At 38.6% G+C, this 144179-nt stretch overlaps 10 protein-coding genes and 1 non-coding gene across 11 annotated transcripts; 6 read left to right on the forward strand and 5 right to left on the reverse strand.

Annotated features, from left to right (window-relative positions):
* Window positions 1-3788: 3788 nt before the first annotated feature.
* LOC146136849 (uncharacterized) lies at window positions 3789-12930 on the reverse strand. The gene is made up of 6 exons (XM_083395673.1): window positions 12759-12930; window positions 11642-11850; window positions 9161-9275; window positions 8452-8621; window positions 7066-7232; window positions 3789-5762 (listed from the first exon to the last, which is right to left on the reverse strand). The coding sequence occupies exons 1-6, from the start codon at window positions 12899-12901 to the stop codon at window positions 5376-5378; spliced, it is 1191 nt and encodes a 396-aa protein (XP_083251799.1). The 5' UTR covers window positions 12902-12930; the 3' UTR covers window positions 3789-5375.
* Window positions 12931-19773: 6843 nt separating this feature from the next.
* Window positions 19774-48501, forward strand: LOC146136850 (protein king tubby 2-like). Its single transcript, XM_083395551.1, has 15 exons — window positions 19774-20008; window positions 20495-20539; window positions 20841-20922; window positions 21276-21456; window positions 22049-22225; window positions 24272-24408; window positions 25340-25630; window positions 33832-33930; window positions 35087-35188; window positions 35830-35932; window positions 42036-42184; window positions 42805-42879; window positions 43932-44019; window positions 44784-44867; window positions 46930-48501. Exons 1-15 carry the CDS (start codon window positions 19989-19991, stop codon window positions 47061-47063), a joined length of 1767 nt encoding a protein of 588 aa, XP_083251677.1. The 5' UTR covers window positions 19774-19988; the 3' UTR covers window positions 47064-48501.
* Window positions 27153-33196, forward strand: LOC146136851 (uncharacterized). Its single transcript, XM_083395596.1, has 2 exons — window positions 27153-27397; window positions 31259-33196. The coding sequence occupies exons 1-2, from the start codon at window positions 27153-27155 to the stop codon at window positions 32115-32117; spliced, it is 1104 nt and encodes a 367-aa protein (XP_083251722.1). The 3' UTR covers window positions 32118-33196.
* Window positions 48502-49990: 1489 nt separating the features above from the next.
* LOC146136852 (uncharacterized) lies at window positions 49991-51579 on the reverse strand. The gene is made up of 2 exons (XM_083395863.1): window positions 51272-51579; window positions 49991-50514 (listed from the first exon to the last, which is right to left on the reverse strand). Exons 1-2 carry the CDS (start codon window positions 51544-51546, stop codon window positions 50259-50261), a joined length of 531 nt encoding a protein of 176 aa, XP_083251989.1. The 5' UTR covers window positions 51547-51579; the 3' UTR covers window positions 49991-50258.
* Window positions 51580-62004: 10425 nt separating this feature from the next.
* Window positions 62005-64866, reverse strand: LOC146136853 (ras-related protein Rab-37-like). The gene is made up of 4 exons (XM_083395052.1): window positions 64581-64866; window positions 63933-64101; window positions 63411-63604; window positions 62005-62671 (listed from the first exon to the last, which is right to left on the reverse strand). Exons 1-4 carry the CDS (start codon window positions 64650-64652, stop codon window positions 62432-62434), a joined length of 675 nt encoding a protein of 224 aa, XP_083251178.1. The 5' UTR covers window positions 64653-64866; the 3' UTR covers window positions 62005-62431.
* Window positions 64867-66594: 1728 nt separating this feature from the next.
* Window positions 66595-93241, forward strand: LOC146136854 (tetratricopeptide repeat protein 39C-like). The gene is made up of 16 exons (XM_083395024.1): window positions 66595-66811; window positions 66965-67013; window positions 67174-67302; window positions 67980-68091; window positions 69026-69129; window positions 69797-69921; window positions 71719-71976; window positions 73105-73273; window positions 76485-76578; window positions 81622-81676; window positions 82945-82997; window positions 84011-84120; window positions 85083-85206; window positions 85885-86003; window positions 87480-87602; window positions 89559-93241. The coding sequence occupies exons 1-16, from the start codon at window positions 66684-66686 to the stop codon at window positions 89649-89651; spliced, it is 1845 nt and encodes a 614-aa protein (XP_083251150.1). The 5' UTR covers window positions 66595-66683; the 3' UTR covers window positions 89652-93241.
* On the reverse strand, window positions 75456-78824 carry LOC146136855 (alpha-tocopherol transfer protein-like). Its single transcript, XM_083395025.1, has one exon. The coding sequence runs from the start codon at window positions 78426-78428 to the stop codon at window positions 77577-77579; it is 852 nt and encodes a 283-aa protein (XP_083251151.1). The 5' UTR covers window positions 78429-78824; the 3' UTR covers window positions 75456-77576.
* Window positions 93242-96016: 2775 nt separating the features above from the next.
* Window positions 96017-97920, forward strand: LOC146136856 (uncharacterized). The gene has a single exon (XM_083395301.1). It carries the CDS (start codon window positions 96046-96048, stop codon window positions 97912-97914), a length of 1869 nt encoding a protein of 622 aa, XP_083251427.1. The 5' UTR covers window positions 96017-96045; the 3' UTR covers window positions 97915-97920.
* A 651-nt stretch (window positions 97921-98571) lies between these two features.
* On the forward strand, window positions 98572-111599 carry LOC146136857 (pirin-like). Its single transcript, XM_083395302.1, has 9 exons — window positions 98572-98693; window positions 99182-99321; window positions 100206-100341; window positions 103969-104097; window positions 105377-105486; window positions 106460-106543; window positions 107095-107235; window positions 108176-108302; window positions 110030-111599. Exons 1-9 carry the CDS (start codon window positions 98588-98590, stop codon window positions 110146-110148), a joined length of 1092 nt encoding a protein of 363 aa, XP_083251428.1. The 5' UTR covers window positions 98572-98587; the 3' UTR covers window positions 110149-111599.
* Window positions 109163-109237, forward strand: Trnaa-agc (transfer RNA alanine (anticodon AGC)). The gene has a single exon. It is a non-coding gene; the product is annotated as a tRNA-Ala (tRNA).
* A 7474-nt stretch (window positions 111600-119073) lies between the features above and the next one.
* LOC146136859 (uncharacterized) lies at window positions 119074-136756 on the reverse strand. Its single transcript, XM_083394941.1, has 5 exons — window positions 136369-136756; window positions 126091-126443; window positions 125257-125416; window positions 124253-124376; window positions 119074-122064 (listed from the first exon to the last, which is right to left on the reverse strand). The coding sequence occupies exons 1-5, from the start codon at window positions 136433-136435 to the stop codon at window positions 120567-120569; spliced, it is 2202 nt and encodes a 733-aa protein (XP_083251067.1). The 5' UTR covers window positions 136436-136756; the 3' UTR covers window positions 119074-120566.
* Window positions 136757-144179: the final 7423 nt, after the last annotated feature.

The raw sequence follows: 144179 nt of genomic DNA on the forward strand, positions 1-144179 counted from the left end.
GACATCTGTACTTTTAACGCATCAATACCTATAACCACTATTTCGACTGTTAAATTAGAGATATTACCACTTTTGGTTTTAAATTAATCAAATTTAATATAAATCCCTCTTTGACCCGGCTATCAAAGACTTTTTATATTTTTCGAGATTTTATTTTTATGTTTTTTTTGCAAATTACAACACATTTTATTTAATAGGTCGAATTTCAAAGTTCCCTTATATCTAACGGGCCAAAAGCGCACTTTCCAGATTGCGCCTGCTGCACACTTTCTGTTTAGGTTGTATGACGGCGACTTTCGCGTGATTTATGGCCGACTGTCGGCCTCTCTCTACAGGAAGTCGCCGTTAGTCGACAACGATCGAGCTCCACTTTGACTGATACTGCTCTGCGCAAGTCAGTTCAGGCCGCAGATAAATTGCAACGAATGAGAGAACACACCGATGGGAGCATATTCGTGTCGACATGACGGAGCTCACAGCGGTTTTTAAACGTTTTCAGGCGGCGGCAGAAAATATAAAAAAAATCGTGACACGCCTTCTTTTACCGACCATGCAATTTTAACTGGACAGACCCCTAATCCACGGTAAAGTAGGTTAATACCATTTTTTTTTATATTGAACATTTTTTAATAGAAGGTCGGATATCCGTAAGGCCTGGCGGTCGCGAGCTAAATTTAAGTTTTTTTGTGTCCGATATGTAAACTTGAATGAGGTTAAACGAAGGAAATATGAATAACTATTTACCAAAAGCTGTAATGATCTTCATGAAATTTGTTTTTCAGTTTAAACATCCCTTGAGATTTAAAATTTAATAGTAGAAGATTTCAACTTTATTTCATATTCATTGCAAGAATATTCCTCTGGCCGACAAAATTAACTCCTTAGTTTGGTGTCGTATAGTGTACATCAAGTCCAGCGCGTTTTGCTACCCCCCTAACCTAGTGCAAATAGCTTTTATTAAACGTTAGTCTACAAAAAATGTCTGCGGCACATTGTTGTGCGGCGGTACACATTTTTAAGAGATAATCAAATTTTTGACAATGTTTTTAATCGTAACCAATCAATTCACTTGTAACATTTGTAAAAAATGAATTTTTTATGACTATTCTGATCTTCGTTATATGCACAAACACAACTGTATTCATAAATGCTACAACGAAAGCATCGTGCTTACTTGATATCTTGCTGTCCACAATGTGAACAAATCTTCTTTTAAAGTCTAGAATTTGTTTGCGCCGCAGCAAATATCCGTTTTTAGCAATTTACGAAGCAATTCCTTTCATTGCAAGGCCCTACTCTAAAAATGTAAATAAATTCTTATTGGCTGATTAAATATTTTCAAATTTTACTCTATAAAAACAGTTCCGCTGCCACCTGTGAACAGTAGAACAAAATTTTATCTGCTGAAGCCGTTCTAAATCTAATAATCTATAAATGGCGGACAGCTAAACGTCTGGCAGTATATTTGCGTTTCAAGAAAAGTGGTAAATTCTTAGCATTAGGATACGTCAAACATGGTTTCGAATTGAAAACTGGATTTACGATTGAGATATTTTTCTGTTTGATTAAGCTGTTAAATGAAGTTCTGCAAAAACGCTTTTCCTTCTTTCTTTAGCGTTGCTTCCTCGTCTGTAGAAATTGTACGCCTATTATAGACTTTTTCCATAAAAAACGATTAAACTATGCTAGAGACCAAAGAACTATCCGCTCAAAATAGCTAAACATCTCCACACTGTTTGTTGGCAAAGCTGGTTAAAGTAGCGCCAAATCAACAAAGAAGTCTCTACAAACTCCCAGCTACATGCAAGCCAACACACAAAACTCTAAAAGCAAGCAGTGACCAAGCACGTCGGAATTCGTCGTCACAAACGGGCTTCGCGTCACGTCGTTAGTATAGAACTTCCATGTGCGATTGACCGCATCGCTCGACTGCTGACAGCAATACACAAAGTCACCAGCATTTGGAATGCCTATAGCACGGTTTCACGCCTACCCAGGCTAAGCAGGACTGCATGGGCGTAGCTGAATGCCCTGTAAACTCGAGCCTTAAGCGCTGGGAAGTTGCTCGTTTAATATTCGAGGAACTCCGTCAGTGCTTTGACGGGATGCCGCGCTGACAGGTATTAAGCGGTTGGCCAAAATCGATCGGAAAAGGTGCAGGTGCTTGTCAGGAAAAGCAGTCGAACGGCCCAATCTCTTACATACGTAATTCGCATGGGGCACGACGTTTTGTGGCCGCCCCCACGGAATTAGGCTTTTTGGGGGACTTGCCCTTACTAAGCTGGGGAAAAAACAGACCAGACACTTGACTTAATTTGCGCTCAGCAGCGTTTCCTAACCGATTATGACACGATGAGTCGTTTTGAAACATAATTACAGTTCAATATTTTCGTTTCAAACACGTTGAGTGCTTTACGTGATTACTCGTTTTATTACTCGATATATAGTCCTACTTTCTTGGGATCTGTCCTACTGTACTTGTGTTTATTTTAGTACGGTTTTGTATATTTAATACAAGTTTGAGTAATAAATAAATACAGATATGTAATCTTTTAAGCCCGGTCACGAAACGTTGTTTAAAGATGGTTTGATAGCGGGGGCGGATTGAGGGGATTGTCCACGAAGTCATGTCTACCAACCAAACCATCCATTTTGCTCATTTTAAATCCGTAAATCCAAAATTGTTTCGCTCATTGTGCGAGTTCAACTGTCTGGTATATATCGTAGCCCGTTTTAATCAACTCGTTTAAACCCAAAGGATATGCGTCGCATTGCAATATTTTAAACATGGGTTTCAAACCTGTGGTCCTCAGTACCATTAGGCACAGGCCGAGATACCATTTGAAAACAAAAAAAACTTTTTCGTCACGTCACGTGCTCTAATTGTTTACACGTTCTGGACAAGTCAAGCTGTCTCAGTTTGAGATATGTCCATAAAAATCCTGTAAATTTACACAACAGACTACTTTCCGTATTTAAAAAAATGTTAACTTGTGCTGGTACCAATCGGCCCTTGAAAATGTTAAACTTTAAGTGGGCGATTATGCTACTCTACTTTTCTGTATTGAGGTAACGTATGCTGCCAAAAACGTTTGTATGCGTATAAAATCAAGCTTGTACACATACAAAACATACAATTTATTCAAAAAAAACATTATTAGTTATGTTGATACGGCCCGCTGACTTTCTCAAATTATCTCAGTAAGTCACCCTTCATCAAAAATTAAAAGTTTGCCAACTTAAGCGATACAGAAGCATATTTTATGCCCTGAGTTTCAATGTTTTCCACAAAATATAAGGGTCATTTTTAAACTACAATTTTTAAATAACAGGATTTGCAAACCACAAATGTGCCACATTTAACTATAGGCTAGACTAGATAAAGGACTAAATTTATTGCACCTTTCGAAAGTATTTTGTTCCACTTTTTCATGTTTAATCTATACATCTTTACAATACGTCTTTTGTTCAATCGATGCTTGTATTTACGGGTCCACTTATCAAAGTTATTACACTGTCAAAAAATAAATATTGCTGAATATTTGACGTGGTACATCCGCCTTTAGTAAGAAATACCAAATTCCAATTTTTAATGGAAAACACGAGAAATTGGAAAAATGAGTTTGGTGCCTTGCTTTCAGTTAAACGGCTTAACAGAAAATGTAATAACTCTTTTTTTTAATTTGCATTAATTTTTAACTAAAAAAATCACTTTTACCATTTAATCTACTAATCGGCTTAGTCGCCAAAATTTCGAATTGCATTGTTGTTAGAAAGAAATGGGCACTATACTTGGCGGATACACTTTCCAATTACAGAGTAGGCTAATTAGAAAGGGTGATTTAATCCGTACAGCGGAAGTTTGTGTATAGAATAACAACCTAAACGCTTGTCTGTAGACAACATGCAGCTGTGTATGAATTACAAATAGGCAACAAAAGTTCAAAATGTTTATACTCCAGAACTCTTACTAATAAACTGAAGTTTTTTTTATGTAAAACAGCTAAGTCGTACCAAGCGACAAGCCATAGAGGGCAAGAAATACCAACACTGAACTTATAAAAACAATATTAAACCTTCTCGCCCAAAGTGAAACGTTTTCCGCCATCTATATATAATAATGTTAGTTGACTATACTATTGTAAATCTTGTGTAATGTACAAAAGGCGAAGGTTAATTTCAATGAGCTAATTAATGCAAATAATTATATCATACATAAGCGGTGTGTAAATTGCGCGTGGCCCTGTTTGAAGGTGCATGATGGCGAAAACTATGTGTGTTAAAGACTAAATTGCATTTGTTCTGAGCCTATAGTTCGGGCGATATTCCGCTTTCCCTGACTTTAGTTTTGATTTGCATGGAGAATCGACACATGTTAAAAAAGTCATTAAAATAAGTCATGGGTTCTAATTTATGAAATATCATTAGTAAATTACATTTCCAATGTCTTACAACTGCTATAGCCTGGTAACCCTGGCCAATAAATTTAAGAATTACAAAACAAATACACTATAAAATAATGTTAGCAACCAGTGCATCTGGTGCTAAGTTCGTAACGCTACAGAAATAGTGCGAAAAATATAATACAAAACAGAACAGAACAGAACAGAAATATTTTAAATGGGCGTTAAACGATTTATAGTGTTAATATGTGACTATATAATGTATATATGCTGCAATATTGCTGACATAAAGCGTACATAGAACGGTTTAGGCCAAATTCATTGGTGCCACGCCAGCTTTTCGTCATTGCCTTTCAAAATAAAAGTTGCATCTTAAAATAAAGAATATAATGTCCATGTTAAAGTGCCGTCCAGCAGTGATATTTGGTTTGCGCAAAAATGGCAACCTAATAAACCAAACAAAACCTTATGGTAACTGTTACGTGTTTATCAACACTTAATCCTGGGTCCACCGACTGCAACACCAAATTATACTGAAACAACCTTAACGATTTAAAATGTTGGCTATTGAGCTATGCATTAGTGGTTGCTATAGTACAGATATTACTTATAAAGCAGTGGTTTCCAACCTCAGGGTGGCGACCCCCGGGTGGGTCGTTTGCCTTTTCTCTGGGGGTCGAAGACGGCAATTAAATACCAATAACTATTACGAGAATACCAATCAATTAACATAAAAAACTGTAATGATATTAGTGAATGTTGTTGACAGTGAATGTTCAGACAGCTCAATAAATTGATATTAAGAAAACTAAAGTTTACAGTTTTTAATGTAATTGTAATGCAATTGAAATATTTAAGGGAGTAGTTGTAACTGTAATTGCAATAGACCTGAATTAATGTAATTGATCCAACTCTGCTTTTCAGTAACCTGCAAGCCGACCTCAAAAAGCAAAAAAACGCGCAGCGCTGCGTTCAACACAAACGGGAGAAGAAGCCGGCGACTGCGTACAGGTTCGCCCTTAACGCGTTGTTAAGCGAGTTCATGTAAATGCAAAGCAAAACAGAGGCCAGGGTAGCGGCGCAAGGCGCGAAGTTCGTGAAAACCACTGACATAATCGAGCTGCTGGCTCCGGGCGGTTCCACGGCGTCCGTATGGTCGGTCACCAACACATGCACTACAATGAACATGGTGCCTATAACGTAGACCACCGATATGGCGAAAATGACGAGCAGCTCCTTCTTGGTCTTGTGCAACAGCAGGTATCCTGATTTGCTTTTCTTCGGCGTCGAAGGCGTCGAAGGCGTCGCCTGCTGATCGGATGGACTCCCCTCCGGTGCTGTCCCGGTTTGGCCGCTCTCCTGAAAGAGGATTTTAAAAAGATTTTCCGACACATTCAATTTGATTTGCTTATCAAACATACAGGAAGATCAAAAGGCGAAAGCGTCTTTTATCAGGAAAGGCGTGTTTTCGAGCCATTAGACAATTATATTTTGAGGCTTAAGGTTTAAATAAAGGACCTTTTGTCATAATATACATTGCTTACTTAAGTTGGTAATTTGCAGAACAATGTCACAAGTATACCTTGAAGAAACACAAAAATACACTTAAATACAGAAGATTTTTGAGTAGTTAATAAAACTAAGTTATATCCTTTACATGGCAACCAATCTATAACCCAATTACACACCGATATATTTCAAAATACATCACTTGTTCTACTTTGAAAATAAGTGAAAACTGTAAAGAACGACCAGGCATCTCGTTGGAGAGCATTTTTGCTATTTAATTAAATCGAAATCGGATTATAAGTCAGGTAACTTTAAATGTAGGAAAGTAATTAAAACAGTCAGTGGTCGGTGTTTCAAAACAATCAAGGGTCCGGTAAAATACAGTTACATGGGAAAAACATGTCGAATTGTTCAGTGTGAAAGTTTAAAGTAAACGATTTAGCCTTTAGTAAGTCAACGATTTGGCATAAAGTATTGCATACGAGTACATGCCGATTTCAAGTTACGAATCGCCCCTGCTTTAATATGGGATACGGCTACCAAAGTTATAAACAAAAGTATCAATTTTAGTATATAAACTGTTGCTACCAGGCATAATAATATAAATAAAAAAACGTTGGTAAGAAAATTTAAATTACCAGAGGATCCGTTTTTTTTCATTTGTGACAATTTTAGGGTGGCACTAGGTTAAGAACGCTAACATCTGCCTTTAGTGAGGCTTAGACAAAGCGACAAAATTTTCGATGGCGAACGACTAAGCTTAATGGCGTTCTGGTGTCGCGCTTAGCTGGGAAAAATATTGTAAACATGGCTTGTTTAAAAAAAAAATTAAATTCAAGCCAAACCAGTTTGACAAAAAAAACAACCAAAGATCCAATTCAAGTTATCAGCTGAACAACTCACGTCCCTTCCACTTGTATAAAATAAACTATAAACTGTTAAAATCATTTTATTTTATTCTTAATTTTGATTTACTAAGCCATGCCAAAAATAAGCATAAAGCAAAACAGCTGGTACAAATTTAGGGAAAATGAGACAACTTTAAAATAATAAGGTAATAAAAACAAATCAGCGATACACCTAACTTAAGATATTTGTCCAATCAACTCAAGTTATTGAAATTTTGACTTGTGGTCCTTAATATTGGGCTTACCTGGTTTGAATTGTTCTTGGAGAGCCGTGAACGGATGACGTGATACCAGTATAAAGCACGCAAGAGACAGATTATCAGCAGTATGATTGCGATGCAGCAAAACACCAAGCCCACGTACACCGTCTGCTTAGCCATCGGAATAATCACCTTCGAGCACAGCGCGAAATCTAGCAATGCAGGTAAATAAGGCCACGGTTAGTTAAATAGTTTCTTTGCGTCACTTCGGTGCTAATAGTGCGTGTTTAAGGCAGTGTTGTAATGACTTAAGTCATTGACTTGACTTAAGTGCACTAATTCACTGTTTTCAAATGACTTGACTTGAATTTTTTGACAAAAATGGCTTGACTTGACTTAACTATTTTAGATAAAAGACTTGACTTGGACTTGGACTTAAGTTATTTCAATAAATAACTTGGGATTAAACTAAGTGTTTTCATTAAAATTTATCTCAAGTTTTGTACATTAAACACTTTTATTGTTGCATATTGCGTTTGTGTTAGTTTTTTAGTTAAATTGTTGCTTATAATCGGACGAGTTTACCAATTTTAATGGTTTAATAATTTACTTTTATGTCAATGACATGACTTTAAATTGACTTGCACTCATAAGGACTTGACTGGGATTTGACTTGGGCAACCGATGACTTGGACTGGGACTTGACTTGTTATTTTTGCAAAAGACTTGACTTGGATTTAAGTTATTTTTCAAATGACTTGACTTGGACTTAAGTCATTTCAAAATGACTTGTTTACAACAACACTGGTTTAAGGCGTCACAGCATATTGTGTTACATACGTGTTGTAAACAAGTCATTTTGGAATTACTTAATCTCTAGTCAAGTCATTTGCAAAATAAGTTTAGTCGATTTTGAAAACAATTAATAATAATAAAACAAACGATATTGAAAATAACTAAAGAGATATCAAAACATTCAAAATGCTACCTATTTCTTTATGGGCTTTGATATTCTTAATAGGTCTTAGTTTTGCTACAACCTACAAACAGTATGCTTATAGTTAGGTCCAAATAAAATTATTTCCTAAAAAATGTCAATCCGTAGTCTAATCATTATCATAGCAAGTCATTTCATTTCAATCAAAATAAAATGTTAAAAAAATGGACACTCCAACCTTTTATGGAGTGTTGTAATGACTTAAGTCAGTGACTTGACTTAAGTGCACTTACGTTACTGTGTTTAAATGACTTGACTTGACTTAAGTCTTTTGGGCAAATGACGGGTTGATTGTTTGTTTGCATTTATCATTTAGTTATAAAATTGAGCTATTTATCCTAAGTTTTACGCGTGAAACTATATTGGATTGCTACAGCCAAAATCCATAAGGTTACTGTTAAAAGCTGTAAATTTCCCGTTGGCTGCAAACTTACCGCCGACGATGTTTTGTGAGCTGTTCTTCGGCGAGTAACTGAAAGGGCATTTCAACTGTTTGCTGCAGTTGCTAACGTTGATGCTGATCACAATGCCTACCGTTGGAATAACCCACACAAGTGCGATCAACAAGAACGCGAGGACTCTCTCACTGATCGCACAACGTCCCCTACAAAGCAAAACCTGCGTTAAGCCTACGCCGTTACTGCAGGATTCGGAAAAAAGGCCCCTTAGGGACACCAGTGGTTGAACGTATAAAAAAATTTAAAAAAATAGCGGAAATTCTGCATATATTCTTGTTTATTGTCTGACCAGGGCCTGACTAATTTATATACGAATTATAGCGAAATGACAAACAATTACACAAAAAGTAGCGTTACTTACAAAAAGTAAGTAAGGTATTATGAACAGGTATTGCGGGTATCTTGGATCACTGATATCTTTAAGTAACAATCGCAAAAAAATTAATTTGACCCTACATTGGAAAGAAAGGCATTTCGCTTATATTTTAACAAACTCAATGTTTCGCGGTATGGTTTTTGGATGTGAGCATAGAAAAGGTCAGATCGACCTTCAGTGTGACGTCACACATTTCAACTAGGCGCCACTTCACAAAGAGTTTGGTGTATTTAACAAAATACATCATTTGGCCGTAAATATACATAAAAAAAACAAGTTTGCTATCAACTATGACGCGGAACAAACAACCTTGTTGACTTGGAAGGCGACATCTTGTGAGGGGCAAACCCGGCTACCGTTCCGCTCTGCTGCATTAAGTTCCACGTCAGCGCGAGCGTGACGAGAGCGATGCTTCCATAGAACACTACACACAAGGAAGCAGTTTAGAGTGGGAATTCCCAATCTAGCTTCTGTATATTTACGTCACACTCCTAGCAATAAAGTCAGAACATGTGTTGATGCTGGTTAAACACTGCGATTTATAGTTACTATTGTGCTAATGATTCTCAACCTGGGTGTCGCGGCACTCTATAGCATTGCTCTTCAACGGTGTGCACAAAATATCCCTAGGGTGCAGAAAAATATGCTTGTGGTGCATCATTACTAAAAGGTATAAGTTATGCAATGGTGCATCACAAACTTTCAATGAATCATTAATATACATGCAATAGTACTCGCAAGCAGCCTGCAGCCAAAATCAAACTCTCACCGACAGTGTGTAAAACTTCGGCAGCTCCGCTCGGTTTAATTGACATTATGATATTGATATACATAATGATTTTTTCATATCGCTTCTTACCTCAGTTTAACTGTAAACAGGGTGCATAAGTTCGTCAAACAACTTTAAGGGTTCACCAAACCAAAAAAGGTTGAAGAGCACTGCTCTAAAGGATGCCATTTTTAACAAGGGTGCCGGGAGATACTTTTAATTCTTTAGAATTACAATTGCTGCTCTTTTGGTATAAGCTTATTAAAACAATGTTTTGTGTACCGGTACGATAAAAGTGCCAAAAATTAAAAAGTTTTTTTTCAACCTGGTTGCACAATTCTTGTGCTGTTTCAATCTCGTTTATTGTAATGTTACAATTCATCCACTGAGCGAAAATACGAGCAGGGCTGCCGCGATCCATTTATAATTTATGTAGGGTGCCGCAAGTCAAAAAAAGGTTACGAAACACTTGCCAAAATAATAACAGAAACCAATTCGTTTGAATCACGCAAAGAAGTTTGTATCAACATTTTAAGAGTGAGTGGTGATGGTCTGGCACGGCTTTCCGGTTGAACAGCAGTTACTCATGTACGCCTTATAGGTAAAATCTGTTTGTTATTTTTAGTCATGCCATGTTCCTTTATCACGAGCCAATCCCGCCATCTTTTCGAATGTATTTCAAACTAAGATTTCTGTCACATATTAGTGCACGACACATAAAGATAACCTCGGGGTTCTTTTTGGTTACTTATTTTATGCGTCTTGTTATGACGTAAAGTTGTGACGTCATGTCTGAAAATTTCTTGCGTTCCGGTAAAAACAATTTACATTGTTCCGGTAACAAAAAAAAAATTTCTACTCTGATCCCGGGTAAAATGTGGTTTAAAAAATAACATGGCCTAGTGATCCCCTCTGGATTCGTCCCTGCCTGCGAAAGCTATGAGCAGTTTCGTTTTTTAACGTCTGCTGGGAAGTCGCTTATTTCTCACATTTGCGTTATCAGCTTGAATTAGCTGCCGCCTCAGCAAGTTTTGACCCATTGTGTCAGCAATATGTCGTTTCGAATCGAATTTGCTCAACGCCGCGTTTATACCCGGAAGAAAAACACTTGGCAAAGGCTGTAATCTAAACTTTTGCCGTTTAAAGTTTCTCGTCCAGCTTTCGTGAATCCTTTAAACTTATTGCCGGTATGCACAAACACAGAAAAAGGTCGCCATTTTCTTTCGCAGGGTATACACCAGTGTGGTAAACAAGTCATTTTGAAATGACTTAAGTCCCAGTTAAATCATTTGTAAAATAACTTATCTCTAAGTCAAGTTTTATGTAAAAACAACTGAAGTCCAAGTCAAGTCGTTTTGATTAAATAACAAGTCAAGACATAATTAAAGCAAGTTAATTCCAAGCTTGGCTTATTTTATAAAAAATACACGTTAATGTAGTTTAATAATAAATTTCAAAGCCAAAAAGGTCGAGTAGATCGACAGCATCTTGATTAAGACGTTTCGATACGAACTTGTATCATCTTCAGTTAGTGTAACAATTGCGTCCTGCCTTTTATAAGTGAAGCTTTGATTTGCTTTTCAGTCACACTAACTGAAGATGATACAAGTTCGTATCGAAACGTCTTAATCAAGATGCTGTCGATCTACTCGACCTTTTTGGCTTTGAAATTTATTATTAAAATACACGTTAAGATAATGAAATTGGGTAAACTCGTCCAATTATTATGAGTAAAAACTCAACTAAAAAAATACCCAAAGCAAATTGTTTTATGTGCAAAAATTAGGATAAATAACCCAATTTCACAAAAAAAATGGCCAATGAAAACACTCAAGTTCAAACCAAGTCATTTGTCTAAAAGACTAAAGTCAAATTATTTGTCCAAAAGACTTAAGTCAAGTCAAGTCATTTGAAAACAGTTACTTAAGTGCACTTAAGCCAAGTCATTGACCTATGTCATTACAACACTGGTATACGCATAAACACTGGTGTGGGTTGTGTTCTTCAAAACGCCAGCTTACCAACGAAAAAGATCACCATTGTCGATTTGACGAAAAGCCACCATAATGTAGTGTCTGCGTGCGTCGTGGTTATGCTGTAACTTTGGCCTAGCACCGGGTCGCCGTAGAACTCAGTGAACTGCTCCAGTGCTCGAATGACGCATGACATAAAACTGACGAGCACAACGTTGAACGCGTAGAAGGCAATAACACGGGTGGTGAGACGCTTTCTGTTGAAGTAAAAGCGTTTACGCTCTTTGTAGGTTTTAAACAGATTTGCTGGTTTTCTAAACAAGACGGTTTGAAATGATTTAAGTCGAAGTAAAGTCATTTGTAAAATATCTGTCATGTCGTTTTCACTAGATATAGCCAAGCCAAAGTTCATTACAAGTCCCAGCACAAGTCATTGGTCATGTCGAAGTAATGGCTTTCGCATCAAACAAATTTTCAGCAATATTTCACAGAAAAATTAAAACAAAACAAGTTGATGTTTCATAATTAAAGTATTTTAATTGAGAATGATTGATTGGGTAACAAAGGCAAATTCAAGTCATTTATCTACATGACTTTAGTAAAGCCATTTTACACATTAAGTGCACTTAATTCAAGATAAGTCATTACAACTCTGCAGATTACGAAATCGCTAATCTTGGAACACGACTACAACGAGCGAAGAACATTGTATGAGATGCAGCGCTTTGATTTCAATCACCTTAGTTTGTTTTACGGCAGGGGTTCTCAACCTTTTTACACCGTGGCCGCCTTTGAAAATTTTGAAAAATTCATAGAAAAAAAATGTTATTGCCCTTGAAAATGATTCATGGCCCCCTAGGGTTGGGAAACCCTGTTTTATGAAGTCAAATCGAACTTGAACTTGGCCTTTAGATTGTTTTCAACCACAAACAACCCTCAAAAGTTTTGCCAATTCTTTATTGATATAAATAGTTTGGTAGACAATTTTGGAAATTAGTATCCAACCTGAGCTGAAGCGGACCTTTAACATTGCTTCAAAACTAAAACGAGAAAGCAAAGTCTGCAAAAAAGCGTAACCCAATCCATCAATAAAAAAAACAAAGGCTTGACCTTCTGCTCACTTAGTAGTACAACAGATCCTTACGCAATTCACCGATCAACCTACATTTGAAGCAGCAGACCGACGATGAGCACAAGATTGATAACCAGCAGGGCTGTCGACAGAATCACTTCGACTGGTCCTTTTGTGTTTAAAACACACTGGCCGGTGATATTCCATGTCGCGTTAAGCGACGCGTTCACGATCATAGCAGACGCTTGTTTTGCAGTTTGTTACACTTAATTCTAAAAACGGAAAAACTGTTAAGTTTGTAGGAAAATGTTTGTCACTCGAAAACACACTTTATTCTAAAAGAAAGCACGCAATAGCAAGTATATGGCGAACTTTATAGTCATAACTTGGGGCGATTATTTTTTACTTGGACAAAGGTCAAAATTTCGTCAAACTTATTTCAAGTCAAAATTAATTACAAAATGCACAAAGATTATCTACAAAATTAACAAAAACTGCAGTTAACTTTTCAAAAATGACTCGGAAAATTTTATCAAAATTCAGTTACAATAACTAAACGCGTTTTATCTGTTTGTATCTTTATTGGGAATAATGGTATGCACAGCTGACATTAACCACGTAGGCCTATATAGTTTATCACGTTAGATTCAGATCAAACCAAAAATTTATATCAAAATTCGTCATAATTTTAGTTTAATAGGTTAAAATTTCTCTTTTTTTGGTCACAAACATTCATTCTAGTTATTGCGTTGGATAGCAATATATCCATATCAGCCTTCCTAAGAAATAAGCTGGTGTATTTGCCTGCCTGATGTATACGAGCGGCCCACCACTTATTCTCGCTTTCAGTAGCCTTTATTTAAAACGATGGTTTCGACTATCACCAAAACGTGTAGAACGCGCATTATTTGATGTACGCCTAATCTTATTTTGTTTCGTGAGACTATAATTAAGTCTAATGCCGCATTTCAACATCCATCGAACACTTGTGCACCCGTCATTGTTAAGCAAGGTGTGTGTCTATCTAAATGTGTGGTTCTGCAGACCGTTTAGAGAAAATATTTCAGTCCAAAGGGCAGGATTCGGCATGCAAATTCATTTTTTTTGCGCTTCGCGCGATAAGGCCGAGATTTACTTGCATATTTGCGCACTAGATTCCTCTCAAAGAGCGGGTGTTTATAAGTTCAGTTGCTTTTTGACGTCACGATATGACGTAACTTATGACGTCACCCCTTTAATTTAATGGGTTTTGTGGCCCATCGAAATTTTTCAAGTGGCAATGCAGCCCATTCTGCAAAAAAAGTTGGTCATCCCTGTTTAGACTAATAGTTTTCAAGCCCTTTCGCTTCGTATGACGTGTTGGGCTTAGAGTGAACGGTAGCATTGTATTAATAACAACAACACTGATTCATTCATTCTTCGCAACAGCTATTAAAGAAGCCCCGTTTCTAGTATAAACAATACAGTTCTATTCAAAATGTTTCGACTCAAGAATGCATATGACGTCGCGATCGCATATTTGCTTAACTTCGCGGTTTCGTCTGAAGACCTTGCTTCTGTTCATAAATTGGATATAATAAATTCAGATTCTAAAGTTTTAGCACAGTTCGACGGATAAAGGTTTGAAAGCGTTTTGAATATCATAAGATAAAAAACGCATTGTCCGCACTTTATACTGGGAATGCGTCACGAGTGTTGCGACTTACGCCGGGCTGATTCAGCTCCAATTTTGACGCGGTCAGTTTCTGCCGCAACCACAGCAAACGCTCTCTATCGAGCCAGAGACCTGGCAGGGACTGGGAGAAAGCCGTAGGAGGGATTGTACTCCCCGTTACAGGCCACACGTTTTAATAAAGCGGCGACCCAGAAGCGAGTCTGCTGCTAATTACATTAATTAAATCCCTAAAAATGAGAACAGCTCGGCAAATTATTCCCATTTTAACTGTTTCTACACAGTTTAACCGCCTTACCCTTTTTATTGCAAATAACCATCCCGTGCTGTTTAATTTACCCCCAGCTTAAATTGTAACCGGAGCACGGGCATTCATATGTGATTAAGATGAAACGCCTCCAAATTAAACTGCCGTTTTCTTGCGCCTTGACTGCTCCATCCATGTAAGTTCTCGACTATAATGCTATTTGATATGCAACTGGTGCAACTCATCCTCTGTCAAGCGTTACAAAACATATGTTACTTCAAACCTTTGTGGGCACTGCTGCACGACTTCAGACAACGATTAGGCTCAATTTTCGTTTAATCAATCGGAAATGTCGTATCAAAGCGTGACTCAAACTGCAGTGTTTGCTGTAGCTTAACACACCACCAGTACACCATACGAAGCTGTTGGACAATTTATAGCAGCTATAAGAAATGTCGAAACCCTATGGGTGTTCGGCGATTTATAAGACACAAGAAATATTTCAAAATAAAAAAATTGACATTAATTAAAGTGTTATAATCAAAGGCCGGTAAGACAACTATGAATTTTATATTTCGGTGAAACTCGAGCTTTCGTTTAAGATAAAATCAAATACTTTAATTTATTGTTCAATAGTAATATGTACAAAAGGGTTATACTGAACCTTTTTTTGTTGGCCTAATGTGCGTTTATTTTTAATGCGTGTTTAAAAAATGTCAACTTAACCGCATTTTCTTGAAAACATTCTTAAACTCGACTCTTTATATATTACAACCTGGTTAATAAATGCTCTTTGAGAACTTACTATGCTACAGAAGCCACTTCGAAGTGACTCCATCAACTCTCTATTACCTCACTGCCTACATTTCAAAAGATACGCCACACAACGTCACAAGAGATTAACTGCATGACAAATAAACATTGTGTTCGTGAAACCCGAAGACCCTTAATGGCCTCTCAGGGGGGCACAGTAAGAAAATCGTGTTCTAGCCTGGCGTACTGCATTCATAAGGACTTACAACTAACAGAAAACCTAACATTTATATTTTTATGTAAGTTTTTTCTCGGAGTTCTTTGCTTTGGGGCAAACTCTGTGCGTATGATGTGTTATGGTGACATAAAGTAATCCTAATCCGGCTTGGCCTGCTGCAGATTTAACAAAAGTCGTGACGTGATATTGCAATAAATATAGGGTTGGCTAACATAGCACTCACGTCAGATTGAGTTGAAAGTTGGGCTGAATAATAGTAAAGCACTTGCTGCGAGAGCGCAACGCAAAAACGAATTGCGAGCTATTTCAAGGTTTCCTGCTTTTTTAAAAATATCTCACAGCCTTATATAGACATTAAGTTTAACGACAGCGCTAACAAATAAAGCCTTGTATACTTAACCAATAAAGATGCTTTATATAACAAACCGCATAACTCCTCCGGAAAAACTAAATTTAAAACCAACTTACTTGGCACAATTCAGTGAACTCTATCTCTTTTGTTTGCAGTTAATCGTCGTTTTAATTCTCTCTAAAAAATTGATTATTGCTGTATAGTGTGCCTTCGTGATCGAATAAAACCCTTCCGCGATTAACCGGTCGATCCAAATTGACATGCTGGCTTGGTTTACTGAGTTCCTTTACTATTCTGTCCGCATTTATTAGCAGCAAAAGTCGATATCAACCTCCAAAAGAGTAATACAGTGTCTGATATCTGTAAATTTGGTATAAAACTTGTTCACTGGTGGAGTGATGGATCATATAGGATCCGACCAAAACCATGTCCAACAACCATCACAAGTTCAAGACTGAGCAAAAATACTGTAATGTTTCACACAAGTATAAATTAATTAATAAAAAGGTAGGTTGACTGCGATAAATATGGATAACTCTATTGGTGTAGAGCCCGGCGCCACGCTTTTTTTTAATTTGGTTTGGCACCGCCCCGGTTAGTGCGAATTTAAGTCAGTGCGTCTTTAATAACTCAACTTGCACTAAAGATAAAGCTCTGCTTTTCTGTGAAACACTTAACACAGCTATAGTTCACCTATTTTAAAGTATAATTAGGCCGGATCCCAAAAACTGAAGATAGAGGTCCTGGCTGCTTTAGGTTTGCTGGCAAGCTTACCACTGGTTAACGATTGCATCCTGTCTACCTTGAGGTCATGCGTTGTGTCATTGAGCATAAATTAGGTCTATACTTCCGCATGCGTAACGACGACGAGCAGTCGCGGTATTTGTCGCGGTAAGTAACCGAAGTGATGTCAGCAGGACATCGCGGACGTTTGCGCGGAACAAACCGCTGCATAATATAGAGCACTTTTGAAACCAGGTGAAAGCGAAACCTTCGAAACAAAGGCATCGAAAAAGTTTTCGATCGGTCAGCGCTATGTCAAGACACTGGCAAGATAAAAAAGATGATTTGTAATGTTTTCACCGACCAAGATCAGCATCAAAATAGTTGGCTCCAATGGCTCGTGTAATTTTCGAAGCTCGATAACACTTAAGCATGTGCTGTTCTTTCGTTTTTTGTATGTTGCTTCAAGGTTTAAACTCAGGAATCGTTAAAAAAGCACAAGCGTTTAGATTTGTTTGTTTTTCGACCCTTGCTCGTGTGAAACTGTTTAGCGTTCATTTTTAATGACATGCATAAATGCAACAGGTGCGTCAAGATACTTAAAAAGAAGGTTCAAGTCGGGTTTTTTTGAATACATAACAAGTCAGTCCTCCTTTGTCAAGTCCTTGTCATTAAAAATAAACGTTAAGCTATTAAAATAGCTAAACGTGTCCAATTGTGAGCAATCTCACAACTAAAAATACCTAAAATGTAAAACGCAATAGACTCTTCATCAAGCAAATTGTTTTGCCTGCAAAATTAAGATAAATAACCCAATTTATAAAAAAAAATGCTTATTGAAAAACATTTCATTTCGACCCGAGTCATTTGTTCAAAAGACTCAGGGAAAAACAATAAATTGATGCACTTGAGTCAGGTTTCAACACCACCTAAATGGTCTGGTATCTATAGTACTGATTAGAAAATCCAGTTCCGGTCTTGTCTGACTGCAGTCATACTTTTTCTTTCCTTGCGACAGTTTGCCTCAACCCTGACAACATGTATATAAAATAACAAAAATAGAAAAAAACACGAACATTTTCTGATTTGAATTTACGCAAGATTATCCGCTCAGCAAGATTTCAGATTTAAAATGTCCCACCATCGCAAACCTGCAACCCACACATAAATGTGCAAGCGAATAAAACAAATAAATATGTAATACTGTCATCTAAAGTAATTTAACCACTACCATGAGCAAGTTTTTTACGTCATTTCTGTTTCTATGTCATGTAATAGAAAAGCATTTAGCGTGCATAGGTGTTTCAATAATGCCATGTAACGTAAGCGAAGGCGTACTTCTACAATGAGAAAGTTTTTTTTTGCTGCTGACAAGTTTATTTACCTGTTTTTGTTTATTATCAACTCTTTTTGTACTTTTGGTAGATTTCTATTTTGTATATGCTTTGCTCAAATTATTATTGTGCAGTATGGCATGATATTTGCATGTATTGCATTGCAAGTAACACCTTTCGGACTTTTACACGATAAATACATTTATGCTCTACTGCGCTTCAGGCAACATTTTTACTTGGTTTCTCTGCAGCTCTTAGGTCTATGTATGTTTGCTTGTTTTATGTCATTACGTTATGCCGTTATTTTATGACGTCACTTTGTAAATTGTTGTTGCCCCCATAATAAAAACCCTGGATCCGCCTCTGAAAATCTGTTTTAAAAAAAATTGTAACTTTTAGAGGCCCTAATGGAAATTTGTAATTAACTACATTTCTGAGAAATTGTGGTCGTTTAATTCAAGATTACGTCATTTATAATATCAAAGTATTTTTTTTTTAAGTAATTTTTATTACTTAAGCCATAACTGATTTAAATGTACACCTTTGGTTTGAGTTCAACCCTCATGAACTTCTATATTTTCAAACTGCAACCTACCTTCCTAGGTTAGCATGGAAAGAATATGTAGCTCCAAAGAATAATGTCTGTCGATTAAGAACTTATTGCTATTGCAGATCTGTTACCAACAGCGAGTCTGACCGTTAAACTTCTACGTTAATTTCCCTTTAGGTGAAGTAAATAGGTGGAACAGGAAGATTTGTTCTACAACGAATCTGATTTAGCAGATTCAACTACCGCTAAGTGGCGATAGAGAAAAAAAAAGTTATTCGAGTCTAGTCAATGTCAGCTCCGACTGGGTTTGAAAGCAAATACCTGTTCCAAAAAGTAATGTTGTTTAACAACCAAAGTATGCAAACACAGGTTTAATTACCCGACAAATAATACCAACTTTGTGAACAACAGAAAATAAGGGTGAACTTAAAATATCCAGGATCGCAAGAATCGTAAAAATCGTTAGGATCGCATGAATCGAAGGAAACGCCGAAATTCAGCGTTTATAAGCCTTTATACGCGGCAAGCCAAATACCAATAATTAAATATAACAATAAACTTTGGCGCTTAAATCACTTCTTTTACCCTTTAAAACATAAGACTTTTGTTTTTGATTCCGCAGTTTTCCTAATTTTTAAAAAGTTTTTGCCTGTCATACATCTCAATAAATCTAACATTGTGAACTACTGCAGTCAGCGACCCAACCAAATGAAAATATATTTGCGACCCAAATTTGGGTGGTGGTCTATTTATAGATTGAAAAACACTTCGTTAGATCCACCAGGATCACTTGCAAAATTCGAACGGATTAAAAAAGGTTTTCGAAGAGATGAAAACATTGTTCAGGTTAAAATCTTTATTCTTAGCTTTTAAAATCAATAGAAGATGTTCTTTAAAAGCAAATCTATAATTTGTTAACAAGAAATATGCCTATTCTTTGGTTTAGTCCATATTTTCATTAAAAAAAACTTTTAGAATTTTTTATTAACATTTTGCAGTAACAAATCAGCATTACTTTTTCAAATAAAATTCTTAACAGAACTACTGTAAAAAAAACTTTTTGTTTCGGGGCTTTTAAAGTTATTGTTATGGCAACCGTCAAACACCGATTCCCCTCAGTTGATTTCTTTCTCAAGCAGCCAATCAGAGGCCGCGCACATGACCTATGACCTTACGTCGACGCGCATCGATGCCTACATACTTTCTCTTCATTTTTGTCGAGTTTTGTTTCGTGTAGAACACTTGTCAAGTGAGTGTCCAGCAGCTCATACTTGTCTTGTGACATATAAGGACTGTAATAACAGAAATTAAATAACTGGTTCATTGGTTGCCTTCGACGAGATTCGTAATAGCCAAATAACTGCCGGTTTTACATAGCGTTTATAAAAGTTTGGGATCTAGTACAGGATTTTAAAATACCGTAGTTTGGATTTAACATCAGCGGATAAACGAAAATGTATGCCGGATTAGAAAGGTAAGTTCCTTATCGTTTAGTTCACATGCCAAAATTCTGGCTAAAAATTAAATTTACAACGCAAGTTTTTTGGAATCCACTTTCTTTGTTTTTCTCCGAGTTATTGAACTATGTAATTAAGTGATGTTAAATGGGTTTACTCGCTAATGGTTGTTTAGGCCTTATAATTAGCTAGTTTGTAAGTTAAAAAATGAAAAACCAATGAAAAGGTTTAGTCATTAAAATATGTAGTATAAAAAGCCATCTATTGTAATTTGTCTGTGTTGCACCAACAACTTAACTACAGTTTACAAGAATTTTTTTATCAAATGACATGTAATATATAAGCAATTTGCTTCTTCTTATAGACATTTCAATCTCATTTTTTAGTGTAATACATCTGTTGTTGTTTCAATTTTACCACAAAATAGTATCAGCACCAAACAAGGTTGAAACTAAACAGTCCCCTAGTTTTTGCTTATCTTGTAACTTTTATTTTGGTTTTAGAAAAACTACTACCGACAGGTGGGCTAATCATTCAGCTCCTGGAAGGTAACTTAATTTTCATATGTTTTACTTTATTAAAAACTGAAATATTATAAAAGTGTTAATTTGTATTTACTACCCTTGTTCAACAAAACTGAATCAGCTTAATTTTTTCACATGTAGTTTAACTTATTTTACTACACACTACAGTAAAAAGTGTAATCTACTTTTTGATCAAGGTAGAATTGTAGATTGTTGTGATACTTTGGTTATTAAAATTAATTTTATTTAATAACATTGTTATGTCGGTGTTGCCAAGTGCAATTTCCTGGTGTAACCAATTAAAGTATAAATAAATATATTTTAGCATTCCTGATGAGGAGGATATAAACCAATCAATGTCCGCTGTAAGCATCAGGAGTATAAGGGACCAAAAAATAGAACGCCAAGTAAATACATTTCTTGTTGAAGTTTTATGTATTAGTTGCTTGTTGAAAACCTAGATGCATGATAAAAAATTGTTAAATTTTTAAGAGATATATATATTGGGTTAATTGATATTGATCAGCCAATATTTTTCTTTTACGGATATATCGGGTTTGGTAAATTTTGACTGATCGTTGGGCCAATATTTACTACTATAATTTTAAACACAATGGCAAGTTAACATTCAAATTAAGAGTTTAATAAATATAGGTTAATGAACTCCAATGTTATTTGCGGTAATACTTTGTACAAAAAATGAGTTTCAGTGGTGGTAAAAAATAGTGATATCCGTTTATCTCTAGCATCTAAATTTTAGAAACAAAGAGAAGAAGAACGACAAAGGCGGAAGAAAAAAGAAGGTGGGATTATATTAGTTGCTACTGATCAGCCAAGGATCGGGTCAGCCGGCAAGTCTCGACCTTCCACTGCCTCAAAACGAGATGAATCACTGCCATTAGTTGGTGGAAGTCGCAACACCAACAACAAATACAATCATGGTACATATATACACTTAACTAAATGTACAGAAGTTGTTAAAACTCATAAAGATTATCTACATCGTCACATTTGTCACCAAATGGCCTTTTTGATGATTTTCAAAGTTTTTGCTTCAGTCACTCCTTGTGACCATCCCCATCCATAGAAAAAGTGCCTTTGAAGGTCATTTTTAGGTTATTTTACATGCGCTTTTGCAAAAAATGACTTAGGAACTTAATTTGGTTATGAGCGTGACAACATATATTGCTAGGGCCCTTGATCGAAAACAACTCCCTTAGTTTGCTTGTCTGAGACTAACATACTAAAATGATTTTTGAAAACTCTGTTTGATTGTCATTCATATTAGAATTATTGATGATAATCATTTTCCATCTGCTCTTGTCAGTTATATCAAAACTTATATATATATATATAGTCTCTTACTGTTGCTGTTGTGATAGTGAAATAGCTGCCCTTTAATTGACACTTTTATTTAACTATAGCTAAATGTTAGTTTTTGAAACAATGGAATTAACTATACACTTGTTAAAGTCTGGTAAAGTAAAATAAAATTGTATTTCTTGTAAGCGTAACTTTCAAATATTCTTCTAGCTACCTACGACAATCCAGGATTAGAGAGAGATGAGCACAAAATCACCATGATTAATGTTGCTCCAACGCACAACTCCACTGTGACTGATAGTGTGCAAGATCTGTCAAGTTCAGATGAAGCTCTTAACAGCCTTCCTGCAAAAAAATCAAACACTGAGAGAAAAATGGCTGAAATGGGTAGGAAATATTTTCAAACTGGTGATAATTTTATTGATTTCCGACTGAAATCATCTAATTAACTGATTCTATCCTTTTCAATCCAACATTATAATTATTTGTTCCTAATTTAATATTATTAGTGTTCTTGTGTTTTCTTATATGTCAAAAATAACCAGGAGAAGGTAATTTACTTTGTTATTGCGCTGCATCCTTTTCAAGCTTTTTCGTCCTTTAATTGTTTCCTGCAGTACTTCCTGCAGAATGCTTTAAGTAGGAAAGTAAGTCTTGCATTTAAATTTAATACAGGGAACTTTTCTAAGTACATGAGATACCATAACCAGAATACAGTACAGCATAAAGGCTGTAGGATGAGGACAAACTCATTATTTGATTGCAATGATGTAATTTTTTTGACAATTACCACATCACTATTTTATGCTTTATAACCTGTGCTTAGGTTGGCAATAGGTGTGTGCTTAACTGTTTCCAACTTAAAATCTTTAAAGTTAAGAATACCTAAATGTTGTTTTAATTAAGCTTATTAATATGGATTTGTATTGCTCAAGAAGGCTTACCCACAATGTTACAAAACATGTTATTCAATGGGACAGGAACAAAACATGTATTTTGGTGTATGTTATTTTACTGAAAGATGCCGTAGTTTTACCCAAAAAACTTCTTATCAAGAAATAAAAGTAAATGTGATTTATTTGCCTAATAACAAGCGACCCAGTATTAGAACAACTGCTTTACAATTTTAAATACTACTTGCAGTATGTGATGTGATAGGTATTTCTGTCATTCAGGCATATTTTTAATTTTTTTTTTAAATGCACAACTGTGAAGGAAAAAGTGGAACAAAAAAGCGTAGATCGCTCAAGAAAAAAGTGTCCCTTTTTAATACGAGCTCAGCCAAATCTCCATGCACCCCTCAGCAGTGGCAAACTCCAGTTGAGACTATTGGTAGTACAATTGAAATTGTTTGCAAATGTGCTCTGTCTGTTCCATATTTTGTTTCGTCCAAGTGATAGATTGTGAGAATTTACCAACACACTTGTTTGCTTAAAACAGTTGACACATAAGCATCGTTTGTGTTAAAACGACAACCCAACAATGTTAGTTAGCTACAGTATTCTATATCTACATTGGGGTGTTGATTTTTATTTCTTGTCTGTGTTCTATTGTGAACTTTTAAGAACATGTATACTGCTATAAACCACCTCATTTAATTTTAAACTTATTCAATATTTACTTTAACCTGTATTGAAAGGTTCTTTTTTTGAAAATCAAACACATAAACTTTATGATATGTTTTGTAAAAAGTTGGCTTTTATTATATGTCTCAGTTTTCATCTAAAGTTTTGCATCTAAAACTAAAACATGTGCCATTATATATTAGATTTTACATTTTCACTTTTTCAAAGAAAAAAATCCTATTATTAGGACTATTTCAAACAGATCAAATAGGTTGATTCTGATATTGTGTGCTGTGGGGCATACATCCATTACATAGCAACGCAAAACAAATGAACCACATGTTCTATGGGGGTGAAATTTAATGTGCACCTGTAATGGGACAATTGTGATGCGTCATTGTATTGCCATTGTTTGTCACTCACATGATTACAAAAAGAACATGAAAAAAAAACTGTCAGTTATCTTGTTTCATTTCGCTGGATGCTTTGCAGTGCATGAGTCATCATCATACCATATCATTTTCATGTGTATTCATCATCATCACCAATATTGTTCTTAGATATCTTGGTTTTATGTATACATTGATATATACAAATTGTGCTTACATAAACGACCAGTGTTTAACTAATTTACATAAGTTTATGATACATTGATATATACACATTACCCATTGTGCTTACATGAACGGCCAGGGTTTAACAAATTTATCACAAAGGTGTTTTGAGTACGAGATTATATTTTGTTAAAGACTTTTTTTTAATGACTATTTATGTCAAACCTAAAAAAGTTGTTCGGAAAAAAAATACTTTTCATAAATGTAAAATCTCCAACTTAAACTTTAGTGTTTTTATCTTGCTCTTTTTTCAGGAATGACAAAAAGCCTTGATTTTGATCGGGACTCGGAAGAAGAAGATTTGGAAGGTGGAATGGTGCAGATTGCCCCACGCCCCCCCACCGCCCAGTCGACTGCCAGAAGACCCCCCTCTGCAACTAAAAATTTTGAGGTTTGTCAAATTACCCTTGGCGTTTAACAGAATACGCACTTTTATATTATTATAATACGTCTTTAAATTTGGCCAAAACAAAACATTTCCAACAAAATACACTTAAGTTATATTTTGTGATCAAAATGCAAGACTTATAATACAAATATGCGACATCCATTCAAGCTTAAACTGTGTCCAAAAGGAAATAAATATGGCTAGATTGTTTTTACTGTTTTGTGTTTTTTTCTATATGAGGGGCGATAAACAAAATGCTTGATTCAGGCCTGACGGATTCCGACCACCACACCATTCCACTTAAACCCCTCTTAACATTTTGTCTCCCCTCTTTTAAAGTGCCACTTCTAGCTGCTCGATTGTAAACAAGTGAGGTCTCTGTTAACACGGCCTGGGTACTCTTAAGCGATGATGTCATACCATTACATTTAAAAACGTCATAATAATATCAGAAATAAATTTACCTAGCATTAATTTTCTTGTTTTTCTATGTTGACAGTCTTATGCGCTTTGATAAAGCTTTTGTCATCGATATTTATGCGTAATTTAACATTCAATTAGAGCAACGACCAACCGACTGCTCCACGTATTTTCACTTTGGGATAGATATTAATATTTGTGGTAAATTACGTTTTAAGAGAGAAGCGGGGCTTTAGAAAACTGCCGTTGTGATCACTGTGGCACATTATAATGCACACTGCAATGCAGATCTTATGGGTCAGGTTATTCTTTAACCCCCATAGCTATTCTTTTAAACACTAAAGCTATTTCTTTTAATTGATTTAAAATTCCAATTTTTTTAGCCGAACAAATATAATTTTTTCGTAATAGTTTAAAAGAACTTTTTGCCGCGCCAGGATAAACCAGCCTAATTTACAGTTTTAAAAACAAAAGCACCGAGCCTTTAACTCGTAGCGAATTCTCGAAAACCAAGGGTAAAAAAGTGGGCTGGAACACTCGCCTGCCTCCGAGCGCGGCAGCCGGCAACGGAAACGTGTTCGAAGTCAACCGGCAGCATCTGCAGTCGAACGGTTTGGCGACGCCCGCCGAGCCCACAGACCGAACGAGGCTGTTTTCGGGCCGAAACGATTCGGCCGAGACCGACGCCGTGTTTATAACACCCCTGACGCCTGATCTCTTCTCACCGGTCTCGCAAGTATTCCAGCAGCTTCCCGGAAGCCCTATGGCCGACTTTGTCGCCCCAGAATTTCCCAGTGGCGAGAGCGTAAGCCCGAAACCCGTAGCGGGATGTTGTTTTTTTTTGGCGACTGCACTTGCTTTCGTGAAGACTTTTTAGATAGAGCTATAGCGGCCGCTTTTCAAGCCGGGTCCTGTGATTTGACCTGCTGTAATTGCAAATTCACTTCGTTTAAACGGTTTTACTTTTTGTAACCTTGCCGATTTGATTTGTTTTGTGTGGTAGATTTTTACTAAAAAATCAACGACGTTTTCTTATAACTGATCTTCGACACCGATTTGACATTGCATGGCTGTAGCTATGAGTTAGAGTCTACTCCGTTATTTTATACCAGTGGTTCTCAACCTGTGTACGCGAAGTCATTTTGGGTGGTACGCTGTACGCAGTATGTTTTTAAGTAAAATTACAGTTTTACCAAAAGGTTAAGCATTTCTTTTTGACATCATAGCAAAACAACAAACAATCACAAAACTTGACTACCAGTATCTTGCAAGTTAAAAAAGAGAAACTTTTTTGGGGTGGGCCGCATTTGTTTTGAGATTTCCGGGCTAACTAATTAGCTAATCCGCCCCTGTTAATAATCCTATATACATTTTGAGTAAAGTTGAGTTTGTCAACAATTTGTTGGTACGCAACAAGATCATAGAAGCTCGAGGTGGTACGCGGTGAAAAAAAGGTTGAGAACCACTGTTTTATACAGACCATTTTTCTCGGATATTAGGATTATTAGCAATCAGTCAATATTGTAAACTATTACTATTTATATTTCTGGACCTGTGCGCTTAATTTCGTGCAAATGAAAATCCGGACAGCCATTATTATTCAAGTTTGAGAAAGCCAAGCCATGCTCAACTGAAGTCCAAAGTTAACAAAATTGTAAAAGCTATTAAGGCGATTCAAAGCAGGGCTTCCAAAGTGGGGATCGCCACCCTTCTGGGCCTGGCAGAAAGTTTTAGGGGTTATCAGTATTTCAAAATTGCAAGTGTCAAGACTAATAAAACACTATCCCGAAATGCATAGACGCCGAGTTTTTTTTTTTTTACATGGGTGCTTAAAGTTTTCCGCTAAATGTAACGTCACTAAACTCCCGATGAAACGAATAGTTTATAATTATGTGGAGTGCAATTTATTTAACTGTTTGTAATAGTTTTTTGCTCTGCTGGCATTTTGCTGAGTGGCGTCATGGGAACTAATGTTGGAAGTTGTTGTGAACAACGGAGTCCCAGATCGCATGCGTCAAACGAAATATACAGTATTTTGCAGGAAGAATTAAATTTGTTTAGAGGGGCTGAGCACCCCAAGTTTTTGCTAGACGTGCTTGGAGCACCCCAAGCTAAAATAAGTTGCACATCACTTTAACCAGTTTCGTGTAAAAGCAGATAGCGTGTTCTGTAGGAATCAAGCCTAGAGGTTCGCGTGAAGTTTAGATAAACGAAAAAAGGGCCTACAATTTTGGCAAGCCTTTTCCTAAAGAATGACACTTTAGAAAGACGCCTCAGCAGCCGAGGCAGCCAGGCGAGACAGCAGCAGAGCGCTGAGCAGTAGCTGTATGGAGCTGATAGACTTAGACGACGACAGCCCGTGCAAAGTGGCAGCGTTGCGCCTTCCAAAGCCAGAGAAGTTGCGCGAAAACTCCGAGCGCCAAAATGGGAGCAGAAAGCGAGCGGTGAAGAGGGAAACTTGGATGTGGGAGGTTGATGAGGACTCAGAGGGGGATCAGAGAGAGCAGAAGGAAACCTTGTTGCCGTGCGACGATAGAACAGACGTGGAAGTCCTGCAGCGATTAGACGTTAGGTTAGAAAAGCTTGTTAGGCGTTTCGGGCCTTAGTTTGGCTTTGTTGTTAGCACGTTTTGATAAACCCTACGTGGATTTAATTTAGTGCTCACGTGATTGTAGTCAGCAACTGTGAAAAACTGAGCTTCGCCTTTTTTAATCGTGCATTTATCCAGCGTTTCATTTTAGAAACAACGTGATATTTTTTCGCCTGTGCGTAAAAGCGGCACATATGCATGTATACGCCAATCCAATGAGAAAGCAAGGTTGCTTGTTATCTTTTGCGAGCAATTGCCAATTTTTTCGATATTTTTAATCGGGTTTGTTGATCATACAAAAAATGCCTTCGGAAAGGCTAGCCAAATCAGGTCAGCCTGATCAAGATTATAGTGCTAGTAAGGCCTGGCCAGAAAAAAACAACTAGCCTGCTGTGAGGTTCGAACTCACGACCTCAGTAAGTTTCAGTTATAGGTTTGGTCATTTCACAATTTGCTGGTTTCGCTACCTGTTCAAAACCCGCGCCTCTCGCCAACCAATTTTACTGAGTGACCCTAACAATATGGACTGATGAATATTTCATGCCGCTTTACGTATATGGGCGGTCGTTTCAAACCACGACATCTTTTCCCAGCTAGTTTCCTGCTAATGATTTCGGCGTCGTGACGCGTTAATGTGCGAGTAGGTCAGCTGGCCAGTTGCGCCATTTCGCTGCATTATGCATCAGGTCTTTCGCGGTGGCCTTGCGAACGCTAGAACGAACATTGTCCAGCAAACAGACTCAATATTTGCTGTGAACAACAAGAAATGTGCGATTGCGTTTTTAACAATTTCAATTTGCATTTTCCAAATGTCTTTTCAACCTTATTTTGAAACCACTTAAACAAGTTGGACGTCACAGGTCGCAAAAAAAAATATAAAAAAAAACGAAAAAAGTTTTTCACGATTATTACTTACATTTCGCAAATGTAATTGGCTTTTATTTCAAAACCAGCTGAACCTTTAAAAAAAATATAAAAAAATAAAAAAAACGAATAAAATATTCTCGATATTTCGAGGAGATTGCATTAAGACTTGCACTGCGGTACAAAGTAGCGCAATTTGTCGGATCGCACACCTCAACCAAGGGAAATGGTCGACTTCGTCAAACGACAAACTCATACCGCATAAACAGCATCGACCAAATCAATTCCGCGCGAGTTATTAAATCGATTTCGGCTGATCGCATAAAGCCCAGTGCCCCAAATTCGACCAGCGTCGATCCGAAAATTAATCACTTCAATAAACCGCCTGGCACCAGCGTCCCCTCGTTGGATTTAATTAAATTAATGTAGTTGTTATTCAGCGCATTCTTTGTAGCGGTATGGTTATGAACTCAGACCCTGGTTCCGTCGGACTTTTCCAATTCTGGTTTAACAGTAATTGGCGGCGACTTCGTTTACACCAGAAGAGCGATTTCTATCTATTGATTGTTTAAACTCATTCAAAGGTTGCCGCAGTGAAGCAGTAAACTATAACGGGAAAAAGTACTTGCGTGGTGGCCATTTAATGCTACTCTTCTTCCTAGCCAACGCTGTGGAACAACTGTAAGCCTACTTTTTGCCCACCCTGTGTATATATATATATATATATATATTCTTTTTAGCCACCCACTAATACAGCAGACAGGACTCGCGTAGGCGCAGGTTGCATCGTTGCGTGTTAAGGCGGACTTATGTTCAGATTGAACACGGCGAAAGACACGCTAACATCATCGGATAGCGAATCCGTCATTTTCAGTTGAACGACGGTAGGCGGGGCTCGCCTTTAACCCCGCTTTGGTGTTAAGTACGCCATTTCGGCGCAAAACGTGACATTCGACCCGTGTCTGTGTCGCGCCTATCCCCGAAAAATAAGCTTTATTCTTATATTCGGCCCTCAAAGTAGAATATAATAAAATCGCTTACCCTCCTCCGTCCACGGCCCAGCACTTGTGTAAACCACGGCGCTACACGCTCGAGCGCCTTTCTGTGCAGCTGTGACGCGACAATGCCGACTCGGATGACGTCACAGTGCGCGCCCAGCCCTCTGGGCCCACAGTTTAATCGTTACCTTGGCCCTACCCCATTCTCTTGCCTTTACTTTCGAAACGGTGTTGCGCATTTTGCAAGGGCAGCAGAAAATGAGCAGAGCCTTGTTTTTGAGCTGGCGTCCTTATGCTGTTGCGCTTTTTAGTGTGACCCTGCTTCTAAGTCAGGGGTTCTTATATTTTTTTTACCGCGGACCCCTAATTTTTTTTTGGCATCGCGTGGACCACGGTAGGCGAGAAATATTCAGAGATGACGTCATAAATTGACGTCAAAATACAAATAGACTTCTAAATACTTTGCTAAAACGTTATATTTTAATTAAACTTATTCCTTTGAAAAATTGATTACTTCCCAAATATACACTAGTATTTCAATTTGGCCCTCATGGACCCCCCAAAATTAGTATATGGACCCTTTTAAGAACCCCTGCTCTAAGTCGATTCCGTATCCCAGGTTAGGAATCGTTTACTTAATCTCTATACGTTTATTCTCACGGGGGCTCTGATTTTGATTTTTTTGATTTTTACTTTTCGTAAAATGAAACGAACCCCCGTTTGGGTATTCAAACTTTTTTTGCTGCTTTGCACTAATTAAAACGGTGTTTTACGTAACTCAAAGTTGTTCTTTTAGTCTTTTATCTATTTTTTACTTGAATGAAGAAAGGTTCATCCTTTTCGGTAGAGTTCATTTAAATTCGTTTTTATAAAAGCAAATAACTTCCTTCGTAGTCGTCAAACGTGTCCAGTTGCACAATTCAAAAGATTTCATCAGTTTGTTTACGGTGTTTAGCGTTCAGAAAGAAAAAAAATATCTCACAGCGTTATATCATGCATCAAAACATGCTAAACCGAAAACCAAACACCTGCCCTCAAAACCTCGCCGCTTTTGCGCTAAGACTGGTTTCGCTTCGCAATCAATACAACGTTTCTGCGCGTGTTCTGTTATCGATTAATAATTGTTATTCTACAAGAGACGCAATCAAGAAAAAAAACGATTGAGCCTCGACTATAGCATTTTCCTGCTGTCAACTAGTACGACATTCAATTTCTTTATTGGATGCAACAAAAATAACAGAAATGTTGAAATGCAGCCGCAATCGAGATTGGCTTTCGTGTGCAAAGGAAAGGTGGCCAGGCGGCATTCGGTCGCACGCCAGATTCGACCTATCCGGAATCCCGGGCACGAAACGCGCAAAGCTATGTGGGCCTTTGATGCGGATTGTTTTCGCATTTTTGGTGTGTGTTTTTTTTAAAGTTTTTTTTCACCCTTAGCAGTCGCGTGTCACTGAACTAAATCTGCGTAAATTGTGTAATGTTGTTGGTGGGTCTGCATTTAACTTGTTACAAGGGTCGCGTTGTGATGAAAGCTAACCCAATATCCCTTAATCTCCAGTTTTATATTTATAATGAGGTTGGTCAACATTACCTATGCTCTTCCTGACGCACATGCTCGACAGAATAAGTTTATCACGAGAGCATGTGGTTGTCCATATACAGTTACATTAAAAATAAACTTAGCTCCACCTGGCAACATATCAATGGATAGAAATCGCTCTTCTGTTGTAAACGAACTACAAACCGACGTTTCGTATAAACAAGTATAAACCGACGTTACAGTAACATTGTTAGTATAAAACAAAACGCACACCATCATACCCCCCCCCCAGAGTATTTTGAAATAACAAGCAACCGATTTTTTTTTTTCTTTAGTATGAAATTATCGTATGTACTCTTCTTTGGTAAAAAATATGCTAATAGTGGGAACACTCCTTTAGACGGCTGTTTCTCACCGTCGTTTTTTCTTGCCATAACACAGAAACGAACTCGAAACGCCGCATTGTCGACCCGCCTTGGTAACCCGTTACTTGCAAGAGGAAAAGGACCAGACGCGAAACACCAGAACAGCACCGGCAGACGCCAGATTAGAACCAGACGCAGCTGACAGCGAACCAAAACCAGCACTAGCCGCAGCAATTATCGAACCAAAACCAGCACCAGCTGTAACAAACACCATACCGAATCGAGCGTCAGGTACAGTGGACACCAGACAGTCCAGAACCAGTTTTGACCAGCAGCGCTACCCGCACCACCAGGTATGGTGTATAGTGGTCAGGCTGAGATGGCTACTTACCAGAATGCAGGCCAGGGTGGTTGCCAGCAGCAGCTCTAATTACTACACTGGCGAAATCGGAGGAAAAGGAAGTGTAAGGCTCTCCACAGAGGGCGAAACGTTTAACTCGCAAGGCGGGAGGGAGCTGAGCGAGGCCGTCGAGGACTGGGAAGCGCTTTCAGAAATGTGCGCCCAGCTGAGCGCCGTAATCCTCCGAGGCCGGATCCTGCTGGAAAGCAGCTCTGAGGACACGCGCCGAACGCTGTCGGAGTTCAGCTATCGCGCCGCCACCGAGATAGTGCAGTCGATATTGGAGCGCGAAGCCTCGGTTGCGCAGCTCTTGCAAGCCATAGACGCGCTGATTGACGGTTACAAGACAGAGAGTGGCGAGGATTTGACCGCTGTACCGGACTTTCTGCGTCACGACGACGAACTAGAGCAGCTAATGAGCGCCCCCGCCCCCGTGATGGTTCCGCCGGTCGCGCAGGTGATTTGCTTAGCATCGATCTTACATTTGCGTGCCCGGGACGAAATCGAAACCCGAGCCCAGGGCGTCGTGCCTTAAGTTGGAGCGCTGCGCACGGATAGGCCATTTTCGCTTCCCCAGTCTAAGTTGAGGTGCGTTTATTGTGTTTTTTGCCTATTTTTTTGAAGGATACAGGTTCGCTGTGGTTGTGTGCGCCTTTCTTCACAGAAAATCCATTAGCAATGTTTTGTTTTAATTTTTTATGAAGATGTGCAGCCAAATGTTGCACGCGCCGTTTTCAGTTTGGTCAGTCGTTACAAAACAGCAGGCCACAATACCGACATTGGCGTGATTGTGTTTGTGACTTAAAGATAGATTTGCGTTTGTAAAAAAAAGGGAAAGCAACTTGCATCAGCAGATCGCTTTCCTAGTTTTGTGGTGCACCTACAATTTTTTCTATTTTTCAAAGTTGTTACATGATAAAAACCAGACAAACTCCAACTTCCCATAAAGAGAAATACATGTTCGATTTAAACAATCCTATGAAGTTCTAATGTAAGATAAATAGCGGATCGGGGCCGTTACTCTATATACCAGTATGGAATTACTTACTGAAAAGACTAGAAAGTAGTGAGAAGTTGTACATTGATTTATATTCGAGACGTGTTGCTATATCGGACAAATAGTTATGTAAGACCAAGTGCAGCGTTACTTTATTGATAGAACAACGGCAGCGCGTCATATATATTTGTTTACTTTTCTTTCGAGGAGTGTTAGCGATCAGTGTTCTGTCTGCCGGCGTCTCCCTGAGTTGGGCCTTTTTGATATCCTTGATTCTGGGCCATTTTTGAACAATGTACGATGTACGGTTTGTCACTTGACCTTGATGCAATAAAACACCTCTGGGATGATTTATTTTAATTATGTTTTTATGGGACCCTACAGGGGCTTTCCAAACACAGATATAAGTTGGGTTTGGCAAAATCCCTTAAAAATGCATACCTTAAACCACCTAAACTCTAGCGCGGCTATCCTTACTAACAGCGGCGTATGGCGCTCTTTGTGTTACACAAAATTACACAAAACACAGCCGGACGCAAAAAAAGTGAAAACAAAGCCATTTTGACGCGCACCACAAGTATGGTTGCTAAAATGAACTTTAAAGTTTAAACAGTTGAAATCAAACTTTTCAAAGAGGAGTGCAGTGTGGTTAGTTTTAGGCCAAACAAGCCTTTGACCTCATTAATTTGCTGCGCAATTGTTGTGCCTGGTTGCCGTTAGCAACGGCCCCACGCGTTACCTTGCTGCCCTAGCAACAGTAGCGGTTTGGCTCATTAATGATTGATAGCCGGGATAGTCGCGATGTTCTTTTCCAACCGAATGATTTTCGTTTTAAATCCTAGCCATCTTATCATGTATGGGTTCTAACTGTGCGCGATTTTTCTTTTGTCATTTTGTTCGCCACAATTTTTACCCTCTTTTTTTCCGATAGCCCTTGCTTAATGCGGACACTATATTACAAACTACCTTTGGGTTTTGTGGTGTGCTTTAAAGTTTTCATAACAACCTGTTGTATGGCGTGCTCGGAGATTGTAACCTTAGATTAAGTTGCTAGCTTGAATTATGGTAAGGAGCCCATTGTGCATTGATCCTCGACCAATTTTCACTTAGTCATCTGTGTAAATACGCCGTGCGGTGAAAACGGCTTTTCAGTCCTATAGACGTACTTTTCCTACCTTGAATCAGCCAACCGGTCACATGACCCGATTTTTGTTGATTTTCAAACCATAACAGCTTTCATGATTGGTTGCAGGCCAACGACGATAGACCAATGAGCAGCGGCGGACGCAGTGAAATTCCAGGCATGGATTTGGACGACTTGGAGCAGTTCTGCCTGCAACCTGCACCGCAGGTAAACCATCCACAAAAAAGTCAGATACATTCCGAGTGTATGGTAAAGAAGTTCGTCTTTTAAGGTGTCACTTTACGAACTTGGTAATTTTTCGCTCGTTTATTTAATTAATATTTATTATTGGTGAACTTTGCAGCCTTGTCATCGCAATTTCGCTTGGCTTAATCAAATATTTAGTTGTTGTTTGCTATAGACCGAGGCAATTGGTTTGTCTTTAAATTAATAATTCATGAAGGCGCAACTTTTCGTTAAGTGGTGTGCGTGTTTGGTGTGAAAACATCTCGACCAGGGATGTATTGCACGCGTATTGCGAAACTTTCGCCCATTTACGTTTTACCCAATGCAATATCAAAAATCACTGTGTTAGTAACCACATAATAACCTATTTCAAAAAAGTTATACAGGATAACCATGGTACCAAAACTTGCGCGGCTTACGGTAACTCCGAGAGATAATAAAAATATTTAAGCACCTCCACCAAAGTTTCCGATAAGTGGTTTAAACTAATGTCACTACAAACGGGGATGAAACAGCACAGTTGACTTTACATGTAAAAAATATATAATTTGATATCCCAAATAACTATCGGCAACCTTGAGCATTAGATACGGCACCCTGGTTCGGAACCACTGCAGTAAAGTTTTATTTTTTATTTTTTTATTTGCATCTTTTTATTTTTTCATTTGCATGCCCTTGACAAAAACAAGAGTATTATTTCTAGTTAGACCTGGATTAATTTCATTCTCCGCAAACAGCGGTCCAACCATAAGTGTAAAGCTTCACACTTTGGAATGCATTTGAATGCATTTGAACGCAACTGTGTAACACAGTGCTTTTCAGCCTTTTGTGGCTAACGACAACCCTCAGAAATAGAAGATAGATTGCGACACCCCTACAAGATTTTTCTGTAGGTAATTCACTAGAATGTCACATAATACAGAACTCGAACAGTTGATGCACATCAACTCTACACAACGCAGGAAGTTATAGTTTGTTTTATTCCACACCAATCTTTACAAAAAAACTTGTAAAAGTTAAGCAAAAATTAGATTCTTGAAGGTTCTCAAAGAGGTCTCGGCACCCTTGATCAATAAAAAATAAAAATGGCGGTTAAGAACCACTGGTGAAACAGAACGTCATCGCTCCACTTTCGCAGGGCTACACAGTCAAGTGTAAGATCTCGCGCGACAAGAAAGGAATCGACCGCCACGCCTACCCAACGTACTATCTTCACTATGAGAGGGACGATGGCAAGAAGGTAGGTCGATCAATAGGGCGGTTATTATTTGCTTTGATTAAATGGGGGTCAGTCACTTGTTTTTGATGTTTTTACTAAATTTTAATAAAATTTTTAACTGAACGGCAATTTTAATAAAGTTCGTTACATTTTTTATTTGTTAACGATTTTTTTTAACAAATCTTGACCTAACGTGTAAAAAAAACGTTAAAAACGTGTAAATATGACTTTTTTGCAAACTCAAAAAATATTCGCCCTATTTTTTTAGCATTGCTCGTCGATTTTTAGAACACACGAGTTTATTAAATGTGTTTTTTTTGCAATTTGCAAGACGATTAAAGCATCGTAAAGTATTACGATAAAGTAAGTTTAGAATAGACTTGGTCCATACTTATTCCTGTACCGACTTAAAAACTACTTTACAGATCGTATTAGAATCCCAAACCCTGTATATACATTGTCAAGGTTATTGTGCGAGTAAAGGTAACGATATTTTTTTAGTTCAATACATTTTTTTAAATTTTGATTTTTTAGTTATCTTGATGCTAAATCCCCGTAAAAAAATATTTCAAAATGTTATTAAAAGGATCTTTGGAGCTTGATGCTAAAATTGAAATCTTTACTTGCCGTAACGCCCAATTCAACCACCTTTTCTCTTTCAGACTTTTATTTTAGCCGGACGGAAGCGGAAGCGAAGCAAGACTTCCAACTATCTCATTTCCGTCGATGCGACAGATCTTTCGAGGGGCGGCGAATCCTTTATCGGTAGGCGTTAAGCTGAATAAAAAAACGTTAACTTTGTCCAATGTGCCACTACACTTCATATTGCAAATGTACGAAAGGTTGGCGGACTGTAAAGCTAACTATCGCATGCCTTAACGTTGGTTAACTGTAGCGTTACAATAAACGAGATTGAAACAGCTCACATCAACCGTTGCAACAAGGTTGAAAAAAAACTTTTAAATTTTGGGCACTTTTATCCAACATAATTTTTTTGTAAGAAGCTCACCAATCGAGCCAAAATTGGAATCCTAAAGAATTTGAAATATCTCTCGGCACCTTTGAGCGTTGAAAATGGCACCCCGGTTGAGAACCACTGCCTTAACGTAATTAGGTATATATTACAAATCGTAATATTGTTGCAATTATTTTATTTTATTAAAATATATTAATGTATTAGGTTAACAATTCAACAGGTAACTAAACTTCTTAACGCTAAAACAAACCGGGGCCTAGGAATCTGAACATATTGTGTTTGAACATTTCAGTGTAATGTGTATTATATTTTGCAAGTTTGAGCATAGTAATGACGTCATTTGGTATCTGATCACAAAAGTATTGTCCAAAATATCGGACATCGGTATCGTAATAAAGTATTAAGCATCAGACATCCCTAGCTAACACAAAAGGTTGACATACTAAAGTATGTACTTTGCGTGGTGTTTAACTTGGTGTTGTAACTTTCCCTGCTGAAGGCATTTTACATATTTTAGTCAAATAAAAAAAAAGTTTGTACAGAAACTGATGATGCCTATTCATAAACCGGAATATACATTTCGGTAAAATTTTAAGAAATAATTTCATGTTTTATAAACGATCTTAACATAATCAGTACCAAAAGAAATTATTTTTAGTTTACTAATGCGTGGTCGCAACAGCACATTTCTCCAATAAAGTGAAATCCAACACTTAACTGCATTGGTAAGTTGGCAGAACACATTAAAAATCAGTTTGTATCCCTAGCTTACAGTAAAGGTTGGTGAGATAAAGTTACTAATACGTCTCAACGTAATTGGATTTTACAAATCGTAATATTGTTATTATTATTAGATGAGTAACAGACCTAAAAGGCCGAAAGCCTTACATTACATGTTGAGCTCAGCTCTAGAAAAAAATATTTTACTCTGCTCTTAGCGAAAAAAAAATATTTTTATCTTCTGGAAAGATATATTTAATCAGTTTTTAAGCGTCCAAATCTAAACGCTGCTTAAACCAATACCCTTCATGTAGCTTAAGCGTAACTGTATCACAATACGTATGATAGCGCTGGGAAAACAAAAAGGTTCGTAATGTGCCGCGTCATTTTTCTTGTGGCTTGTGTAAGACCTTTACAGGCACAATCACAGGTCTTGAAACGGAAACCAGCAAGCGACGCTGTTTGCCTAAACTTTCACTTCGCTGATTCTTTATTTGTCATGCGGCCGGCCAATCTCCCTTCCTCGTGCTATTTTTGGTCCTCGTTCTCTTATTTGCTTAAATTTCGCGAATCGTGGACTTTCACTTTACAGTCAGCAGTCAAATCGTTGCAAGGGACAAGATATTTTCTACCTGTTTGGTTGAAAATGCGAAATAAAAAAGTAATTTTTGGACCTGATCTAATGAGCTTCTATTTTCCCGCCACTCTGCGGTAATTTGATTTTAAAAAAAATACATAAATTTTCCGTAAATTTGTTGTAGGCATCGCGACAGTAATGCCTGTATCACTATTCTTCTGAGTTCTGAGTTGTGAACGAATCAATTTTTTTAAGTGTTTAACGAAATCAGTTTTCGCTTTAAAAAAGTAATATTTAAGCAAACGCGCATTTTTTAAACTCTGTGTAATGACCTTAATAAATAGTATTTTAATTTTGTATGGCTTTTTATTATAAAATACGGTTCGGCAGAACGGAATACAGCAGGAAATAGTGATATGGTTGTTTTTCGAGTCGTTCCCTTTTGAGTCTATGTGGCTCAGTTGGTTGAGCGACGGTCCCGGTATGACCGGAAGTCGCGAGTTCGAACCTCACCGCAGTTAGCTGTTTTTCAAACCTGACTTGCTTGTACTGCAAATCCTGTGCTGACTGACTTCAGGAAGAAGGCATCTTGTGTACTGTATATGGTTGCTGTAATCGTTGGCTAGTACGATTCCAGAATGACTTGATCACAGACCACAACTTGTCTATATGACATATGTGAAGCTAAGTGGCTAAAGGTAGTCAACGCAGCCATTAACATCCAAAAAATGGTTCTTCCGCGAATAAGATAAACCGCTATCTTATCGCTACCCATTCGAGCCGCATTTTACCGTCTAGCATCTCGCACTGCTCATATGTATTTTTTCCCCTTCCTCCACTTATTTGCGTCGCCTACTCATTTATCCCAGTCGTGTTGCCTGCGAGGCTGTAGTGCTTTTCATTGCGTTTTTAGTCTATTATAATGTTTTAATATTTTATTGTTTACTTTTATTGGTTTGTTGATGGCCGCGCTCTGATTTTATTTATTTATTTGTACTCTTACAGGAACTGATGATGCCACTTGGCAAAATATATTTTTCTTTTAAACAAAACGTCTGATCCTGTTTTTACTCATGTTTTTAACTATGAGTTTTACTTGTTAATTGTCTATATGTGTATGTTTCAGTTGTGGTCCAAATGTTAACACTTACAGGCTTATTAAATTAACGAACCCAACAGTAAATACAACCTAATGCATTTCCCCCTCACAACATTCCTTTCACAGAGATATGACGACCGTACAAATTAAAATGCAATGGCATTGCGCTTTAATCGATTGCGACTTTTATTCGATCTGCATTATTTTAAATATATTTTGCCATGTTCATTCGATGGTGCTGTGGATACTAATTATTGCCTTCGAACTCTCATCGATTTTTGAAATCGATTTGTTTTCGTTGCTAAACTGTCGTCAGGCGCATGTTATGTTGTTTTTACAATAATAGCGCCAACTGCCAGGCAGCCGAGGTTTTATTTTGTTTTTGTTTTCGTTTAGTGTTTTGTTTTTCTTTTCTTTGTTATTTTTGGTGCTTCGTTTGGATAACGAAATCTCACCTTCTAATGTCCTTACCTTTCCTCTTTTTTGCTTTTTCGGCCAAAAAATTGAAACAAAACTGTGTGATAATGGTACCTTTTCTAGCCTAAGAAGAAATCTGTTCAAAATTGACATATGCAGTTAGTAGCCATGTTAAATTGGCAAACGCATTGGGTGTTAATATGAAAGCCTTTATATGTAAGCCCATATCTTTTGTCAACTTTAACTTTAAAAATTGCATCAAGTGAGCTGCATTCTTAAGAGAACCTATTTTAAGCACAGCTCACTGTTTTGTGATCCAATCAATTTTGTCGATTTTTTTGTAAATTCGATTGCGGAAGTTATTCGTAATTTGCTTTAGCGGTTACGTAATTTGGAAAAAAACAACTTTTCATTAATTTTTTTCTGTGCACGCTAATTCGTTTATAAACGGACAAACTTTTCCCATTTCCGTTGTAAATTAATTAAATTTATTGACAGAAAACCTTCCAGCTGGCACTAATGTCTTTGTGCTATTATCGGGCAAACGTCATCACGTATTATTATTCATGAGCCGCATTTTCCTAATTGTGTCGCTTCGGGCATCTTTTATTAACGCACTCCTCAGCGCACAATTACTCGACGGTCGTTTCGGCCGCACGGTGTTTTCACATTCGCCGCATTGTTACGTCACAGAGGGCGTGACGCGTCTTGTGATTTCGATTGTTTGAGCGTCGTTTGAAAATCTACATGGAAGCTACCAGCCCGGGCCTGTCGCTTTGTTTATGGAGAAAATTCGAGTCAGTCATGGCAAGTCGATTCACATTCGGTTATTTCTTGTCTGACAAGTTTCGACCTTGTTGCTTTCAGTTATCTCGTCCCATGTATGACAAATTCCGCGTCCATGTTTTATTGAAGTTTATTATTTCTGCGAAGCCCTTTTGAGATGGGCTTCTTTAAATACTGAAAACAGGTGACACTGTTGACAAGTTGTATTTTTAAGTTGTTGACGTTTTGCACAACCGTTCTTCATCGGGGAGAAAGCTTACTCTGACCTTATGAAGCACGATTTTGCGAAAGCTCCTTAACTTTAAAAATACTGTTTGTCAACAGTGTCACTTGTTTTTAGTTTTTTAATATGACAAATGCGGCTATCAACCAAGATTCTTTAACGTTTTACTAAGCATGTTAACTAAAAGGTCGTGCGGTGATTATGTGTTATTAATGTACCGCCAAAAAATCGATTTCAGTTCAATACTGCGTTACGTAATTAGGAAGGCCTTACATAAAGCCATTGTTAAAATCTGCAAAGTCATTTTCCTCCATATTAATAGCGCACTGATTGAATTGTGAGATTTATTTTTAGTCGTATAGTTGGGATCGGATGATAAAAGTATTATTGCAAGCTTTATTCGATAAACTATTACTCGCAATTTAATCTGAATGGAAGTAAATGGTCAGTTTTACAATCTAAAATTTTATACCATGAAACCTTAATGAACCTTAACTGTTGGGCCACGGAGATTCGCCAGGTTTTATGTCCTATAGACCGAAACCACTTTATGGTAATTGTCTAGCGAAGTTCCATTTGGAAATGGTGCTAAATTTACTTGATTGTCTTTCCCGATGGTAAACGCCGCCCATCTAATAATACACAGGCGATTTTCTTCTGTTCAACTCGGCCTACAGCAGTGCGTCTTTGGACCAAGTTTGTTTTGCGTTGTTTTTCGTCGAGCCATTGTTACACTGTTTGCCCCATTGTGTGCGCAGATAGTTTTCCAATGTTTCCTTCGCAACCTTGTGACGTGACAATACCGATTATGTTTCCTGTCACGAATGCGATAGAATTATTGATCTTCGCGCAGCACTTTAAGCCCGCTTGTTGTTCGTACATCTGCCAGATAAAATATCAGTAGACAGTCCACGGAAAATTTTCGACAAATTTTCAGACCAAAACTAGTTGCCTGAAGGGCGCAAAAAGTTTGCCATTTAAGTTGGTCACCGTTTTGCTGTAGATTCGCGTAAAAATATACCCAAATGTGAATGTCAGCAAGTATTTTTTACACATCAAGTTTAATTTTAAGTTCTTACCAACTGTTATCCTGTGAAATTAGACATTTATAAGGGTTAACTGGTTGTTTTTTCCTCACGTTGAGGCGAATGGTAGCTAAGGGTATCCCATAAAAGTCTTTACAACTATAAGCTTATATTCTAGTCCTGAAGCAAAATATATCGCAAAAGCCCTTGTCTCTGTGTTTTGTGAAATTGAGAATGTATATATTAACTATTCTTCTTACATCAAATAGGCGTTACCTATTCTAGTAATTTTCTTCCTATTTTTGTTTTTCAATTTGGGATTTTTGTCACAAATTCGCGTTTTTATACTTTCTTTTGCCACTTTATCCCTTAAGCCCCCAACATTCTTCATAGCCCAACTCTAACATCAAGTGTCGTAGGATATCGACCTGTGACAAACCAATTCTAAAGCAAAATGTTTCGCAAAAGTCTTTGCCTCTGTATTTTGTGCAATTTGAAACGTTATGTTAACTATTCTTCTTACATCAAATAAGCGTTACCTACTGGTACTTTCAGACTATTTTGTGTTCTCATTTAAGGATTTTTGTCACAACCTTCCCCATAGCTCACACCTTGAACACCAAATGTCAGTGTTGCAAACAAGTCGTTTTGAAATGACTCAAGTCCCAGTCAAGTCATTATTATAGCAAGTCACCTCCAAGTCAAACCACTAATATAGTACTACAAGGATAAACCATTAAAATAGCTACACTCGTCCAAATAATTATAAGCAATATTTCAACTAAAAAATACCAAAAAACAACGTTTAGGAATCTAATCGTTTTATGCGCAAAACTTGCAATAAATAGTTCAATTTTATAATAAGTGTTAAATGAAAACACTTAATTTTAACCCGAATGATTTGATTCAATGACTTAAGTCCAAGTCAAGTCATTTTACCAAAAGACTTAAGTCAAGTCAAGTCATTGACTTAAGTTATTACAACACCGCCAATTGCGTGGAATAGCGACCTATGCAAAGTTGAAATTTGGTCGAATTTTTGCAGGCAAGGTCCGCTCCAACATCATGGGAACCAAGTTTACGGTTTACGACAACGGCGTGAAGTGGGGAGGCCCCGGCATCGCAACCGACGGCAGTAACATGAGACAAGAGCTGGCCTCAATCTGCTACGAGACCAACGTGCTCGGGTTCAAGGTTGTTTTCTATTGTTTTTATTTTTTAATAAAAGTTATCAAAACCAACATTTTTTTAAAGAAAATGAATAACTTTTAAATGCGTGTTTTTTTATTTAATTTGCGTTCTATAAGTTGTTTTGATATTTATGAAGAACGGCTCTCACTGATTTTTTACAGTTGCCCAATGAAAAAACAGATATATCGCACGAAAACCACCCATTTTTATGTTTTTCGAAATTAAAATACAATTAAAATCAAATTGCAAGAAATAGAAGTTAAATTAAATTAGAATTCCTCTTCATAAAATTCGCACTCACTTTTTAAGAAAATCTTTTTTTTTTTCGTCGGAGTGTTAAGGGCAAAAAGTAGTACATTTCTCAGGCCTAGCAATTTACCGCATTTGTAAAAAAAAATATTCCACACGAGACCTGAAAAACGTGTTGGAAAAAGTAACACATTTGAGACACAAAAAAAGATTAGAATTGGAATTATAAATACTAGTACTTTGCTCTAATTTGTCGAACTATGCCGCGCCCAGAATTATTTATAGTTGTCTGATCGCAAGTGACGTTTCAGCGTATTGCTTTTAAAGCTGCTACGTCGTGCAACAAGTGACCCATGCTTATTGTTTTTCACCAGGGTCCCCGTAAAATGGTCGTCATCATACCAGGAATGGATCTCAATCACGAACGAGTCAAGTTCAAGCCGAACCACGTGAGTTAATGATTTTTGACGCTGTTTGAATAAGTACATCTGTGGACTTAAAAAGAGTTTAGCACCTCTGACAAGCTAAATCCTGTTTTGACCACGTTCAGAAATTATACACTTGTTAACTTTTGCCTTCTACTTAAGTTTACGTTGTGTTGTAGCTTTAGTTATGGATTTGGAATTACCATAAAGGCTGATGTAAGCTTACAAGTACTCGTATTTGTTATCTTACGCGCGATTAAAACAAAATTCTCAAACACGCAATTATAACAAGATCGTTTAACAGTTTTTTTTAATAGGCCGTTTAAAGTTGTAAGCTGTTTAACGCACTGGCTCTCAAGCGGTAGTTTGTAATTTTCGCTTCTGTCACTTTTGTAGATACTGTATTTTAAAAGATTTGTTATTCGTACTTGACTGGCCAAATTACATTAGTAGGCTTAATTTCTTGTTTTACAATAAGTGTATATGGAAAAACAGTCCCAATGCTGAAATTTTGCCCTTTTCGATGCTCTAAAAAATCCCATACTTCGAGAGTTTGCGCTTTAAGGCAGCTGACACACAAATCAAACCTTTTTGAGTTCGGGGTTTGCTGATATGTAACACACGCGTGTAAATGCGGATCTTCTTAAGGATACAACCGACAGAGTACGCCTTGTCTTGTACTTTACTATGTCGCTGTGTTTGTCTAAGCAATACCTAGCTATGGTAGCGACGTCTAAAATGGGAGAAAGAGTTTTACATAACTTTTGAAGTAAGCACGCCTGGTGTTTGTTTGTCGTCTTACGAAATTCCTAATTGTCGGTTTAGTTTGATTTGTCGACTTACGAAAATATCCGAAAAAAAAAACGAAATAATTGTTACACTATACGGCTAACACTAGACATTACCCTTAGCTTTGTCCAACATTCACTTTTTTTACAAATTAGGTATGCCAAATTTTCACTATTTTATTGTGCTACAAACAAGCGCGCGATATTTTTGATTTGCTTTGTGTCCTTTTATTTACCGTGAGGACCATTTTCCAAAAATTGTTAAAAACAATCTTCTTTTCTTGGCAGGACCGAGAGACCATATTGTCGCGATGGCAAAACAAGAATATGGAAAATCTAATCGAGCTTTCCAATAAAACCCCGGTGTGGAATGAGGGTACGATTTTCATTTATTTTTTCATTGAATTTGGTTAAGGACGCATTCCATTATGCTCTATATGCTTTACAACTTACCATACTACTGATGAAACTGCTACACTTAGGTCGCTCTTTATTGAAATACTAAAAATGATATTTTATCAAAAAAACAAACCAAGGTTGACGGATGTTACTGGTTGAATTCTCCTCAATTTTTTGACGGCAATACGATATAACCATATACAATGCGTTGAATTACCACCAAATAATAATCAAAAAGTTGAAACGGGTTAATTATGAGGCACATTGGGCAATGTAAGAATCATAACTTGCCTCGACTATAGCTCTAACGTCATCTGGTTATTAATATATTTATTTTCAGGAAAAATATCTTCTCAGGAACACTATATACGGATCTGTTCATAAGTTTAATGGTGAAAATAACGGCCCAAATAGACGTTAAAAGCGACATGCTTTATTTTCAAACGTTTCGGCAATTTCTAATTCCATCATGGCTTTTAACGTCTATTTGGGCCGTTATTTTCATCATTAAAATATCTTCTCAGTTAGTAGCAATATCAAAGCCCGTGTAGGTAGCATTTTTTGACGTTTCAATTGTCACAGTACGACCTTACGTACGTGTCGGTTTCCGATTCTGAATTTTTGTACATCGTTCATGCTATCCACTTAATATATCTACTGGTTCGCTTATAAGGCCTGTAATACTCGGCCAAATTTATTTTGTGAACGAAACGTTGTTTAAAGCTACATTTTATTTTTCAGAAACTCAGTCTTACGTGCTTAACTTTCGGGGCAGAGTCACACAAGCCTCGGTGAAAAACTTTCAGATCGTTCATCAGAGCGATCGTAAGTTGATTTTTTTCTTTTTGGTTTTATTCTAATCTAAAAGTAGCAACTTTTCAGTGGTGCCCCGCCTAAAATTATCGGCAGAAAATAAACCATTATGATGTTGTATTCTCGTGTCATAGAGCAAATTATGGTATCATTGAAATGCCTGTTTAGGGTTTATGGGATATTTTAGCAGTCAACCTTAAAATCGAGTTATATACCCAATCCATATTGTCTACACCAGGGGATGGGCCGTGCACCAAATTAACACTAATTCATATTTTCAGCTTTTACTAGAAAATACTAATGAGCTACCTTGACCGTACCAGACAAGTGTAGTTGTTGCAAAACAAATCTTTATCATAACAACGTGACACAAGTAAAACTCAATGAATGAAGATTGTTTTGTAATAGATGCTTCCCATTCGAGTTCAACTGCATTAGTGTGTAGCCTATTTTCGGTGTAGCCTATGGGTTACATCGCAATTCAAACAGGAAACTGATAGATAGAGCAAAAGTCCCGACATGGTGCACACTTATAGCCTTATTTAGGGAAAAATAGCTGGAAGAAGATGAAGGGCCGCACAAAAAATGGAAAAGGGCCGAAGGTTTCCCGCCCCTGGTGTATACCATAAAATGAAATGACATTTCGACAGACCTGCTTTTTGTTTTTATACAAACAAACTATTGCCCGTTAACAAATTTGCATTTTCACGCCTGTCAGTTCGTCAAGCATAAACCTCGTAAATACGTTGTCTGTGAAATTGCAAAGGCTACGGTTTCCCATTGATATCGACTCTAGAAACCGCGTTCGTCTACCTAAAAAAAATTAAAAATTAAAGAAAAATGTTACAACTGCATGCGAAATACGCTCTGCGTTAAATATAGCCTGTGGAATGTCGATAGGCGTTTTTTCGTGACCAACACCCGTGTATAGGAAAACAACATACGAAAACGCCTTTCCATTAATGAACTGACACACGTTGTCATTTCACAACTCCCGCCGAGTTACTTTTGTGTAAATTTGCTTTATATACACGTTTAGATACAACGATGTTAATTAAATCAATATCGAACGAAAAATCCTTCACTCTATCATTGCAGAGTCGATATAAACAACGTTGTTTATTCTTATTGCTCGATGGTTTTTGCTGTTTCTTATGAAAGGGAAATATCGATAATAAAGTCGATTTTTATTTCTATTAAATACAGTAGGTCCTTTTGCTGCCGTCTGGTAAAATCTGTTTAAAAATATAAAATGGTAAATATAGAAATGGTCTAACAAGGTTAAAATTGAGAGTGAGAAAAAATAAATGTAGAATCGACTGAAATAGAACTACATCTGTTATTTTTTCAGTTTTCTCAAGATTCGAATTACTGAATGCATGAAGCGTAGAAGTTAAACCAAAATTTGAACTAATAATACGTCATCTATAAAGGTCATTTCACAATATGGTTAAGATATTTTCATAATAACACAAATGGTAAAGATTCATACTTACAAGCTTGGCAAATTTCGACAAATTTAAAGTATATCATAAACGTAACGGCACACGTATAGCAATCAAATTGTTTTACATGCAAAAATTAAAACAAATAACCCAATCTCATTAAAAAAATGACTAATGAAAAAAACCTTTATTTTTTCATTTGTCCAAAAGACTTAAGTCAAGTTAACACATTTGCCCACAAGACTTACGTCAAGTCAAGTAATTTCGCCCAAACGACAAGTCAAGTAAAGTAATTTGCTCAAAAGACTTAAGTCAATTCATTTAAAACCAACTTAAGTCAAGTTAAGTCATTCGCTTGAAAGACTCAAGTCAAGACATTTGAAAACAGTGACTTAAGTGCAGTCAAGTCAAGACATTTGAAAACAGTGACTTAAGTGCAGTCAAGTCAAGTCATTTGAAAATAGTGACTTAAGTGCACTTAAGTTAAATCTTTTAAAAACAGTGACTTAAGTGCAGTTAAGTCAACTCATTCGAAAACGATGACTTAAGTGCACTTACGTCAAGTCATTACACCACTGCCCACCAATGTGCTAAAGAGCGCGACTTCTAACACCGTTCTCTTTTGGCAGCCGAGTACATCGTGATGCAGTTCGGACGCGTGGCAGAGGATGTCTTCACCGTGGACTACAACTACCCGATGAACGCCGTGCAGGCATTTGCAATCGCGCTCTCCAGTTTCGACAGCAAGCTCGCCTGCGAATAAAAGTGACGCACATAGCGCAGACTTTTGCTTTTTTTCGTCCGGCTTTAGCTTGTGTCGATCAACGTTTGCGCTTGCAATTTAGCTGTTCTTCGCTTTAAATTATTTCTCGTTTGTCCCACACGTTTTTCTTTTACTTTTTTTCACGTGCCGACAGTTCTGTAAGAGGTTAAAAAACGCCGACTAACCGCTGACGATTGTATTAACAATCTGAACCGCAATGGACAAAGCTGAGTTACAAGCGCATTGAAGTTCGTTATGAAACGTAATCTACCGCCAGCACTTTTAACCGTGTATAGGTAATCTATACGTAGAACAATGAAAGACACACACACATATGTGTTTTAATAACAACTGTGATCTATCCCCTCGGACTGTCATACGTAGAACAACGTTATCTACACGGAGGCGCTTTACTGCTTCTTTTGAAACACCGAACTCTTTAAAACCTTAAATGCTTGTTGCCTGGAGCATTATAACATAATGTTGCAAATTGGCTCGCTCTTTTAAAGCTGATGGCCGCTACTCTTGGCCGATTTAAGTCAAGGTGCTGTAGATGTATCTTGAGATGCACTTTGATCATTGTAGGACTCACAGTGCCAAGTATGTATTTCAACTGTGCTCGAATCACAACCGAGGTATCTAGCAAGCGTGCTTTATCATTTCATATACATTTGAAAGGTGCCAGCAGCAACCCAGCATTCCTAATGTGTTTTTAATTGGAACTTGAACCTTGTGTTGAGATGCCAACAGCCGCGAGTATTGAAATGCCCACTGACAGATTTACCTGTTCTTGTTTAATCAGCTTCGTGTACTTACTACTGTCCGCATCTCCTCGCCGACCCTAACATTGTGAAAAAATGTATTTTCTTTGTGCCATTTTTCTTTCTATGCTATTCTGCATTGCCGCACGACGGAGCCAAAGCGCCAAATCGCGGACTCCGTACGCTTTTCCACGCACGTCCGTCTTTCACCCGGAGCCGCAAACTGCCTGACTTCAGATACATTCCGCCAACCATGAAGCCATGCGCCAACTCCGCGTCTCCCTATTCCGCTTTTTGCTTTCTCCCAAAGTTGCCAGACGCCAGTGTTATTCCCTTCCGTACAGACAGGTTTTTGCCTGGTGACATCATTCGATTCGAATGACGTCACTCTGTTTGCGTAATAACGCCTTTTACCGTTGTTGTTGTTGTCGTATTTATGTCTAACGAAATTCGGCGTCGTTTTCAGCTTATGTTGAAATGACATCACGTTTCACTGGAAAGAACGTCATTTTCTTGTGTGGTGTTGTCACTTAAGTCTTAAGGATGATATACCTGTTTGTTAATTTGAGCTAAATCTTTTGTTGTACGTTGAATTTTTCCAGACTCATAACAAGTATTATAGGCGCACTTTACGAAAGTATTTTTTTCATTTTTTATGTAAATTAAATGACCTGTTCCTGTAACGTGAGTACAAGTTAACTTCGCCTAACGAAAGTAAATATTTTGTCTTAACAGACGTTGTGGTACTTCTTTTTTTGTCTCGATACGCCATCTTTATTTCGAGTAAAGAAATTCTTGGGTCTTTTCTTTTTTTATTGTTGATTTGAACAGATGCTTGATTGGTGTTCATACTTTGCTAATTAGCAGTAAGAACGCCAAGTTTATTCCCCAGTATTATTTTTAAAATAAAATAGCTTATGTATTCTTTTACTTTAATCAGCTGACCTTAAAATAAAATGTATTGTACTTCCCGTGTTGTTCAAAGGAAAACCTTGGTTAATTTGAAAAAATTCCGTAAACTTTTTGTAACTTTTATGTGATTGAATATGTAAGTCAAAGGTCATGAAATGCCGGACTTTTTCTAAGTATTCTCGCGTCCTTTTAATCTTTACTTTTTTCTTTTTTGCAATCGCTTTCTCTTTTGGCTTTTAGAAGTTGGACGTTCAAACGGGATAATAACATCGATTGTCAATTTCGATGGCCCGTGTTGCACCGTTGGCTTACTTACACTTATTCGTTTGGTGTTGTATAATTGTTGCAAAGTATAAATATCGTTCAAGTTGAAAAGCCACGCGTGACAAACCAAAGGCAGGCTAGTCAATAACGAAAAACACTTTATTATTATTGCACAACAGCACACGATATGACGTCACAAAAGCACAGGCAAGGATTGGCCCCCTGAAAAAAGTCCCACGTTCAAATCAGCAAAGTTTAAAAAAATAAGTTAAACAATAAAAAAATTGCCGAAATTTCAACCATTTAAGATCCTGACCATAAAGTTCACAGAACAATGTTCCGCGCAAATTGATTTCCAGTTTAGTTTTTTGCATTACCCTGTTCAAAATAACACTGACAGAAAAGTACCACTTTTTTGTTCGCGCCAAATTTACGCGATCGCGATTTGTCTATGACGTCACGAAACAGTAGCACCTTCGGCAATAAAAACTCAATGCAACAGCGCATATCGAGCCGAATTTACTGCAAAAGCAGCAGGAAAAGAGATTTTAGCAGAGCTTCAATGTCGGTATTAAATAAAAAAACAACAACATTTAACGCAAATGAATCGATTGCCAGCGTGAAGAAAGGCAGGTGGCCCGTCATGAGAAATTTGGCAAACAACTTAAAAAAGGGGTCTCGTGCGGTGATCATTAGGGATGTCTGTTACATGAATGTTATTACACAAAAGCAGAATGTTGGGCGAAAACGGAATCATACTTTACCACGAATAAGCTGAGTTATCTTGGATTGTTAATATAATGCGCCGAGAGAGGTGTTTAGGTAAAAAATGGTTAATTGGTTCTCATATCATTACGAGAAGCCCAAGTCCGTTTGGCATCGGATCGTTGCCACGACTTTAATATCCGACAAGTACCGATACTTTAAAAGCTCCGATATTATCGATAATCCCTAATGTCCACGACTGTTTACTTGAAAACATTTTGCTTTAAGTATGCCGCAAAGTCGTTTTGTAAAAACATTTTTACCAGTCCAATAAATTAAATTCTCAATTAAACCAACTTGTTGTATACTTTAAATTAAAACAAATCTTGCGACCGAAAGCGCAAGGTCTTTCAACCCAACACTGGAATCAGATTACGCCGAAAACGCCCTAAAGCCCTGTGAAAGACAGGTCTGCAATCAGCGGGAGGATTTTGGTTTCAAAATAATTAAGGCCGACAAAGTTGTGTTTCCTGAATAAAAAAACATCGCGCAGTCACTTGTCCGAGGCGTCGTACACGACTATTTCGTCGGGCGCCAAAATCCGCGAGCCGTTGTGCATCTGAAGCCCAGCGTCTCCGTTTTCTTCGGGGCTTCCAACCTCAAACACGGCCTCATAGTCAGGGGCGCGGTCGCCGTTTGCCAGCAGCGGCTGCTGTTCGCCGTTCATGCCATTGGGCAGCTTTTCCAGTTTGGTTTCAATAATCACCTGCTTGGGTTGTTCGTCATCCTGGGACTGCATGCAGCGAAACCTGACGCGAAATGCGAGAAAAATCTTTGAGGCCTATATGGTGTAGCCTATTTAGCTGTTCGTTTTACGTGCAACCGTTAAGACAAATGGCTCAATTTTATTACAAGATGCTAAATAAAACACCTATAATTTCAACCCAAGTCATTTGACTCAATTACGTTAGTCCATGTCAAATCCTTTGTCCAAAAATACATTAGTCAAGTAAAGTCTAAAAAACAGTGACTTAACTGCAGTGACAATGACTTGAGTTAAATGCACTTAAGTCACTGTTTTCAAATGACTTGACTTGACTTAAGTCTTTCGGACAAATGACTTGACTTCACTTAAGTCTTTTGGACAAATGAGTTGTTTTGAGTGTTTTCTATAAGTATTTTTTTTATAAAATTTAACTATTTATCCAAATATTTGCACATAAAACAAAATCGCTTGCTATATGTTGCGTTTTTCTTATTTTTTAGTTCAGTTATTGTTCATATTCGTACTAGTTTAAAACTCTTATAGCTTTTATTTTTATGACAAGGACGTGGCTTGAAGTTGACTTGCTCTAATTATGACTTGACTGGGACGTGACTTGCGCAACTGATGACTTGGACTGTTACTAGACTTATTCATTAAAAAAGACTTAACTTGGACTCAAGTTTTTTTAAAATGACTTGACTGGGACTTAAGTCATTTTAATGACTTGTTTACAACACTGCTTAACTGCCTTTAAGTAGTCAAGTCAAGGACTTGCGCCGTAACAGTTCTGCTAAACTTACCCACAGAGGCGCACGAGGATACTGTTGTGCATGAACTCCTCGGTGATGTAACCGTACGACATATGGCGCGCATTCTTCTCTTCCAACTGCTTGTGCTTGAGCACCGAGTTGTAGGCGATCAGGCAGCTGCTGCAAACCACGATGATGATCACAACCGTCGCCAGAATCATCAGCGGTGTCAGGTTTACGTGGCTCGACTCAAACACAGTCGTCGTCAATATTGTGGACGTGCTCGTCGTTGGAGCGGCTGTAACATTCAACCGGGCGGCCACCATCGCTTTCAGTAGTGCCCTATAGCTTAGAGTAGCATTTCCTAGACGTAAAAAGAACAGCGGTGATTGGCAGTGTTGTAATGACTTAAATCAATGACTTGGCTTGACTTGACTTAAGTCACTGTTTTTACTTGACTTGACTTAAGTCTTTTGGGCAAAATGACTTGAATTGACATTTGATCAAATGACTTGGGTTAAAATAAATTGTTTTACTTAAGCAATCATTTATAAAATTTCGTTATTTATCCCAATCTTTCCACATAAAATAATTTGCTTGTAATATGCTGCTTTTATGTTTTTTTTTACTTGAGTTGCTCATAACAATCGAAGGAGTTTGCCGGTTTTCATAAAGTTTCATAAAAGGGCTGGAATGGAAGTTAACTTGCTTTAACTATGACTTGACTTGGGCAACCGATGACTTGGACTGGAACTTTACTTGTAATTTATTCAAAAAGACTTGACTTGGACTTAAGTTATTTCAAATCGACTTGTTTACAACACTGGTGATTGGACATGGACTGTTTTCGGGTTCGCGCTTATTGCAATCGATTCGGAAAGACGTGATGTAGGTGTCAGAATAAAAAAGGTACTCCAGAAATAACATCGAAATTAGAAAAGCAACATCGTCGGCATAAAGCACAGTTGGGAATAGAGTCAAAATAGGACTAATAGAAAAATATTCGAAATATGGCAAAATCGGAATAAGACCTAAACCCGCTAGAAAATTACCTTCTATACTGTTATTTTCAACCTTTTTGCTGGAGTGGAACCCTATGGAAACATTTCACTAGCTCGAGGATCCACAGTGCAATAATTCCACTGGCTCGAGGAACCCCAGTGTAAAAAACCTAACTCAATTAGCGAAACAATTTAGAAATTGCGGAACCCCTGTACTGTACTAGCGGAACCCTTAGGTTCCGCGGAACCCTGGTTGAAAACCACTGGAGTATAGAATAATAAATTCTAAACAACCTTTTTTTTTTAAATCTCGCCTAAAACTTCATCACTACTTCCCCTAGTGCAGGGGTTCTTAAACTGGGGTTCATGAACCCCTTAGGGGTCCTACAGCTAGCTTTAGGGGGTCCATGAAAGCCTAATTGAAATATTAGTGTATATTTAAAAAGCACATTTTTGAACCGAAATCAGCAGACATATGAAGTCTATTTGTATTGTGACGTAAATTCATGACGACATTTAAAACAAATTTGCCTATTGTGGTCCACGCGAGGCCAAAAAAAAATGTTAGGGGTCCGCGGTAAAAAAAGTTTAAGAACCCCTGCCCTGTTTAAAAAAAAAAGTTTAAACCCTGGTTATAACCTCACCCGTTATAGCCATCACTAAATCTCATGTTTTATTCCAAATAATTTAGGTATTATTTCTTCGTGATATACGTTTTTAGTTTTTTTTCATGTCATTGGGCTTAATACTTTAGTATTTTACATAATCCCTCTTTAGCTATATTTTTGCTTCAAAGCAGTGTTTCTTAACCTGTTTAGCGCTCGTACCTTTTGAGCTTTCATGAAATTTTCTCGTACCGCTCTCTTAAAAGGTCGACGGAAGTAAAAAAAAATTGATAATAGGAATTAAACTCAGTGCAATTATAACTTACGGATTGAATGCACGCATTAAAAACAGTCTTGTAAGTTCAACGATATTTACAACAAATAATCAGTCAATTTACTAATGATTTCTTTGTTGTTGCTTTTCGTTAATTACACATTCTTCACAAATATGCCTAAACATCGCATAATTTCACAATGCGTTTCGTACTCCCTGTTTTGGTGCTTCGTACCACCAAGGGGTACACGTACCCCTGGTTAAGAATCCCTGCTTTAAAGGGTTATTTGGTGCTCCCCCCTGAACATTAATCTCTACTGTAGGCTATACCGTTTTTTTTTGTCAAGCTCCAACTTCGACTACGGTACATAGCTCAGAATGGCGCTCACGAATTAGCCGAGATCGTGAGTTCGAACCTCACTTACTGCAGGCTCAATTTTCACTCACTGCAGGTATTTTTCTAGCCTTGCCTTGCCTGTACTACAATCATTTAAGTCAGAGGTTCCCAACCTTTTTTACACCGTGACCCCCTTTGGAAATTTTGATAGTCCATGGCCCCCCTATTATTTTCTAACCTTTTGAAAAAATTAAGAAACGTCATTTTAATTAAACAACTGGTTTATACAGTAACAGGTAGTTAGAATGATAAAACGATATATTCAGTTAATGTGGTGGTTGAGCTTGTTTTTACTCTGAAAATGTCTTAATCGCTGGTTTAGTGGTTGAAAGCAGGGCTGCGGAGTCGGTTAAAAACAACCCGAGTCCGACTCCGGCCAAAAATATACACCCGAGTCCGACTCCCGAGTCACGAGTCCGACTCCGGCCAAATGTAAGATTTTATCGAGTCCCGAGTCCAGCTCTGACTCTACAGCCTGTATTTTACCCATTTACGCAACTAAATTAAGGTGGATTTTCTGTAATCCACTCATATTGGTGTCATAATTGATCCACCCGCATTAAATGGTTTAAAAATATTTCACATTTGCTATTACACTTTTACAACTTACATTTTGCCGCCTTAACAGTTTTAAAATTTGATACTGCGCATGCGCACGTCGGACTCGGGACTCGGGTAGTTTTACGCGGTCTTACCCGAGTCCCGTGTCCCGAGTCCGACTCCGGCAAAACAAACCGACTCCGTCGAGTCCCGAGTCCCGAGTCCGACTCCGCAGCCCTGGTTGAAAGAGCCAGCCGCATGTCATATTTAATATACACGACACTGCGCTGCTTTGTCTTAAGAAGTAAAATTCTTGAAACCCCACATTCACAATGTTATGTTAATGGGAAAGGCAACAGCAATGGCATGATAATTTCATTAAGCTTACGGTACGATTTGCTTTGTTTTGCCCAAAATGTGGTCAAACTATCTTTCTCAAAGCTCAATCGGGTTGCCGTCAGTTCTTACGACCACTTAAAGATAATAAACAAAAAAAAATATCCCCCCTTGGGGGCCATGGCCCACAGGTTGGGAACCCCTGATTTAAGTCAACTGATTTGGGTAAAATAGCCTTCCCGAAAACTTCTGGTATATTATCATGGGTATGCTATTATCGTTGATCGGTACTAGGCCTATACTTGAACAGGTACTAGGCGTACTTGAGCAAAATAGCCTTCCCGAAAACATTTGGTATATTATTAAGGGTATGCTGTAATCGTTGGTCGGTACTACTTGAGCAGGGCTGATCTCAGTATATCTTAGGGATGGGCGGTACTTATTTTTTTCCGATACCAAGTTTGTTAGGCAAAAAGTAAATCAGTGCAATCTGATACTAAATAACGTCATTACTGTGATCAAACAAGCAAATATGAAATTTAAACGTTCACGCAATTTTCGAGGTTAGATCACAGTTTGCGCTTCAACGTTGACAATTTAGTGTCATTCCGTTGTTAACCTACTATAGTTCATACTATAGCATGGGTCGGCAACCTTTCGTATACAGTGTGTCAGTTTATGAATAATTTTAAAATATCAACAACTCGCCTGCCGAACATTTTTCTATGTTTGCATTGTTTGGTTTTGCACTGGCAACCAGGGCTGTGGAGTCAATTAAAAATAACCCGAGTCCGAACCCGGGTCAGACTCTCCAGCCTGTATTTCACCCATTTACATAACTAAAAGTTGATTTATATTCAGCAATCCAATCATAGGGATCATGGAAAATATGCGACCATATGCTATTCCACCTTAACAACTTATATTTTCTGCTTTATCAGTTTCGACATTTGGTACTGCGCATGCGCACATGTCGGACTCGAGTAGTCTTACCTCGTCTTACTCGAGTCCCGAGTCCGACTCCGCAGCCCTGCTGTGATCTGGCATAAAATGCCCTACGCACGCAATAAACAACACGCAAAGTAATACCTATAGCCGTAAACAACGGGTTTGACGCCCACTAAAAATAATGTTACAGTTAAGACACTTATTTGTGACACGAACACTGCCGAATCATTTGGCGTACCCTGAAAAATCATCCGCGTGCCACTTTTGGCACGCTTGCCAGGGGTTGCCGACCCCTGTTTTACCTCAAGGTAAAAATCGCTGTGTTGGGTCGCAAAATCGTGGCTAGAAATCCCATTTTTAGATTAGTATCGGATCGGCACCGATACATCCTAGTATCGGACAAATGCCGATACTACCACTCGGTATCAGGTATCGGCCGAAATCTGCTATTATCGCACATCCCTAGTATACGCCGCTGTGGATTCCATGGCTCAGTTGTTTAATCTCTAACGTTTTCTTTTCAAAAACGTTGGTATTACGAAGCCCAACTGTTACATGATAACACGACTATTCCCTTAAGCTATACATAAATGCATTTTTAATGGTTTACGTTTGCCACTGATATGAAAGAAAATGATTTAATATATTACAGCGAAGTCGTTAAAATTTATGAGCATTCACAGGAACGCCATTTCCGAACATTTATGACACATGTCTTTGCCGATTTATAAATAGCCTAAATGCCTGTATAGTGTTCTCTAAACGTATTCTCATATCGCCTAACTTCCATTTAAACAATTTAACAAGCGACTGCCCGAACTGCGTATTTCGACACTCTCATCTGTCATAGTACTTGTAACTTATAACTGTTTTTATGGGACATTTGTCGCCATGAGCGATTTCCAGAAGGCCAATAAACCGCTTTGTTTAACCACTTGCAGATTCGCCGACGCTTTTTGAGCGCAATAAAAACACACAGTCAGCTTTTTCAGCGACCATTCAAAAAGCACAGCGCTTGAAACATTTAAAAAAAAGCGGACTGCTAATTTTAGCAATTCGTAGGTTTAAATGACTGAGGATCAAACTCAAAGCAGGTAAACGACGACTCAACCTATATAACAATATAACTTTGACTTTCCTCCACTGGCGGCTGACTGCATTGTTGTTTGGCAAACTTTTGACAATCGCTTCATATACGCAACGGAAACTCACAAACGTATTGAATGAAACCTTTTAGACTGCGATTTTTTTTTGTCTGCGCTTTCAGCCTTCAATCGACTTTTTAGAAGATTGAAAACATTGCAAAACAGTCCCGAATCATCAAATGCGGAACGCCAACACCAACGTATACTTTCCACCTCGTTCGAATGGGAAGTGACGACAGTGTCTCTGTGAGAATGCTCGCAAGACAAATGGGCTGTTTCCCCTCGCAAAACAAAGCCCACCATCAGTCAGAGGTCACATGTTGCTGAATCAGTACGCGACTTTCAGACTTTTTTGTCAGGCTCGTTTAGATTTGCTAATCATAAAAACTGAATATTTTACATAATTTTTTCCTGGTTTGGGTTTTTCAATCGCCTTTTAAATTCCTTTGATGAAAGGCAATTTGATTGCGTACTAAACAAATTAACGTTTTGCAATGTGACATTGCTAAACTGGTACACGAACACTGCTGTTTGTTATTATAGTATCACTCAAATTCATGACTGTTTTTTAATATCAACTCTAAAATGTTACACAAAGTCTGCACCGTAGCACTGTCCAACTTTTAATATATTTCATTCTGGCTGAAATACGTGCTTTTATACTTTTAAACATCAATGTGTCACTCAACATCTCCATTTTCGTTCAATCAGCTAACTCCGTGGACTTATTTTTTACTGTTGTTCTTTATATACAACATAAACTGACCTAGAACTGCCTCGCATAGTATGTGAAGTTAAACAAACGTTTTCTAAACGTTAAGCCAGCAGACAAACGCTTTTTGTTCTTTATAACCCTTTATTCAAACAGACAGACTGCAGGACAGTTTAAAACCAAGTTACTGTCCAACTGCTGCTGCTAGACTAATGATCCTTTAAAAACGTTGCTACTTCGCTTTTGTGAAAGGTGGTTAACCTTAGGAAATGACGAATCAATGCCGAAATCTGTGGCCATCAACGCAATACGCAATTCCTGTCAGAGACCGTATACGCCTCTTCAAATTGACTTAATTCCGGTTTAACCGGGGACACTTTGTCGGTCAGTCAAGTGTCAAACTGTAGCTTCTATGTTGCTAGCAACTCGAAACGCTAAATCGAATGTTTTTCAGCGCGATGTTAACTTACCAGGTGCAAAACAAGCTCAATGTTTACATAAAACTCGACAGCCTTGACAAATTTCCGAAAGTTACCTTGTATACAAGTAACTTGTATGCATTGCTCGCGGCTAAACAGTAACTGGAGCGTTAGAGGGTGCTTTGTACCCACAATAACCGACCGTACTGCAGGTCCCGGAAAACCAAATTGATCACACACTGGAGTTGTTTCCTTTACTGCGCCGCCGTTTGATTAATTTCCCAGTTTTTGCTGTTTACGTCTATGGGCAAAGTGCGTGCCCAAAATTGGCTCAATTGCAGTTTTGTTGCACTCCGAACTTCCCTTTTCACTATAGAATTGAAGCTTGGGCCTGATTTTATTTAATTCAAAGAACTTGGGTGGATGATTGGCCCTTAACTCTTCTATTCGCTGTTCAGATTGTAAAACAATCAAAGTCTACGTGAAATGGAGCTTCACATGATTAGCCAAAGTGCCGTCGTTTGCATAGTTTTTACGAAATACCTGATCTATATATTTTAAGTTACGCAAAACCTTTAAAAAGGTAATTGGCTTCAATAAACAGATGTTAATTATTTTTTAATAAACAGACGTTAAATCAACGGCAGACCTGGGCAAACCACGGCCCGCGGGCCGGATCAGACCCGCCAAGCAATATAATCCGGTCCGCGGCTCATTAAAATAGAACTTTTATAGGCAAAAATAAGAGTTTTTCAATATTTTGTCAGCCGTTTCTATCACAAAAGTTTGTTTTTGAGCCGGTTCTATTACAAAAGTGATATTTTTCAGTCGGTTCTGTTACAAAAAGTCATATTTTCGGCAAATAAACTGATTACTTTATATACGGCAGAACTTGGTCTTACGAAGATAAATCGAACCCACTGAATCCCATCACAGTTAACAGCCACACTAAAAGCAGCAGTCGTCTCATTACTTGTACTTATGACGCAACAATCCAATTTTCAGACAAACTATTACAAAACGAAAATGATTATATTTACACAATGTATTACTGCTACTTGCGAACTTGACCATTGCACATTTTGAAAAAAAAACACGTGGCTACTTGGATCTCAAAAATTATCGTATCAGATAAGATGCAAAAATCCATTGACAGTAACCAGTAATGCTAGCCGGTTCGCTGATCTCATAAAATTTCGTGAGACGGTTCAACAGAACCGGTGCTCACCGGCTGAATCCCACCACCGACAGGACCTATTTCTACTCTTACCCAATTGTCAAAACAAGGAAATTTAACAATTCTTTCAAAAGAATTCACACGTTGCATTATGTTTATTCGAGATCCCATTTTTGACGCTGCCCACCAAGACAATTTATGGTTAACATGCGGCCCACTGTTAAAAATAATTGGCCACCCATGATCTAGCACAGGGATGTCCAACCTGCGGCCCGTCTGAAATTTTTGTGCGGCCCGCTAGTCATTTTCACTCCCAAGTAGTATTTTGAACGTTAAACATTAGCCTAATTAAAATGTACCAGTCAGCTTTCAGGGGCGCACTAATAGTATAGTATGGGTTAATATATATATATATATAACTCTAAAGAGCAATACTTAATCTTGAAACGTAATAGATTCTGCGACCCATTAAATTATTTCAACTGTCAATGCGGCCCACTATAATAAAATGTTGGACATCCTTGATCTAGGCCTAGGCCCTAGGGCATAAGTTAACAAAGATACCAAGACGTCCTCTCGCGACGTGTTTCTTGGAATCGGAGGTATTTTTCAAGGAATTAACGGTGGCGGTGGTGATATGCCATCGCTTACGTAAGATCCAAGTGCCAAAACTTTTTTCCGGATAACCAACAAATACAAACTTTGATCCTATGTTGTTTTAGGTACTTTATGGCCGGTAAAACGGGACTTATAATAATTGCAGGATCCTGTGTGATGTTAAGTTGCAATTTGACAAAGCCCCTCTCTGCCTAATTATGTTTTTCTACCGTTTTAAATAATGCAATGTTTATTTTCCTCCAGCACATTGAAATTAGTTTTTCCAGTCGCAATCATTTCAGTTGCTTAACGAGTCTTCTCCGAAATCGGAATCGTCCAAATGTATTTTCCAAGACAGTCGTCAGAAAGCAGGGTTGTAAAGACTTAAGTCGATGACAGTGCACTTAAGGCATTATTTTCAAATGATTAAACCGGATTTAATTGTTTTGGAAAAATACTTGACTTAAAATAAAGTGTTTTCATTGAGCATTTTTTTTTATAAAATTTGGTTATTTGTTCTAATTTTTTCACATAAAACAATTGTTCATATTCGGACGGTCTAACCGATTGTGAAAGCTTAACGTGTAGTTTTATTGAAAAAGAACTTGATTGGAATTCACTTGCTTTAATTATGACTTGAACTGGGACTTAACCTGTTATTTATTTATAAAGACAAAAAGATTTGACTTGGACTAAGGGTATTTTACAAACGACTTGACTTCAGACTTAATTTATTAAAAATGACTTCTTTTCAACACTGACAGAAGTATAGCCCCGTAAACTATTTATTTCGGGAGTTTCCCAAACTCCGCGGAAGACGCGAAAAAACTACACCTGGGAGTGACCAAGAGAATACACACGAGCACAATGCGTGGCTGCGGTAGCGTGAGTAATAATACCGGCTACCGTTTAGAAGGCGCTAAAATCGATACATATATACTGCACAGCAAACGTTTGGTGATACTATGAGTGGTGCGATTATGTACAGTAAGTTACAATGTGCAAATTTGCGAAAAACAGCGAGAAACCAATACACAAACCAATGGAACGACGAAAATGTCAGATTGCTAATGCTCGATATAGGTGTCCAGTCCCCAAATTGCACGATACAGCAGATTTTGTACAGATATTTTGGCGCTGGTCTAGAATCCTAACCCATTTTCGTCCGAGGGTTAAAATTGCTAACATTATTTGGGTGAGGGTGCGAGTTGGCGTTTGGATTTCAATGAGTGACGGAATATTATTATATTTATTCTCTCAAATTTATTTCTTCCCTGCAATTCCATTTTCGACAACTCATTTCGTAACATACAAAAAGTGGTAGAATTCTAGAAAAGCGCCGATATTTGTCAGTTTTATAACAATGTAGCAGAAAACCAAATAGAAAAAACGCTGCGGTACGCCATTTTCCATTACTGGCTTATCACTATTAGTATTATTACAGACTGCGAAAGAAAAACGGCAAATGCGAATCGTTTACAAAAATCAAAGTAATAGAAAACGCAAAATACAGCAGACAAATTTGAAAAAAGAAAACTTATAGCAAAGCCGCATTACGACATTTCCACACAGAATCATAAGCGTTCGATTCTTCTCGCACCAATAAGTATATATTCGGAACTCGAGGGCTAAATGAAATAGCACGACAAAACATCCTTTCACGGTCAATGAATTGCACAGTGTACGAATAAGGAGGGAAGAAGTTATGATTTACTGAAGAAATAGAAGCTGACAAAAAATAAATTCATCGTGCAAGCGGGCCAATGCCTCAATCCTGAATAAACGAGAGAAAAAAATTGGTGAAATGCGATTAAATAAACAGTTTGCAATTTCTGTGAGCTAAATTTTGACCAATATGCAACATTTGTACTTTTAAGCATTAAGTCAGTTTGCGCACTCACGAACTATAAGCCACGATGTCATTTCAGGGATTTGCCATTTCGAGCGAAAACACAATCCTTTCGAGCTAGGCACCAACGATTAATGTTAAATGTAAAACATATTATACAAGTTATACACAATACATTTATTTTTAAAAAGTATACACAAATATCCGCAGCCGATCTAAATACTGTTATTCCGCACGCGTATTCAAAGAAGTACAGAAAAAGCACCAACGAATACGCACACAATGCCCAATTAAGCTACCGTTTTAATGCAACGCACAAGCCCTGACGGAATGCTATGGAGGCGTTTGAACCTGGAAATGCACTGGGATGACGTGTGACCTGACCACCAAAAAAATAATAATCCAATTTGCCCTGAGTGCGTGCTTGCAATTTACTTAAATACGCAGGGCTAGGGCGGTTTAATTATGCATTGCCAATGCTGCCGCCATTGTAGAAACTATGCGGAACGCAAAGGCGATTTTTGGACTGGTCCTTAACCACACTACACCAAACTACAATAAAAACAATGGAATATAATACGGATGTGACGTGTTGTCGAACTCCAAGCACTCTAAAGATGATTTGGACGGTGCGGTTATCAAGAAGTTGGAAGTCACATCGCAATTACGCTGTTTGAAACTTCTAGTTGAGGATTGGTTGTATTTAAACGTCAGACACGGGGGGCGTTAAAACCCAAGTTAACAAAATAAAATTTCAATCGGCAGATTTAAAGTTTGATAATTGCTCAGAGCAGCTTTTTTCTGATTTGCTCAGAGCAGTTTTAAAAGTTACCGGGCGACAACTATTTAAAACGCGTCATTAGGTAATACCTGCGTGAATAATTGCAGTACCCAGAAATTTATTATTGATTTCTCATCTGTTCCCATTGATTCTAGTGTCACATGGGCATAATTTTCCAATCGAAAATAGGCTCCTCTGATTTCGCTGAGTTTTACCAAACGTAAATTAAACGTTTTAACAGTTTGACGACAAATGTAGGTAATTTCAATGGACGGTTTGAAGACACATTTTTAGTTAAATATAATATGTAAATATTTGATAGAAGGAATCAAATAGATGTTTGCCTACATCAACCCTATTGACGCCTTTTGTTTACAATTCCTATCATACAAGGCGTCAGACCAGATTGGCGTCTCCAAAGGTTGAAAATTCATTGGCCTTTGCAACAGCCAGTCGCTTGCTTTTCAGTGTCGACGTACTCTTTAAGGTTAAACTTGTTGTTTGGATCCCTGTTGGTTCCAATGTAATCTGAGGCGCCCAGCGATTTCGTGAAAAGCTCTCTTGCAATGCCAGTGAACGCAACGTCAACATTTACACCAGTTTTGGCACTGGTCTCCAAGAAAACAATGTTGTTTTCTTGTGCCAGCCTTTCTCCGTCTTGATATTTCACCTGTAAAACACACATATTAAGTGATATATTATATATGCACATGGGAAACACGTTCAAATTAAAGGTTTTGTAACTAGTTGAAATATTTATGTGTGCAGTTAGTAGATTTTTCATGTTCTTTTTTAAATCTTACTCCGAAACTAACACTATAGTATGAAATGTATATTTTTTAAATTTAAACCATTTAGTGTTTTGCAAAATCAAACCCAATTCTGTTTATCACTGACATGCACATCCTTTACATAACCCATCTATAGGCTTGTGACAACACAGTGAATAGTTCACTATACTTGAGTGGTAAATGTTTTGATAGTGACAAACTGGCTTGTTTTGTAAGAAACCTTAGCATACAAAATCTGAATTGTAAGGTTAATCAAAGGGCTTTTGTACAAGGTAACCTATAGTACATCTAAAAAAAAATCTATATTGATTCTAGGGACAAAAATCAATATCAGACAAGACAGAAAGATATATATACATATACTTATTTCTCTGGCAATGTTACCTATATCCACTACTTAAAAATTGTTTTTGTCCCTAACCAGTCACATAAACATAGGTTTTGATTGCTAAACACAGGTGGCCTTTTACCATTGCCTAACATTGAGGTACACAAATTTTAAGAGTGTAAAAGCAGCTTTCGGTGTACCTTATTATTATTAAGAATAAAAAATATGATTTTTAACTGTTAATATTAAAATAGGAAAAATGATAGAACGCTTCACAGTTAAGTTTTTACCTCGCGATCGGACGAGCAATCACATTTGTTTCCAATTAGCATGAGAGAAACTTTTGGTGCAGCATGCCGCCGTATGTCGCTTAACCACGACCGTACGTTGGAAAATGACTGGGCGCTGGATATGTCATACACTAGAAGGAGTGCTTGGGCATCTCGAAAGAAGCTGTGCGTCATGCTTCGAAAGCGCTCTTGGCCTTTCTCCGACAAAGTACAAGAAAGCGGTTGTAAGATGTAGGAAGCCTATTAGACTTGGCATTAAATATTAATGGTGACATTAAGACACATAAATACACGATTCCCAACTGTTCAAGCAACATACATTGCTTGCAGTGGGCAAAAGCAAACAAGCCAGAAACATAGAACTTTTATACTAACTTAAAAAACTTTGTATATATAAGTACATCAATGTAAGCCAAGCACTATTGGCAGCCATTTCTAAAAAACAACAATGTCTACTTCGACAACAGAAAGTACAACACAAATACTGTTAGATCTAATAATATGTAAGTGATAGCATCTAACCGGCAGTGTCCCAAATTTGCAGTTTAATCCGCCTGTCCTCAACAGTAACCACTTTGTTTTTAAAATCCACCCCCACAGTGGAAATAAAGTTGCCATTCAGGAAGCTACCATCCTTATAGCGCACCAGAAGACAGGTCTTTCCAACGCCAGAATCACCGATCAGCATGATCTGAAAGTTAAGACACATTTATGCTATTTCTACTTTGTTTATTTCCATTGTGGTAAATGCATTGAAATTTCAGTCCGTTAAATTTATAACGTTAAATAAAATATCTAGGCCTTGGTCTAAAATCTTACAACTTTTTTTTTTTTAAAGTAACAAAACGAAATGTAAAAAATAAAATCAATATGGGGTAATAAATATAATAGTAATACTTGATCCAACCGAACCCAAACGCTAACTCTCACCCTAAACCGAATAAAGTTAGCAATATAAACCCTCAGATGGAAATGGAGTGGGATTCTAGACCAGCACCAATTTCTGTTTAACATAAATGATATAACAAATAATTTATTGAATGTTACAACTTTAGCTTTGGGCATAATGCAGTTTACAGTTGGAAAGTTTTGAGTAATTTTGGCGTTTATGAAATGCTACCCCACAAATTTACATGAAAGTAAGTTATTTATTTCATAAGTCAAGCTTACCTTGAATGTCAAATCAAAATCTGATGTCGATATTGATGACGCTAGTCTTCTTTTGGGCACTTGTCCATTCATTGCTGCAGTATGTTCCTTGACATAAAAACCTAATCTAAAAACTCTTTAGCTGTTTTCCTCAGCTATATCGACCAACGCAAAACTGTGCCACAAGAAAATTCCAGCTGAAAATAGCCAGATACCTTAGACACGCGTCCAAACAAACGGGAGGTTTCCACTGCAAAACAACATAAGCGCACTTTTAAACACTGTCTGTAAAAACGCCTGACATTTCCCACAGAAGTAATATCCCTCTCTTCGTCTCTTTTACTCTACAGCGCTTTCGCTCTTCTATAGGCTTATACAAGACGGCGAAATATTTCCTTTTCCATTCAAACAGAGTTGGACTTCAAATAATTTCGATTTTAAAAAACAATCGCGCTGAGTTATACCAACAAATAGCTATATACAACGGAAACGAAGGCCAAGCCTTAAATTTTATTTATTGTCGTTTTGTCATAATTTTTTTTCCCAAACAAACCAGCTGATTACTATCGAAAAAAGTTTGTTGATGCAGAACGGCCACGCATCGCTGGCTTCGTTGTCTATCATTAGAAACGGACGTGGCGTCGGAAAATATATGGACCGCCTAGAATGTAAACATTTAAAGGTTATTCTTACAGAAGCTTTGATGTAAGCAGACTATGTAACTTTCTAGGCTTGAATACATTTGCCCTGATAGCCCGTATGATAGTTGTGGTCTGAGATGAGCAAAATGTTTGTAAACAATGAACCACTTTCAATAGCTTCCCGTCTGTATGAGTAATACTAATTTACGGAATGATGAATGGTCGGAATGGTTGGAACGCTCACTAATTTAAGTGTTACCCCGTTAAAACAATTATTAAACCAACGCACAATATTTGGGTTAGGGTGGGGGTTAGCGTTTGGGTGAAGGTGGGTCAAGTGTTATTATATTTAATAATAATAGTGTGAGCGTTCCGACCATTCATCATTCCGTATTAAATTAGTGTTACCCGTCTGTATGGTTCAGGGGTCGGAAACCTTTTTAGCTAAGTGAGCCATAAAAGTCAAATATTCTTAGTTGTATTTCCATGAAAGCCATATGGTTTTTAACATCTGGTCATAGATTGGCAAAAACTAGTAAATTAAGGAGGGCCTTTTATTTAGTTCTCATTTAAAGAACAAAGCGTAATACACATCAAAAATGAATTAGCCAAGTTTGCACAACTTTGATTGCGAAGTTCTGTTGAACGAATAGGGCATTTTGGATACTAAGAGATTCGCGCAAAGCGCCGAAAATTTTTCACTATGTGCAATAAATATATGAAATATTAAGTTAGGAAAGCGGTCGTGGCCGCGTGCAGTTTTATTCTGATCATTCCGAGAAATGTTAGTTTAGATTTATCTACAAGCAAGATTCTTTAATCAAAAGAGTCCTATGGCCTCACAAAAAGAGCCATATGGCTTGCGAGCCATAGGTTTCCGACCCCTGGTATAGTTGTTTCATGAATTTGTCCTACGTAAAGTATCTTTAAAAATAGAAAAAAATGTATTGTCGTAGTAGTTTTTAACCAATATAGGATTTTTGTGTTTTTTGTTGAACATATGTGTTAGTGTCACTATTAGGGAAGCCACAAGGCCCAATTATATCGGAGCTGGCGCCAAGTGACAGTAGCAGTACTTACTGAATACTCTGGTGGTTCCGGTGCCGATCGGATATCACAATAGTGGTGGCATTATAGCATTGTTTTGCGATTTAACATACAGTTTTGTCATTTAAAAAATCATTTTTTTAGTAAAATTACAATAAAAATAGAAGATTACCAAAAAAAAATCAATTAGGATTATCCATTGTCTTAATTTAACTACGGTATATATAGCATTTCGTTTTTTATTATTTTATTTATATAGCACTGCTTTTTCCAAAAACAAAATATCGGGTATCGATATACCAAATAGATATCGAACAACCCTATTCACCATGTATTTTTTCAGGAATTTTTGCAAGGACAAAAATGAAAATAAGATAATCTGAACCTAAATTATTAAGTTAAACTGTTTTATCAACCATATAATCTTATTTTCAAAATGGCCCAACAAACCAGACAAATACAGCTTCCACCGGACTTTGATGACCATACTTTGGCATTAGAGGGAATAACTCTGATGTTAAACAATGGCTTTAAGGAGTCAGAAATTCTGTTTGCAAAATTTAGGTAATTTTTTTTCAAATAATTTATATAAAAAATAATTTGTTTTAAAATTTATTTGGTATCTGCCACTGCTAGGCAACTAGCTCAGTGTTATAACATTGTTGCATTTATATGCATATAATGAATTTAAACCAATCAATTTGTATTTTGTTTCAGGGATAGTACTCCCCTAATGAGTGCTGGTGCAAGCTTTGTCAGTTTCATGGTAGGTTTTTTTAGCCTAAGCAATGGGAAAAAATATATTTAGTATATACAAATTAAGAGTACCAGTATTATTTGTTTCACTTAGTGTTTGCCAGTATTGCTAGTTTTTAAACAGCATTTAACTCCTTTTTAATTAAAATATCAAAATAATGTTTTTTTAGCAAGGTCTAATGTCCTTTGAGGATGAAAAGTTGGAAAAGGCGGTTGTTGCATTGAAATCAACCCAAAAAATATGCAGCTCTGCTGAAGAAGACTTACTAGACTCATTTAAAAAAAAGTTTAAGAAAAAGGTATATCATGTCTCACTCAATATGTCACTTATAAGACATTTGGGAATTTCCCTTGACAAATAACATGGTGTTGCTTGTTACATACCACCATCTTAAGTTTGCTCCTTCACACATTTATATTATGTTGCAAAAACTAAGATAACTTATTTTTAATTTTGAAGATTTTCTTAACAAGCAAGTTTACCTAAATTGAAATTATTCCTAAGTAAATGCAAGGAGATTTGTTTACACCTTTCACATTTATCCTATTTATAACTGATATTAAAAACATAAAAATAACACAAATATTAAAAAGAAAGACAACAATTTGTTTTGCGATGTAGTCTCACATCTGTCCTATTCATTCAGGTGAAATATTTTGACCTTAACAGGAATCCAACCATTTTCCCCAATTCAAATTTCTCTCACTCAAAAGCTATTGATTGCACTGTCTTCTAGTTTAGTAATAACGACTGTAGGGAGTGGGTCTGAATTGATCTATTGGATGCCCGCAATTAGCCCTTTTAAAAGTATCCCCTGGGTGGTCAATTGAAAGTAGCCACCTATTGAAAGCAGGCTACAGATTTAGTCTGTGTGCTGCTTGAAGCCTAAATATATTCTTGATTTTTTGGTATTTTATTGGTCATTGTAGGTTCTAACTTCCTGTGTATTATAAAATGTTTTTTTTTTATTTTCAGTTACCCAATGTGCGTCCATTAAGTAAAATTGAAATTCTGCAACGGCGTGTTATTGTCGCGGATTGCTACCTTTATATTGCCCTAATCCACTTCATCAAGCAAGATATAACAGGTTGAAATTGTTTTTTTTTTAGTTTTGTTGATTACTAAATCTGAGTTTGAGCATATTATGAAACAGTTATTTAATTTATCTATAGCAGCGGTTCTCAACCAGTGGGCCATGAAAACTTTTTAGGTGGGCCACAGACCAATTTGAAAAAAGCTAGATTTATTGAAGAATTTAGTTTCATTTGTGTCACTATACCTAATTTTACACGAATACAGGCTTGGAATATAAATGAAACATAAATCCATTGTTCAGAAGCAAGTACCTCACTAATATATGGTTGAATAAATAATAATCTGTTTTAATTATGCGCCACAATTTTTTGTGCTAAACCTTTTTTATATTTTTTTCGTTCATAAAATTTTTTTGGGCCACAGAATTTTGCTGCAACGAAAATCGGCCATAAAAGAAAAAAAGGTTGAGAACCACTGATCTATAATAATGAAAACGTTTGTTGAATATAACTTAGTATATATATATATCTAAAATCCATACTATTCTGAATGTTTATGTTAGCCAAAGGTTTTGTACCATCTGCTTGATTAAATGTATCATTGTGCTTCACATTTTTCAAAAGAAGAAGAGTTCACCACAAGAGTTAAAAAAAATATATATTTAAAAAAAAAAAAAAAAAAAAAAAAAATATATATATATAAAAAAAATAGTCCAAGTTAAAGATTAATTGTAAATTATAAAATTGTTTTTTACAGAAAACTTAAGTAGCAATCTACAGCAAAGTTTAGTGTCTACAAAAACAACTTGTCCAAAACCTTGTTATAACTGCTTTTTATTTCATGTTTGTTTAATGATAAACACTGCAAGTTGTAAGTAATGTCATCTGCTATCTGTAAGCGCTGTATAAAAAGGTTACCCAAGCCCAGTTTGTAATCTACAGTATGTGTATATAGCACACATCACTAAGTATACTCTTGCTGAAAAGGTTACATCAAAGGTGGCTGGAATCTTCGCAAGGCGTGGAAAATTTACGAGAAGTGCCATCACCAAATCACAGCGATGCTTGAAGAACGTAACATCAGCTGCACGGTATTTACTTATTTGTATACTAATATTTAATTCCAAACTTACACACAATGCGTAACAGTATACCTCAGGAAACAGATACAGCAAGAATGCTTGTGGCATCATTTCCTTATTGGATTTCGGATGCTTTGTCTGTGCAATTATTTGATCCTGGAAATCTTATAAATCTAACTGAAACGGCTTGATATTTAATAGCATGAATGTCATTTTTTAATGTAATAACTGATCTACATAGAAATTGTGCATAATTGTCGGTAAATAAGACACAAGTTAATAATGTAAACGCATGCAGTTTTAGGCAACATGTTTTTAACTTAGCATTACAAATAAATGATGCCAGCATTTTTATTTAAGTATCACTACACCAAAATAGTATTTTAATTTTTATGCTCCAATATTCCTATATAATAACCAATCTCAATAAGTCTAACCAAATAAAACGACTTCAATCGGCGACCCAACTAAATCAAATGGCCACACATTTGTGGGTCGCTGGCGCTGCATATGGGCTGAGAAACACTGCCATACGCGAATAAATAAACGCGGCCATCAAAAACTTGAAAATCACCAAAAGTAAAAGTTACATTATGTAGCTATTCAAAAACAATTACAGACAGACAACTTCTGCTAGTTGTTAAATACTCAATCTGGACCGATTTTATTTTTTTAGACATCAGAGAAAGTTGGATTTGTAAATGGCGGCCCCACCCCCAATCAGCTGTCTGTTGAAGGTCAACATTTGTCAGCTTCAATGTCAAGCCTTGATTCTAATGGAAATGGAGACGCAGACCATGTGTGAGTCACCTATTGGGAAATGTTACTCTCTAACGAATATTATAGTGGTTGTGAAAACTTTTTGAACTTTTAGAACAGTAAAAGAGAAAAATAGGTTCACAGCACACTTTCTACAGAACGACAAATTCGTAACTTGACTAACCGCCTGCCATTTATCTCAAGGCAACAAGTAAATGCCTATATATTAAGAGTTTTCTTACGGATCATTTGCATTCAAGTCACCCGCGCTTTCCTGTATGTGTTTTTCAAATACAAATAAGTATTTTTCCACAATAATAAAAACGTACACATCTCAGTTAAAAATCTCGCAAGGCAAACTGCAGAAAGTTTGAGAATCACTGCTCTATTGTCTATTAAATAATTGCATTCAAAAATTTAAAAAATTTTAACTATCAAAATTCGGATGCCACTTTTTATAAATAGCATTTTGTATCATTGTCAAAATTACCCTCTGTAAAATTTGATACAAGCTCGTATCGAAACGTCTTAATCAAGATAATGTCGATCTACTCGACCTTTTTGGCTTTGCAATTCATTATCAAGCTACATTACATATCCGTGCATAGTTAACTAAAGTAAATCACATGGTCATAAAATTAACTGCTTTTTACGTTTGCCCCTTGAGCCTATTTTAAAGGAGAACCCTTAAATAACAACCGTTCACAGGCGACACGTTTTTAGTGCCACTTCATTTACAAGCACATGTGTTGGCCGGTTGTGTTCCCATGCCGTTTACTGCGTGCGCAATCATTTGGTTCGCTTGTCCAGGTCCGATTGTTCGCGGGTCGCCACAACATTTTGTGCAAACTTCGACCCTTGTATGTGGCTCGGGCACTGGAATATATATTTTGGATGTTTATCGCAAATAAACTGTCGGTACTAATTACCCGATCCGTCAGGAATTAGTGCAATTCTAAGCGAAAAGGTGTACGACAACTAGGGCATCCAACGGCCGAAAAGTCAGACTTTTAGACGTTGAGGTCTTGTACAATCCACTAATTAGACCTTTAGGAAAACTCCCGGCATAGATAAAGTGAAAATATTGGCTGCAGAAATTCAATGAAACGTCTTGAGAAACAACGCTCTGGACAGCTAGCTAAAAAATGCTTCTCAACCTTTTTTACGTCCGAGTCCCACTTTTACCAACCCTTTTTAAACATTGTTTCCTATTTAAAAATAGAGTTAGCTCTACCCGGAGGCACATATCAATAGATAGAAATTTCACCAGAAGAGCGATTTCTGTCTATTGTTTCCTATTGTTAACCATTTTTTACGTATCGTGGATGATTTTTTTCATTGATAATATTTTTTAAGCATACAATTAGGCGTAGGAGCAAATGATTTATACGAGAAACAAGCCAATGAAAAATCGGAAATTAATTTTTAAACTGTGTTGTGTACCATAGTATAAAGTTTGCCTCTGAAAGATATTCCAATTTTGGAAAATAGTAAATTGTTATGCCGTGTGGTAAGGGCGATTCTCCAGCAAGGTTATTATTGTTTTGTATAATGTGTGCCACGTATTTACTTTGTTATCTTTAGTTTCCCGCAGGTTAAACCAAAAAAATTGCGAACCACTTTCCTAAACACTCACAGCGGCTCTTGTATGAAGCCAATTCACGCAACAACAAAAATACTGTTATTTCTTGCGCAGCTTGGACGAAATCGCCACCGGCCTAGAAAAGAGCGCACCCAGGCTAAACCAAAAAAATCGAACCACTTCCCTAAACACTAACAGCGGCTCTGGTATAAAAAACAATTCACACAACAACAAAAACACTGTACTTTCTTGCGCAGCTTGGACGAAATCGCCACCGGCCTAGAAAAGATCGCACCTGGCGTTGAAGACCAAAGCTCGAAGCAGGACGAACGACTGAGGCGGCTCTACGGTGCCGTGAGCTTCGGCTACGGGGCATTTAACCTGTGTGTGTCCCTGGTACCACAGACCCTGCTTCGACTTGTCAACATGATGGGATTTTGCGGCGACCGCACCGTCGGTACCAACTCGCTGAGGATCGCTTGCGAGAGCAGCGACATGAAGGCACCGCTGGCCATGTGAGTATCAACTATCAATGTATTGTTTTTCCGATTTTTGATCGGCTGTGATTTGTACCTATATAGCAGGGGTTCTTAAACTTTTTTTTACCGCGGACCCCTAAATAACTTTTTTGCTTCGCACGGACCAGCAAAGGCAAGAAATTTTTAGTGATGACGTCATAATACAAACAGACTTCAGAAATTTGCTGTTTTCGGTCCAAAAAATGTGAAATGAAATAAAGTCTAAGTATATTCAGTGCAAAAACGTTTTATTTTTAACTGTAGCATTCTCTTTTCTTTGAAAAATTGATTGCTTAAATAAACACTAATAGTTCAATTAGGCCTTCATGGACCCCCTAAAACAGGTTCACGTACCCCCAAGGAGTCCATGGACCCCAGTTTAAGAACCCCTGCTATATAGCTATATGCATACTTTTGGCGGTGCGTGAACCAAGTCCACGAAAGTTTAATAAGTTTTAAGATACTTTATATGCTTTCAATATAATATAAAGTAGGCTAGCCCGAAATGCCAGTCTTAAATCTTTATCATCTTTTCAGCTCATACGTGCTTTGTACAGCTATAAACATATTTCGCTAATCACATCGATAGGACTAAGTCCCCCAAATCCGGCATCAAGTCTTTTAAAACTTGTTTTTTGCCCCTTAGAGAAGATAAAGTAAGATGGCCCACCGAAAAAGTCCTAATTTTTTTGTCGTTTCAAGTTCAACCTTTACATATATGTATAATATGTAGATTGTATACTCAACGGACTTTTGTATAGCCCAATAGTCACTAAGCTACAATACGCGGCCTATTACCATTTATAAAACTAGTTTTCAAATCTAAATCCAGTCACAATTTTAAAGACATTTTAAACATATTAAAAGTTTTAGGGATGACGTCACAAAGTTAAAAACAACTAATCTTAAAAATCCTGCTGTTCTTTAATGAAGAGGCCCGGGAGTTATGAACAATCCCAATTGGATGCCAGTTTCTGTAAAGTTGAATACCGCAACAAATTCACTTTCGCAAAAAGACGCAGTTTGCATTCCCGTTGAAAACAAGGTTATCCCGAGCCAAACATTTTTATTTAATCGCAAAAACAACGAAAAACAACCCCGTACAAACAACTGCCTTTCGCACAGGTTGTGCCTCCTCTGGTATCACACAGTGGTGAGACCTTTCTTCGGTGTCGACGGCGACTCGACAGATGCCGGGCTGCCAGACGCAGAACGACTGCTGCAAGACAACCAAGCCAAGTACCCTACCTCGTCCCTGGTGCTCTTCTTCAAGGGACGGGTGCTCCGCTGTAAGGTAAAATCAACTCTTTTTACGGTTTTGACCCTTTTTTTGATTTTGCGTTAGAATGTCCGATTTTTTTTCGACATTTATATTCTAAAACAAATAATCAAAATTTACGGACAAAAGTACGACTATCTTAACCGATATTAAATACTATACCATTCAGTAGTTCTCAACCGGGGTGCCGCCGTACCCCTGAGTGCCATTTCTAATGCTCAAAGGTTTTTTGTAAAGATTAGAGTGGAATAAATCCGATTATAACTTCCTACGTAGTGTGGAGTTAATGTGTGTTGTTCCAGTTCCGTTTATAGTGACATTCTAGTGAATTACCAACGGAAAAATCTTGTAGGGGTGACGCAATCTATTTGTTATTTCTGGGGGGTGCCGCTAGCCGTAAAAGGTTGAGAAACACTGTCCTATAATCTTATTACTGAAGCTAAATGCCAAAAAATGTTGGAATATTAAACTTGAAAAGGCAGTGTTACCAATGAGTCATTGTTTGCTTTGGCGGAGAAGATTGTTTGGTATAGTTACTAATGGCTGAAATAACACTTATCCTAGATAATTTAAACCGGGTGCATTCAGAAAGGCTTCTGAAATCAGTCGGGCTATTCAGAACTATCGTACAAGCAAGGCCAGTTTAGAAACACTCTAGCCTGCGATGTTATTTACGCCGTGTTGGATTATTTGCAATTACAGCCAAAAATATAGCAACTTTTATCGAGTCGTTACCCATATCAGTCAAATTGTCCCGATATCGTATATTACTTGCTGCACGTACTTTCGAGTTGTGTGGTAGGTTTGTTTTTATCAAAAGTATTGCGCGATGGCAAGTAATGATTTGCAATATTTTCTCATTATTTTAATGCGTGTGTCTATGTAAAAGCACACTTAACACAGGATGAAATAAGCTAAGAAGGAGCACAGGACAACAAAATAAAGCAATATTATAATACCAATCGCCCTATAGAATTTAGCATAAATCTTGCACAGATTTTTTTCCTGAGTCCCTTTAGGAAAGTAGGGCATGATCAGTGGTCTTCAAACATTATTTATCGCTGTAAAAAAAAGACTCTTTTAATAGCTATTGAATGCCTACTACGTAAAACCATCACCACAGAACGGCCGGACCCCATTTTTAAAGTTAAGTCATAAAAATTCAATCTAAAAAACTTGTTGTTTTCGAGGTGACCTTTGCGCAAATATGCAGTTAAAATCAAGCCTAATTGCGCGTATAACGCGAAGAAATGCTTTTATTTGTTGTAATTTGGCAAAACTTCAATTGAAAGGTGCGTGACGCATTAGGCACATCAAGAGATTTGAATATTGTACAAAATAAAGGCATTTGTAGTCTAATTTAGTAGAATTTGAACTTTGTAAAAGTTTGAGTCATACGGCACAACATTTTATATAGTATACAAAGCGCCTTAGGCTGGATAGATTTAAAATAACGTAAAGGTTCGCGCAAAACGTGAAATAAATTTTATTAACAAAATAATAATAATTAATAATTATAAAAATAAATAGTCTGCGGCCCACTAAAGTTTGCTAAAAGGCCCACATTTGGGCCGCCGACCACAGTTTACCGACCACTGCTATAGATTAACTATTTTGTACAGTTTGTGTAACCGAAACTACTTCAAGGAAAGTGAACTACAATTACAGAAAAGTTTTTTTATTTTTTATTTTTTTTTAATTTGACCTAAACCCTAGTCCCACAACCTTTACATAATATTGATCAGAAACGTTGAAAATACCTCTAAAGGTCACGGCAGAAGGTTATGCCACCCGCATTAAAGTATAGCGTATGCGACTAGCCTGTGACTAAACCGCTATCCTAGAATCGATTGAGCGATTGCAGTGATAAGTCTCCGTAAATTCGTTTCACAGCATCGCACAGGCCTTGTTAAAAGATCTGAGCATAATGGGATTCAGACGTAAAATAAACGAAAATTAATCAAATAAAGTATTTTGACCGTAAATGTTTGAAAGCGCATGAGCTTGGTTTGGAAAGCAAAACTTTTAAAATTAACCTTTAAGCAAAACGTTTTACTTTTAAATCGTAGTTTTAAATTTTCTTCAATAATATGCCGTTTGTACAAACGAAACTCTGCAACTAAAAACACCCTCATTCCTTTTAATCTAAAATCGTTTGGCGTTTTTGTATTTTTATATTTTAAGTGCACACCACCGCGTTTAGACATAAGCAGCAAGTCAAGCAACAATCGATATGCAAAGAAAAGATCATCAATATTTTCATTAGCACGATATAGTTGATTATATTCTACCACAAAACTTTAGTTTTTAGTTCTAACTAAGTAACGTAACATGCTTTTAAACCCTTAAACTAGTTTGCAGCCATGTGGACAGTAGCACCTTAAGGTTATGTAAGATGAGGCGCATAGGAGTGGTTAAGGAAAGAGCAGGGCTACCATCTGCGAAGGGCAAATAATGATGCACGATGCTTTATATGATGATGTAGCAGTATATCAGCCGTAATAGTTTAATGCTAGCTTTTTCGTAATTCTTGAGAAAATCTTAGATAAGAAAAGTTTGAATTGGTTAAGTTTCGAAATTCGAATGATAGCTCGTAATGGGATTTATTTATACCTGATAATTAGTTAAAAAAAACATTCTTAGAAATAAAACCAAGACAAACTAAGAACATTAGTATTTTCTTAGACACTGCGCCCAAAGATAAGCACGTTTCTTAGAAATAGGCACATAAGAATTTTCTAAGACGCTTCTCAAAACAAAGGCATAAAAATGGTGAAATGATGGAAGTTTCTGATAATAGTTTATAATGGGATTATTATTATTTATGCTGTATAACTTGTCAAAAATACATTATTACAAATAAAACTAAGACAAATTAATCGCACGACCAGAAAGCACGTTACTTAGAAATGAGGACAGATTGACAACAATAGGTATGAGCTGTTATTACATGGTACTTCTATTGTTTTCCAAACGAAAAATTGTGTTTATTGGGTTATGTTTTACATGCGCGTTTTAAAGCCACGTATACAGAGTAACATCACATTGTTGGACGGTTTGACATATCCACGCTTGTGAGACATATCCACGTTTAGTCGACGTTTCTAGCTATTTCTTTTCGGGTGTAGTTTGTCCCTTGCGGATAACTACAGTTGCTATTGTCTTTCGTTGTGGTAAATCAAACAAGCTCTATATACATGTATATTACATTATACATGTTATTCAGTGCGACATCGTCGGCGCTTTGGAAGCACTTCAGGAATCGTACGACCAAGCTTCCGAGCAACGGGAACTACAGCTCCTCTGCGCTTACGAAATAGGTAAGTGCGGCTTACACTGACAAGTAGGCCATTTAGAACAGTGCTTTTCAACCGGGTGTATAGTTCACGCTAGGGTTTAGCAGAATTGGTAAAGGCTGTACAACATTGATGGGGTGTACTTGGGTTTACGAGATGTCGCATTACAATAATGATCAGGTATCATATTAAATAAACAGGTTTATTACCAGACTGTCTGGAGTATACAATCAATGGCACTATGTATTTAAACGTACGTCGCTTCTAAGATACTATATTCTATTTGTGACATCATAACCAAATATTTCTCTTGATAATCGTTATTGTTGGGTACGAACTAGTTTTTCATAACGGTTAATAGTTCTTTTTGGATAGTTCGTTTTGCAGTACAGCAGTGTGTATGTTTCTATAAGTCCAGAACATTGCGTTAACTGTGGTGTACAAGTTATTCAGTGACGTAAAAGTGTGTACCGTTCGAAAAAATCTTGACAAGCACCGATTTAGAAAACTCAAAAACAGCCCGACAAGTGTAAGCGGGTTGCCTTAAGGATTTTCGCCTGATATCAATAGATTTTTTTGCGACAACATCAGTGTTCAATGTTCGGCATGTAACTGTTGGGCTTATGTGAAGAAATCTTTGCCACACTTCAAAACGTAACTTATTTCGATCGATATTTTTGAAATGCTACCTGTTAAGATAAATCCAATCTCATGCGCAAAAACCTTTCAATTTTTTCTGTGTTTTTTTGCATTTTCTTCTATGGCAAAGTGAAAACGTCGTAAAATTTAGAATGCTCATCTGATTACCTCATAATATGACTACGCCGTATACTTTGCGCTTTTGCACAAATGCCATTATATATAGAGTAATATAATTTTAGTAAAAAAAAAACGAGCTTGAATTAAGTTTAAACAAGGTATTAAACCCGAAAAGAAGGGCACAGATCGGGGGAATATTTGCTTGTATTAGAGGGGAGCAACTTAGAACGGGAAAAGAGTTAATCGGCCTTCCGGCGCCAACGTTAACTTTGCAAGCCCAAAAACCATTCGGCCCTGTTTTGCGAATCGAGCGGTGGTCCATTGCCGACATAATCCCCGGGCAAAAAGTCTTGGTCGACGAACTGACTTAACCTGGACAAGTCGCTACCGTGCGTGTGCAACCTTCGCCTCAGCTTGTCGTTTAAGAATGACTTGCCGATTGCCAAGATCAAGCTAAAAATCAGCGGCTCGTGGACGAAATGCAGACCTTTCAGTCGCATCGGCATGCCCTTCTGAATGAGCGCAACGCACCGCCTAATCACCGCCAAGGTCGCCTGCCTCGCCAGCCCAAATCCCACCTCTGACAGGTCCATGATGACCGTAATGCCGTCGATCTGCGTCGCTTCGCATTCGCAAAGCTTTTCGGTGATGAGAACAAGGCAGGCGATCAAGTCTTCGATTCGCACGTCGTTCTGACCCCCTATACGAAAGCATATCGCCGCTGAACCGTCCCTGGCCCTCCCAGGCAACTGCGCCACGCATCCGGCCATCATGGTAGCCGACAGTCGACTCGGCTCGGCCACTATGTCGAACACCCAGCGCCAGTCGCGTCTCTCGCTGTGATAATACTCCAAAAGAGCCAGCGCTTTGCCCTGGTCGAACTTCGTCGCTCTGAGATAACGCAGCAGCGAGCGGTCGTCCAGCCGCCCCAGCTCGGAACCGATCGCAGTTTCGGCAAAGGCGACGTGAAGTTCATCGATGGCCGCCAATCGCTCAAGGTTGCACTCCGGTTCTCCAAGTTCCCTTACAGCCTTGGCTAGGAGCTCGGGCGCCAAGTGGCATTCGTAGCGATTTCTGTTTTTGTCCTCCTTAGTGTTTTCTCTGGTGATCTCCATTGCGAAGTATTTACGACAGGGGTCGGACCGGTTTACAAGTAAAATTTCACCGCGGACCGAACTTCAAAAAACAAGAATGTGTACCACATTTTTAATGAGAAAAGTTTTTTGCCGACACCATTTTCTACTTCCAAATAAAGTCTAAATTAAATATAACTTAGTAGTTAGCACACAACTAAAAAAAAGCATAAATCTTAGAAATAAGCTCAACATTGTAACTCTGGTTATCGCCAAAACCCAACACCGAAATTGAAAGTACAGGCAAATCGAAGTAATAATAGCTTTTAAAAAGTTCTAATTAAATATCATTTCTTCATGTAAACATAAACTTCCTAACGGTAAGGCAAATTTTGCCTGCAAACCTCGCAAATATGAAATACAAAACAAATAAAACCAAGATTAAAATTCCTAAAACACTATGAAAGTCGCCTGCAAAAGTATGTATACGAACTAACTATTTTCAATTCCATTTGCTGTATATTCTTTACAAAGCCTATCCTTATCCACAGCTGGCTTGTCATTACTCATTTTTACCTTTTGCGTTGGCCGGCTTTGTTCGTTTAGTGTTGTGTTTTATAAGCTAGTCACTCAGCAGCAGATGCGCTTTTTCTTGCGAACACGGAAGTACGTATTCGACCAACGTCACATATTATATCATCGCATATTCTACGACAGCCATATGATCTCACAAACGCATTGTTGTTTATTTTTGTACATGGGGTAATACCCAATCTAGTAGTAGGAAAGATACGCACGGGTACGTGTTCATCAACTGTGATCTAGCCCTTATGAAGTCGCTATTTGACCAACAATTTCGGCTTAGGTAGATCAGTGGTTCTCAACCTTTTTATCTTACGGACCGGTAAAATTTCAAAACAAATTTTGCGGACCGATGGACCTTCAAAATCAAAATCAACCAAAAAAGGAAATATGACAAAAGCTTGCAACTTAAAAGCAAAGAATGGAAACTTCCATTCAATGAGCAATTTTCTGCTGTCTCTTTGGTATCATACGTGTTATTCGCGGTTCTATTAAAGTTTTTCACATACAACTAGTCCTAAAATTTAAGACTTTAGCTGAAGCCTACTTTTAAACAGTTGGGAACACTTGCATTGTGTCGTACGATAAAGTCCAAAGTAGACTATTAACTCTATGTTACGTCACAATATTGCAAATTGACGCGGACCGGCGGTTGAGAACCACTGAGGTAGATCACAGTGGTTAAACACATATGTGTGTGATCTTTCATGGAATGTTTTACCTGCTTTTGAGGAGAACGCAGTCCGAACGAAGTCTTTTAAAACTAATGAGTCGATTTTAAACAGCGCAAGTGTGTTATACATAATATTGTCACTTAAGTCAAATCCCATATACGCTGGCTTGCTAATTTGGTTCAGGCAGTTTCGTGGGTCGATAATCGCCATTAAAATGCAAATACTGTCGAGGATAAATCTTTCTGTAGCAACGCCTACCCAATAATCGATTCACGCGCCTACTTTCAACAGATTACGGGTTTGTTAAGTTATTTGATCGCGCTGCATTGGCCGCTTTTTGCCGTTTCAGGGTTTCGCTTTGGTGTGGATTTTCATATTTTCTATGTAGCATTTTGGCAACCAATCGAAATCGGCCCATTGCTTTATTCACTGACTAAACTGAACCAAGTATTAAAAATGTGTATTTATTTTTGACGCTTAAACGTATGTAGGCAAACTTATTTTTCTCCCATGTCGACCCTATATGCCTCTGCAAAACAAAGAAAAGAACAACAAAAAAAAAGAAAAACAAAATAAATTTAACAAAGAAAGGTTTATAGAAAGTTTTGCAAGAAGAAAGCAGTGAATAAAAAACAAAATGTCGTCACAAATTAACAGCAATTGATTTTGCGTCGAACCGAACGAATACGGGTGTCGCCAATTAGTTGGATGTACCGACGAGTTTTAAATATAGATAACGAGGTTGCTTAACAACCAGGAACCTTCGACACCAGCCTGATTTGCAAAAATCAGAAAGGAATTAAATATGTCGGTTATTTTGTTTGTCACTTCTCAGTGAGATATTTGTTGCTGCTTTATTGATAAAATTCACTCAAACGATGGTTCGATTATAATTAAGGCAACACGTAAATTATCTGCAGTTAAAAAACACATTGGTATAAAACAATGAGATTTATAACTAGATAACAACAACAATTTGTAAATATTTTTTAGCATAATGCTTGGAGGTTGTACTAAGACGCAATAAAAAAATCAAAGGTACCTTCTCTCCATGTTGAAAATGAATAAAGAGTTATTCGAAACGTTCAAGATTATACCTACTTCTGTATGGGCTTTGATATTCTTATTAATTTGTAGATAATTGTTTTGTTTTTCAAAGCAAAGATTGTGTAATGGCATAATAACATTTACAACTTCAAAAAAAAAACTGTACTGTAATGTCTGTTTGAAAAGCTGCTCTGTGGCCCGAGGATCTTCGTGCCTCTTGATAATCAATCTCTTACCCCATGGGGCACCCCCACTTGGGAACCCCTGATGAATAGCAAGGTTCCATACCTTGTTCTGGAAACCGCGAGCATTATTTAAACTGCGAAAGACTAGAATTTATGCTGTAAATTAATTGTCGTTTGACCAAACCAGGGCTACCGAATCCAAGTGCGACTCTGGTCTCGGCATTTAGGACTCGGGACCCGAGCATTCGAGTTAACCTATCCGAGTCCCGAGCTAGTAGCAATAAGACCACATACACTTAATCGTAAAGGTGTATAGCATCGTGGCAAAAGACACTGCTACTTTTGTTCATCAGCAATTTTGTAAAATGCCACTTTTAAAATAGAAAATTACAAGTGAACAAGTCGAGAGTTTTAGTAGCTTAAATCGAATCCTGGCCGGTTTAAGTGCATTTGTAGCTTTTGTTGACGGAATCGAATGTATTTTTTTATTATTGCATAAAGACAAATTGTATTGAGTTATCGACAAGCTTTCATTATAAAAGCTGAACATATGAATTAGTGTTTATTCGATTTGAGGCCCTCCTGTAAGCATTACATTTCCTAACTGGCCCTTGGGCTAAAAAGGTTGCCTACCGCTGCTCTAGTTAGAATTAGACAAATACGGTCATTTACAAAGATCTTTATTATTGCTTTAGTTAAAATGTTTGGCCAAACTTGTTTGTTTAACATTACTCGTTTGTGTTTCAGGTTGGTGCTGCATCATGCAATTAGACTGGGAGCGAGCCCTGACGAACATTGTCAGGTAATATTTATTGCGTTATACAATTGTATCTTGGTATTGTCGATCCGTTATTTTTGTATTTCAAAGAATAGACTTTCAAGTTTTAGCTTAACATTTCCTTTTATATTTTCAATGTATACATTTAAACATTTTTGATAATGTTTAAGCATTTATTGCAAATTTGCGAGTGTTGTCAGGAAAAAATGTCGAATTTTAGGTTTTATTGGCTTGTGTTAAATGTTCTTCCTTCCTATTTATAAAATTATACGATTTTTTTATTAAAATTGATTTTCAAATTCCTCATAAAATGTTACGAATAGTTGTACGAATAATATTGCTGATTTAATCCCTCAGCATCACACCTTCCTGCAATTTTGCTGACTATGAAATAAATCGAGAAAAGTTATATAAAAAAATACAAAAAAAAACATTGATATTGCTTCAAACATCTGATATTGAGATAGACCCGTGGAGCGGCGCGTTTTGAATCAAGAACTTTTCACTACTTACTAAAATCCACGTGTAACTGGTGCAATGTATGAAGTGGCCCGGCGATAAGGTCGCAGTTAATCGTTTCGCTTCATTCGTAACCTACCCCTATAGTAAGAGCGGAAGCTCGTAATTTGCTGTTAACACCAGGCGAGCGCTTTGCGTTCAAAATGACGCTGATTAACCACTTTGGATGGTTTGCGTCATTAAGCCGAGCAGTTGTTTTTACGTTGTTTGCTTATAACGGCTACTTGTGAACCCCATCCTGCTATAATTTCATTGAAATAAAATTTCAATAAGTTATTACTGAATCGCGATTTTAGGCTAACTTGCCACAGATGGTGATGGTTTGCTTTTTATGTAAGTGTTAGAAATTGACTGAACCTAAAAAATATATTTTTGCCATCAATCCGATGACTATTCTGTCATCAAGTTGTCAACTTTGCTTCTGTTTCAGATAAGCCAGTGTTTTCGACGCTTTTGTCGCATTCTTGAGGATAAATAAATCTAACCTGGGTATATTTAGTAATGAAATCTTATAAAGAAAACAACCATTGCCGCCAATTCTGTCGACTAAATAAAAACAAAATTCAAAGTTTCTATAGTTATTGATTTGTACACGCCCTGCTTTCCCAAAGCATTTATACAATGCGTAAAACCAATCTAAGGATGGCCTTGTGGTGCTGACTGATCTTACTTTTATCATCGCTGTGGTACATCAGTGGTTTTCAAAATTTAAACAATTTATTGCCCGTGGGTGATTTCCAACCACCGACCTTTATATTTTACCTTATGTATAGACTCAAAGAGGAATCGAAATGGTCTGCCTGCTACTACGCCTACCTAACCGCACGTAAGTTCGGAGTTTCAAAACTGTACTACTATTTGTCGGTTTTGATCGACGATGATTGTAAAGTTAAAATATGTCCTAATTAATTTCAACTATAACTTGGTAAATTTTTGGTTGATACCTATAGTTAAAGCCAGGGTGGTCCAAGGTTACCAAATTCGAGAACCACAACATTTATATTATGCGTATTGGTTGATGGCCACATGCAGTAAGGCAGGCTAACATGGGTTTTAGGGGCTCTGCCATTCACCACGTTGACGGGAAAAGCCCACTGTGTGTTTGGAGTTAATGGTTTTGCTTACGATACCATTTTTAAATTACAAATCATCGATTCGCGCAAAAAATGCATTCCCTAAATTATTAGGATTATAAAATGCACAAGTGAGTCATATATTTAACTATATGCTAATTTACGAGAAACTTTGATGCTGCGTCGTTTTAAGTGTTATTGCTTGAGTTAGTAATCTAAGGTTTTTGATTTCCAAAATTCGGATTTCTACGAATAGTAAGAATCCAAATTAACTAACAAATGCTTCAGTATTGTTTATGGGATGCATGAGTTCAGCACAAAGCTTTTTTCAGCATGGTTTAACCCGTTTTTTTAGAATTTTTGGTCTGCGAGCTCATAATTTTCTTTAAGGATAGCCACCCTTTACGTTTTACAGCGATAAACAAAAATGCACGCACTTGTTGAAGTACAGTTAATGTAGGCCCTACTCATCACCCCTAAGACGCTTTTTCACAACCCACAGATTAGGAAGCCCTGATTTAAACAGTAGGCATATATATAGTGCTAAAAAAGTGGGTCTTTTAAAATGGGTGGTGGGTCAGTGGTTCGCCATCCCTGGCTTAGGGCAAACCAGTTTGTTTTATTTATCAAATCAAAGTGCACCTTCTCCTAGTTATCGGTACGCTAAATCGCCTTCTTTGGTTAAAATACCTAAATTGACATCAGGTCGCCACCTACATCCAAGTGTATAATAACAACAATACTTAACCTGATTTTTCCTAACCAGTGCTGAACGGTGTGATGGGTCGATTGAAGGAATGCCAGGAAATAATGGCGGAAGTTCCCAAGCTGATGAAGCGCAAGAATAACCAGCTGGAGGTCTATGTCGTCAGAAAGGTGTAAATATAAGCTCGGCCGGGCCGCACTTACATTTGACCACACCTTCTCTAATGAAAAGCGCAACCTCTGTATTAAAAAAAATGTACAGCATTACTAGGGAGATTATTTGACCTAAAAGATCAGAATTTTTTACCTGTTAGGAATACATTGATTTAAACAATACATTGTTGTATTGTTTTAGTCTTTTGGTGTTGTCAGTTTATTATTTTTGTCAGTAAATATTTGTAAATATTTGGGAGCATATAAAAAAGGCAAACAACTCTATTAAAAGGCCAAAGATAAAACCTGACTTTGGTTATTTTAGAAAATTGTTGAGCAAACAGTTTGGTTGAAATTCATGGTAAAAGGAATGGCAAAACACTAATAACCTATATCTAGCGAAATAGAAAATAATTATGGTAAATTAACATAGAAAAGAGACACAGTAAATACTGTTCAATACATTTGTCGTAATCATAGATACAACTACCTGAAGCAAAAGCGAAGTTTGAGCTAATCGAAATTACTTCTGCCGGATCGTGTATGCCATATATTCCTCTAATGAACATTTTTGTTGCATGTAATTCAAAACTAAATTTAATAAAATAATAAACTGAACACCAATTTCAAATAGCTCACTACAGCTTTTGTCAATTTTGTAAACAATGTTTGTTCTTTTTGTAAGCGATTTTCTTGAATTTTTTGGGGGGAACAGCAAGAAATACCTCGCTAAATATTACTAAAAAAATGCGCAAATACGTAGCTCTTTGACAGGCATTGAAAGTTCATGTTTATATCGCTGTTATGCTGGTAATAATGACGCTCAACACAATATAAAGCAATATGTTTCTAAATGTCTATGACTACGTATTTTTCCCCTAATCCGCTAATATCGAAGGCAACAAAGTATAAAGCGTTTGTTTTGCTACGTACGCTAGTGTCTGTATTCATTCAAACGACATGTTTGTGACGTCACACAGGCCAAGGTGTTCCAGAAAATCCCGCCGACGCGCGAGCACGTGACGCTTCTGGTGTTCGAGGTGCTCTACCTGTGGCGGGCATTCCCCAACTGCGAGAAAGCCAGTTTGGAGCGGATGCTGACAGGTGAAGGCGCATTTTTTTGCCAAATTTTTGTTATATTCTTATGTTATGGCTTGAGAAGCGCACCCCTTCGTACAACAATCAGTCAGCAAGGTCTAAAACTTTTAATATAAATATGCATTTCGCTAAATCAATGAATGGCACCAGCCATCAGTTAATCTGTACAGATAAATAGTAAAAAATATCAAAATATTCAAAGTGTAAAATAAGTAAAATACTGTCAAGACTAACATTGACAAAGACAAGCTGCAGTTAATTAAACAACGTTTCACGAGACCGATACTATAGGTAGATCCAATTTGATACCAAACGATGTCATTACTATGGGGAAATAAAAACAATTTAAACGTTTCTAAACGTGAAAAAAATACGTGAAAAAAATCGTGCAAATGTGGGGTTTTCATGTTGCTAAAAAAATGCTTTGTAGCTGGGAATCTTAGTTATTTGTATTATTAACATGTTATTTTCTAAATAAACGACCCTTTTAAAGTGGAAATAGGTCCGTTATACGTAAATTATAGCCTAAATACTTAGCCGGATTCGACCCGAATGATTGGACAGCCCTAAGTAGGCAACATTGACATTGGACATAAACGATTTGATAATCAGAACCCCTATGGACGACTGTCATCGTTCTGGAACCCTACTTTCTAATTACGAAACCGTTTGATTTCTTTTTAGATTGCAAAGATATCGAAAATCCTTGCTTGGCCGGCTTGAAGCAACTTGTAATGGGAGCACTCCACAAGTGCCTCGGCGAAGTCGCAAAGGCGATGAACTGCTTCCAGCAAGCAATTCAGGTATTTGTCTGCTGTAAAATAAAACTGTGTACATATTGCTTGAATTGAATATTTGAAGCGTTCTGTCTCGGACAAATTACAGAATAAATATACGCAATGATATACGACCGACCGACAAGCATACGTAAATATATCTATGTTTTCTTACATGGTAATTAATAGACTTTTTTAAAGCCGAAATACTACCATAAATTTCAGTATTGGTAATGTTCTATCGGACCATTCTTATGGAATTGACAGGATAGATCTGCGTTTCTACCCGTTTTGTAGAAGATCACCTTGGCAGATTCTTGCAATTTCAACAAAAATAACCTTAACAGCATTGACACCCACTCTGTAGGGTGGCTCTTGGGAGTTAACAAAGTGTTGTTAAGGATGAAATAAGCCCCTTGGTTTCTTACTGCTTAATGAATACCTCGATTACAAGCTTAAACAATACATTTTATAACGATATTTGGCCAACGAATGTTTAAAATAAAACTTTAGCAAAAAATATGTAGCCTCAAAAGAAAAAACCTAAACAAAAAAACTGTAGCTTTTATATAGTGTTTTGCTTAGCATGATTTATAGTGCCGTAATGTTTTATAAACGCCCATCAAATAGAGAAAATACTCGTAACGCCTCTTGTAACTCTTTAACGCACGCCAGTTAGAGGTACCGTCCCGTTGGGAAACACTGACATAGAGGGCGACGACTAAAAAGGTTTTTTAAAGGTTAAATAGCCTTAATCAGACAAATGAATAAAATAAATCTGTTCACAGTTTGATGTGTAACATTAAATTATTTTTATGACGCACATGAACTGACAATTTTGTTTATTATTGCAATATTCACGCCGCTTAGTTTGGCGAGAAAAAAATACAAACTCCACTTTGTATGATTTTCAGTTTCTTTAATCAGTTTTGTATTGTTACATAAGAAACGATTAATTGGTGATTTTGCTATTCTCACTTTTTAGATTTTTAAATTGTAAATGCTCAAATCTAACTACAGACAAAATACATTCACGATTTTATTACCACTTTGATAAACGGGGGGATACCAGGATTTAAAAAGTTTTTCCTTTTATCACAATTATATTTAGGTATATGTGAACAACGATGTATTAACGATAATTTGTCAGTGCACATCATGCGGCTTGTATGTATGAGATGTACAATCGGTTTATGGGACACAATCGACACAGCCAATCATTTTGCTCCGTATATTAGAAAAAACGTCAAAAGCGCATTTAATAGTTAAACCTGATCGTTGAATAAGCTGGCCGTTGTTAGATCGCTTATCGTTTATCATCACGTCCTTGGGCACGCAAACCGAATAAAGGATGGTCACTATAGAATTGGACAACTTTTCACAGGCCATAAACAATGACGTAGCGGGACACATGTGGCAAGCGGACCTGGGTTTGTACAACCCTGCGTTAAATTGTGCTAATGCCCATGTTTTTTAGACTTAACTTTGATCTGCTTTTTCCAGATATCAGAACGTGACTTGGAAGACGGGCACATCGCGCCGTTCGCTTGTTACGAGCTGGCCACAACCCTCATAGCGTCCACCGACTGTCAGGCGAGGGGAAACGAACTGCTTAAGCACTGCAAGGTGGGCTGGGAGACTTTCGTGGTTCATTTCGTTTTTTAAAGCCCATGGAGCTTTCGACAGGCTACTTTTTACACTAATTTGGTGGCTTAGTTTTACGTGGTCATAGCATGTTAGGGATGCCGATAATATCGGATTGGAGCTCATACTCGATGTCAAGTCGTAGATCACTTATCGTCCGATATTAGGGTGGTATCGGTGCCGATCCGCTACCAAATTAATGTAGGAATTTCAATCGTGATTTGCCATCCAATGCATCGATTTTACCTTGAAATTTGAATATATAAAAATATAGGTTAACAGATTATGTAACGTCTTAATAACCTGGAACAAAAAATACCTCTGAACGTTTAAATTTCATAATTTTTCTTGTTTGAAAATGATAATGATATCACATGGTATCTTTTCGAATAAATCCATCAGGTTCAAACATTGTGTTTTGTCAGATTGCAACATGTTGTTTACTCCTGCAACTTTAACACCACTTTGTTGCACATAAACGTCAATACAGATCGGCTTTGAATCACTTTTTACTTTTTTTTGCCATACTTTGCGCCAAAAATATCGGGTGTCAGTATTAGATTAAAATGTTAAGTATCTGATATCCCTAATAAGGTCACCGGCACGTTTGAGAAAATATTGAAAAAGCACATTCGCTCTACGAAAAGAGCATTACAAAGAGACTGATCGTAAAACTTTGCTGACTTAATTAGTGATATCCGACACTTACCATTTCAATTCAATGCCGATATTTAAACAAAAATCCGATCGACTAAAACGTTTCAAATATAATTTTCCCATGTTGGTAAGCCAACGTTTGCTTTTAGTGTTAAGAAGTTTAATTACCATCTGTGGTTGACCTATAGTGTTTGACTTTTGATGGATTTATCTTTCAAGACAAAAATTGCTGCATTGGATGGCACACCATGGCTAGAATACCCATAACAAATTGGTTTGGATCAGCGCCGATACCTTCCTTGGTATCGGACGAGTACCGATACTAACACTTGGAATCTCGTATCGGCTCCGATTCGATATTATCGGACATAGATCAAATGTCGGATGTCAGTATTAGATTAAGTTAATAATCAGATATCCATAATTACGTTACCGGCTCGTTTGACAAAATATTAACAAAGGACATTGTACTCTATGAAAACGGCATCATTAGAGAAACTGATAAAAAAAACTTTGCTGACTTAATCAGTGATATCCGATACTTAACATTTTAATTCAATACCGATATTTTAAGCAAAAATCCGATACCAATGACGTAATTAGTATTCTCATACAAACCAAATCGATCAACTAAAACATTTGAAGATAAAAATTTTCCAGGTTATTAGGCCAAGATTTGCTTTTAGTAAAAAAGTGTAATTACCATCTGATGTGGTTAATCTACCATTTTTTTATAATTACCTTTCAAGATAGAAATTGGTGCATTGGATGGCACACCATGGCTAGAATACCCATAACAAATTGGTTTGGATCAGCGCCGATACCGCCTTGGTATCGGACGAGTACCGATACTAACACTTGGTATCGGTTATCGGCTCCCATTCGATATTATCGGACATCCCTATAGACCAGTGCTTGTTAAATTTTTTTTACCGTGGACCCTTAAAACAAACTTTTGCTTTGCGTGGCCCAAAGTCTGCATGAAAGTTTTGTAGATGACGTCATATATTATTGTCATAATGCAAATAGACTTCAGAAATATGCTGTTCCGTTGCGAAAAATGTAAAAGTGAGTCTTAATGTATCAGTGCAAAAACGTTTTATTTATTTTTTTTTTTTATTGAAAAATTTTTTTTTTAATTTTCACTATTCAAATAACACGTTAAGATTTTAAATGTGCCTTCGTGGAACCCCTAAAACTAATCCACGTAACCCCAAGTGGTCCTTGGACCCTTTTTGAAGAACCCCTGCTATAGACCTACTAACCGGTCGTGTGTTGCAGGAAAATTTCGCCGGCTACGATTTTGAGAACCGCCTTCAAATGCGAATCCACGCCACGGAACTGCGCCTCAAGGAGCAGACCAAATCCGAGTGAAACCATCTCCAGCCAACCCTTTCCAATCCTGTGCGGCTTCCTTCAATTGCTTTGCCGAACGTACATTATCGCGCTTAAGAGCGAAGGTTTTTCGCCGAGTGATTTTTTCGTTTTTTGTTTTTCTCGCGCGCGTCAAATTTCCCATAGGGCTTAGGGGGATCTCTATTGCTTCGGTGACCTGATGCTTTAAAATCTACAGCTTCGTTTTACTATTCCTACAGGAAAATATCTTACTTTGTGGCTGTTATGCTATTTAGTATTGTTGACAAATTAAACGTGATAATATTACTTTTTGCTATTTAGTATTTTTGACAAATTAAACGTGATAATACAAAAAAAAAATCCCAAACTTTAACCAAAACAGGATCGGAAGAAATGGAGTTAAGTAACTTGAGTTAACACATTTAAATTTGAAAGGTTTCCTACATTTGCGAGGCAGAGACATGCACGTATAGTTAAACAAGCTGAGTTTGGCAAGATTTTACCGCTCGAGTTATTCATATTGCTGTCTTGTCAATGCGCTATAAAACAAGTTCACCAACAAAAAGTAAATAATGTCATTTGCGTTTTTCTAAACGACACGAAACTAAATCATGTCGCCGTAGCACACGTAATGGTGATCGAACACTTTGCTCCTTTAAAAAAAATGGTATTGCTTATTTAGAGACATAGAAGTTTTGCGCCATATACACAATATATATGAATCCTTATACTTGCCCTAATACACGCAGCATCGGTAGAGCATTCGTAAAACAAACAATTGCCTTTGCTTGCGAAAATTGTGAATATTGAAACAGTACCTTAATTTTAACATATTTTTCTTCTACTTATACTTTTTAAATTTCAAGACAAAAAACTTTAAAAGCATAAAAAACTCAAAATCTGAAGCATTGCTTTTCTATTTTTGTGTATATTAGTTTTGCTTACAGATTTTTTACAGAATTTATTGCGTTTAACGCTAGGTCTCCGATTATACTGATCTGACTTTTTTTGGTAAAAGTATCAATAACTTTTGTCAACAACTATATTATGGACCCAATATGTTTAACGGAGCACAACGTTCTCTATACTATAGTGTCATAAACGAACATAACTGTGCGTTGAGAAATTGTACAATTGTTAATAGAAAATATGAGTTTACTCTTAAAAGCACTTTGTACTTGTCACTGTTACATTTACCCGAAAGCGACGAAGCATATGCATTAGTGTTTAGTGGATATTTCCCTTGGGTGTCTGAGTTAGCGCACTATTTCTATTGCACAGGCGCCCCTGGGCCCTACCTAATCAATCAAGCCAAAGTTGTTCGTCTGTTGATTTTTCCTAAGACTCGTATAGTGCTCGTCTTTTACCCCAGGGCTGCGGAGTCGGATAAGTCGGTAACCAAAATAAACCCAAGTTCGAATCGGGCTATATGTGCGATTTCGTCGAGTCCGGCTCTACAGCCTGTACTTCATCCATTTACTTAACTAAAATGTGGTGGATATTCAGCAACCCACTTATAGGGACATCATATAATTCAAACATCCACGATACACGGTTGGAAAATATTACGAGTACGTTTTTCATTTTACAGTTTGCGGCCTTATCAGTTTTGAAATTTGTTGATGCGCACGTCGGACTCGGGACTCGGGTAGTTTTACCTGAGCCTCGAGTCCGAATCAAGCAAAGCAAACCCACTCCGTCGATGCCATGAGTTTAAGAATAATCTTTGTTCGTCTGAAAAAAAGTGATTGGTCCATTCCTGTACCGTTTAGCTATATCTCGACTTGCAAACTACAATTTTTATTGTTTTTGGGTGTCGTGTCGTCCGTTGTGTGTCTTCCTTGTCGCTTTTGTCCTTATTTTACTAGAAGCAAATATTTTCTTATTGCCACATTTTTGTTCCCATAGCTCAGTATGGTTCTTAACCAGGGTTGGATCGAACCCTTGGGGTTCGACGCAGCTGTTTCAGGGGTTCGGCGAGAACGTCCTCTGAAACATAATAGGTGTTATTTTAAGCTATACTCCAATTTCTTTTATGCGCCAAGGTGTCATGTAAAGTTATATATTGAAAGTTTGGCCAACTTCACCTATATAAAATGCAAGTTTATATTTTGAATATGCCTAGTTTCAGCTGCTAGGAGGAACAAACGAATACTGAGCGAAAATTTTGAGTTCGACGAAAGCTTACAGAATAACATAGGGGTTCGACAGGTTGCCAAAGGTTAAGAACCACTGCTATAGCTATAATAAAAGTGAGCCCATATTCAAACTCATCATTTTTAAACCACCAATTTTATGACTTACCTCTTACGTTATTCCTGCCGTAGATGGGTTTTCATATATTGCATCAAAACATCTACCATATCAAACCTTAAATCGCAATCCTTATTATTTTTTCTGGATATAAATTTGGTTTGTTGTTTATTTGTCGTCTGTGTTCTTTTACAATCCTTACCTGACATCAAGGCTTAAATTATCTACAATGTGACACGCATATACATTAAACATGTAAATCAGTTTCGCATAAATTTTGTGTATATAACTGTAGGTTGCTGTCTTATATACGTGCTGTCTGTATTGCGTTTTTTCTTAAATTAGCTTTAAAAAATCGCTTCAGGCTGCGATAACTTTTCGAACTTGTCTATGGCATATTTGTTACTTATATCGGCATGAATTGATTATGGCGAGAAAACGTTGCCATGCAACCCTGTAGCTTGTTACAACCTTAAGTGGGCCAAATTATAAGTCAGTTATATTGTTCAAATGTGGAAAACATTTTATTCTTTTAAGAGAGACTTCTACAGCAAGCTCTATTGTCTAAGCATTAATATGAAGCAGCCAAATTATTTGCGATGGTATTTCTGTGCATCTTCTGTGAAACCAGTGTGAGCGAAACTGATGATGCAACTTATCCGTTTGTGTACTACAAATTGTGGCAATCTCTTGTGTATTTCGTGTGTCGGTAGTCTTACTGTGTAATCGTAAAATTACGCCCATCATAATCCTAAACGAGACGGTACTGTTTTAACCGTCGTTTTTAGCATTGCAACGTACATTGTTTAATTGGACGTTTTGTAATGACCGCCTGTGACTGCGTTTTGGAGATATTACGCAAATGTTGTAAAAATGCTATTTTTTTAATGTAAAGTCGTGTATTGCGTCGGGCGGTTATTGCCAACTTTATATCCCTTGTGTGCTACATAATCTGTAAATATAAGGGCCAAGACGTTGGATTAAGGGATTTGTTAGTTCCAATGATATCCGCAAGCCGTTTGACAGTTTCCTGTTTCGTAATTGAAAAAATTATTAATATTACAGTGCGAATGACTTCTGTGCTAACTTGTAATTAATCGTGCAGTTTGTTTTTGGGGCGTTTCATATAATTCATTATTCGAAACGTTCAAAGCTATGCTCATGTTTTTGTGTGGGCATTAATATTCGAAACGCGGAAACGATCGTAATGTATTTATAAAACGTGCGACGTTTCGTTTTATTTCTGCGGTCTTTGTCATGCCGATGTTTGCACATTTGTAAATAGTAATCTGTAAATAGGCTAAAGCTTTATTTCTTCTGTGCGTTAGCAACCGTTTGGATACCGGTATTTCGATTCGAATAGAACAAAAAAGCTTTTATGTTGGCTTTCTTTTCCATTTTTTGCATAGCATTTAGTATGAGGTGATGTTCAAGACGCGAAAAAGGACGTTCTAGGTGCTAGGTTTGGGTTATTGTTCAACATTTTGGCATTTACGTATATGTATCATAAATATTTTTTTTATCTTAAACAAAATCAAAACCAACTCTTTGGGCTTTTAGCTGTGAACTCCGTGTATACATCCTCTCTGTTTTGTAAATGTATGCTTATTAGATCAACATCTTTATTTTGTTTTACATCCTATTACAGACAATTTGGCATTTGCACTGATCTCGGTAGATTGGATGCAATGGTCGTTAACATCTGTAGAATTGTTTACAACAGTCGTATATTATAGTGTAGACTGCGTTATTATATAATGCAGACAAGGATCCGAAAAACGCGTCTAACGTGGCTAATTACTACGTAGTGTTTCCTATTCTGGTGATACCTTTACTGAATGTTTTTTAGTAGGAATACTTTAGCAAGATGACCGAACTCTACAATTTTGACTACCAATTCTTAGGTTATAAACTTGTGAAATATGGCCGATTGTTTTGGTGTTTGGGCGATTGGAGGTAGGGTCGGTCACACGGGCATTTTTATCTGGAACGTTTTGCAAATTTTAACGAGATACTTGCAACTTTATTAGTGCTTTGTGACAGCTGTAATCTCACTGAATGTATTAGATTCCGATTGTACTTAGGGTGGCGTTAGGTTAAGTGTTCTTCAGTCCTGATTCTGACCATTTATGCCTTACTCTGACGAGATTAGGACTTAGGCCTATTCCGATTTAGACGGTAATACAACTATTAGGCATTATTCCCAATTTTGCATTAAACATAAAAACAAATGTTTGACTAATTTCAGTTTTTTAATATTTGACATTCAGGATTTCAGAAAAAAGATGTATGTTTCAACTGACATATAAATGAACCTCTGTGCAGTATTCGCAAGCAGCCTGCAGCTATAATCGAACTCTCACCGAGAGTGCGTAAAACGTCGGCAGCTCCACTCAATTTAATTGACATGATGATATTGATATGCATAATGTGTTTTCATACCGCTTTTTACCTCAGTTTACCTTTCAAGTAAACAGAGTGCATGAGTTCGTCACAACAACTTTAAGGGTTCGCAAAACCCAAAAAGCTTGAAGAGCACTGATTTAGCGTTCGAACTGCCTTACTGATCTTTTAAAAGTGTAATAGCCTGCTAACCGATAGGCTACTGCCAGTTGTTGCCAACACGAAAGGGGTAAAATATAACAAGTCGTCGCGGCGGGAATCTCAAAGCAATCTGGCATTTATCAGTCATCACCTCGCAAGTTTTGGCCATTGTCCATTTGCACGCATATAATTGTTACTTGCGAAAGAATAAAACCTTTGATAAGACAGTTGTGTCAGTAAAATGCCATGTCACCCCAAAAGCATGCGAAAAAGGCAAATCCGCCAAGTCACTGTTAGAAATGTGATGATGCGGATTCTACGCAATATTCTGTTCTGTCAATTGTTAAGTAGGAAAGTTGTGCCTGTCATTCGAATGAACTGCACGGGAAGATGGCATCTCGTTTGTTTGTTTACAGAGTGTTTAAAGTGTGTTTTAAGCTTATAAACCTGAGAGTACCTTTTGAAATATTGATTTCGGCTAAAGCACTTATATATTGACGTATTTTTAAAGCATAGCAATAGCATGAAGTTATAGCCTGTAAATGCACACTAAAGAGATGTGAAAACAAATATGAAGCTCAGTTTGGCGCTGGTCTACAATCCTTCACAACGAACGTTATTTGGGTTAGGGTGCGAGTGAGCGTTTGGGTTGGGTAGGTTGAGCAATATTATTAAATAATAAAATAATACTTGACCCACCCTTACCCAAACACTAACCGACACCCTAACCCAAATATTTATGCAGAAGAAGGTACTTCTTAGTTGCAAACTAATTTTTTTTTTATGCAAACTAATTTTTTTTTATATCAGAAATTTTAGAAAGTAAAATGTTTTAAATTCAAAGTTTGCAAGTTGCATGGTGTTTTTGAAAAAATTCATGGTGTTTTTGAAAAGTATTCTGTGATTTCGCTTATTAAATTTGGTCACAGCACTAGACCAATCAGCATTTCATGGCACTTTTTGCTGAGTCTTGTGGTTCCTGTCTGGAAAGTATGGTAGATCTTGACAAAATCTTGCGGTTAACGTCCAAAAAAATTGATGTGACATGGTGCACCAAATGTCACAAGTGCACCCCCTGTTGTAATGTATAGCAAATCGGAGTGCATATTTGATGTTTGGCGCAGGTCTAGAATCCCTATCAATGCTGGTTAGCATTTGGATGTGGGTGGTTAGGTATAGATGTGGGTGGTTAAGTAATATATTTATTATTTAATGATAATATTCGACCTACACCCAACCCAAACGCTAACCTGCATCCTAACCCAAATAATATGTGTGTGGTAGAATTCTACCTGCGCCAATTTGTTTGGGTGCAGTTTCGGTTGAAAAAACACATGTGTGCACTTGCCAAATGTACATTGCACAGTGGCGTCGGTGCATAGCCGACTGACCCCAATGTTTCAGGTGTAGAGCTGTGCAGTTGCCCAATCAAGATTTGGTGCAAACATGTGTTTCTGCCACCACTGTTTTTCCAAATTTTAGGTGTGCATATATTTATTCAGATGTGTACATTAGGTTGTTTTTTGCCTATGCTTATCAATCATCAACTTGACATACATATTTTGTGTATATTTAGATCCAGTATTGTGGCTGATGTAAATGTAATTAATGCAGCATGATTCGACGCAGGAAGGAAAAGTTTCGACCAATATTGCCAAAGGCACTTCAACAATCACAAGCCACACAGGAAGATGAAGAAAACAAAGTTGTGTTGGATGCTGCTAAAACAAGTGAAACCAGTGTTGCTGCTGAAATATATTCCTGCTCAAAAAATGCAGAATTACAAGATTCTGAAAATGCTGCTGTTTTAACTAAAGTTACCGATGGCCAAGGCTTATCGTCAACTGAGGTGAAAGTATCGGACAATAAAAGTACGGTTGTTGAATGCGATTCTGAAAGCTTAACAGCCAAAGAAGATTGCGGAGAAAAACATATAGCTGAAGAAACACAGAGTGAGCCAAAAGAAGACGCTGCGCTAAACGCAAAAACTACACCGAAATCTGATGAAGCTGTAAAACCAGGTCCGCCAAAATCCAGGCGTCGCAAATTTACTGCAATTCCAAATACCAAAAGAACAGCCAAGGCTCCTAGCACCAATCAAGTAACAGCATCTGGCAATTCGGGAGCACAGAAAGAAAAGGAAAAATCTGAGTCAAATGAACTTTCATCGCCCAGTAGCAATCAGGAAAAAGTTATTACACCTTCACAGAACATTACTGATGTTTTAGTGAGCAGTGTAACCCATACTGAAACAGCTGGTCTAAAATCTCACATTACATCAAGCCCAAACAATATTAGCACAAACCCTGGTTTTACATCTCCAGAACCAAAATCACTTGGTTCCTTGCCAATCGACAAACCACAACTTGAATCTGGAAACAATTCAGCACCAGCTGTTTCGCCTCTCCATAATATTCCGCTGCATTCTCCAGTGCTTCATAGGTCCCCAACTGCTGGATCCCGTCACTTGCACAGCCACGTCAAACATCCGCAGCCTCCAAATGTGAGCCGTGGAAGCCGCACACGCCATGACTCTGCCCGAGAGTCAACCATCAAAGACAAACAGAACAAACAAAGAGCAATTGGCAAACTCAAAATCTTGCAGCAGCGGGATCCAGCCAGCGACAGCAAGGTCTGGCCAGAGCTGGACTGTAACTTTATTTCGATGTCCGATTTGATTTACCTCAACCCACCACGCTGCAGTGGAAAAGAACTTGGCCTAAAGGCAAAGTTGCGGGAAATTGAGGAGATGACAGCGACCGCTGAAGCTGCAAAGGAATTGGAAGCTTCTGCTGCCGCCACAGAATCTCAGATGCAGAATAGTGAAGCCTCCGAAACCCCTAATAAACCAGAAGAAGATGAGCCTGCGCTTGTTCCACAATTGCGGGTAAATGAAGATGGTTCGGTAGTCATCGATGAAGAGAGTTTGGTTGTCAATTCAGCCGCGAAAACAGTTGAAATTGTCGATCAATCACCGGTATACGAAAGTGGCCTTACCAGCAAGGTCAATTACTTGAGTTTCCGCAAGCGTCCTGCTGTAAAGGCATCGCGCTGGACAGACAAACAAACAAGAAAGTTTTACAATGCACTTGGCATTGTTGGAGCAGACTTCGATCTGATGAGCGCCATGTTCCGGCACCGTTCGCGCGATGACCTTCGGCGAAAATACCGCTTAGAAAGTAAGCGCAACTTAGCGAAAGTTGACGATGCCCTTCGTAACCAGCACCTCAGTAAGTGGACAGATTGCATGTTTAAACCGGAGTCATCGTCCGAAGATGAAACCAAACCCACACCTGCCAAGCAACGGAAAAAGTCTCTAAAGCACAAACGTTCTACATCGCCAACACCACTTGTATTGCCCATGGTTGACCTTCCACATACACAAGAAACTGCTAATCTGACAAACGCAGAAGGTCATAACCTTTTAGCTTCTGTAATTCAGCAATGCGAAATAATCAGGGAGCCTACCGTAACCTGTGCTTAGTAAATTTTATGTAAAAAGTTTATTATTTTTGCCTTTTTGCCTTACATTTTTTTTTACCAAAAAGCTTAGTTCGATATGATCTTGTTTGTTTCAAATTTATTTAATTAAGTTGCAAGTGTGGCAACAGTTGGTGTTCCTATATTTATAGTTAATATTTCAAGTTTCGTTTAATCTTATTTGTCATAATAGGGGTCTAATGCTATATAAAACTTCAGCTTCATCCTTTAATTAATGGATTTTTTGTGCCTATGTTCATGTGTTTTTAGTGCAATAGTGTTGGAATGAGGAAGTAATCTCACTAGGGTGTGTAAAGTTGTCAAGGATTTGACCAGTTGGAGTTAAAAATGTTTTGTGCTTGTGTAAAAACAATTGTTTTATAATAAGAAAGTTAACATAACTGCTTATTATTGAATGAAGTGTGTTTATTTATTACCACTGAACTGACTTTATTTGTTGTGTCGAATATTTGTTAATGCCTTATGTTTTCGGGCTTGGGTGGTAAATTGCATGTCATGAACTGTATTCAAACATTATGTTGATGGTTCATTATTTTCTCGCGGAACTGCTTGTTTCTTTTTGGTGTTGTATGAGGTTTAGTTTATCAGGTCAATCTTGATTTTTGTTGAATTTTTACAAAGAACGAGTTTTTTTTGTTCGTTAGTTGTCATTAAATATGATTTATATTTTGTTTTCACCTTTTTTGCACAGGTCAATAATTATATATAATAAACTGAAAAAACCTGTCATATTGCTAAACCTGCTAACTGGACATCTGGAAGGTGATATACGTATATATTTTCATTAATATTGTAAACAAAAGTTAAATAGCATTTGTCTTAACTCAATGGTTGGCAAACTTTAGGCCACAGCCCAAATGTGAGCCTTTTAGCCATTTTTAGTGGGTCGCTAGCTATTTTTGGAAAGTTAGTTTTATCATGCCTCATGCTTTATGTATCCTTTTAATTAAAGTTTGGTCAAGTTAAAACAAGTTTTTCAAAATTAATTTGTATTGTGAAATTTGTATTTTATTTTTTTTTTTTTTTTATTTACATAACTTTGTGACTTCTTTGTAAAAATTTGTATGCCCAATCCCAAACAAAAATCCTGAAACCGCCCCTGTTTGTTGTAGTGGCTTTAAGTAATAGGCCTTCAATAGCTCTGGAAAGAAAAGTTTGCCGACCACTGGTCTAACTGATCCATCGTGGATAACAAATAAACAAATATTTGTTACAAAGTATTTTTTATAACATTTTTATACACATTGTAGGTTATGCGTTGTTGATGTGGTGGATAACCCTGGTTTTATTCTCGCTCATATCAAATACAGTACTATCATTTGAAACCATTTCTAAAGAAGTCTCAACATCAGCCCAAAACTTTTCCCACAAAATGTCAGCTCCAAGACAGGTATGCATAAGGGAATGGATTTTAACAATTTATTGTAATCTCTTGAGAATCATAGCACATTTCTCTTGAACAACGTTTGAATATTAAAACACCCATATCGGCCATATGTTTGATTTGTTTTACGGTGACATTTGGGGCTCAAAGTTAGTGAAACATTACATTTTAAAGGCAAACAATTTAGGATGACTAATTGAGTTTTCAAACGATATGAAAAAAGGTTAGTGAACTGTCTGTCATAGTTCTAATCTAGTGTTGAGATGTTCTTGTGTCCACTTTTTTATAGTTTTAGGTGGCAAAAAAATATTTTGACAAAATAATGACTCATTAATGAGGTAAAAATACATCATTATAAAATAAATATATATATTTATGCATTTATTGATTTACATGGCCATTTCAGCTTTATATCAAGGATCAAGTTGTCAATTTGGACAATCCGTTGAATATATTACACTAAAATGTTACGCAATTTTACCATTGTAGCAGTAATTTTTTCGCCTTTTCTATAAATCTAAATTATTTTAAATCTAAATAATAAAGTCCTTGGAAACAAGTTTACAGCTAACATTGTTTTTGTTTCTTCACTACACACAAGTATTATATGATATTTTTTTTGTATTTACATTTGCAGTGTTACTACCCTTTTGTTTTTGTTATCCACAATACTCTTACCCAAACTTAGTAAATTGTCAGTGCCACAGCGTAATATTTCTGTATTTTAAGCATATAAACTTAATATAAAAGTTTACTTAATATAAACAGCTGAAAGACTTTTGTATTTAAGGAATCTCCCGCAAAAATGTAAAAGTTAAAGACCCCTTCTTTGAATCAGTAGAATATAAAGACCCGTTTTAAACATTTTTTTATGAAACAATAAATTTCAGGTCATTCGTAAAGTTTTGAGTGTGGAAGTGAAAGAAGGTGTTGGGGCACTTGTAAGACGGAGCGTTGGAAGACCGGAACTTAAGAATTTGGACCCGTTTTTGTTGCTGGATGAGGCTAAGATCCGACCACCAGCAGGTAAATACAAGTAGAAACTAGAGATAGACCGGTATATTGGTTTATTGATAAAATCGACTGATATTTGGCTTCCTACCGATGTATTGGTATCGGTAACTTTTGGCCGATATTTCCGCCAATATTTTTTCCTTAAATTCAAATAAATTTCCTATTTTTGTTAGTAATTTATTTTTTCGACAACCATCGTTTTGTTTAGAATCATGCAAAAGATTATTTTTATAGGCAAATGAAGATAGACTGAAATTTTATTTTGATTTTCTTTCTCTTAGTTCAAATTATGACTATACTACAGGAAAAAAAACGGTAAAAAGCAACAACATCGATATCTGTGATAGGTTGTCAAAAACATAACAAAATCGGGTATCGCTGTCATTCAGAAAACTTGGCATCAATCGAAATCTAGTAGAAACGCGAATAACAATTTTTGGCGCTCTTTCACTATTGTACGTGAAAAGTTTTGCAAAAAAAAAAAAAAATAATACCGCATACCACAACGCATATTGTTTGGGTTAGGGTGCGGGTTAGCGTTTGGGTGATGGTGGGTCAAGTAATATTATGTTCATTATTAATAATAACTTGACCCACCCTCAACCAAACGGTAACCCGCACCCTAACCCAAACAATATGCGTTGTGGTATGCGGCATTTGAAGAAAGTTTTTTTTTATTAATTTTCACGTACATAAGTAAAAAAGCGCCAATTTTTTGATTGGAATTTTTTTTTTGTTTGTATTTTTGCAACTTAAGCGAAGTAATTATTACGGCTGCTGAACTACCCTCGCAGAACAACGTCAGAAAGTGATGTATCTGGGTTTGGATTGTCAAATCTCATTTGCAGCACCAACATACGGTAACATGGTCGTTACGTTTTATCAAGTAACGGGAAACAAAAGGCTTTATATTTTCGGTGACATTCTCAATAACATAGCAGAACTGTTTGATTTAGGTTGAATTAGTTGGACCGGTGTGAAGATTCCTGTTTTTATCGAATTCTACGAAGTCAGTGCCCTTGAATAATCCCCAGGGGATTTTAAGCCTTATTTGGCAATTAGTAACACACGCGTCTTCTCTTGGAGCCCTTATCACAAGATCGTAAAAACTAAAATAAAAGTAGCGGTTACAAAGCTATTTGTCCGTCAAACTACTTTTTTCCATATACAAAACACAGTCTTTGTTGTCCGAGGTATTTAATTTATAGTAAATTGGATATACCGTTCAAACCTCACGCTAAACTTTATACCAGGGGTGGGCAAATGTATTCAATGGAAGAGCCATTTGCAGAAAATACAAGCACCAAAGAGCCTCAAAATTTTGTCTATAAAAAAAACGGTATATAATGCAATGCCAGCCGCAATAATAACAGAATTGTAATACACCAAAACGGTAATAATCAACACAGTAATAACGGTAATAGCAAAATAACACGCACAATAGTTATCAATATCAGTCTTTTGTTAACGAACTCTTCGGAATCTATGTCTAGTATTACGTCATAAACGAAATGCTGGCCTAAACAAAGAAAAGAAAAAAGAATGGTTTATAAACGGTACTCTTGGTAACCTTTTCAAGTTTTTTGAAATTTTACGATTCAACTAGAAGAGCCACAAAAAACATGCCGGAGAGCCGCAGTTTGCCCACCTCTGCTTTATACGAACAATAAAGAAAGCAGTTTAAAAGGATCACGATCCATTCCCTTACTTTTAATGCAATTTCATTTCTCCACGCATAACTATCGTCTACTCCTGTGCTTTTCAACCTCTGTAATTTCCATCCGCACGAAACAAGCACAGTAGGTTTGCAACCTTTTAGTTTTATTTGTGAAATAACAATGAAAGGTTTGTGTATTAAAACCGCGTGCCTAAGCATTGACTGATATAAAATGAATAGCTTAAGTTGCAATGAACCACGAGACTATAGGTCTATTACTGCACCTGTAACGCACAAGTGGGCGCACCAGCTTTTTTGATTACTGTATTACACGTAATAAAAAAATAACAACATGCACCATTTTCATCCACACATTCATCCGCACAACGTTTGTCATCCGCAGTACATTTTTTTCATCCGCACAAGTGCGTACCATCCCACAGATTGAAAAACACTGGTCTACTCTATTTGGTGCAACTCTGTTAGAACTGAGACACTTTGAATCAAAAATTAAATCAACCTTTTAAAAATTCGCGTTGCAATTTAACAACTGCGGATGTGGTGCCCGACAGAGAACACCCAATAAGACCTAAAAAACAACAATTATCTAAAGCAGAAAATTCCATAAAACCATAATATTAAGTCTGGCAACGACATAATAAAGCCAAATACGCAGTAATATCCAGGGTAGAATAATAACTTAATCGACTGAATAAGACCTACACCTGTCAGAATAAGTCCTAAATTCATCGAAATAGGGCCTAAATGGCCAAAATAACTCCTGAAACTGTAAGGAGAGGGTATTGGGACAATCGGGGGCAGTCGGTCTAGCATCGGCTGTTGTGGTGTCAACGTTTGGGCGCCCTAATTTGAAAAGTGCCATTAGGGCGCCGCTGTTTTGGTATCGGATTTTTACCCTGTTTGGGGTTATTGGTGGGTAATGGATGTGGTTATAAAATAGGGTAGAGTTCAAATTATTAGGGGATATAGTGATGTACTTAGGGGTGGGATTTGGAGTTGTAGACCTGAATCTGGCTGTTTAGGCCTTATTTCGACAGGTTTACGACTTATTCCGATTTCGACGGTACTGCGACTATTAGGTATTAGTCCTAATTTGGTCTTATTCCGAATTGTGTTTTATTCCGACGTTGGGGTTGTTCTTATTTCGATCTTATGGCTGGAGTCAGCCCGCCCGCGCATAAAAGGCCCCGAAAAGTATTTTCTGCGCCCAAGTTGCTTCACAACTTTGCAGACTTACAAGAGAAGAGAGAAAATCGAAAGATAACAAACGTCACACATCCCACAAATCGCGTCAACTCATATTGCGGAAAGTTTTATCGCTTTAACAAGCCTTTGTCCTCAATGCGACGTGTTGTCAATTTGCCAAAAAAACTCCTTATCGTTTAAAAAAGCAATTCACTTTCTAGACGACGCCGCAATGCTTGGTATTAAAATTCTTTAGACTTTTCTCTCCTAATCAAAGACAGTCATTTATAAGAGAAATATATTTCACCACAAAATAAGTAGATTTTCCGGAGACTGATGTTGCCTTATTTTGTGGCGAAATATATTTCTTTTATAGATGACAGATTAAGCCAGAAAAGTCTATAGAATATTTGGCCCCATTTGAAGTCATAGTCGTCATTTGCGTGTAAGGGCGAGACGATTTCTTCACACATTACTAATTTAGTTTGTTTGGTTTAATTTATAAGCTTGGCCTTACAGTATCCTTCTCTATAATGGGATGTTTATATATGTGTCCACCCTAATCCTCTTCTGGTTTTTGAGGATAAGCGTAGGGCCGTTTTTGTGTAATAGTATTTGAACCGAAAGAAAAAACGTTAACTTAAAAAGCCAGATTTGCCGCTGTTTTTCCTAGGAATAAAATCGTCCTTCGCATTGCACGTCTGCCGATTAACTTTTTCCGCTTCCAGATTTTCCTAAACGCACGCATGCGACCTGATAGGCTTTTCCGCTTTCAGGTTTTCCCGATCACCCACACCGAGGATTCGAGACAGTGACCTACATCCTGAAAGGTTCGGTGGAACATGAGGATTTCTGCGGACACCGCGGAGTCATTAACGAAGGCGATTTACAGTGGATGACTGCTGGTAACTTAGTTACTTGTTTGCAAAAAAATATCGCAATTTGGACAAAGCGAAGCTTGCTGACATACCTTTTACTGTTCGGTGTATAGTGGTTTTATCGGCTCCAGATGCCTATCAAACTTCGTTTTACATTTTTGCGCAAGTATCATTAATATCTCAAAGGTAAATAATAGAAAAAATAGATTCACAACATGACATTTAACCCAAACAAACATGTTTTTTGGTGAGAATTGCCGACAAAACTTTTACAGTTTGGTGTTAGTGCTTTTATCGCCTCCAGTTAGTGCTTTTTATCGCCTGCCTATAAAGGTTAAAATCAAACTTGGTGTTATTTTTTGCTCAGCTATGATCAATATCTCAAACGTGAATAAAAATAAAAAAGATTCACACTTGCCATTTAACTCGGAACAGACATTTCTTGGTTGAAATTGCTAACACAATTTTTACCGTTTTGTGTATAGTGCTTTTTTACTACACGTGCTTTTGAAGGTTGAAATCAAACTTCGTTTTTACTTTTTTGGCTTAATTATTGTCTATAAAATAAAATGAAAATTCCCAATTTGTCACTTAACTCGAAACAAACAAGTCATGGTTAATTGCTGAGCAAACTTCTACAGTTTTATGTGTGGTTTTTATCAACTCCACATGCTTTTGGAGGCAGGCTTAATTTAAACTTCATTTTCCTTGTTAAACTTCTATAAAATATTATCTACAAAATAAAATAAAAAAAAAAATTATTTGCCATTTAACTTATAACAAATAAGTCATGATTAGAATTAGTTAAAACCTGTTTTACATTAAGATACTTGATAAGTTTGGCTGTGTAAACAATTACAAACATCTTAACAGTGAAAGCAGATCCTATAGTTGAACCTTTTTATTAGGTATATTTAACGAACACGTCGCATGATATTTACACCAGGGCAGAGAAGTTGTTTTGCAAAATATTGCTCTGTGGCGTTTTAACATGTTGAATAATAATTCACCTTGAAATATGTGTAGTGGAAATGTTTCCAAATTATAAAACTGGTTAGTTTACAGTTCCACTCTCATTTGTGAATGATTTCACACAAAAATATAATTTTTTTGCAAAATTGCAAAACTTTATAAACTACTAAAAAAAGCATACACCATTTATCTTTTGACTGGCGAGCTTCAAAATGAGAGCTTTCAAATTTGTTAAATGCTTTGCGGGCGAAACGCCTTCAATTCGCATTGTCTTTTTTAAAACAAAAAAAAAAACGGTTACTCAATGTTCGACGAACCGCAATTGTTTTGTTAGGTCGCGGCGTCGTTCATTCCGAGATGCCGCACACAGACGACGAGACAGTGGCAGTCCAGCTGTGGGTGAATCTCAAACGTGAACAAAAGATGTGCGAACCCGCTTACCAGGTTGGTACCATCTCATTTACCTCCTGTTCACGTATTCTTCGAGTTTAAAGAAGGGCTGCGGAGTCGGACTCGGGATTAGGGACTCGACGGAGTCGGTTTGTTTAGTTCAGCGTGCGCATGCGCTATACCATAAGGCCGCAAATAGTGTAATCCCGCTCTACAGCCTGTATTTCATCCTTTCATGTAACTAAAATAAGGAGGATATTTAGCAATCCACTCATGGGGGTTTCATATCATCCACCCACAATGCATGTTTGGAAAATATTCCAACATATGAATATACTGTTGCTGCCGGGCATTGTTTCAATTGTACAATTGTTCCGGCCAAAAAAGTACCGACGTTTCGACAATTTTTTCGGACAATCTCCTTCAGGGCAATAAAATGGAATGTATATAGGCGAAAAAATATATAATACCAGACAAACATCGCCTATATAGTTGCAAATAATATTACCCTGAAGAAGATTGTTCCAATAGGTGTTCGAAATGTTGGTACTTTAGTAAGTATTCTATATCTTCTACAAAGTAGAAAGATCAATTTACATCTGATTTATTTTAAAACGTTTTCTTGTTTTAAAACAACAAACAAATACACATATTCTTATCGGATTGCTGTTATATTTTCTTGAAAATTAGCCTTTCTAGGAGCTCTAGAATATATCGCAAAACATGGCTGTTATCCATAAATTTATTAGTTAATGGATCGGCACCGATACAATCCCAGTATCGATCGAGTACCGATGCTATCACTCGATATCGGGTATCGGCTCCGGTCAGATATTACCGGACATACCTACACATGGGTGTATACTGTAGTGTGGTCTAGCCCTGTTGAAAGTACTCACCAACAAATACGATATACTTACAATAGTTTACTTGGTGCCTTCTAAACGCTGACTGATGTCGGTGATAGCTCTTTCGGAATATAGGAAAGCTGAAATGCTAAAAAACATGTTTTTTTTGTTATATTCAGGAACTGCTGAGCAAAGACATCCCAAAGCCCAGCAAAGATGGAGTTACGGTAGCAGTTATTTCTGGAGAGGCACTCGGTGTAAAGGTATTGGAACAATGCTAGTCTTAAAAATATTTTTATATACACATACAGAAAAGCAAAAAAAAGAAAATGGAATATACAACATTATTATATGTTGTTTTCTGTTTTTTTAAGCACTCGGCCACCGCCGTTGACACCTGTGCACTAAAGCAGGGTTTTTTCAGTGTGCCATCCCGTTTAATATATTAAAGTTTTTCGCAACCTCCTAACATTTTTAAAACATAACAATTTTTCGTTGTATGCTTTGACACGCATTTGTCGAAGTAGTATGTATTTGGTTTTGTTTTGCATTAAGTTTGTCATTGGAATATCAAACAGAAAAAAATAACAATTTACGGATGTAACAGTTTGTATAAAAAATGTATACGGACTTCCTCGCGACGCCAGTTCGGAAACCCCTGCTCTAGATTACTTCTTACGAATTAAAACAATCCTTCATAAACGTTTTTTGCTTTGTTTAGAAGGCACTATGCCTATAGCGATAACAACTGTACTTTAAAGTCCTGGTTCTGATTCAAAAACTATAATTTTCACGGTTTTTGGTTCGTTTTCAGTCGAAGGTGTACACCCGGACGCCGACCACCTATCTCGACTTCACCCTGGCCCCCGGGGCGAAACACAAGCAACCCCTACCCGAGGGTTGGACAGCATTCGTTTACACCCTCACTGGGGTTATTAACCTTGCCAACGAAGAGGTGATTGTTTATGGATTAGGTCGATGTACTGTGGTTACTTTTTAGGTGGCAGTCGTATATGCATATCACGTAGTGTAGAATTACTATTGTGTTTCGTAATGTCATTTTGCCATATCTAAATCTAGTGCTTAGTAAGAATAGTTAAACATTTGTATTTAGTAAATTACCCTTTTTCAATACTCGTCATCAACATCTCTTGTAAACTGGATCACGTTAAGTTAAATCTGGCCTTTATTTTTATGATGAGCTTTAAATGATCGGAAACACTCGAATGTAGACATACAAAACATATCATGATCAGATACCAAATATTATGCCCAAAAAGGTCATATAGATAATATTGAAAAGTTTAAAGGCATTTTTTTCTACGTTATTCGGTTTAAATTTGCTTTGGCGTTTAGAAGTTATCGTAAGGTCAACGTGTTAACCATACTATTTGTGATGCATTAAAACTTCTAGGATCAAATCGCACGTTTGACCATAAAACGTGACTGAAGTTATAAAATTGGAATGAATTTAGTATAGAACGGTACAATACCTCCCAGTTTCGGTCTACAGCATCGGAAACCCTACTTATGTTAAGCATGGTTGTTCAAAAAAGGACTTTTTTGTCAAATTTCATTGGGGGACCCCCTGGAATTGTTAGGTTGCGTCTAAAAAACCCACAAACCAAATCTGGGCACGTTTGGTTCAGTATTCACCGTGCTACGTCGATTTGAAAATTCAGATTTCGGGCAAATTTCTGAAAAAAAAAAGTTTTGCCCACCCCCTAAAAAAAATTTTTTTAATTTTTTTTTTGCACTGCTTGCAATGGAATAGCTTTAAATAAACCTGATTTGCAGTTTAAAAGTGAGTAAACAATTATATATATATATGTATATATATATATAATATGTATGTCGGTGTGTTGGATCTACAAATTACCAACGTTGGTTTGCAGGTGGAGGCGCACTATACCGTGGTATTCGGCGAAGGAGATTACGTGGAAATGTCCAACACATCTCAGGAGCCAGCGCGTTGCCTGCTTATTGCTGGAGAACCAATCAACGAACCCGTCGTACAGCATGGCAAGTAAAACTTTCGTTTCGGTCGGTATTCGATCGTTTCGTATATTAATATAAACAAGCTTAACGCAAAATCGTCCCAATATTAAGCGGATCTGTTGAAGTACAATTGCGCAAAACTTATCATCAATAAAATAACCGTCATGTCTAAATACACATTTTTGTTTAGAATTGTAACTTGATTTTAATTTCTTGAATAAGACAAATACGGCATCCACCAGGTATGCAACGTGACTTTTAACAATTTAAATTTTTGAAAAAATATTGCGTTAAACATCGAAATCATATCGGCTTCCTAACTAAAAAGCAAATTTCAATTTTTTTAGGCCAAAACTTGATTGATTTTGCGTGAGGAGGTTTAGTTATCTCAAGTCGCTAAAAAGTTTATCTCAAGTTGCTAACCTTTCACATTATTATCGCTTCGTAAATCATGGCTAAAAATTCTTGTATTAATTTGGTATCGCACCGGCACCTATGTCGCCCTACTATAGGATTAATGAAAGACACACACAAACATATGTGTTTAAGAACATCTGTGATCTAGCCCCTCGGAAGTTGCTTTATGACCAACGATTACGGCTTCCGTATCAATAGTACACCGAAAAGCCATCGCAGACTCGCCGAATCTGTCGATCTATGATGCAAGCAGAGCAAGCCAGAAAAACAACTGGCCTACAGTGAAGTAATCGTTGGTCATAAAGCAACTTCCGAGGGGCTAGATCACAGATGTTATCAAACACATATGTTTGTGTGTGTCTTTCATTGATTGATACGGACTGATGATCCCCCAGTGTGAAGTTGCTTGTACTAACAAAATGTGCAAGTATTGGCGCATGGTTGTTTCTCGACTCGTTCCTCTCTGGGCCTGCATAGCTCAGTTGGTAGAGCGACGGTCCCAGCTTGACCGGAGGTCGTGAGTTCGAACCTCACTGCAGGCCAGTTGTTTTTCCGGCTTGCTCTGCTTAAATCATAGATCGACAGATTCGGCGAGTCTGCGATGGCTTTTCGGTGTACTATAGGATTAGTATCATTACCACCACTTGGCATCGGGTATGGGCACTGGCTCGATATTATCGCCCATCCCTAGTTAATCTTACAATATCAGTCGCGACATGCTTGGGTCCATCCGGCGGCGCAACCCGATATTTTATACACAAAGTATTACGATCCGATTCGAAACCAAATGACGACATTACTATGCTTAAAACAATCACAATAGACAAAATTGAATCGTTATAATGTCATTTATTTAATTTATCACCTAAAAATTGCTTAAGCGTTGAGAATTAGGTTATCTCAAGTAGCTAACCTACTTTTTAAAATGTAACTTTTCACTTTACAATCGCTGCGTTGAATGGCAAATCATGGCTGACAATTTTGAATAAATTTGGTATCAGATCGGCACCGATGCCGCCCTAGTATCGGACTAGCACCATTACTACACCTTGGTATCGGGTATCGGCACCGGCCCGATATTATCGGACATACCTAGTTGGTCTTTGACAGAAAGTATCACGTTCTGATCCTAAACCAAATCACGACATTACTGTGCTAAAAACAATCACAATAGAAAAAAATAAAACGTTATAAAGGGTATTTTTTTAATTTGTTAGGCCAAAATTGGCTTTTGCGTTAAGAAGTTTAACTGTCTCCTGTCGTTTGAGTGTTTTTAAAAAAAGGCCCGATAATATCCCTAGTTAACCTTACAATATGTGTCGCCGCATGCGTAGGTCCCTTCGTGATGAACAAGATCGAAGAGATCCAGAGCACGTTCGAGGATTACCAGTTCGGCCTCAACGGATTCGAGCGCGCCCCTAAATGGAGGAGCCGAAGAGCAAAGCAGCGCTAACTCTGAATCGCAACCCATTGTCCGAATGTAGATAGCAGTAATAATAACTAGCCGTTAATTCCTCTTTCCTTTCCTTATCTCTTCTCATTGCTGAAGCAGGCTTTCCCATTCCGTCGTCTTTTAACCTTGTACAGCGGGAGAGTTTTTACACTGGCAAGAAAAGCCGCCTTACACCAGTTTTTCTCAGCCTTTCTATTGCGGCGACCCAAATATTTGGCGTAAGTATTACAGCAAAGCTTTGGCGACACAACTTTCTTCATTGTACATATTGTAAGCGAACATGCCGTAAGACATTAGCAATAACAAGTTCGATTTTAAATAAGATTAGGCATGTATTCCCATTCCTAACGCTATTTTTGATGAATTTTAGAGAAATATTGCTCAGAACAAATCTCAATAAATCTTACCATATAAAGCACTGCAGTCGGCAACTCAAACAAATCAAACGGCGAACCACAGGTTGAGAAATACTGCCTTAGATTGTCGGAATTCAAGCACCCGCTTGCATTTTTACTTTCCTCAAGGCGTACAATTTGGCTACTAATGTAGGCTCCGAAGTGTTGTAAACTATTATGATTATGAAAACCTTTTTATTTATACAGAAGCTGCAGCAAAAAAGAACTCCCTGAGTAGCGTGTCGTACCACTGTTTTTTCGCGATATACCCTTCGTGGTTAATAGAAACATTTGTCTGCCAAGCGCCGTACTGCCTGTTGTTTAGCTTTCATTTTTCACTAAGAACGAAGGGTTTCTAAACTTTAAATTAAACTAAACTGTTAAAACTAGCCACGAATCAAATATCGCAAATAACAAGTCGAAATGGTTCGGTACATAGTATTACATTTTTCTATAAAATGGTTTTCGAAAATCTGGCCACTATTTCTACGAGTTTTTCTTAGTTTAAGTGCTTTTCTAAAGTTTAAGTGCTTTTCTAAATTGTAGGTCCGTGTACACAATACACTGCAAATTTGTGAAAATTGATTTGGTAGGTAATGGTGTTGGTACCCCTCTGTTGTTCTACGTACCCGTCCGTGTCTAAATTGGTACTGGTTCCTTTAAAATTGATTCTTTTCACACCTTGAACTCATTACACTTGTTAGTAGTCTTCCTTGCGTAGTTAAATCACCTGTACAAGCGAATATATCTCTTACTGATTGACCGCCAATGGTTTTGTTGAGGCATTTCGTCGTGTACTTTCTTCCTATTCCGTTTATTTTCTTGTATACTTAACATTTGACTGTTTACGTTTTTCGTAAAGTGGCCGCTTGTTTCGCTCTTTGTGCCACACGTATACACATCTCACGCGCGCACTTTATACATAAGTTCCAATTATATTGCTCCACGAGTGTTACTTGAATTTTTCCTGCTTTATCTCCTATACGTAAATGTCAATCCTCCCCACTTTCGCGTAGTAACACAACTAATAGCTACGAAAAAGTAATTATCAAGTTGTAACGAAACTTGCTTGAGGCGCGATGTTATCCAGGCTATTAGGTTGAAAAAAGTTACCACTATAGCCCAGCTGACATTCCTGTAACTTTGTAAAATATCCGTTTAGTCATTCGTATCTGGCGAAACCGCAATGTGATTAGCTTGTTGCCTTGTGGTCTGTCGAACATATTTAGGACATTGCTATATACTGGAAATAAGTTCAACTTATTTATTTACCAACGTTTCGGCTATACCTATGCAGGTTGCCTACATCAGGTTACTTTGCGCAGAGTTTGGCGTGATGGTGTTACAATTCCTGATCAAGGCATCCTGGATAGGGAGCTGAAACGTCGGTAAACAACATAGCTTATTACCAGAAAAACTTATTTTCAGTATATACTGTATGCCTGGTAGCAACAGCATATTTAAGGACTTGAGCTTGGTTATTATTACCGGACTATGCTTTCTTTATTAACCACTTTGCACCACCGTTCGACCTCTCATCATAATTGAACCCAACTAATAAACAAACTAATATTCCTTCAGGGCTAGTAACTCATTCGTGCATTGTTTTTTTGGTTTAAGAACTAAAACGTGGAGTTCGTAATGTTTTACTGGTGTTTGGTGGTTTCTCATAGTTTGTATTTTGGTCTAACCTTAACTACAAAAACTTTACGCAAATATTTCGAAAACGATTTCACTGTTGGGTACAGTATGCACCGATCTGTAATGTAGCTTGATAATAAATTGCAAAGCCAAAAAGGTCGAGTAGATCGACAGCATCTTGCTTCTCAGTCACATTGACTGAAGATGATACAAGCTCGTATCGAAACGTCTTAATCAAGATGCTGTCGATTTACTCGACCCTTTTGGCTTTGCAATTTCACTCTTGTTAATTAAACTGTACATATTTAACCTTATATCTATTTTAGTGTGCAAAACTTTTACGTCTTCAAAAAGTGGGCCATACACTAAGAGTAGGGGAAAGCGGGCCCAAACGGGCCCCCATCTGGTTAACGATAATTGACAGGGTTAATATTTGTTTGCTGAACACTCACTATCGTCGAAAAAACGTTTATTGCAAAGAGTCGGGCGGATTCGATTTCGAGGATAGAAAATGTGTTTGGGGGATGTTGATAGTGATATAAGGATAATATAGTGAATATATATGTTGTCTATTAAAGTTCTAGTAAAGGTGAAGTTACTTTTTGGCTAAATAATTTATAGATAAGGACCTGTTTATTAATTCGAAACAGTTGGACTCAGTTTTTCGAGAATTAAAATGAATCAGGGTTTCATGCGACGCATAGTGTTGGGGCAAAACGGCCGCTCCCGAGGTAGCCCATTATAACTATAGTGTAACTAAACTTTACTGTTTGTTTTTTATCAGCTTTTCAGTAAAGCATTTTGGAACTAAAATAAAATTACTTAAATTTTAATTATTTAAGTTGAGATCAGTTTTGCAGAAAGGCTAGACAATAAGAATTTTTAACACAATCTCCTGTAAAATCGGTTGATTAATTCGTCTGCCTAAAGCAGGGATGTCCAACCTGCGGCCCGCCTGAAGTTTTTGTGCGGCCCGCTAGTCATTTTCACTCCCTAGTAGTATTTTAAATGTTCAATATTGGCCTATTAAAATGTACCAGTCAGCTTTTAGGGGCGCACTAATAGTATAGCATGGGTAAATATATATATATAACTCTAAAGGCCAATATTTAATCTTGAAACTTAATTTGTTCTGCGGCCCATTAAAATTATTTCAAGTGTCAATGCGGCCCACTATAATAAAATGTTGGACATCCCTGGCCTAAAGAGTTGGTAAGGATGTGAGAAATAAGGCAGTTTATGTACGGCTTTTTGATAACCATGTAACTTATATATTGATGCCATGCGTCCTACAGTACATATTTATGACTTCACGTTGTGACAATATAGCTGGAAATTTGTACGCGCCACTTAAACAAAAATTCTTGATCCGTCATTTTCACGCAACGAATCAATTAAATTAGCTTTTATTAATGCAGTACGTTTTGCATTTCGTCCCGTGAAAAAATCGGTGAAAAATGTTTAAGGCAGTGGTTCTCAACCTTTTCGTACCAGTGGCCCCTTTTTGATGCCGTCAAAAAGTCGCGGACCCCTTACATTTTCTGGTGTAATATGTGCGTTTAGTTCTTTTTAATAGTTCTGTATATCTGCGTAGGGCACCGTATGTTGAGTAAAGAAACAGAAAACACCAGATTGCTTTATTATGACACGTTTATTTCAATATGATTTTTGCTTCTGCATCTACGAAGCAAGTCTTGAAATGCGTGGTTGTGTTCATCTTTGCGAACGATAGCATAAAGTTTAACCAAAATCCAGTACATGTGAACTGTTGTAATGCTGCCTTTATTTTACAATCTACTTGTGTTAGATCACAATCGAACTGTTACGACATACTCAATACGATTTACAACATGATGTGATTTCATCACTTACCAAGAACGTGATTAAGCACATATTCCAGCTTTAATTCATTTAATAAAGATATATTTTGGTTTTTGCGGATCCCTGAAAACGTTTTGCGGACCTCCAGGCAGGTCTAGGGTATGCTTCTTTCAGTTGCTGTTTTTAACGTAGGAGTAGCTTTCAGTAAGACCTTTCGGTTGCTACCCTACGCATCAAAAAATAATGTGTTAAACTCAAAATATTTCTTCCTTAGGGGTTTGTTTTGCCCGGCTTCCCCTACCATGGCTATTTGAAATTAATTTTTTGATTAACTTTTAATAGACTAACGTTATTAATTACATCGCTTTACCAACATAAGAATAATCTCGAGCTTTCATGAGCATTTTGAATTTTATTGCCCAAAGGCAGAGATGTCTAAACTGTCAGAGACCAATGGCCACATTTCTTGCTTTATTAACCCAAAAAGCGACACCCTTTACATGAAGATGGGGCAGAAATGAATACTAGCTCACTTGTGCAACGCTTCTAACCATTATCTTACCTAGCTACGATTTATAGTTAACTTAACGAAATATCCGGCTTTGTCCAGGTTGAATAGGGTATTTACATATATACTTGTAACAATAATATGTAGCTTTTTGCAATAAAAGCGATAGTTTACGTTGCCAACATTTGTGCAATGCTCCGAATTTGCGTGGTTAAATATGTATGAAGCTATCAAGCTGATGATTGTTGATCGCCATTGCATATTGTGGTGTACCGTTTCCAATGTGCCCACTAGAGACGACAAAGAATAACATAGTTATTAAATCTTGAACCAGAATACAGAGGCTACTTTAACAGCGAAATTGTGGTTCTCAACTTTTTAGCTTGCTGCCCACTCAAAATAAAAAAAAAATCGCAATGCACTTTTTACAAAACAGCTACACAAACTTTACACCAAAGGGCATTCAGTAAATACCATAATAAAATTGGTTAGCCTATCTGAGTGATACTTAACACGCTAAAAACTATACATAACAGTAATAGCACAACTATAAATTACGGTGCTGTGCTTTGTAAAAGATGTATTCGGTTTCAGTTGACTGTTACCTTAGAAAAAATTTACCTATTAAGTACATTAACATATTAGCACGCTCTCGATATGAGGGTCGTCTAATCCACAGCTAAAAAGAGTCCATACAGTGCTATAGGATTTGGACACAAATAAAAAACGAAATTACTACCGGTACATGCTCCTTTAGGCTGAAGATTCCCAAACTTTACTTTGTAGCACATGCAGTTTTGGACTTTAGTTTGGGAAAACTACTAGCGGTGCGGTGCAAACATTTTTTTAAAAGTGTGGTGCGGACAGCAAACACAAATTTGCCATCTCTAGTTTGGGGGCTATGCTAAATAAATCATTGATCCTTTAATTATGTCTATCTGTTAGTTCACACTTGCAAAAATGTTTAACCTTACAAAAAAGGTCATCTTGGCGTTCACCCTTGCAATAAAAATGTCACCTTGGGGGTGAACCATTCACCAGTTTAGGAAATACTGCATTATTTAACAGATGGTGTGCATTCAATACTTTCACGCTTGTCGGCATGTCAAATTGTTATACGTGTAGTTGTTTTGTTAATATTACAAAAAATATTCGCGGCACACTTGGAAATTTCTAGAGCAGCGCTTCGTAACCATCGCTCCATGGAACATAACCTGGTGAACCGCGTGAAAGTGCAAGAAACATTAAAAAAAAACATTTTACATTGATGGGTTTCGAGCATGTCGTTAGCCCCTCTTTTCACTTTGGTGGACACAATTGTTGAATGTTCACACTCCTGGTAGTTGAGTCAGTTAAAAAACAACTTTGATATTTGATTTCCGGTGATAAAGGTAACATAGGATTTGAAAACGTTTTAAATATTATGGAAAGTCCATAAAGTGACACCTGGATTATTGCATGAGATCAAAATACTTGCCTTGATAAAATTTACATTTTTCGCGTTAATTCCATTGGTTTTTAAAACGTACCCTTTAAAAACTAACACACCCCCGGGAACGACGTCGAGGCACACCGGTTGCGGAGCACTCTTCTAGAGGCACAGTTCGGGTACCATCTGTCATGTAAACTGCATGGCTACGAGAAAAAATCAACGTTTTAACATTTTTCTAACGCGTTTTACAATACCACAAATCAACGTGGCAACAATTAAGTGTTACTTCCTACCAAATAATATACCCAGTAAACATCAAATATATTATGTGGCATATAGCAAACCATATAACCTACATAACAATGTGAAAATTGTCCTATAAGTACAAATAAAAAATACTATAAATCATTTTCTCTTATTCTATTTAGGCAAAACAATGATACCATATTTAGTATGGCAGTACCACTGGTAAAGGTAGAATTTCATGATTTTTTAGGGCCAGAGAATATGTCACGAAATTAGGCTTAAGAATAGCGAACATAATGTTAAGCATAGTGCTTTACGTAATTCTATTTGTGGAGCTATTAATATGTGCGCAAATGACGATTTAATCGCTTTCTACAAACAAACAATGCTGGACGCGGCATACCAGTAAAGGCCCAGAGGCAGAATAACAACCAAGCGACTGTGGGCTTGATGCTTTGGGTAAGTTTGGCAACATACTTTAACCTTAATCGCTTCGCAGTAACCTTAGTATGGTCATAAACCGATTACGAAACAATGGTGACACTTGTCGTTCAATGTTCGACAACGTGACATTTTCTGACCTACTTTTGGTGTATTCCTGTTGGGTTATAACAAACGTGCTCAACACAAAAATTTATAGCTTGTGTAACAGGGAGTCGAACCGAGCCCGAACTCAAACCGGAACTTCATGAACCGGTTTAGAGCCAATTCTTTCCGAAATGTAATCATATCTGTAGCCTACCGTTTTTTTGTAAGATTTTAACAAGCCGAACCAGAACGCCAAGCATGACGTTACAACTTGTATTTTACAGAGTCAAGTCATGCCATGTTTGAAGTTGGATAAAAAATTAATATATCATTAAGAAAAGTTACTTTTTTTAGATTTTAAGTAACGATAGGAGCTATTGTAAATTACTGATATAATCTTGATGCCACAAGCATGCACTAAGGTAAATGTAATCCAGTTCTGGAACTTTCCAGCATTCGTGTTCTCGTTACGCAATCACAACGCAACGACAGTTAATCGATTGAAACGCACAGGATTGACAACTACAGCCTAAAGTTCTGGTGCTCTTAGGTCCACATGAGAGTCCAATGATTGGGGCCGGCGCTTTGTTAATAACAACCAAAACAAACACGTGATTAAGCCAGTGCCCTTCAGGGAGATGTGATTAGATGAGAGGCACCTGTCGCCTTTTCCACTTGCTGCGCGTCACAGCCGACCTATAATTAAATATAAAGCTCCCCGCGCACCTGGAGCCTTCGCTCGCAATAAATGCGATTACGTCAGGCTGAGCTAGTGATCTTAAACGAGTAAAAACAGCACAGCAGCGTTGAGAGTGCCAGCCACTAGCAATAATGTAATCCCAAGTGACCTTGCTCTTAATCGCTTTGGCACAACAGCTATTGCGTAGAAACACAATAGTTTACTGCATATTTTTTTACAAGAGGCAAATGTTTAAATTGTATTCAGCGTTTAGAGCTTTAATATACGCTAAATCAGTTTTATAATGTCAGTCTTGTGCCGTTATAATTAAAGCAGTCGCCTTAAAACCCATATAAACAATTCGTTCACACCCTTTAATACAGAATAGTTCGCAATTGTTAGGTTTATTATGACGTCAAACAAAAGTGTGCTGATTGTTTTTTACAAAACTCTGTGTTCAGTGCACAGGACCAACTGGGCCACAGCCAATTACACACTTTTCCCATTATAAATGAATATGCTAGATTCTAAATACAAACGCTAAAACAAACTAATAGAGGACAAAGGGTGTTTGTTTATGTTCTCTAAACAAGAACACACCTAATCGTTTTCCAATCCAACATATTAATAACATATTATAAGAATTAAAACACTTCATTTTAAGGTTAATGAAACACTGTTAAATAAATAAGTTTTGGCCGTTTCCCTTGCCTTGCTGGTAGTGCTGATTGCACAACACGGATGTCGCAAATTTAATGACAAGTTATTTAAGCCTACACCTGATCTGACAACTTTACATAAATTCAAGGCGGGTTAAAATCTCACTTATTCTGCCTTGAAGTTAACCAGCAGATAGATATATTAATGAAGGACGGTGTACGGCTTGAACTAGCCATACTACTTGCATTTATTAATAATATTGGACAATAAAGGTGTTTTTACTTAGGCGTGGATGGTGGAGAGAATTACGAAATTCGAGTTCGATATCACTATAAATAACTTTAAACAACTAAGCATCGCATACAGTGATTATTTTACACATTGTGTATAGCATGTCTGTTTGAAAAAACGTTGTTTTACGCTTTAATGAATTTTTTGCTCCGCGTATAGAAATCCTAAACAGTAACCATTCTACAATAGCAGGCCAGTAGAACAGCAACAGTCGACCGCTTGTTTGAAACTCGAAGAAAGGAGATTTTAACCCGGCTTAAAGCCAACCTAATTTGCCGGATCGACTGTTATTTTTAGTTTTTGTGAGATCAGCTATCGCAAGTCACAGCTAGGAATTATTATTATTATTGTCTATCGCACCAAACAACAGGCACGGCGTGTTGCCAGATACGTAATGAAACTGCGCGTTGCGCGACAAAATTGGCTTAATTGCCTGTCGTGACTAGAATAGCTGGATGATTAAGACAAATTAAACAAAAATGAACTTATTTATAGACGGAGAATAGTACTTCTTGTCGGTTAATAAGTGACTGTTATGTATTTTGGAACTTTCTAATTACAACTTTTCTAATAGGTTTTTCTTGATGTAGTTTTTAAGTTGTTTCGTCACCAAGAGTGAACAATATTCAACAGCGACAAATTTATTGTTTCAGTTCGTTTCATTTAACTGGTAGTATAACACAAAAAAGTCTACGACAGAAAGTATCATACGAGGTTTCTTTTGCAGGTTTTTTTTTATTCCATAATGTTCCTCAAATATACAACCTCAGATAAAACAACGCAGGCGCGCCAGATTCTTTTGCAAACGCACACACGTGTACCGCAGGTACACTCGCACGACAACAACAACAACAACAATACGCACAAGCACAAAAACACAACAACAACAGCATTTACATCCCGTACACTTGCACGCACTCAAACAACAAGAACGTAAAGAAGCTTTTTTTAAAGAACGCCCCGCAAAAAGTGCCAGTTAGGAAAAAGGAAAACGAAAATAAGAAATACGAAAACAAAAAAGCGATTTAAATTCAGTTTTGACGATCGAGTACCGATGTTACGACAAAATACTCAACTGCCTTCCTGTTTATGGCCAATGTGAAAGAGGTCGGAGGAAGCAAAAGTGTTAAACTGGATTTTCTACGATCCACAACGCTAGTTGTTTTTGTCGGGAAGCCACAGCCATGTTGTGGCTCTGAATGATTTCTAATTCTACTAAGTAACTGTAATTTAGCGTGATCGTGGGCGCCAGCAATAGCTTTGACGCACAACCGGACTAGCTCTCGTTTTAGCCCGCCGGCAGCTGCCGTTGTCTCTCCGTTTGTGACGTAACAGTACGACGGATTCGGGCGTCGATTGTTGCGTCATCGACGCAAAACGTCGGCACAAAAGCTACAACAGTAGAACAACAACAATATAGCTATAACAACTTTAGAATATCAACTGGGAGAACGGGTGACGGCAAAGTACATTGCACGGGTCTTGCTTATTGTTACAAAAACGCTTTTCAGCTTTTTGCATGTTAGTAGGTAAATCAAGTGTGTGTTAATGATTTTTTGACCTTGTCGTACCGATTGCGTCCAAACAAATTAAGCGAAACTTCACCGAAAAACAGTTTTGCGTTTGTTTCCAAGTAAAAAAAGAACGTAATTTTTTTCGGCGACAGGAGACGTAAACCGATACCAAAAAAAGAACAAATTTACAAAACGATTAGTTTCGTTCTGCTTTGCACTGATTTTACTGCGTTCGCTTGCAGCGCGTCAGAATGTGAGATTTGCGCGCGGTCCGAAGAACGACGTTTCGATAAAAGCACCAAGATCGATGAAAACTTTTGGACTCTTTGCATAGTTCGCTGTTTGTTTTGTTACGAGTGATCACATCGCTACTGTGGTTCAACCCAAACCGAGCTCACGTGCTTGTTTGCAAGGTTGTACAGCAATGCGGATAATATAGTGGGTAAAATAGGATATAATACTGTCTCTTGGGTAGCGGTGACCGCCATCTCCCAATATTAAGTTGCGAACAAATTTCGTCTTCCGGTGATTTAGGCGACAATTAAAAACGTAACGTTGCCGCACTAGGGTAGTTTTGTACGCGCGACAATTGCCTACATATGGACACAAGAAGCGGATAGGTAAAAATGCGCGCCTGAATTTGGCGCGCGTGTGTGTGTGAGTTCGAATTCGATTGAAAAAAAGTGTTTCGCCTGGTCATTTTTTACGAGCAGCTGATCATCTCAACGTTGTTGCAATGACCCAAGACGACGGGTGACGCCGGGGCTTGTGACGAATTGGCGCCGGAAACGGTCGACGGATTCGCCGCGTCGTCACCTTTTGGGGCTCGATGTCGCGAGCGCCAGCGCGGCTTAAGTTCAGAGCTGGACACCAGCTGGAACGGTTCGCCGGTTCCGTTGGCGCAAATGTTCTTGGACGTCGACGCAGCGGATGACGAAGCCTTGTCGACAGTTGACGGAAGGCATCCGACCCCGACCACTTTAAGAGGATCATCTTTGATGCTGACCGGCGACGAGAGAGTAAGAGAGGAGATGCCGTCGGCGTTGGGACTGGCGCAGGACGACATCGCGAGCACGGAGGTGTCAGAGTTGGAGCGCGGGAGCTGCTGGTTATCCTGGCTCCGCGAGCGATTTAGCGTCAGGCTCTGGTGACTGGTCGAGTGGTGCTTGGAGAGGAAGGCCTGGTAACCGTAGACGGGCCGCACGTTGAGGTTGAGGAAGGACTTCTTGAGCACCTTGGGGCTGCGCGTTTTGCGCGACATAAAGGCGTCGGTGTGCGGCGACTTTGGCGAAGCGTAGTCGGCGTGTTGGTCGCGCGAGGCCAGGCAAAAGGCGGCGCTAGGGTCGGTCATGCTGCGGAATCGCGGCGACGGTGGTGAGGCGTCGTCCACTTGCATCTCGACGTCGCTGTTGCCCTGAGCGCCCGACAGGTGTCCAAGGCGCAGAGAGGCGGGCGTGTTGGGCGCCGTGAAGGAGCGCTGGTAATCCGGGAGGCGCGTGCGCCGCGGGAGCCTGGATGCGCAAGATGAGGATGAAGTGCCGTGCTTGGCGTGGAACATCTGGTAGAGCTCGGCGCTGTCCAGACCAAGGCCGCCGCGGCAGCGAGGAAGACTGTTCGACTTGTGCGCGTCGCTCTTGTACGAGGGAACGGAGTCGAACTGGCGGCGGGGAGGAGAGGCGTCCTCATCTCGCTCGTCTTCCCGTCCATCACTTCCTAGTCGTCGCGAGTGCGGCTCCGGGGCTGAGGCCGACACGCGGAGGTCTAGGATCACGCCGGCGCCGCCCGGGGTGCCCTGGCCGGCCGGAAATATATGCCGGTCTAGGTTAACAGGATTGGCGGAAGCGGCGGAGCGTCCGCTACAATCGGAGGTGTGCGGGCCTTGCAGCTGGAGCACAGTTGACGACTTGAAGGCGCTCTTGTCAAGCGAAGGGCCCTTGCGTCGCCGACAGAATGACGACAGCGCCACCTTGGTTTGCTCATGAGTCGGCTGCTGCTGCTTGCTCGCAGGGGGGACCACCTCGATTCGAGGCATGGGTACCACGGCCTGGGGCCTTGGGGGAGCTGGGTCCTTGCGTTGGGTGGCCGGGAGCGGGGGCGAGTTCTTAAGGTGGCCCTTCTGTCGGAGGCTGGCCTCGAATTCCATGAGCTGGCCGAGAAAGTTGAAGTTGGGCGAGATCGTGGGACGCTTCTCCTTTACGAATCTGCACAGAAGGCGATTTTCAGTTATGGGACATAGTACAAAATATGGTCTGCGCGTAAACAATTCTCGCTACAATAGTGGTGACACTAGTTGCCACACGCGTAAGCAGTTTCCCTTTGTGTTCGCCGAACAAACGCAAAACCCGGTTGGTGAATGACATAGTGTTGACGACTAAACGTCAGAGTGGAAATACCGTCGGGCCCAGTTCGAAGCTGGCAGCTCGGGAGCGGAATTGTTGTTTTCGCAAAATCGCGCGCCACAGGAGGCCCTACACTACAGTGCCGCGGGTGCAAGCCCAAGTCGTGCAGAAATCTCGTAAGCGCGCAGGAGAAGGCGGGAGAAGGGAGCGAGAGGAGTGGGAGGAATGACGTAATCGCTTTTGGGGCGAGCGCCGCGAATAGATTGTAAGCGTTCTTTGGATTCCGCGTCGGTCGCGCACCCGAGACAATTAAAGCTTGACGACAGTAAAATCCATCTGTGACGCGCGCCGCTTACATGAGCCCAGAGGCCACGTCCTTCGCGTTTGTGTGCGACCCCGGGCCTGTTTGAATAGGCGCGTCGTTTATTTTTCAATTGTTGTGCCTCGGCCGAACCCCACTCAGCTACCAACGCGGGTCGATTCCCATTTACGCCCTGCTCTTGCTTTCTCTTATCTCTCCGCGGAGAAGAGAAGAGAACTTCCCACTCTTGCTCCAAAGACGAGGAGCGCACTCGAGAAGAATGCCAAGAGTGGGAAAGCACAAAGGGCGCTGCTGGGACGACGGTTGTGAACGTTCAATTCCCCTTAATTTGGCGGCCGAAATAAAATCTCCTTGGTTTCGAAGCCTCGCATTTTCCCCGGGAATTTGAATTTAAAAATCCAGGGGACCGGTGAAACCCGCCAGGTCCGCCCGCGGATTTCCTCCCAATTAAACCGACCTGAGGTTGGATGAAAATTTTCCAAAAAATTGATAAAAAAATGCGCTCGGGTTTCCGTCTTGCGCAAAGCCAGCGATCCCGGGTTGTTCAGTTCGATTCACCGCCGATCGATTTTCGCCGCGATATTGATCTCTTTCGACCGGTGCACAATCGAACCGAGGATTCTTAAATCTCGGCGCTTCGTGAGCGGTTTAGAAAACTAGGGAGGCGCCAGAAGCGCGACCAAGGCCCCTGGGAATTCGAAACTCGAATTTGTGGAGCGTCGGGAAATTCCCAGCGGGGCCCGAGCGGCCCGTCAACGTCACAAACGCTTCCATTAAGCGCCAATTTTGACCGTGAAATTCCTTCTGGATGTCAACGGGAGCAGCGCGAAATTCCATTACAGGCTCCCGCGCGAAATGACGAACGGCGGTCGCTGATTTTTTTCGACAAGATTTTCGCTCGTCCCTGTCGCTTCTATAGGGAAGTATCGGTCGAAATGATGTCGTGATAATGCGTTGCGCCACTCCGGATGGTCGCGGTATAGTAATAATGCCCCCCTCCAACGCGTAGTGGTCGCATTTCATTCACCCGTGCATTACGTAATGAAGTAGGGCGAATCGATAAGTCCTCGAGAGTTACTGTGCGGCCCGTCGGCCATTTTGTTGCGACTCGTATGCAAAGCTTGACAAAGGAAGTTTTTTTTTGAGTTCGAAGGAAATACTTCGGTCCGCTTTCGGCGAAGCTGTCTCTCGGACGGACGCGGCATTTCATGCAAAAGCCTTGCCGACCTATACCATTCTAGGAACTCGAGGCTTGCGACGTTTTTAAAAATTCGAGCAACACCGGTCATTTAAACGCGTTTTAAAGTGGAGCAAAAAATCTAGGTACAATCTGGCTAAATTTGGTTTTCTTCGTGCAAGAGTGAGAAACAGCATATGACACAATCACACACATAGTCTATTGGGATGTTTAAACAATTCGGATGGCGTGGAATGAATATGCCAGTAAAGAAGAAGGTAGCATGTTGCGAATATCTCGAATAAATATTTATTTGTTTATTTGAACCATCAACTTTCTTCGTCAAGTTATGAATAAACAAAGAACTAGTCGAGATGTTCATTAAATACTACTGTATGGGCTTTGGTATTCTTAAGTTTAACTGCAATCTCTAGAAACTACGCTTTAAAATTCGAATAAAACTTTAAGAAATAATTTTCAGGATATTTTTTTTTTAAAGTTTAACATTGCTGTTTTACAACTTTAATAAATAAAAGACAAGCGGCCTTTACCTGTAAGCGTCGTCGAATCCCAGCCGAAGGTAGTACATTACGTAAGCGATGGCGACAGTGGCTGACCGGGATACTCCGGCCAAGCAATGAACTAGCACTCGTTCGTTGCCTTTACGCGCCGATTCTGGAAAAAAGAAACAAGCACAATGGTTAAAACAACAGTAGAAGGACAAACTAAACCACAAGAGTGCTGCTTGTTTTCAGCAGTCGGTCGACCAATCGTTTTTTGCGTTTACAATAAAAGTTGTTCATCGACCGAACAACAGGCTCTAATTGCAAGTTATATTCAATAGCTTGAGCCGTTCAAATTCTAGAGTGCAAAACTTATTGCGGGGCCAATCAAAATCTGCACTACCTAATTTATTTTTTATACATTTATTTCAAAAAGGTGCACCTTAAATAAACGCTTTATAAAGAAATACACAGTGCCAAATCTCCACTGCCTCAACATTTTAATGTTAAATTGTTTTATATAGTTAAACACCTAAAAAAAACACTAGGCGTGGCCACTTTAACTAACTAAATTCCCTTTTCAATCATTAGCAGCTGGGTGACTAGTGTTTCTCGACCGACGCGAGCCAAAAATAGGATGACCTACTGCATTAGTTTTTTATGCTTAGATATATTGAGATCTTTTGAACACTATATACGGATCTGTTCATTGAGTTTAATGGTGAAAATAACGGCTGTTTGGGCATATTGAGATTTGTTCTCGGCAAGAATTTTTCAATACTTGTAAAATCGAAGAAGTAATACTGAAGTACATGGCTCTTATTAATTAAATTTTTATTTGTGCGAATGTCTACTATCATTCGTTCCAGTGAAACAGAAGCTTAGTGTTTGGGTCGCCACGAAAGTTCGTGAAACAAAGATGGACAGCACCTCGCATTTTTCCACGTAAAGATTACACAGGTCGAAAAAATATATTTCGCTCGGTAAAATTTCCGATTTTCGGACGCAGAATACGCGAACAAAAAAGCAGTGCACGTCTCGACTTGACCCACCGATAAATCCAACGGCGGCGTCCAGGTGTGGAGTGATCTTTTCCTGGTAGTTGTCTCGCACAGAAATGCGCCTAAAGTGGCGGTCGTCGAGGTTGGCCGGTCGCGCACAGTTGCAGCTCACGTTCAGCACGTTGTCGATCCGGTTTTCGGACATCGTCGGCTAATCAGGACGGAGCAGAAAATGCTTTTGTTAAATATCTCGTTTTTGATATATATAAATGACATTAATAGGATGACTGTGTACTTTTGGCATAAGCATCAAGTGATGTTGGTTTCAACTTAGACGCGGTTTTAAGACTAATTTTCGGCCAAACATTTAGCTACGATTTTTGCTGTGAAGTGGATAGTTACTTTTCACTGAGAGATCGTTTTTTTTTCTTCTGCTGTCTCTCAATCGAATTTCTGCTTTCCATTTAAAATATTATGCCCTAACGACGAAGCAGGAATTTTTGTTCATTGCCATGTTGAACAGGTAACGTCGCAAATTTAATTCAAATAATTAGATTTGTATAGTCTGGTGGAGATGCCTTACATTCTGAATCATTTAAACAAGTGATTCCCAAATTGTGTTTGTTGAGAGATTATAAACTGTGTCGAGAAAATTTTTCTATTTCTTCAAATCAGATTTTTGTGAGTCTAAAATAGGTACGTAGACAAGCATGCGAGAATATCGATTATAAAAATGATGATACTATAAATGGTGTTAAAGTAGTCTCGCCATGTATTAGAGCGATTGTTAAGGTGTGATATTATTATTTGCAGTGCGCCGCGATTTTTTTAGGTTTTCTTGGTTTGTCACTATTACCCCCTGATTTAAACTATCACTTGACTCACCTCGTCCGAAACGTCGTTTTGCGAGCCGAGGAACAGATGCGGAAAGATGCTGGTCATCCCGACCGGGGCCGACGCCGAAAGACAGGGCTGGGACAGGGTGTTCCTGGACCCCTGTGACGCACGTGGACTTCCCTGGGCCGCAAGGGATGTCGAGGCCCCCGAAAGCGGGGTGTCGGACGGGTGGAACGTCATTGGGGTTCCCTTCATTTCGACGCTCCCGCCGGCCAGACTGTTGGCCGTGTTGCTGGCAGTTGACTTGTGTGGGTCGGAGTTTGCGGGCGTTTTTTCGTTGCAGGTGCCGTTTGTCAGGTTGCTAGGCACCGAACAGCAGTGCTTGAGGTCGTGCAATTCTTCTGCAAAAAGAGAATTCGGTTTTCGTTCAATTAGAAATTTACAAACGCCGGTATGGCGTCGATTATAGTTAGTTACTGCAAAATTCAATGAAAACATGCAATAAAATTTTTATCTTTTTTTTATCAAATTTCTAGCGAAACCAATGGGTTGTGTTTCACAGAAATACCCGATGTTACAGAAATACAAGGAACCTTTTATTTCACATATAATTCCTTTCGAAAAAAAAATTGCTTGTACCTTTAAAAATAAAAAACACTAATTTTTCTCTAGACATGTCGGTTTCGAGTTTTATCTGATAACCAAAAAATTATGTTCGGTTGAGAATTAACGGTGAAGCAATGTAAGTGCCAGAAAAATCTTGAAATCAGTTTTTGGAAAATGCACAATAAATTCAATGAATAGTTAAACCGCCATTTAATTATCGACGCGACCACTTAAGCATCCTGGTACCATTACAGAATGTTTTGTGTGGGCTTGTGTTTTTTTTTCATTCGTTTGCAAACCCTCCTACGCCTGACCTTGGAACTAAACCCGGATTTGGCGCATTTGATCGATTCGTTATTGCAGAAAGCTCAAGAGCGAAGGCCCGAAGGGATTATCGCTGTATGGATGCAACCAGGGTGATAAATTGGCTCGGGAATATCGCTGGCAATTTGCATGAACGCGTCACGCCTTGTTACGCGCGGGCATTTCGAGGCGACCGCCAATGACGTAAGCGCGATCAATTATTGAAGCTCCTCCTTGGAAAGCGACAAGCGTTTGGCAGCGGTGTGCCTTGTGTATATTGCAGCGAGGTCCCCCTCTCCCCTTTACCGTGGCCCAGAGCGCCAAAGCCCCTCCGTTCGCTCGTTAACTTTGAAGAGCGTTGTCCGATAGGCGTCTATAATTATCCCCCGCGATTGGGAAGTGCGGTGGTGGTTCGAGAGGCTCCAGCAATGTTGCTGCTGCTGTTGTCGCTGTTGTTGCTGATGCTGCTGTTGCTATTAACGGAAGGGTTTGCTTAATGGCTGTGTGCAACTGCCAAACTATTTCGGGTCGATTTGTCGCGGGACTACAGATGCTTTGTGCGCGAAGTTGATCCAGCTGGAAAGTCGATTCGGCTGAAATGCAGCTGTTTTTTTTTCTTTGAAAGCAGCTCGAAGGCGTGCAATTTAACGGAACACCCCTAGTTTTGCGATTTTGCAGAAAACCGAAAAAAACAAGCCAAAACACTGGCAACTAAAATAGTTAGGAGGCCGCGAAACGGGCAATTTCGTCATTTTGGTCGCGCAGTCACGCAAAGCGGTCGCACGCCGTCTCGCGCCAACGCGAAAATCGTCGCTTCTGACGAGAAAAGTGCGCCGTTCGTGACGTAACGGACAGCACACAAACAAGCTAATTTGCTCGGCGGCGCTGGCAATTTCGCAATTCGTCGGCCTTGGCAGTGTGATGTGGGTGAAGGGGTGACATTTGGGCGTAACGAGACCGTTTTCCTACGAGTCTGTTAGATGGAGAACCGCGAGCGTTGTCTCTTAGCCGGTGTAGAGTGTAGACTGTAAACGGTCGCATGCCTCTGCCTGTTTACGTCTTACAATAGAAGACCGCGCGATTCCGCAAATTCCTTCGAGCGAAAGCTCCAGGCCTTTTATGGTGAAGCTTTTCGGGTAGGTGGAAGAGTTATGCGCGACGGCGGCGGCGGCCTTTGACACAGTGCACGGCGTCGTGAATTTTGGGCGAAAGTGTTCGCCGTAGTAACCCTTGTGAAAACTGAAAGGTGCTTCTCGGTCGATCGAATCAATATTGGGCGTTTACGAAGACGACCACTGTTCGCTGTTCGATTTATTTCGTTTTAAATTGAGACCGGATTCAAATTTTTTGTGCAAACATAGCCAACCAGCTTGCGTTGCGCTCTTCAGATAAACATCAACCACAGCGGAAAGCTAAACACCAATTTATTTTCTTTTGGAGAAAAACTCTTCTTTTGAAGGCAAACATTTTTTTACCGAAAGTCGTATTTTTATAACGCTTCATTTCCCCCAGTTGGGTAACGGTTAAAAGAAACACCGCAGATCGCTTCACCCTACCCCTCCCAAACGACAAAACCACCGAGTAAAAACCTCCGTGACGCAACAACACACTTTGCTAAGACCAAATTCCGCCCGCCAGTCCAGTTAGCCGCCGCCGCTTTTTCGGACCGCCGCTTTTGGTCAAAGGCGAGTGGAAAACTACCGGGATGGCCCGTGCTCGGCCATGCGTGTCACCATACGACCGCGGGTTTACGGCCTGTCTGTCTGTTTGCACGGGGCAAGTGCACGTTTGCAGGGCGCTGTCAGTCCACAGACTAACACTGGCCTGGGCTTAGTCGAACACTTATCAAGCAAGAGCGCGGCGAGAGAAATAGGTCACGTCATTTAAAGGGAAAAACGCGAGCTTAAGGGTTGTTTAATAGGTTTAGGGCTTGGTTTTGTTGAACTTGGCAACTGAAGAAACAGAATTATATCTGAATCGAGTATCGGGGGCCATTTTGCCCGAATTCTTTTGACTCTTAATGTCCGTTAATAATATTTTTTTGTCCTATAAAAAATCCTTCACGCGATCAAGCTTTGCAACGAAAATACAACGCGAGCGAAATTTTGAACACGTCAACATGACAAGTCAATCATTTTGACCGCTCACCGCAAACAGTTCGAACATTTCATAAAATCCAAAATATACCAGAACGTAACGCTATCCTAGTCAACTCGATTTCGTGTGCCTTGCAGTGAAACCGCCAGCGAGGTTGTAAATTGAGGCAGCCGCTTGTAAATTCAGACCGCAAACTGTAAAACGCAAGCACAAGAGCTCTTGTGCATTAATCAATCGCCAGAAACGCCAACCACATGCCACAGCAACCGCGATTGCGTCATTAGCCCATAATAAAACGCTATATGTTGCGATTTGCGTCACTGATTTTGTTCTTGTTGTAGGACGCTTGATAATGCATTCTATGTAGGACTGTAACCTTTAAACCGAATTCCGGTGACGACATGATGGGCCAAAATGTAAAGTGGTTCAAAACAGGTTTTTGCGGAATTTAGAAAACTATTTTTGGACTTAAAACTGAAATTCTTACGCCAAAACCAAGTTATGTGTTTGTTTGCTTGTTTCATTTAATTGCTGTATTTTTTGCGTATGTCGAGGATATTAGTATCTGGGAAAGATAATATAAGCTCTTTCGTCGCACTTGAGTTTAGATGAAAAGCGTAATCAATGTGCGACTCCCTTTGAAAAAACAAAGACGCACAGCTTAAGAAACTTTGGGTCAATGCAAGCCTAGTCGTTTTTCTGAAGGCAGTAAACTACTTAGCGGCGTCGACGACATCAACGATATGTCGCTTTCCATTACCGCGGCCACCCACGTTCAAAGAAGTTGGCGGAAATTCTTTTTTGAGTGTTTAGGCCCCCAACACCACTCGCACACGCTCTCCGTGTGACGTAACAATATAAAAACGCTCGCTTATATTACAGTCGACTGGCGCCAGGCAAAAAACGAATTGACGCCCAACAGTGCGTGGTGGGGCACTCGCCAGGGGGGAGGGGGATGAAAGTGCGTGACAGGTGGGGCTGGGGTTAAAAATAAACTGGGTCGGCGCTATGGGGTCGGATATGTTTGGCGACGTTGCCCGTGACAACCGATTGCGTGACACTGGCGCAAGTCAGGTCGCATCACGTGACGTGAGGGGGTGAGTCATACTGGTGACTTGGTGTTTTAACTTTTAATGTTCGGCGGGTATATTTATAGATCTGTGAGATTTTTTACAACATTTGGGGTTTCGGGGTCTCGTAACCATCACATGATAAAACGGGTGGAATTTTTTATCAAATTTGAAAGCAAAATTTTGTAAAGCGTTTTCTTTAAGAAATAAACTGTGTAACTATCCTTAAAAACAGTAAACAAATGCGCTTTTTCATTCGCAACGTACACACAAACGCTTATGTAATGGGTTTAAATGTTACACAATACAAGACCGACGGCGCGTGTCGCGAAAAGACCAGTCGCGTGGCTGGTGATAACAAGACTACGCCTGAACAACACTTCGCTAAGGTAAATAAGCAAAAAACGCCTCAGTGGTAAATTGCGCGCGTCGACCGGGGTTAATTACGTTCGCCGCATTGATTGGCTGACACGCGGACCAATCACGAGCCAGTGTGTGACCAAATGCTTATGACGCGCATACAGTGCGAAGAATTAGGCCATTTAAATTAGGATTAAAGTAGGAGGTTAGGCCACATAAAGCGCAAACGCATTTAGGAGTCAAAAATTCCCCAAGTTTCAGTTCACCTATGCATTGCACGGAGGGACGACTAATTGGTTACTAAGCCGGGTGAATCAATAAATTTACCACATATCAGTCGCAACTATGCACGCGATTGCATGGAACGGATTGGCGAAGTCAAAAAGCTGCCTGGCAGATGACTTATCACGGTTTGCGCGCGTGTTTCATGACGTAACGACATGCTTTACAAATCCGAAAGCGCCGCAAACAGACAAATGTATTTCGCTCACAGCTGGCAGCATCGCGTAAGGGCGGTAAGCGCATTATCGCTTTAAATATAGCGCAAGGCGACTCGAGTGAGTCACGAACTGACTGGTTGGCCTGTGAGCCGATTGCCATCTAGTGTACAGGCGTAACCACTGCTCGGACAAGGCCGCCTATCGAAATCATCGCGGCGCTCCCCGTCTATTTCGGTTTCCGAATATCCAACGTATAAAAGCGGGCGATCCTGAACTGGATCGATTGTTGCTTCTGATAGGCAGCAAAGTGCGACGCCATTACACGCCTAGCAATGCTGCTGCTGATGTGTGCCTTATTTGGCCGCCGAGCGCAGCACGAGCTATGTGAACCGCAAGCCATTTAAGGTGAGACTTACGGCGGCTATGGGACAAATAGCATACGGGATGATGCGGCTTAAAATCCGCGGGACACCGCTTCGCCACGCATCGCTGGGCAGGTTTGTCAATTGGCTTTAACAAGGCGATTTGGAGCCCGAAGAGTGATGCGCAAGTGACGGAGGTTGGCTGACAACGTTCGCTGATTCATTCGGTGATTTAAACATCGTTGGCGCCTTTCTAAAGAGCGCCAGAAAACCCCCGGCGAGAGACAAAAATGTATAGATTGTTTGTGGGGAAACATTGCAAAATTGTTAATATCGCTATAAATTGAAATTCGATAAAAATGAATAGGGGACGGTCGTGAACCTGACTCACTTGTATCAATTTATTTATGTTTTTTTTATAACTTCCACAACTTTGCACAGTTCTACAATTATACGTCGAAAATAGCAAACTTGCGTCAGAATGCGTGACACCAACGCAAAAAATAAAAATTCGAGGCTGGATATGAACCCATCAGAAACCGCCACACAATGCCCTCGCACCAACTTTATACGTCGCAATAAAACGGCGCGCTGTTTTCGGCAGGCGGTACGGCGTAAAGCTGCCAATAGACATAAAAGCAATGCGAAAGCGGTAGTTGACGAAAATGTCCAAGGCTCGCTTTTGTAGTCAGTTCCACAAGAGCGTAGCGACAGTGTGGGCGTCCGAAACGTCGCTGACCTACAATTACCGAGCGATTCGCGGACGGACTGTCTGTGCGCCGCTGTAGCCGCTTCGGTAGGACGAAAAAAACAAAAAGCGGACCTGCGGGCCAGGTTACGTCATAGCTCTGCACCGCCGATCGCGTGCAAAGCGGCTCGGCTCGGCGACCGTGACTCACGGCAGAGTCTTTCGCCCGCGGGCATGCTCGCCAAAATCTCTCCCCTTTCGCTGTTTTCCTCTGTTTTGCGCGCCTGCTGCTAAACTTGTCCGCGCGCGATTTTTTCCAGGATTGCCAACAAGCGCTCTGTCGGTCTTAACACAAGGACCGCCATTGTTGTTGCGTCGAATCGCTTTCGCTGCGGCGCGGGAGAGTTACGTAAGACCAGCCTGTAAAGGACGCACAAACAAGTATATACGAAGCCCGCGGTGTACAACATTGTGCGCTGTCTGTTTTCTGCCCTTAAAGCCATACTGAGACCGCCAGGCTGCTATTTTTAACGATTCTGGCCTTGTATCTCTTCGGCAATCTTGGCGATCCTGTGTTTGGTCTATTGGGCGAGGGCAAACAACAGCAATGCGAATTTGTACTGGATGCAAAACCCGTGGGTTTCCATTGCGCGTTAAATGCCGATAGGAGAACGCGTGCCACAAATTATCGCATTCCTTAGCAGCTTAATTACCCCGCGCATTCGAGTGATGTTTCTAATTCATAGCTCGCAGCTTTCAATTCAGAAGCCACGATTGTCGGGTAAGCGGCAGTGGCGAGCAGAAGTGCCGGGTATTCTAGAGTGAGTAGACGCAATTCACTGTTGCATGGCCAAAGGGCAAGTCAAATAGTCTCGTTTACGCTAGACACTGGAAGTATCGACGTTTTAACGTCTAATGCAAACGACATTCGCCAGCAGATCACGTCTTCATCCAACCGCACACAATTATAAACAGGTGAGTGTATAACAGTAGTACATTAGCGACATGTCGACGTTTACACTTTGGCCTAGCGCTCTTAAGAATCAAAAGTAGCGTCATTTTACGTGATAACTTTGAATTGCGAAACAACGTGTGTTGAAAATGTGTCAATTTAACGTGCACGCAACTTAAGGCCAGTTGATTCAAAAATTCACATCCTCCACCTTTTTTCACCCTGTCGCAATTTTAACTACTATAGCTTCGTCAAACGGGTCGACTCAGAGATGCTAGTAAATCTCGAGTACAAAGTTGACCAGCCCGCTTTAAAGGTGTTTAAATAGGACACGGCGACCCTTTCGCCAAATACCACCCTGCCTTGTGATGCGCGTGACTTTAGCCCGTGTCCTGCACCAAAACTTCCCGTGGTGCGATACGATTGCGTCAGAAATGACTGGTCTCGCATGATAAAGCTCACGTATCTCGCTGGCCACTTGTTTTTAAGATGTAATCGCAATGCGTTTGCTGCCAAGAACCGATCGCCAAATATTAATCACAGAACAAAAAATATATTAGAAAAGCACTTGTTTTTTTTCGAAAGAAAAATGTTGCCTGTTTTTAAGCCGCTTTATTAGTATTTTTAACGCTTTGTTTTTCAAAGCTGCCTCAATGATCGGTATAGGTTCAGGGTCCTATGAAATTGGAAATAAATGCGGAGTTTAATGTTTCTCGACAGATTTCGGTTTCGAAAAGACTGACGTCATTCACGAGGGAGGGGAGAGGTCCTTTTGTTGGCGAACAATAATTATCGTGTCACACTGGAAAGCGAAAATCGAGTGGGAGTGAAAAAACAACATACGGCCACAATTGGCAACCATTAAAAATTACGTCCAAGCCGTTTCTGATACATTTTTCTCGCAAGGACAACACTACAGCGTAGGATGTATCTTTTGGGGGGTTACTACTGGACGTTGACTTGCTTTCCTCGTATACCAAACACAGGCAGAAGCTGGCGAACAGGCCCGTACAAGGCGGTTGCGTGTTTACAAGATTACGCGGCCTCTCCTGGGTCAAACAAGCCGCGACCTTACGTAATCGCGTCCCCTAATTAGGGGAGTCGCTTTTGTACAACGCCTGGGCGCGAAGGGACGTCATGGTTTTATTTAGAAATGGCCAGTTGGTATTAAGCGGAAAACAAAGTTGTCTCGGTCCGCCTCGTTCAAATGACGTAGGGTTTTCTTGGTCAAGTCACGCTGTTAGAGAACAAGTAATGTCTGTGTTCTAATTGCGCGCCTAAAAAAGAATCCATTCACAGAAACAGGGCTGTTTGAACACAATGCGTCTGTTCTTAAAACCCTTATTTGACCGCGCAAACTGATTGTCGCGCGTGAATGACGACACTTTCATAAAACTTTTATCTAAAATCAGAAAGTGCAAGGGCAAACTTAAACATCTCCCCAATAAGTATATGGTATGTTGTTAAAGAGAGCGAAAATTCGACAATCGATTTGACCATTTACGGATGAAACTTTTAACAAACCAGAGACGATTTAAGACAAAAGAGCTCACACCTGCCACGTTTCATTCGCGCGTTACCTTATTTGCGCAGTTAAAAGCCTTAAAGGCGTGCACATAACCACAGGCGCTCTCCCATCGGCTCGTCTCGCGGCAGACAGCAAGTATATAAAACTGTGCACCGCTAAAAACAACCTTCGCCAAACAGAAGCGAATTTCGAAATTCTCTTTTGAAGCGAATTTCGAATTCCGGTGGCATGTCTCACGATCGCGCAATAAAATTGTCAAACGTGCAATTACTAAACGATGGTGGCCTTAAGACGCTTTCAAAGCTGGACGCCGTTCAAATACACGTAAATTGTTCATTAAGCGCACAACAAACCATACCCGACGTAGGGCACCATTAACCCTAAGCCCGTAGAGATTACATCTCAGAACCGCAACGCGTACACGCGGCTTGTTCGACTTGTCGGGAATCGAATATCGATGAACGTACATTGTAAGCGATAAGGCACAGAGACCAACGCGAGGTTAAGATTGGCTTCTCCCCAAGCTTTTAAAACTGCGCGTCAGCCATTTAATAACAAAAAGATTTGGCTTTTTGGCCCTCTTTTTTTCACATCATTTGTCAAAAAAGGAAACCAGTGTAGTTAAAAATTAGGGGTGGAACGAAACGTAGCTTGATGGCTTTTTTAAATAGGTCGTTTGAACCCAGGTTTAGCTCACAAAAAAGGCTGAAATAACTTCAAGCACATTTTGAAATTTTCATCAAACACAAAAAAGGGCTGAAAAAAGAGGCCCGATTTACGAATTTGCCAAAAATAATGGCCTTTGAAGATGAATGTAACATAATGACGTGATCGAAAACGGTGCCAAGTTCCCTTAAAAGTATTGTTCGTGTAAAATGAACCAACGAGCCATTCAAAGCGAATGTGTTGTCCCTGATGAACTTTCGCTGTGTACGGGTCGCCGGTGTCGGCTTCCAAGCGTACGTAATCGTCCGCACGTCACTATTTCCTATGCCACAAAGGCGACCAGGGCACTGCGCACCGGCTGGGGTTAATCAAGCTAGTTGTTGCTGCCTGCGTCATTGGGCACAAAACGAAAATCGATAGAGGCTGAGTAACAGGAGAAGCCGAAGCACTATCCGCCGCTGGGTTTTCCAATATTAGAATCGCGACATTTTCTTGTCGGTATATTGGAATCGCGACAGTTGATTAATTAATGACTTAGCACAAACGTTTTGTTGGGTTGCATCGCGAAAGAGCCGCGAAAATAGAAATTTAACACAGAAAATTTATTTGGGATCCAGCAAAATAGTTTTTTTGAGTTGCATCACGAAAAAGACGCGAAAATAGAAATCTAAGCCCAAAACAATTATTTGCGATTCTTATATGACACTGGTCGAACCAGATGATGCCCAGCTGTGTAAGGCAAACTACTCGGTTTAGGAAACCAACCACGCGCAAAATCGAGCTGCCAATTGAGTTTTCGTTAACTGGCCTCGAGTCGACCATCGTAATTATGCAATTATGCGCTGGCACGTCTCTCGAAACTATCGCTTTAAACCACCGCCGCCTAATTTGCTGAGAATAAATGCGGCGAAAGGTGTTTATTAACATCGCGCAGCACACCCGTCGCACAACGAAGCACGCACGGAAAAATAGCTAAAAAACGAAAACGATTTGGATAGGAGTAACGTGTAAAATATTCCATTGTGTTGACCATGCGCCTTCATTAAGTACAAATAAATATTTCGGTAATAAGATTCGAACCTGACAATAAAAACAAGTGGTTTTCAGCCTATTTCTAAAACAAACCATTGGTTGGCACAGTTTAACAATTCAAACTTTCAGATTCAGAAGTCGTGGATGATTTGTAATTAAAGCACACATTTGAATCGACATTTCTGTCTGTTGGTAAACCAGTTGTTCAAAATTCCGTCTTACCTGGTCGCTTCTTGAACTTTCTTGCTTCGATCGAGGATGGCAGCGACAGATTTCGAACTACTGGCATTTTGCACTGGCGCTCTTGGTAACTCTGGGCTCTTTGGGAGACAAAAACTGCTTTTTGGGGCCTAATTGCTTCTGTCAGTTGACATATCCGTGCGGGCGATGCTGATGTTCTTTGTTTCAGTTTTTCAACAGAAATCTTGAAAACCAAACTATGATCAGATCAGCAGATATTGCTTGTTTTGTACTTTTAAAACTTAACGATGCCTGCTAGAAAAGTTCAACAAAAGACTTACAAATCTACTTTTTGAGACCTTTCCTTTCACATAACAGGCAAAAAGTGACTCTCGTGTTTTTTTAATAGCGTACTGCTGTATATTCTAAATTGTAAAACCATCGCTAAATCGCAGGCTAGGAAAATGTAAAACTGTCAAGCGACGCAAACGCCATTGATTCACGTATACGACTGGTTTATTAAAACGAAAAGCTATTGTACGCTGCTGGCTGTTGCCTACAGTGCTAGCCAAAACCAGAAAGGTTTACAAATGGCTGCCTGTTGACAGTGCCTCGTCGGACAATGACGTAGTCTTTTTTCCCCTCCGCTCGCCAACTTGCTCCCCTTGTTTCTTTAAGCGAGCCTGCCATTTGCGATTGTTCGCTAGTTCTCCCTTTTTCGATCGCCGCTCGCCCGCGTTTCTCTAATTGCTCTTTTTCGGCGCGCGCAAGCTCTCTCGGATTGGAATTACGTCATTGGTCGTGCTGCTTTTTTTTCGCCCGCGTTTCGATTGACTGCCCTGCTAGATCCAATCTGTGAGCTGTTTGGGCCGCGCTGAGCCCTGTAAAACGTGCTTGGCGAAGTTCAAGGACGGTTAAACAAGCACACTGTGCGTCTGCGGTATGTTTTAAAGCCCGTTGTTGCAACCGACCTACTCTTCGAGTCCACTACGCTTTAACACGACAATTTAAACAAAGGAATGAAAAAGGCCGCTGCTAGTATATAGCTTGTCCAACACACGCAGACGTACGGTCGTAAGCGCATATTCTGGTGTGTAAAGCGGAACCTAACTTGGTGAAATTAAACTAGCGATATTGCGACATTCTAAAAAGACCAACTTGTCAGTTCCAAGCCAAGCCCTTGTTATACAGATTGTATGTTAAGCTTTTATAATCAGTAAAATCGTCCGATTATGAGCAATATATCAAAAATAGCAAGAACACAATAAACAGTAAGCAAATTGTTTTATGCTTTAAAATCAAGTTAACCATATTTTATAAACAAATGATAATTAAATCACTTGCAACCCAAGTCATTTTACCCAAAAGACTTAAATCAAGCCAAGCCAAACGAGCGAAATGAAATGAAACGAGCGACTGAAATGCCATTCAATGACTAAGTCATTACAACACTGGTAATACGAAACAGATGCCAAAGCTCGCCTGCTTGTTTTAAAAGCCCGTCGTATCTAATATATTTGCCAATATAATATCTCGTGTTAGACTTTTAAACTGCATAATCGAATTTTTATGCGCACGCCGTACATTTCAGCTAATATCAAGCAAGCAAAATACGAACGTGTGTTACAGGCACTTGTTTCAGTCCTAAACCACAATAGAATACTTATATTTTTTGTTATTAATTTTGTCAGGCGACAGGTTTCAACTTGGCACTCAACTGTACATAGTCTTGCCGTTGTAGTACTAAATGCTACAAAGAGCATTACACAGCATAAACGGCTCAGGTTTAGCTTGGGTCGTTTGCATGTCGGAGTCGTTTTAACTCGCATTGCGCAACCGGACAATTAGAAGCAGCCAGGCACTGCTATTTACACCCATGCACGATTATTGTAAAAGCAGGCTGACGCGCTAATAACAGAACCAACTGCTCCTCGCCAAGCAAATGGAAAGGCGTGACGTAACGACGGTACAATGATTATTCAATCGGGTCACGTGGTGTTTGCTCTTGCGCAACGAGAGAGCGATCTTTATTCTTTGCTCGTGAGACCACAATGCACCGAACCTTGATGACTCATGGCCGCGGCCCGTCGACGACAATCGGTTTTTAATCCGATTCTTTGTCGATGCACATGCTTTCCTAAAATAACCAGCCAACTCATGTTCGTCGCTGGATTGTTTCCACAGCCCGGCTTTTTTTTCACGCCGGAGTGAAAGTTTTTGAAATTGTAGTGCACTTTTCGCCTGGAAAGTCCTTTCGAGTATTTTTAACACGCTTTAAACTTTAAAGCAATAACTACATTGGTTTCATCGGACAATTTAAGAACTTGTGCCCCGACAAAGTAACTGGTTCTAATCAACATACAGAAAAGATTTGTTTAATCTTTTAGACAGATTGTCATGTTTTTGTAAACTGTAAAACAATTTCATCATATCGAACGTTTTAAGAGATGTTTATGTTTTTCGCCTATAGCTGCACTAGAAGTGCTTCGTGATATTTTATAAACTTTATTATTTTTAATATTAGCGTATTCGTTTTGGTCATGGTCACTGATGGCATTTAGTTGTATAAGTGCTGAAAAATATGTAAAGAAGAGTGGCACAACTTATAACAAATATAAAACCTGTCCTTTTGTTTATTTGGACACCAAAACTTCGACAGAGAGCTTTAATACTCAACTTTGAATTTCTAACAACTTTTAACCCAAAAAGTAACAGGCCCAATTGCAGTAGCAGCACAAAGTACTAATCACATTTGCGTAATGGTATTCGGAAAGTCCTTTCGAACTCTTCGTGCAGTGAAAAAGCCTTAGTGGAGGTCGCAGTTGTACTTGTCAAAAAGTGATTCCCTCGAACATACAACCTCTCCCCCCCTACCACTCTGCCCGGCGCGATAGGGGACTTTTTTCATGAGTGCTGCAAAATTTTTGTCGTGCGCGCTAGAACACGAGTTGCCGATAAACAAAATACCGAGAGGCGACCAAACTCGCTGACATTTATCGGTTTCCTTTAGCTCGAGGACCTCGCAGAAGCGCAGTCTCCTCTGCTGCTTTATTAGGCGTGTAATTTCAAAAAAGCCTCCGCATTTGGACTGTTCCAAAACGGCGAACATTTTCCCAACGCCCTTCTGCTTTAGCCCGACTGGGTTGTAATCACTGGCCAGCGGTATGCGACCAAGGTGACGACCGCGCGTTTTTCCTGCACGCATGCTCTTGCACAACCCGCTATTTGCCACTTCAGCGCCCGACCACCTGCTTTTTATAAGATTATAGTCGTCCCGCCGCCTCTCGTCATGTTCTCGACCAACGCCATTCCGCATCTTGTTTAGTCACCGGATGTCAGCTCTTTGCAGCGCGATGTCTTGAGTGCGATGTGAAAATGCTAATTGGTGGCGAGAAATATGTTTAGGGCGTGGACTTCTACCGTTCCCATATAGTTTGTTTTCGTTTTTGCTGCGAGTTAACAGTCCACCTCAGGGCAGGGCAAGGGCGAAGGTAGAATCATTTTTTACCGGAAAGCATGAAAATTTTCAGAGATGACGTCTTAATAAAGTATAGCCTTTTGAAACCTGAGTTTATCATTTCATGTAGAGCATAAGTATGCAACAGAAATCTTAGTTTAAACATTACATATGCGGGATAGCTTAGTGAAAAATTAATTGTTTTACCGGTACGGCGTACCTGCAAACGTTATTTTACCTGGAACACCGTTCCGGACTGTTCCGGCTTACTATTACCACTGCCTCTTAAACTCTGTCTATGTCGCTTTGCTTTGAAAATTCTAAACTCTGTCAATGTAGTGTTGGTTTGTTATTGACCGCGATTCTAAATGATTTCGTCATCAGCGCTGCTTTAAGGTCGACTTAAGAATGTCAATGGGGTTTTACCTAACCGCAGTTCCTCCCACACACTCCATACATCGTCTCTTCACTTTTTTATCATCCTTGAAATATAATACCAACTGAACCATCCAGTTAGGTCAGACACTTTTCAGATCGCAGACGGAATTTTAGACAAGAATCGAGCTCGAATTTCACGAATAACTTTACCAGGGAGTCATCTTGTTGTGACGTGCTCGTCACTACGGTGTATTTCATGGCTTTCTACAAACAAACTTCCAGACGCGGTGACGAATGGAAAAGCACAACTCAATCCCTTTTCCGTTACATTACCTTATCTAGAAGTAGAGTGGGTATTGTCACGGAGCTTATTTTTCCACTGGAATGATTACTTGTAATGTTATTTGTACCCTTGCCTTTTTTCCCCAGGTTTCATAAGATACTGGAGTGTTCGACGTTTTGTTATGACGTAACCTTTTTTTGCGTTCCGGTATTTTTTATGCGCTTCGATACGAAAATAATTGTTCTTCTTTCAACCTGGATACTTTCAAGTTTTAAGGGGAAGCTTGGCGTTTAACTTTTATAGGGTGCAGTGTAGGGCGGTGCTTTAATTTTTCTGCCTAAATACAAACCCTATCAAAAAAGTTTCGCCACACTAAGATGTGAAATTGATAAACATAACATTTCTCGTTGTGTTAAAACCTTGTGTATCAGTAATACAACCTCATTCACGACCATTTAAGCACGGTGTGTGATCCCAGTTTGAGAAGCTATGCTAAGGCAGGACCAGACTTGGACAACTGACTAATTCTAGTTTTCTAATTCAATGAATTAGAGCAACATGCGCCTAATTCTAATTCTAATTTAATTTCTGAATTGCTTGTGGGCTCTAATTCTAGTGCTAATCTAATTCAGATTTTACCAAAAATGCTACTTTGTCCAACGGCATTTTTAGTCTCTTAGTCAAAACAATGAACTCGAAATAAAACTTTTTTGATGGAACGACTTGTAGTTGATGTTTACGGTCTAAAAGAATATGATATGCTAAAAGGCATAAAACTAACTAACACACACTTAATAACTATTTACATTCTTATTAGAAAAATTCGCGATTTAAATGAAATTAATTGTGAACAATTAAATGTAATTCTAGTTCAAATTCGTTTTTTTAAGAGTTCGGTAATTCTAATTTTAATATAATTTGGAAAAACTGAACTGTTCTAATTTTAATTCTAATCTAATTTTAAAAAGCTAAAATAAGTCTAGTTGTCCAAGTCTGGGCAGGGCATTCCTATTCGTCGAGGTATGGCTAAAAGCGTCTCTTTGCGTGTTTCGGTGTGTTGTTGTTTGTAATGAATTTCTCGGTCGTTCACCCAACAACAACAGCACTCCCGTTTCGCTTCGCGGGGCCAGACATTCCGACCCGCCGCACACTATTCAACTTGAATATGTGGTCGGCCGTTACATCACGACACTCCGTAATGCGTTACGTCATGCTTCACTCAGTTGGATAATGCGCCATACTTGGACACGGGGTCTAAAGCAGGGGTATTTTTTTTTTTCAGATATATATTGATAAATTACATTGCTTTTATGGCCCAATTAAAAGAACGATATTTCACTAAAAATGCAAAAATCGGAAAGTAATTAATTGACAGTTATTTTGTTTGTCACTTCTCAGTGAGATACTTGTTGCTGCTTCATTGATCAAATTCGCTCAAAAGATTATTCGATTCAAAAAAGCAGTTTAAAAAAAACGCATTGTTATAAGACAATGAGGTTTCTTACTAAATAACAACAAAATTGTTGTTTTCCTCAAAGCAAAGATGGTAACGGCATAATATCATTTACAATTCCAAAATAAAACTGGTCTAAAGGGAATTAGAAAGATCGAACGTTTATGGCAGAAGTTTTTAACTGGGGTTGAATTCCCCCTAGGGGCAATTTTGAAGTTTCAAGGGGGGAATTGGACCAAAAAGCGTAATTAGTTGGGAGGAAAATATGAAGTAGAACACTAATCATTTGGTACAATACTATCATAGCGGTTGAAAAGCTTAGATTTAAAGAGGTGACACTATTCGTTTATTGACATAATTACTGTTTTTTTTAGTTTGAATAGAGATGGTTACACGAGATCAAAAAGGTAAAACTGTGGGGCACGAGTTTAGTAGTTGAGGCTTCTGACTCTCGTTTTAAGGTTGCTTGAAGGTTGCGTGCGTGTATAACTCGCTAGCCAGCTACAATACCTCTGGTGATTATTAATTGTATTATCTGATAAGCGAACAACCAGTTAAACTATAGAAGGCGGACAAGTTAGCATATAGAAGATGCTACTTGCAATATCAAAGTTGCGAACAGCAAGACGATAACTGAGAAGAAGTCTTTTTTTTACAAGCGGAAGGCGGTCTTAAGTACACAAATCCCTGAGCTGACAGCACAGAGATAATTCAAGCCAGTAACCACTTTGCACTTTGGAGCGAGTAGGCAATACATCTGTGGCATAAGCAAATACATCACAAAAGTTACTGTAAACACAATCTCTTAGTCGGTAAATTATAGTCGTGCGCTACAAAACCACTGGATCATGATTTAATTTATTCGAAAAAAAATAAGAACGATCTAAAATTTTCACACATTATCTAACGCACCTTACCTATCTAGCAATCAAACCTAATTTGAATTTTAGCTTATTTGCTTTGACCAACGCGTGGAATTTCCGATCGATATTTTATTTACTCCTTAAGAGTTATAGGCTACACGCCGAAATTATGGGCAGTTAACTTACCTTTGGTAAAGTAAGGGGACCTGTTTAGAATTCCCGAAAATCCTAGTCTCGGTAATACCAGCAATGAAAATTTCACGTTGCCAGCAATCTCGGTCAAACTAGGGGGTAAATAATTATTTACGAACAAGATTGATTTTAACAAGTGTTTTCCACCTATGTGTCGTGACCCAAAATTTGGTTGGCGACTACAGTAGTTTTATAATTATGCTTACAACATTGAAATTGGTTCTGAGCAAAATTTCTTCAAAATTTTAGAAAAATTCGGAAGCAAAACGAAGACATGGATATGATCAATCAAATTTAAACCTAATAATGCCAATTTCTTATATTTTTATTGACATACATGAAGTTCAGTAAAGTGAATTGGATCATCAAAGTTATATTTACGCTTAGAATTTGAATCGGCGCGAAAATAAGAAACCCTGATTTAAACGAAGAATTAACTCTCAAGAAGTGATGGTTCGATAAGTTTCGTATGATGTGGGGAATTTTGTCTTCTAAGGGTGATTTTTGGGGGGTTTACGAGCTTATTTGTCCCAAAGGTTTTTTTAGGTCACACAACCGTGCGCGCAGCGAAAAAACGCCAGGTGTGTTCTAAACTCGAAAGTTGCAAAGTTTACATAGGACAGGAGGTCGGAACGTTTTGGGCGTCGCCAAAAATACCAGCGGAAAAGCGATTGACGTGCAAGTCATTGGCGCACGTGATCATGCAAATTTCCCGCTGCTATAGGACAATGGCCACGTGGAAAGGTCAGGACGATTTGCATGCGGCCTGTTGCGAACTGCGTGTTCCTTTACTGCCACGAGTCTTCCCACACTAAATCCAATCGGAGAAAATTTTCACCTCGAGGCAACGCTTACCGTGCGTCATTTGTAGTTGTACAGCGACGACGCTCCTGTCAACAAGATCCATTGTGTGTGTTGTTTCGCCAGGCGACCGAATTTCGTCGTCGAAAACCGAATTCAAGCAATTAGCATGTCTGCCATCGGGCGTCTCCTTCAAAGCATTCCGTTCGCTGGATGCGTTTTAATTAGACGCGGGAGAGGAATGCTATCCGGTCAAGATAGCCAAAATGCCATCGCGACCCATTACGTCATCTCCTCCAGATGTAGCGAAACGTACAGTGCTTACTGCTGCTGCTGACTCAAGCTAATTGGCTTGAACACTTAGCGGCTTAGGTCAGCCAGTGGCGTCTCGATCGTCAACGCGATATGCTGTAAATTATAACAGGC

Source organism: Ascidiella aspersa, chromosome 8 (assembly GCF_963924565.1).
Source record: "Ascidiella aspersa chromosome 8, kaAscAspe10.2, whole genome shotgun sequence".
Classification (NCBI taxonomy): Eukaryota; Metazoa; Chordata; class Ascidiacea; order Phlebobranchia; family Ascidiidae; genus Ascidiella; species Ascidiella aspersa.

What these genes read in the sequence shown, in the direction of transcription:
- LOC146136849 (XM_083395673.1), bottom strand. Translation starts at nt 12,901, where the DNA reads ATGATCGTGAACGCGTCGCTTAACGCGACATGGAATATCACCGGCCAG. An exon ending in AATGGTGATCTTTTTCGTTG is followed by an intron (nt 9,276 to 11,641) that starts GTAAGCTGGCGT and finishes CCTTGTGTGTAG; the next exon opens with TGTTCTATGGAAGCATCGCT. An exon ending in TCGCCTTCCAAGTCAACAAG is followed by an intron (nt 8,622 to 9,160) that starts GTTGTTTGTTCC and finishes TTTGCTTTGTAG; the next exon opens with GGGACGTTGTGCGATCAGTG.
- LOC146136850 (XM_083395551.1), top strand. Translation starts at nt 19,989, where the DNA reads ATGTATGCCGGATTAGAAAG. An exon ending in AATCATTCAGCTCCTGGAAG is followed by an intron (nt 20,540 to 20,840) that starts GTAACTTAATTT and finishes AATATATTTTAG; the next exon opens with CATTCCTGATGAGGAGGATA. An exon ending in ACCAAAAAATAGAACGCCAA is followed by an intron (nt 20,923 to 21,275) that starts GTAAATACATTT and finishes TCTAAATTTTAG; the next exon opens with AAACAAAGAGAAGAAGAACG.
- LOC146136851 (XM_083395596.1), top strand. Translation starts at nt 27,153, where the DNA reads ATGGAGCTGATAGACTTAGACGACGACAGCCCGTGCAAAGTGGCAGCG. An exon ending in CTGCAGCGATTAGACGTTAG is followed by an intron (nt 27,398 to 31,258) that starts GTTAGAAAAGCT and finishes GCCATAACACAG; the next exon opens with AAACGAACTCGAAACGCCGC.
- LOC146136852 (XM_083395863.1), bottom strand. Translation starts at nt 51,546, where the DNA reads ATGGTGGCCGCCCGGTTGAATGTTACAGCCGCTCCAACGACGAGCACG. An exon ending in ATCCTCGTGCGCCTCTGTGG is followed by an intron (nt 50,515 to 51,271) that starts GTAAGTTTAGCA and finishes ATTTCGCGTCAG; the next exon opens with GTTTCGCTGCATGCAGTCCC.
- LOC146136853 (XM_083395052.1), bottom strand. Translation starts at nt 64,652, where the DNA reads ATGAATGGACAAGTGCCCAAAAGAAGACTAGCGTCATCAATATCGACA. An exon ending in ATTTTGATTTGACATTCAAG is followed by an intron (nt 64,102 to 64,580) that starts GTAAGCTTGACT and finishes CTTAACTTTCAG; the next exon opens with ATCATGCTGATCGGTGATTC. An exon ending in GCAAATTTGGGACACTGCCG is followed by an intron (nt 63,605 to 63,932) that starts GTTAGATGCTAT and finishes TGTCGGAGAAAG; the next exon opens with GCCAAGAGCGCTTTCGAAGC.
- LOC146136854 (XM_083395024.1), top strand. Translation starts at nt 66,684, where the DNA reads ATGGCCCAACAAACCAGACAAATACAGCTTCCACCGGACTTTGATGAC. An exon ending in CAAGCTTTGTCAGTTTCATG is followed by an intron (nt 67,014 to 67,173) that starts GTAGGTTTTTTT and finishes ATGTTTTTTTAG; the next exon opens with CAAGGTCTAATGTCCTTTGA. An exon ending in AACGTAACATCAGCTGCACG is followed by an intron (nt 69,130 to 69,796) that starts GTATTTACTTAT and finishes TTATTTTTTTAG; the next exon opens with ACATCAGAGAAAGTTGGATT.
- LOC146136855 (XM_083395025.1), bottom strand. Translation starts at nt 78,428, where the DNA reads ATGGAGATCACCAGAGAAAACACTAAGGAGGACAAAAACAGAAATCGC.
- LOC146136856 (XM_083395301.1), top strand. Translation starts at nt 96,046, where the DNA reads ATGATTCGACGCAGGAAGGAAAAGTTTCGACCAATATTGCCAAAGGCA.
- LOC146136857 (XM_083395302.1), top strand. Translation starts at nt 98,588, where the DNA reads ATGATTTATATTTTGTTTTCACCTTTTTTGCACAGGTCAATAATTATA. An exon ending in GCTAACTGGACATCTGGAAG is followed by an intron (nt 98,694 to 99,181) that starts GTGATATACGTA and finishes TACACATTGTAG; the next exon opens with GTTATGCGTTGTTGATGTGG. An exon ending in GAGAGGCACTCGGTGTAAAG is followed by an intron (nt 106,544 to 107,094) that starts GTATTGGAACAA and finishes GTTCGTTTTCAG; the next exon opens with TCGAAGGTGTACACCCGGAC.
- LOC146136859 (XM_083394941.1), bottom strand. Translation starts at nt 136,435, where the DNA reads ATGCCAGTAGTTCGAAATCTGTCGCTGCCATCCTCGATCGAAGCAAGA. An exon ending in AAAACGACGTTTCGGACGAG is followed by an intron (nt 125,417 to 126,090) that starts GTGAGTCAAGTG and finishes CGTCCTGATTAG; the next exon opens with CCGACGATGTCCGAAAACCG. An exon ending in CGCCGCCGTTGGATTTATCG is followed by an intron (nt 124,377 to 125,256) that starts GTGGGTCAAGTC and finishes TCTTTTTTCCAG; the next exon opens with AATCGGCGCGTAAAGGCAAC.